Source organism: Phacochoerus africanus, chromosome 1 (genome assembly GCF_016906955.1).
Source record: "Phacochoerus africanus isolate WHEZ1 chromosome 1, ROS_Pafr_v1, whole genome shotgun sequence".
In the NCBI taxonomy this organism is placed as follows: Eukaryota; Metazoa; Chordata; class Mammalia; order Artiodactyla; family Suidae; genus Phacochoerus; species Phacochoerus africanus.
The window spans coordinates 3,662,260-3,806,070 of record NC_062544.1 but is presented as its reverse complement, the minus strand read 5'-3'; the positions used below and the strand labels follow the sequence as shown (position 1 = coordinate 3,806,070).

The following is a 143,811-nucleotide window of genomic DNA, read 5'->3' as shown; positions in this document are numbered from 1 at the left end:
ACTGCGAGTTGTGAAGCAGGGCAGGGCGCAGACCTGAAACCTCTGACCTTAGTCTAGATTATCCCCAAGGTTGGCATTCGAAGGTGGGGGGAGGAGCTGGGGGCACAGGACACACAGAACGACACTCAGCATCCAAAGGAGTCACGTCTCCCTCCAAGGCAGGCATGTCGGGAAACCAGTCACCCCAGGAACCCGTACCTGGGCCTCTCCTCTGCCCGAGGTGGGAAAGGAGCGGACGAGGTGGCAGTGGAACACGTGGTGGGAAGCCCCGCGGGACCCCTGTCAGTCATGTTCAGACCCCAAGGACAAGGCCCCGACGGACAAAGACAGGCAGACAGCCTGACGGTGGTTCTATCCCAGAGGGGGGAAAGTTAACCCACATACGTGGAGACTTGGCATGCGCTCCTGTTCAGTACTGGAACATTTTAACTACACAGAGACATAGGGAAAAAGACAGCAAACACCCACTTAACATTATTCCGTTAAGAAGTACGGAGTAGTTATCATATCACAATTGTTTAAGATCGAACAACATCGCTGTATGTGATGCCAGAGTTTGTAACTGCTTTCCGATCCCGTTCGTAACGTTACCACTGCTCTGAAAATTGCATTTATTATTCATGACACTTGCATTTTTTGTTTTACATTTTCATGTGCACAGCTAGGGCAGTAGGCCTGCGTGTCATTAAATTTGTAGGAAGAGCGAATGGGTTCTTCTGCCATGTGTTTCTCCTTTCCAACAGCCCCAAACCATTTTTTTTCTTTTTTCTTTAATTAAAAACTTAGCCAACCCTCTCCCTCCCACTTCGGGCAACCACCAGTGTGTCCTCTGTACTGATGACTTTGTTTGGGGGGGGGGCTTTTCTTGTTTTTTGTTTTAGACTCCATATATAAGTGAAGTTACATGGCATTTGTCTTTCTCTGACTTATTCACTTGCATAATGACTTCAAGTCCAGCTATGTCGTCAAAAATGGCAGGATTTTCTTTATTTTCTACGGCTGAATAACATTCCTGCGTGTGTGCGATCTTCTTTATCCACTCAGCCACTGACGGGCCCTTAGCTTGTTCCTCTATCAGGCAGTGCGTGAGGGTCTGCAGAGCAGAGTCTCCAGGACCCCTTAGCTTATCGGGAAGTTTCTGTGCTGCAGGGCACTGCTGTGTGACCAACCCCAGACAGACCAGCTGCTCCTGGGAGGGGAGAAAAACGCAGCAGGGCCCTAGTCTAGAACTACGTGAGGAGGGATCTGGAGGACTGGATCATTGGTTTCTCATCTTACATGTTATTATGTAAAATAAAGGCCTTTCCTGTTCTCCCAGGAACTTTGGGGTGACCCTCTCCCATTTCCAGCACAAATCAGACACCTTATGGACCACAAGGGCCATGCCTGGACTCTTCCGCAAAACAAAGACAAGAGATGCGGTCGATGTTATTTATCATAAGGGAATAAAATGAGACCTAAAAACGGGTCAGAGGCAGAACCCCCCCCCCCATTCTACAGATGGAAAGAGTGAGGCCGGGTTTACAATGAACAGTGAGGATGCACTTACCCAGAAGCACAGATCTATCCCTGCCTTGATCCCCGCGGGCTCAGCAGAGTGCCTCCCTCCTAGAGCCCATCCCTGTGCCCCGGGGGCTGCTTAGCCAGCCGAGGTGACCCTTTTTGTCTATTGCTCACTAGGTAGTGGTCCAGAAATTAGTTCATGAGATGAAGCTAAAAAAAAAATCATAAAACATGGTGGCACAGAGCAGTTGTATCTGCAAGGAGACATCCTCTGGAAAGCACATACATTTAAATTTTTAAATTATAATTTAATATAAGGGGCTGCCTATGAGTTGACCTAGAGTAGGCAAGAAGAGGGGACAAAATAGCCTTGAAATGAGCTCCTGTGACATACAGCTACCTTTCCTCATTACATCATGTAATCCTCCGAAAGACTGAAAGTCTGCAGGGATCCTGTTTTTGCAGGAGAATACCACGGCAATTCAGCAAGATCAATGGGGAGTTCCTGTTGTGGCTCAGAGGGTTAAAAACCTGACAGTCTCCATGAGGATGCAGGTTCGATCCCTGGCCTCCCTCGGTGGATTAAGCATCTGGCGTTGCCACAAGCTGCAGTGTAGGTTGCAGATGTGGCTCAGATCCCAAGATGCTGTGGCTGTGATGTTGGCCGGCAGCTGCAGCTTTAGTTCAATCCCTGACCCAGGAACTTCCTTGTGCCATATGTGCAGCCACAAAAAGAAAGAAAGAAAGAAAAGAAAGAAAGGTAGGAAGGAAGGAAGGAAGGAAGGAAGGAAGAAAGAAAGAAGGAAAGAAAGGAATGGACTTCTGCCAGAGATGGGCTAGAAACTGTGGACTTAAAAAAATGCACCGCCTGAAAGTTGAGAGTTAAGTTTGATTTGGGCCACATTAGGACTTAGGCGGGAGAGACGGCATCCCAGGGAGCCTGAGAAAACCACTCCAAGGAGGTGAGGGGGCAGCTAGGATGTACAGGCACGTAGCAGGAACAAAAGATTACAGAAAACCAGACGTCTCAGGTTAGGGAATTCAGCCCATTCCTTTGGGAAGATGCAAAGGTTTGGGCTTCCTGGAATCTCTCCTTTGAAACGCACCACAGCTCTGGGGCCAGACTTCTTTGTCTCTTTCCTGAGTTCCCTCAGGGCTCACTGGCCCACCCATGGGCGTGGCTGCTTTCAGAGAGGGCTGCCCCCTTGCTTGTCTTTAAAAAGAGTAGCCCAAAGAAGATCAGGGACTTGGAGAATGGACTGGTGGTGGCCGAGGAGGAGAGGGAGGGAGTGGGGTGGCCTGGGAGCTTGGGGTTAATAGATCCAAACTATTGCCTTTGGAATGGATGAGCAATGGGAGCCTGCTGTTCCAGTTTCCCCAGAGCACATAGTGCTTCGGTCCTGGCCTCCACCCTGAGCTCTGCTCCGGGGGTGCTGCGGGTGGGCACCTGCAGTGACACCATTTAATCCACGCAGAGGCTGGTGTCAAGGGCCCAACTCAGATTTACAATATAAACTTGTTTCCCTGTCTCCAAAAGCCAACATCCCATACGGATTCCCAAAATCCAGAAAAGGATGAGCCAAATGTAACACCAAGCCGGGGAACACAGGATCTCCAGGCCGAGCTGAGGTTCCCCAAGGCACTGTGTTGGAGAGAAGCTGTTTGGGGGGCGTGCTTCCCCTCCCCCCGCCTCCTCCTGGTCTCCACTGTCTCCCTGGGCTTTTGCTCCCGTCTCCCACCTCCAGCCCCCTCCCATACCCCCACCCCACCCCCGCTCCTGCCTCAGCTAAGAGGCCACCTTTCTGAGAAACCAGCACCTCCGTGCTGCTCCCAGTGCACCGCGTGTAGGGAGCTGAATGGCGCCCCCCCCAGAAGTTACGTCCACCTGGAACCCAAAACATGGCCCTAATAATGGCCTCTGCAGATGCAACTGAGGACATGGGGAGGATGCCATCCTGCATGTGGGTGGGCACCATGAGGAGGGTCCCGGCATGAGACAGAGAGGGGGCAGCCAGGTGACAGTGGAGGCAGAGGATGCAGTGACGCATCTACAAGCCATGGACCTCCAGCCGCCACCAGGGGCTAGCGGAGCGTCTCTGTCATGGCCCCAGAAGGAACCTCACCCCCACCCCCAATACCGTGATCTTGGCTTCCAGCTCCCAGACCCGTGGAGAGGAAAGATCCGTTGTTTCCAGGCACCTGGCCTGTCGTCCTTTGTTAGGGCAGCTCTAGGCCCCCACTCGCTGCCTGGTGCCAGGGGGCTCCCTCCCATCAGCACCCCAACCTCTTCAAGCTCATCTCCCCTGAGTTTAGCGCAGCGACTGCCACCTGGGATGCGCTTAACATGCCTGTGAATGGCCACGTCCACCGCCCTGAGCGCCACTACATGACGCCACCTGCTCCTCCGGCCCGCAGACCACAGGAGCAGCCGCTCCCATGTCTCGAACAGATGACAGAGTTAAGGAGTCCCACTCATCACCTTGTACCTGACACACCTTCATCTGCCCCTTTGTCTTAGCTGGACTTGTCCGGAGTCTGCCTGATCCTGACAGGATGGGAGGGCAGTGCTCAGACTCCGAAGGAGCCAAGGAGAGGCCACCAGAAGGGAGCGAGACTGCCCCCTCCTGACACCAACTGCTGATGTCACCAGCTTCATCAGTCTCTGAAAAGCCCGCTAGGACCAGGGAATGGTTCTGTCCTTCCTGCAAGGGCACCCTGGCACACACTCTCTCAGTCCTTCACACCAAGAAGCAGCTATCAGCGCCCTCTCCAGGCTTCCTGCAGAATCCGGCACACCTTGGAAGCCTTTTCCTTATTGTAAACATGTCAGACTCTCTCTTATGTGTACAAATCTCGAGACAACTAATGGGATCCACTGCAGTTCAATCAATACCTTATTCATTGTTTGCACATCATTTGTAGGGAGGCAGGTCCTAAAACAAAGCATTAGCCAGTGTTTTTCACGGGATGATAGCCAGAGTGGTGGGAAAGCATGTTTTAATGTCCCTTCTTGATGAGTTTCCAAGGAGACCAGTCAGATAATGAAGGGCTCTCTCTACCAAGCACGTGCCCTCCCCTCTCTCGGTTGGTTCACTGTGAAGTCACCACTCGGGCATCATTTTCATCCTTGGTGACGACCCTCGGACTACCATGATTTCTGGGCACCCTGAGCTCTGAGCAGTGGCTCTGGAGGCAGCACCGTCTCTGTTATCCAAACCAAAGAAAATGAACTCCCCCCCACACACACAAAGGATCAGATGAAAGCTATCACGGGGAGTCTGAGTTGCACATGGTCATTATTTTTCCTGTTCACTATCAAAGCAATGACACACACCAGTAACCCTCACTAACTCCTCATGCAAAGTCCACTTCAATCCTAGCCACAGACCACAAAGACGCCCCCAGCTCAAACAGAGTCACCGAGGATCCGTGCTGACCTTGCTCAACCGGGGCTGGGTAACTGCTCCAGTGCCAGATTCTCCCAACAGATAAATCACCTCCCCTGAGAGCTGACGCTCTGGGAACTTGTGTGGGCCAACAGATCAAACTGTCCTAAACCCTCTCCACACCCGAACATCTGTCCTGAGTTCCAAAGAGCCCAGGGCTCCCTGGGGACTGACTCAACGTCCCTGAGAGCCCACTGTTCCAGGGCACATCACTGTACATGGCATCCAGTGCTTCTCAAACTTGTAGGGCCTACTCAGGCACAAATATGGGACCATGTTGTTGTCAGAATGGGTGACTTGAGTTAATTAAGTCTCACGCACGCTACCCAACGAGGGCTGGCAACTAAACCATCCAAGCAAATAGCTTCTTTGGTTTTGAGTGCAAATGATCATCTTCACTTTTCTTAAAGCAGGATTTAACCACCAATGGTCCTTGCAGAGCAGGATATAGCAAATTACAGATGTTAGTGCTGTGCTCATGGGGATTAGATCTTTTTGTCCCGATGTGATGGTAGATTCTTGGACTGGGATTGAAAACAGGGAGGGAGATGCTTCTCCTTGACCTTCTCTTTCCCCAACCTTCCTCCTTTTCCATGTCCTTTCCCTTCATCCACTTTTTTAATTTTAAATCTTCCCTGTTCCCACTTCTTATCTAATCTGCTCCCAAAAAAAGAATCAAATTCTTTTTTGAGAAAAAATTAATGAGGATTAACCTTTTGACTTCAACTAGCGAATGTTTAAGATGCCCCAGGAACGGCCAAACCTATGGCCACTTACCCAACGTGCCCTTGACCTCCTCCTCCTTTTCTCTGACGCCAGTTGACCTCTGGGGCTTTCCCTCCCACTTTGGCCCTTGGACACTGGCCTTAGGGCTCTCTCACTCTCCTGGGGAAATCACTCTCCCGAGCTCTGTGGCCGTCCCCTGGCCCTGTGACAAAGCCAACACTCAGTTCCACTCCCACTTTGTGCCTCTGCATCTCTTTTTTACCTGGGAAGCATTAATGTTCTGCATAATCGGCATAATTCAAAGTTCAGGTCAGAGACCCCTCTGGATAAGCCAAAGGAATGACCCCTGGCTGTGGTCGATTCCTGACCTCTGAGTCCCCTCCTGCCTCTCGCCCCCACCCCAAGGCCCAGCCTGCAGGACCCTCCCAGGGTCAGCCTAAATGGAAGGCATCTGCCTTTCCTGTGATCACAGGGAACTTCCTGTTTCCTTACTGCATGGTGGCTCTGGGGGATGGGAGCAAGAGAAGGGAGCTCACAGCCAGATTTTTGTAATGAGTGTTTTACTCTTTCCAGTCAGGCTTCACTGGTCAGAAGGGAAATACAGACACATCAAGAGTGCAAAAATCAGCAAGTTTCAACACTCTTTCCCAGCGCTCTTTGTGACTGGCATACCTTCCTCCTGACTCCATTTCCATCTTTTTCTTTGCTCCATCATCCTTGGATGCACCACTGTCCCCAGCTGTCTTCTCTCTAGACGGTTCCCAAGCCCTTACTGTCCTGGAGCCCCTCAGAGGGATGACCAACCCTTTAGAGCTGAAGTTACAAACTCAACAACCTGTAAGTATGGTGCATTTTTCCCCACCCTGGCTTTCAATCTTTAAATTATTTGCTCTTATTTAAAACCAAGGCTGTGGATATCCATATTTCCAGCTTTTTTATCAGTAGAACATCAGGCAATGCTCCATCTGCGTTTCCACGCGGCACCCAACGGCCAGAGTCAGTGCATCTCATCCAATGTATAGACTGCAAGCCTCTCCACCCCATACAGGAAGCCACTAGGGTTTACTAACCATTATGGACCAAATGTGTCCTCTCAAAATTTGTATGTTAAATTCTAATCCTCGGTGTGATGGTCTTTGGAGATGGGGCTTTTGGAAACTGATTAGGTCATGAGGGTGGAGCCCTCACGGTCATGGGATTAGTGCTCTCATGAGATGGGACCAGAGAGGGAGCTAGTGTTCTTTCCGTCACGCAAGGACACAGTGGGGAGGCAGCCATCTGCCACCTGGAAGGAGGCTTGAACCAGAAGCTGGCAATGTTGGCCCCTGATCTCTGACTCCTCCCACCTAGGAACGTGGAAAATTAGTATCTGTTGTTTACAAGTCACTCAGCTTAAGGTGTTTGGTAACAGCAGCCCAAACTGACTAAGACACTAATCAAGCAATCAACCAGCTCAAGAGGCGGTGAGTTCCCCACCTCTGGGATCCTACATGGAGCACGGAGTGACCATCAGCAGAGACATCTCTGAATCACCAGCTGTCCGTTGGGACCATATGAGTCTTTTAAATACTGTTCCTCAGATTTAACAGGGCTGGGGTATAGCCGGGGAACGGGGATTTCTAAGAGGTTCCCAGGTGATTCTAACATCCAGACAAGATCAAGTCTCCTGGCCTCAAGGATTCCTTTTTTTCCTGGATGGGAAGCTGTGTAGCCTCCTGGATTCCTTTCTATTCTAAGACTCCATGGTTCTCTGAATTATTCCTCCAGTCCTTCGGGACTCTTTTTAATTTTAGTTCAAAGAAGGCGTGCAAGCGATAGACAGAAAATGTATTTTTTCCAGTTTCCCAGAATGGCTTTATTGAAATATAAGCAACAAATAACATCGTGTGAGTTTAAAGTGTACAGTGTGCTGATCTGATACACTTCCATGCAGTAAAATGACAACTAGCACAGTGTCAGCCAACACTTCCATCATGTCATCTCATTACCATTTCTTTTTCTGTGCTCAAAATATGTTCTTTGTGAGCTTCTCTAATTAAAGAGGAAAAAACTACTAATGAGATTAAACCTTCGGGCTGGTGGAAGTAGTATTTGTATTTCAACGGTAGCGAAGAAGTGGCATTTTGGAAGTATTTTCAGGGAGTGGGGCATCTTGCATATTGAGGTAGCCGCTGTCAAGAATGTCAAGAATGACGAGAATTTAGTAAGGTTAAACACCCAGGTGGCAGAACTTTCTTTACATAGGTTAAAAATAGTCCATTGGACAGTGACAGGGGGACAGTGAGTGACAGAGAGAGGAAAGTTAAAGGATACAACATTGGCTTAATGGTAAATTACGGATAAACATCACTATACGGCCGTCTTATTTATCCCTATACCACCACCAAGGTAGTGGTGGAATTATTTTTGAGTGGCAGGTGAGAAAACAAAAACCTTAAGGAGTTAGGTCGTTTGCTTAGAGTGATACAACCAGGAAGGGACAGAGCTGAAACTGACCCTTCCACAATCTGGGCTTTGGACAACTGTGCTTCCCCATCTGTCTAGTATGAGGAGAGAGCTGGGTGAGAGTCTGTGCGCCCAAAGAGCTGCCCAGCCGGCATTACTCATCTCCATTTGCTCTCCAGCGTCGTGACCAGAAAGAAGCAGGCAAGCCTGGAGCCCACGGAACAAGTGAAGTGCAGAGTCCATAGGGAGGAAAGCCAGCTAAGTTCCTAAGATCTGCTTTTTTGCAGTCCTACCACCAAAATATCCATCCCCCTTCTTTTGGCAAGACAAGACCTCCATGGAGAAAGACCCCCCAGTCACCCTTAGCTGCCCCTGTCTCGCAGGCATCTGGAAGCAGAATTCACAGATGGCATCGCCTGCCTGTTCTCAGCATCACTCTGTTCTTAGGACCAAAAGTCTGAGATGCAGCCAATGGATATGACATACCACCTGGACATCCTCTGGCTGGTCCTCAAATTCCAGCCATGTGCATGGCTTCTCACGCATCCAAAAGCACACTGCAGTGAGCACGGTAACAAAACATGGTGGCCTGGCTCCTGTCTCGCCCATGATAAAGCAGCTACTCAACCATCGTGTCTTCAGAGACAAGGTGAAATGTGACACTGGATAATGTCACTTGTGATAGAAGGTGTTGCTTCTTAGCATATGGTTGGCAAGTACAGCACAAGGAATTTTAGAGGACACAGTGATTTGTCTGGGTCTTTGCACAATAACCACATTAGGAGAATGGAAGAAGTACACAATGTAATAAATGCAGGCACAGCTTGTAGGTGATCTATTTATCCTTGCGATGCAGTAAAGCAGGAAATTTCCATCTAACTTGGAGAAGCAACTCTACCCATGGTAGGGAACAGCCAGTTTTGGAATGTTTGGAACTTAATAGGAGATGCAATGAAAAAGATCAGCAGATCCCAGAGTGTGGCATCTCATGGGTATGTCATATTCCTCTTGCTCACTTTGATCTCCTTCTCTGTTTTTGCATGAATGGCTTCTGTGATATGACCATCCCAGCCTGACATGGATGCTATCTCCAGTTTATCCTTCTCTCTTTTATCCAGATACCTTAGGTCAAGAAGAAGGTTTTCCCTGATCTCCTAGTGTGTGTGAGTAAGACCCCACAAGACCACATGATACTTGCTTTGGGTTTCATTTTTTCACCTACCCCCCTCCATTGATTTCAGCAGCCAGATGCACCACATCCCCTAGGAGACCAGGTTGGAGACTCATAACTGTGCTGCAGACAATGAGCACCTTAAATAAAACAACACTTTTCCAGCTCCCCCCACACTTGTACTCCCTGGACCCCAGCCCTCCTAATCACCTGCAAATCCAGTTGGTCTTTTGGGGAGTGAAAGTGCATCAGAAGCCCTCAGCTACTACACGGTACTTGATTCTAGCTCTGAAGGAGGGAAGACAATCCTGGATGCTGCTATTCACTCCGGCATTTCAGTGAATTTACTTCTTCATACAAAGGAGCAGTATGAGAGCGTTACTCCAGAGTAGCAAGAGAAGATAAGTTGCTAGTGAATCATACCCGCCACTGCCAGGACTTTTATGAATCCAGAGTATTAACTAGTTCTCAAAGACACAAGTACGTCATACCTCAAATAAACCATAGTATGAGAAGCCTGAAAAAAAATCAGAGCCCCAGCTGCTGTGAAGGCCTGAAGGAGTGCCCTGGATTTAGTAGGGCAGAGCACTGTCTCTGGGGACAGGTTTAATAACAATACAGAGAAAAAAGGGACCAGCTCCCAATACAGCACAGTCGTTAATCTCCTGACTGAAACTAAATTCTAAAAAGGTAGGTAGCATTTGCTCTTGTGGACCTGCTCCTTAATAAAAACCCTCACATTGCATAAGGTATACTTTTTAAAAGTCCAATAATAAAGCTTTATCCAAATGCAGCACAGGTGGGAAAACTAGCTACAAGCTCAGTAGCCAAGGGTAATGGAACCAAACCCTATTTTCCTACTTTAGAAAATTAGCAGAGCATAGGGAAACTTCCCACAGATAGTTTTTTCGGGGGGAGGAGGGTTAGTTAGTTTTTTGGGTACCACTTGGCATCCCCTTCAAAGTCACAAGCTCAAACTTAGGAAAGAACCAAGCACTATAAACACAACAAAATGGGTACCAGTGCCCATACTGGCGACAGCTGGAGCCAGGTCAGCACCCGGGACAGCTCCTCACCTTTCAGGCTCTCTTGGACAGGACGCCGTCTGAATTCGCATCTCCGCTTCTGCAGGAGCGCACCCTCCGTCCTTCCTTGGACCGACCCAGTGGCCTGTTCTTGGTCTTCATGGCCTGAACATGACTGGGCAACACCTCCTTTCTGGCAGTTCTCTTCCCCTAGGTCCCCTCTACTTCACTGTCCTCAAGGAATTCAGTCTCTGCTCTTCCTCCTTAGATTCCCATTCATTCGCGTGGTCTCAATCATTGAGTCCAACTTTAAATCTGACTGTCCTTCCTTAGACTCTTTCCTAATCATCCAAACTTCTACCGTCCACCTCCAGTGATGCTGCATAATCATTAACTCAATAGGCTCTGAAAGTTGAACTTGGCACGTCCCCAATTAACTCTGTCTTCAAATATTTCTGACGTCCACTCTTTTTCAGTCTCCTAATTGAAAGTTCCCTTCATAACTCCCTTTCACCAGGCAATTTCAGGGTCTCTTCTTTTAAAGCCTCTTCTATCGGCGTTTTGTTTGGATTTACGCTGTCATATTCATTACTCATGCATGGACTTTGGCAATTACGTCCTGTCTCTATCCGCTTTCCCCTCCAGTTCACTTTTTTATATGAGTACAAAATTAATCATCACAGCACCATGCTTTGCTGAATAACCACAAATGACTGCTCATGGTCTGTCATACAATGTGTAACCCCTTTGCCTGATACACACATGATGTCACCTAGGACTCTCCCAGCCGTGATGTTATTTCCTTTTCATTATTCCTCACTTACTCCTTCAGTGCCTACTACAGACTGGGCATGAGGCTAGTAATAGCCATGTATTATCTCACCGAGTTATCACAACAACCAGCCAAGATTGCTGTGATAATGCCATTTGGCAGATGAGGGAAAGAAGACAAAGCGCAAGAAGGAAGAGGCAGCAGGCTCGTGCACTAAACTCCGGGCTGCGGTCTAACTCTGTCCGCCGTGTTGGCGATAGTTGTCTCCTGATGGCTAGACATCCCTAAGCACGAGGCTAAACAAAGGCCAGTGGATTTCCGATATTCGGGCTGGCGGTGACCTCTTCTCCGTTTCACGTCTTCTCTGCAGCAATGCTCAGAGCAGCAGTTTCACCAAGCTTATTAAACCCCAAGCTCAAGGTTTTCTTCTTTTTAAATGCTAATCAAATCCCTTTGCATCCTCTACTTCTCATCATTAAGGGGGCTATCAGGTAACAGACAATAATGAGCACTGCAGTTTCGTCTCATATTTTCTTTGTTAAATCAGGTGCCCATCAAGGGACAACCCCAGGTCTTGGTCACGATCACCACGGAACATTGTCAGACAATGTCAGGGTGAGAGATGGAGCCCAGCCGCAGCATCCTAAGCCAGGAGGCAAGAGTCAGGGAAGGAATTCTGGCTCCCAGAGAGAAGGCGCTTGTACCAATTATTTTCCAATCATTCTCTTATTTTAAACGCCAGAGAGGCGTGACTAAAAGGTGTCAGTGGGGACCTTGCTAGTTCACAGCCCAAACGCGCACCCCACATCGTAGTCAAAAGTGCTCTCCCCAAATCGAAGACATATCTTTGCCCTGTTCATTGTGCTGTTCTATTTCTGAGTAATTCGGTGTCTGATCTTAGGAGGCTTGCCACACTTAACTGGTAAGCCCGGACTAATTACAGCATTAACCTCATCATTTCTCAGTGCTGACATCCTTGGTTAAGTGCACCCGCCCTCCAATAATGCAAACACGCGTCAGGGGCCACTCTGGAGTAACGTACATCTAAGCAAACAAGAGAAACACGGCCACACAAAATCTAGGGGATGCCGCAAAAGCCCTTCTTAGAGGGAAGTTCACAGCGATACGGCCTTCCTCGGGTAGACCAGAGAGTCTCCTGGACACCGAGGAGATGACGGCAAGTAACTCGAGGGAGGTCCTGACGCTTCCAAGAACATGCCGTGCAAGATGACAGGAGACTCGGCGGCAAAGATCAGAGAGTCTTTTCTGGAAATGCCTTTTTAGGTACGTTGATAAACAGGAAGGATTCAGACAGGCAGAGGGAATGGCAAAAAAGAAAAGAGAAAACTGAGTCAGATCTCAGCGATGGGCTCCTACATGCCTTGTGCAGAGTAACAGGCTGTTTCATTTGACCAGAGCACAAATTACGCAGAAAGTCAAGACGGAAGAGGAAGGGGCAAAGTAGCTACTAGCATCTGAGGCCGAGGTACCTGGAATTTAATAGACAACAGTGAAAAGCGGAGACTTTTAATCACAAAGGAACCTGATCGGAAATTTGATAGAGGAGTTCCCGTCATGGCACAGTGGAAACAAATCCGACTCGGAACCATGAGGTTGCAGGTTCGATCCCTGGCCTCGATCAGTGGGTTAAGGAACTGGTGTTGCCATGAGCTGGGGTGTAGGTCACAGACGAGGCTCAGATCCTGCACTGCTGTGGCTCTGGCGCAGGCTGGCAGCAACAGCTCCAATTTGACCCCTAGCCTGGGAACCTCCATATGCTGCAGGCGTGGCCCTAAAAGGACAATAGACAAAAAAAAAAAAAAAAGAGAGAGAAAAAAGAAATTTGATAGAAAGAATTTTCTCCCACTCAGACATAAATAAGAAGCTGTATAATGTGTGTGCTGGTACAAGCTTGAGAAACAGATAGCCCAATACCTGCATCACGGCAGGCATTCAGGAAAAGCCTAACAATTACTAAGGTAGGAGTTCCCATTATGGCTCAGCAGAAATAAATACGACTCGTATCCATGAGGATGAGGGTTCGATCCCTGGCCTCGCTCAGCGGGTTAAGGATCCGGCATTGCCATGAGCTGTGGTGTAGGTCAAAGACATGGCTTGGATTCAGCATTGCTGTGGCTGTGATGCAGGCTGGCAGCTGCAGCTCCGATTCAACCCCTAGCCTGGGAACCTCCATATACCTCAGGTGGTGGCCCTAAATAGAAAAAAGAAAAATTACTAATGCAGCCAGTAAGACTCTGAGGGTCAGAGGATGTCTGCATGGACACAGACAGATAAGACAGAAGGAAGCGTGGAGATAAGCAGAACAAGTATAGGTTCCGTTTTGGTTGCTGAGATTGAAGATATGAGTGGGAACCAGGCGGAGGCTGTCACTAGATGAGGTGAACAAGACCTGGATTTGGGGAGAAAGATGGGGCCAGAAATCAAGAATGAGGACACATCAACCCAGGTGAGAGCTGGCTGCCTTGGATGCAGTGAGATGCCAAGAGACAAGAGGCTCAGACATCAGCTCGTGGAGAAGATGCCCTCAGAGGGATCAAGCCTGAGAAGGACCAGTAGAGGTTGGGGAGAGAAATCCGAAGAGGTCATGGTACAGACGCCAGGGATGGGGAGACTGACTTCTAAAACGCCACCCGGAGGCTGTGGCCAATGGGAGCTGAGAAGAGGCCCGAGGCTGCCAGCCCTCCTAAGCCAGACGGAGCCCAAAGAGAATTCTGAAACAGGTACTGCCTCTTATAAAGAGTATCGTCATCAGAAATATATGAGAGAAATAAATACATTTAAATATTTAAACTAATGGGCAAGAGTTCCCGTTGTGGCTCAGTGGAGACGAACCCAACTAGTATCCATGAGGATGCAGGTTTGACCCCTGGCCCCGCTCAGTAGGTTAAGGTTCCGGCATTGCCGTGAGCTGTGGTGTAGGTTGCAGATGCAGCTAGGATCTGGCGTTGCTGTGGCTGTGGTAGAGACCAGCAGCTATAGCTCCGATTTGACTCCTAACCTGGGAACTTTCATATGCCACATCTGCAGTCCTAAAAATAAAATAAAATAAAAAAAAAAAATAAATAAAAATACAACCTCTCCTAATTCTGAGAGGCTAGAAAAATAAAGCCATGATGCCTTAGCTATTCTGTGCCAAGAACCTGTTTTGGCCACAGCAATGCCCCTTACTAAGCAAAAGGAACCTGTTCAGTAAACAACAGCAACAGCAACAGGACGGGTGCTTCGGGGCTCCGCACCTGTCAATTCTTTCTGTTAAGAAATGAGATCCTTTGGAGGGTCTCGGAGATGATGGGTATTTGGTTTCTTGGGCTTTTGCACAGAAGATTTCATAAAATGATGCTTTTACACACGCATTGATTGTCTTCTCATCGATTCACTCTACATCTTGTTCAAGCAACCGTTGAGTTAGGGATGAGATTATTTAGCATAAATGAGGAGGAAAGAAAATCTATTCTTACTCTACTCTCTTCATTTAAAACCTGCATGTAATGAGGATAAAACCAACAGGGAGGCTCATTTTGCTAACTTTCTGTTTACACTCCTGCTTCCTGTCTCTCATTCTACTCGCTGCCATCCCGCAGCCATCGCACAAAATCAAGGCTGTCCTTGGGGTCAGCTTAGAGAAAAGACATTAGTGCTTCTAAACTTTAGATCCCATTTACAGACCTTGTTTTTGTTTTCATTATTTGAAAAGGCTATTTATTACCCCTTGAGCACCCCAGACCCTGCCAACTGAATTTTGTTTTTAAGAAAAACATGGATGGGGTGCTTCATGAATACTTTGAAAAGGAATGCTAAATACCTTGGTGCCTTCCTTTCCTTCATTCACGACTTTCTGTATTGGGTGACTTCTCTCAACCACAAAGGAGCTACTATCAGGGGACCAAAAATACCCCTGGACCAGGTGTGCATTACACTGGTTCTCACCTAGACTGCATCCCCTTGTCCCCAGCAGTGCCATTCGGCCCTCTGGGACCGCAGGACTGCCACTTGATCTGAGAACCAGCAGTCCTCACGATGAGACGTGGACACACGTGCTCCCTATCGGCCAAGTCAGGAACGCGCAAACCAACCGCCGCCCCAGCTGAGTGGCCGGCGCCTAAGCTGCCCAACGCACTCACTCTCCTGCCCTTTTTTAGGGCCATCCTCCTGGCATATGAAGGTAGGGGTAGAATTGGAGATGCAGCTACCAGCCTCCGCTACAGCCACACACCACCAGATCCAAGCTGCGTCTTCGACCTACATCCCAACTCATGGGTACTCGTCGAGTTCCTTACTGCTGAGCCACAACGGGAACTCCTGCTCGCTCTCTTGTCTTGATCTGATGACATCATTAGACACAAATAATGACAAAACTCAGGCTATGTGTTTACATGTACATTTGTGAGTGGCATTCTCTCATAATAAATGGATTTTCATTTCAGTCCTAAACTCCCAATTTTGGAATCTGATGTTGAGTAAAATTAAATAGATATTATTTTAAGAGCATTTTCTCATTGAAAATTAATTTGGAAACTATGGCAAACATACAGACTAAATTTAAAATCACTTCTATTTCCCATACCCAAAAGGAACCACTGCTCATAGTGAATTGGTTTAGTCAATTTTTATATATCATATATATGAAATATGCACATATGTACATGTGTATACATATATACATAAATCTATCTAATATATAAATTATGCAATATATATGAAAATAAAATAATAAAATGTTAGTAGTGGTTCTCTTTATATATGTAATACAGACATATATATTATCATAGAATTAGCACAGAACCATGTTTACTTATCAAATAACTCAATTTCACTTAAACTGGGGGCACTGTTTTATTCAGCAAAGAAACAGCGTCACTTTCATAACTCAATCCCCTGTCACCAAGTCACCCCCTGTCTAACTGGTCACATCACCAGCAATAACAGACTTCCTGTGGGGCAAGCCTGGTTCTCAGCCTTTCACACGCAGCATTTCACTTAAAGCTCAAAGCAACACTCTCGGGGTGCCAGTGGGAAGCTGCGGCCGGGAGTGGCACTGGCTCAGTGTCACACAGATGACACCTGTTAGGCTGCTGTGATGCTGTGATCGGAACGGTGGATTTGGTCTTAACCTCTGGTTGCCAGCGTAGAGCTCCTAAAACCCTTGTCTTTCATGAAGGACAGAAGCATCTTTTGTTCTAACGAGGTGACTCTGGGGGAGCCCCTGGCGAACTTTAGGATGTGGGCTGGTCACCAGAAAGACCAAACTTTGACTAGAAGCCTCACTGCCCACCACCTGTCCTCCAGGAAGGAGAGCGGGGTGAGCGCTGAGTCACCAGTAGTGCCTACATGATGAAATCGCCACTAAAAATCAGCTGACGAGGCTCAGAGAGCTTGGGGTGATCACTGCATCTGCATGCCGGGAGGGCGGTGCACCCCAACTCTGGAGACAAAAACGCCTGTGCTCAGACCCTGGGAACCTTGCCCAGTGTACCTCCTCATCTGGCTGTTCATTCACAGCCTCAGTTCTCTCCTTTGTAATAAACTGACAGGTGTGAGCAAAGCCCTCCCCTGGTTCTGTGAGCCTTTACGGTAAATTACCAAACCTGAGAAGGGGCTTGGGGAAGCCCTGATTTATGGCCCATCAGTGAGGACAAGGGTGACAAACTGGGACTTAGGAACTGCACCCCCCGGCCCCGGGGGGTCTGGGCTGACTCTCAGTATCGGTGTCAGAAGTGAATTCAATCCTATGCTGCTGGTGTCCGCAGAGAGCTGGGGCACTGCCTTGTGTGGAGAACCTGCCCATTCGGCAGATTTTCCTACCAAAATCCTAAAACCATAGCTGTCTCCAATCTTTTACTAACATTCAAATAATGAGTGTCTTTACGGCCAAATATTCATGCAGATCTGTGATTATTTCTCTAGGATAACATTTTTTCTAAGTGTGATTGCGGAGCTTAAGCACATGCTTATTTTAAAGATTTTCCCAGCGCTCGCTCCTAAATTGCGCCCCATCCTGTTTTTAATTTTGTTGGCTGGTGGGGGAGCTGCTGCTCCGGCTGCTCTTCCTAATCCTATTATGCATCCCAATAAACTCCTTTTTTAGTCCAATGAGAGCTTCCTGCCAGGCACTTTCTTTCTGAGCTTCTCTGGTGGACCAGGTGAGCAGGTGAGCTGCAATGTTGCTGTGGACAAGTAGCTCGGGGTGCTTTGACGGGGCTGGGGCGCTGCACCCTAGGAAATCTGATCCCAGGCCTTCAGCAGCACCGTGGGCAGGTGCACCGACTGGGAAACACCCCTGGCCTGTGGGAACGGCTCACCATCGAGGTCTGGCCGAGGCTTTCTTTGAAAAGAGCCTTTGGCCCCCGCGCGGCTGCAGACGGCAGGTACAAACGCAGATCAATATGTAAACGGACACCAAGTCTATTTTTATTCGAGCTCCAGCACAGAAGCACTGCTCCAATTTATAGTTCTGCTCGGCCACTCCTTTATTTCATTTCTCATTTCGTAGACGCGGCTGGGTATAATGGGCTCAGCTTTGAATTAAATCAATAGCCACATGAACGTCCTTTCAAAGGCAACAGCCCATCATGCAAAGTCTCACTTCCTGTGACCTTGCTCCACATGCAGGCTTGGTGTGTGCTTCGCCCCGTCCTTGGTGTGGCCCCCACGGGCACGGACCAGGCATCGTCCCCCAGATAATACCCAGGTTAATTAACCTTTAGGTGAAAATGCCGGGGGTCCCTGTGTCACTCGCTTCCTTCCTGCTCATTACGTTCAGCCCAGACAGCAGCAAGGAGTGGCAATAAATGCATTAATTAGGAAAGTGATTAAATGCAGTTGCCTTTATTACCTTGGCAGTTAATCTTCTCTGAGAGATGCCTGAAAAGTCACCCACATCAGGGGGGCGTCTGTGCAGGGGAGAGGCAGCTGCTCGAAGCCCTGGGCCCCTGGCTCCCTTGCTAGAAGACAAACACAAGCTTCCAGCAAGTAACTGCCACAGAAAACCCACACACGCTCGCAACGGGAACGTGTCCACCTCTTCTTCCACGCCATGCCGCCCAGGGAGCTCAGAGGAAGAAGGCCCGGGCAGGGGCACCTTTGTCACCAGGAGAAGGTACATACCCCATCCCACAGGCGGGCCGTTTGGTGACAGGCTGGTGTCTCATGATGTTTGGATTAGAAGCAAATGTGTGGGAGTTCCCATTGTGGTGCAGTGGAAACGAACCCAACCAGTCCACGAGGACGCAGGTTCGACCCCTGGCCCTGCTCAGTAGGTCAAGGATCCGGCGTTGCCGAAAGCTGCAGTGTGGGTCGCAGACATGGCTTGGATCTCATGTTGCTGTGGCTGTGGTGTAGCCTGGGAGCTCCCGCTCCCATTTGACCCCTAACCTGGGAACCTCCATACACTGCGGGTGTGACACTAAAAAGAAAAACAACAGTAGATGTATGGCTTGAATGGAAATTAATAACAATATCCACGGCTGGTAAGATGGAGCAATATTTCCAACAGAAGCAGAGAGGTGACTAGTTGAGGGAGCCCTTTATCAAGGATACACGATCAGAGCTAAACAGGATGGCTCCGTACGCACTGCCTCTCGCCCCAGAGGGTGTGCCAGAGCCTCTCTCTTGCTCAGCCAGGAACCGTGGCCGGGCCTGAATTAACCTGCACCCCTGGATCTGGAGCACTCGTGCCCCGTCTCTGGTCCAGGCCACCTGAGCGAGCCCCCAGGATGCTCTAGACCGCTTTACCCCCCTTCAAAACCCAGCTCAGGCATCATCCACCCTCCCTGACTCCACCAAGCCCCCTTCTCACCTCCAGGCAGTATTCACGTCCCTCCTGTCCCCCAGGGACCTGTCTGCAAGTGGCACTGTGACATTCCTCCCAGTACATGTGAACCCAGCACGTGCGGGCACACAGCCTCACACTCCAGCTTGCCCTCCACACGGGAGCCGCTCGTGAACGTTCACAGAATCGGACTTAGAAGCCTGTACACAACACCTCCCGTAAAGATTTAAGGAAAGGGAGCCAGGCGCACTGCAGATGCGGGGGGAGGGTGATGTTTAACTGAACTGAGTGAGGCTCTCTGACCACCTGGAGCAGAGCAGGACAGAGAGGAGGCGCAGCACCCGAGGCCACTGCGCAGCGAAGGTGCCACATGCTTCCAGGGGGTCTTGAGCTCCAGGCAACGCCAGCAAACCTCCCTGTGAGATAACCCTCTGCCCTGCGCCCTGTGCGGCCGGCTTCCGGACTTGCCACCCAGCAGCTGTGTGTCTTATTGGAAAAGGCATCTAGGCGTTCCCGTTGTAGCTCAGTGGGTTAAGGACCTGATGCTGTCTCTGCGAGGATTCAGGGTCAATTCCTGGCCTCGCTCAGTGCATTAAGATCCAGCATGACTGTGAGCTACGGTGTAGGCCAGGAGCTGCAGTTCCCATTCTACCCCTGGCCTAGGAACTTCCATAGGCCACAGGTGCAGCTGCGAAAAAAGAAAAAAAAAAGAAAGAAAAACACAACTAAATCTCATTACAAGTGAGGTCTGATGGTCCATGACTTTGACATTTCCCACTTTCTATGAGGGAAAAAAGTTATCAAATTAGTTAACATTTATTAAAAGTGAGAAAATTACCAAAAAGTAATGAAAACCTCATTTCCCCAATCAGTCCTAGACATGCGCCTTTGACAGAAGCTCACGAGCCCTCATTCCTTCCAGCTCCGCCCAACACCCAGGGCCTCTGTCACCTGGGGCCGGGCTTGTCCAGGCTGAAAAGATGAAACTGCACTTCTCAGGGAACCCCACCGGGGAACACCAGGTCTGGAGACTGGCCTTCCCTTCAGGCTGCACCGATGAGGGGCTGACATACTCACCTGTCTCCAGGGTGTCTTGCTACTCTCTTCGGAGAACAAGGCGAGGTCCCAGAATCCTCCCTTCAGCCCAAGCTTTGAAGTCACTTCCCTCCTAGGAAGCTCATGTGCCCTGGGCCTCACTTTCACTCTTACAGAAATTAAAAGCAACATCAGCTCTCTCTACCCAGTCCAACCAGTGCACCGAGCGCAGGAAACTCCCAGCCCTAAAACCAGCCTTGGCTTGACAGGGGTTGAGCTGTGTCCCTGCAAAACTCACTGAGGTCCCCAGTGCCATCGCCTCAGCCTGACCTCACGTGGGAAGGGTTCTTGTAGATGGTGTTAGTGAAACAGAGGAGGTCGCAGTGGAGTCGGAGGGGGTCCTGGTCCCATAGGACAGGCATCCTTATCAAAGGGCGACTGGGGTCAGGGGGACACGTACACAGGATGAATGTGAACACGAAGGCAGAGGGCAGTTTGTGCTTCCACAGCCAAGATGACGAGGGAACCCCAGAATTAGGAGAGGGGTTTGGAGCCGCTCCTCCCTCAGCCCCAGAGGGAACCTGCCCTGCCAACACCTTAGCCGTGGACTTCCGGCCCCAGACCATCCGACGATAATGAAGGGATGTTTCAGCTGCCCTTTTCTTCTCTTTGTTTTTTTAATTTTTAGGGCTGCACCTGCATCACATGGACGTTCCCAGGCGAGCAACTGAATCAGAGTTGTAGCTGCTGGCCTACACCACGGTCACAGCAACACCAGATCTGAGCCACGTCTGCAACCTACACCATAGCTCATGGCAACACCGCATCCTCAACACACTGAGCGAGGCCAGGGATTGAACCCGCATTTTCACGGATGTCAGTCAGGTTCTTAACCCCATGAGCCACAGCGGGAACTCCACGCTGCCCTTTCTCTGTGCTTTGCTACAGCTGCTCCAGCCCTCCAGGAGATTCCTAACCCCCAACCCAGCTTCCTCCATCCTCTTGAACCCAGCACTCTTGATCCCCAGGAGGCAGGAGGCTGTCCTTCTGTGAGTTTGCTGTGTGCCCGGACCCGGGGCGAATAGTCTCTGCAGAACAAGCTGCCTCCCTGCAGGTTTAGCCAGAAAGCACAGGGCAGGCCCAGAGAAAGGAGACCCGTGAAGCCAGGGATGAAAACTGCCAGCATCCGTGCCCACCCCTACCACAGAGACTGAGAATTGAAACCCAGGATGGGGGAGCAGGCTGGCCCGGGATGCACGCTGCTGCGCTGTGTGGGCGCAGGGCCGCTGGGGAAGTGAGTCCCTTGATCCTGGGCATCATCAGTACGAATGCCCATCATCTCAGATCAGCCCACCCTACCCTGCCTGAGACCACCTTCTGGTGGAGCTCACAGCTCACTTCAACTCTATTTGGAGAAGATCTGGCAGCTTCAGCCCCTTTGGAAAGTTCAAGCACCAGGCCAGGCAGCAGCTGGCATCCCAGTGCACCTGCCACTTGGAGCCTCCAAAGCATGAGGTGGGGCACTGTGTCTGAAAGACCATCTGCCCACCCGGCCCCATCACGGACGCCCGAGGCCATAAGGAGCAGGCTGGGAGGTCTGCCATCGCTGACAGCATCCCTCCCCACCCCTTCGGACCCTCCAGAAGAGTGGAAGCTGGACCCGGGGTCAGGCCTTCTCCCCAAGGCAGCCCACTGCCAGCCCCGGGGGGTCTGATCTTTACTCTGGAACCAGTGCATCAGCAACAGCAGGCCCTCAGGGCTGTGTCCTCCATAAACTCTGCGTTGAAAGTGGGATGGCAGCATCTTAAGGTGAAGAGTGAGAGGGTGAGGGAGAGCAAAGAGAAAGACTGACAGAGAGCATCCCAGCAAGAAGCAGTGCCCACAGCCCTGTGCGGCCCCCACCCCCACCCCCCTGCTGCCCAGCCCTCCAGGGCTCAGAACCAAGAGGGGGACATGCTTCCGCCCCTGACCTTCACTTTCCTGGCCTGAAATCTCACCGCGCAGACATCCTCTCTGGAAATACCGCCTCCCCGGAACCCATCACAGTGGGAACATGCCAGGCAGCACCTCCCCTGGCACTAGGCCAGCAAAAGCATCCTCAAAGGAGTGTTGCTTTTGAACTCATGGGAGAGTTCAGAGGTCACGTCTGCCGCCTTGGAGGATCGTGTTGCTACCACGAGGCGCGGACACTGAACCCCCACAGGACCATTCAGCTGCTTGCTGTGCCCTGAGCGTGGAGAAAGCGATGGAGATCTCTCGGTCCCACTCCAGGGAACCGGAGTCACCCCAGGGCACCGGTGACACCCCTTTCTGCCTTCTCAGCCCAGACAGGGCTCCACCACCCCTTAACGGTCCCCCCCAACCCCGTCCGCAGGAAGAGCAGCGTGGGCTGTGAGGCATGGAAATGAACTCTCTTTATCACCCGTCTGCGCCAGCGTCACCTCGCGGCGGCTCTGACGTCCCCACATTGAGTTAACCTTGACGCCGCGCCATCTGCGCACCAGTTATCCTCTCAGCGCCCCCGTTCCTTCTACATCAGGAGTCTGTCTGCAACAGACTCACCCGAAGCAAGCATCCCTTCCCCCGGTATTCACACCCATGTGTTTCTGACATCCTAACGGCTCTTAAATATGCACGATCCCTTCCGAGAAAGGCATTCCACACTTTTTAATCACTTGCATAAACCAACCGATTTTGAGAGCTCGCCCCTGGAAAGAGACACCAGCGAGCTATAAATTTAATTTGCTTTCTCCTCTGCTGTCACGATGGCAGAGCCTCCTGGGCCCCGACTGCCCGGGACGCGTATGTCCTAGTGACTCGTTTGTGTTGTGACTGTTTTTAATTATGAGTGCTCCCACCAAAATGAATCACCGTTCAGCAATCCAGCCAGGAGAGCAATTTTTTCCTACTTAGCTAAACGGAACCAAAGCACATTCAGGCAAGAAATGCAGGGGGCTCAGAACGAATCCATGGCAAGAGCAGTGATTGCTGCTCACCGTTTGGGAGCCCACCTCGGGGAGGGCTGGGCACGCTCCGGGGTTCTGCCCCACGTTTCGGAAATGTTCACAGAAAAAGGCTGTCAAAGCTCAAGGTACAGGTCAGTTTCAGGGATCCAAATACCCCCTAAGGCCACACAGAGCCACCTCTCTGCTTAGAGGGCACCGCTTTGCTCCCCATTCTTCCCTGTATTATTCTGCAATTAGTTAATACCCAGGAGTGAAGGTGAAACCCTGGGTGACAGGGCTGGTTCCTGAGCCCCTTCTGCTTCTTGCCAGACAAACCACAGTCACTACGATGCTTCACAGCTAATGGTCCATCAGGAAAGATACGGAATATGTGACTCTGGGGACACCATGATGGCCAGGGCTCCTGGGCAGATGCTCCAAGGGACATCCAGGTGGAGGTGACATTCAAGAAGAGGATGAAAGTGAAGGTGGGTGAGGGTGGGGTCGACCGAGGGACAAGAAAAGCCGTGGGATCAAGTCCTCCCCGATGCTAGGACTCTGCCGTAAAGAGAGGTCCATGCAGGCCGTTTCATTCACCCAACAAAAACCAGGATTGCCAATGGAGAGGGGCAAAGTGGGTCTCAGCTGAGAAGCAGAAGGACGTGCAGCACCTGCTCCTGCCCAGGCATCGAGCATGTGTGAACTTGAGTCCTTCTCATGACCTTGGGGGACCACGAATAGCCTCCATGGCCAGATGAGCCGTCTCAGCTCCTAGAGGGCTTCGTTCCCCAGTGACCCCAGCATCGTGACAGCAGCAGCCCAGCTCCGCCTCCATCTCCCTTTACAGCTAACACCTTCATTCATGCCTCCTGCCCTTCCTGCCTTGCAGGGCCCTGGAGTACATGGAGCCCCTGGAGTACATGGTGAGGCTGCAGGAGCAGCAGCAGCTCTGGTTGGCAGAAGGGATCAAGAGGCAACCAGAACAGGAAAAGGCTGGGGTGGCTTTTAGGCTTGTGGGCTTGGACTGTGTGCACAGATATGGAAGGTGAGATGTCCTTCCAGAGGCAGCTCCAGGTAATAAGGGCTGAGAGGATGGAACAGGCAGGAAGCGACTGAAAGTTTTAAAGAATGACCTTACGAGGTGGTTTTCCTTTAACTTGCGTAGAAAGAATCCATGACCACCAAAAAAAAAAAAAAAAAATGAATTTAAACTGAATTTATCGGTGTTCCCATCGTGGCTCAGCAGAAATGAATCTGACTAGTATCTATGAGGATGCAACTTCCATTCCTGGCCTCGCTCAGTGGATTAAGGTTCCAGCATGGCCGTGAGCTGTGGTGTAGGTCAGAGATGCAGCTCAGATCCCACATTGCTATGACTGTGGTGTAGGCCTGCGGCTACAGCTCCGATTGGACCCCTAGCCTGGGAAACCTCCATATGCCGCAGGTACAGCCCTAAAAAGAAGATAAAATTTTAAATAAATAAATAAAATGAATTCGTATAGCACAGAGAAAATCAACAAAGAAAAAGTTCATTCCAAATACTATATCTGCAACCACTCCCCTCCAGGAGCAGGGCTCAGCCCTCACCCCAGCTGCTCCTCTTGAGAGTGGGCTGGACCCAGTGACTCACCTGCCAGGCCAGAGCAGGGACAGGGGAGATACGGTATGAAGGGCTCCTCCCGCCCTTGTCCCTGGGGAGGTCACTCCACAGATGAGTCAGCAGTGGCCAAGCTTGGGGGTGGGCTGAGGCCACGTGGCTCTTTCACGTGGGACCCCTCTACTGGGTCTCACACCTTCCCCCTCCTCTGTCCCCAGAGCACATCTTCGGGCCGGGCATCTCTGGGGACCAACTGAGCAATCTCAGTTTCATTGAACAAAGACCAACCCAACCAATACATTCCAATAAAAACACGGGTGACCACAGAGTGACGCTTGGCTGCCGGAGGCCTTCTGACCCCATTCATTATTTCTGAGCGAGTGAAACCAAATCTGTCATGGCAGCATCCCCAGCGAGCAAAGGCATTCCAACTCCTGATGGATCGACACTGCATTTCCTCCTGTCCTGGTCCCCTGATGACATTAGGGAATCTCAGTACGTGTCCCCATCACCGCCACGTGCCATCATGTCTCCAGCTTTTTTGTTTCACTGCTACTGGGTTCAGCTCTACAAATTCCACGAACCCTTTTCCAGACGGCTTTAAAAATGCCACATCCCCAACTGAGCTGAAGCCTTCCTTCCGAGGGGTCCATATCATCAGAGCATCCTACCCATGGGGTGACCAAAAGTGTTCCCAGCCTGATTTCTCAGATCTCTGTCTCTCTCTCTGCCCAGGAAGGGGGACTTGCGGGTAGGTTTCCATCAGGTACGGAAAGGTGGAGAGGGGTCACAACCTGATCAGGTTAGAAGCCTCACACAGGCATATGCTGGCTTTGCCCCTGCGTCAAGGAAACGACACGCTGAACACAGGCCTTTCTGAGGCCACTTCTTCACCAAAGAGGAGATCAAAGCAAATAATGCTATTTTTCCAGCTTCTCCACTTCTTTGGGGTGCGGCGGGGTTTAAGAGAGGCATGGCTAGAGACCGAAGCTCTAGTCCACGGAGTCCAGGAAGGGGAAGGATCTTGAGAAAGCTGACACAGAAGTTCTCCAGGTCCACCACAGGAGTCCTGGGAAGCAGCACCTCCTGAGGTTCTAAAGCAGCTCACTAGTTACACGACTCATCAGAGCTACATTTCCTAGCCTTGTCTGATCGTGGAAGTCCCCCGGGAAAGGTTTTAAATTCAGAAACCCAGGCCCTCACATGAACGATTCTGATTCAGTCCACCACCATCATGTGGCACCACGCGACGTCATGAGTTTGGAAACTTGAGTCACAGCCCTGGTATCTGGAAGATCAGCTCTCAGGCTGAAGACTCTGCTGAGGGGGAGAGGGGGACTTTCCATGTCCTGACTGACATTGAGCGGGTCGGAAGAGCCATAGAGGACAACACGGACTCATTGCTTCCTGTCGCCCTCAGTGTGTAAAGGACGCTGCCTGGCCCTAGACCTGCACCCTGGTGTCCCAGAGGACACGGGAAGATGTAGTGCTGCACGAACAGCCAGAGGGGAGAGAAGAGCCAGGCAAAAGCATGGAAGCATCAGCAAGGGAGTCCGTGGATCCCCTACCTACCTGCCCACTGCACCAGCGCTACCCCATCATCCTGTTCAACTTCTCCGGAGATGGTCTTCCTGGAAAGGCTGGTCCGATGGGACCAGTGATTCAGAAACCAGGTGCCTCGTGATGATTCCCCGTCTCTCTTAGCATCCTGATTCATTCAATCACGTGTTTATCACGCAGCTCCTCTGGGCTGAGCCAGCAACTGGGAGAAAACAGGGCACAAGCTGTCCATTGTGCTTGATCTCCTGGAGTTTCTATTCCCGGAAAGGAGCATTCAAGGAACAAACCTAGAGAAGTATTTCAGAGCCCTAACGCAGGCTGGGAAGGACAGTGTGCCCGGGCACGATCCGAGGAGGCTCAGTGTGCTCCTGAGGGGATGGGTGGGAGCTTATTAGTCCTATCAGTCAAGGAAACCGATTTGAGGTCCTTATGCAATAGCCTTTATTTTTCAAGACTCAACACTGCATATCAGCACTAATGTGTGTGTGTGTGTGTGTGTGTGTGTGTGTGTGTGTGTGGTCTGATACAAGCCCTGTTTTACAACTCTCTGCCTTATATCACACCAGCTCTGAAGCTCTTTCTCTCACCCAAGGACAGCCCAGTGGCCAGGCTTTGCAGGGCTGAGGGCTCCACTCCCAAGGGACACCTGGGTCTGGTCCTTTTGTTCCTCTCTCCTACCAAATATTATAATAAAGGGTTTTTTAAAAGATTTTTGCTGTAGAAAGTTTAGAAAATACAAATAAAGTAAGAAAAATTTAAATGTCTATTCAAATCCTTTGACCATTTTCTTAATTGGGTTGTTTGTCTCTTTGTTGTTGAGTTCTAAGCATTCTTTATATATTCTGAAATATAAACCCCCCCCCCTTTTTTTTTGTCTTTTTTGGGACCGCACCCATGGCATATGGAGGTTCCCAGGCTAGGGGTCGAATCAGAGCTGTAGCCACTGGCCTACACCACAGCCACAGCAACACCAGGTCCAAGCCGAGTCCTCAACCTACACCACAGCTCACGGCAACACCAGATCCTTAACCCACTGAGCAAGGCCAGGGATTGAACCTGCAACCTCACAGTTCCTAGTCGGATTCGTTAACCACTGAGCCACGATGGGAACTCCCCTAGACCCTTATTAATATATAGTTTATAAATATTTTCTTCCATTCCATTGCCTTTTCATATCTTCACAATATCCTTTGATGCACAAAAAATTTATTTTGATGGAATCCAATTTACCTATTTTTTAATTTTATTTCTTATACTTTGATGTTATATTGAAGGATCCATCCTCAAACACAAGGTCATGAAGTTTTACCCTTTGTTTTTTTCTAAGTAATTCATGCTTCTATCTCTTATATTTAGATCATCGATCCACCTTGTATTAATAGTTGTGTATGGTGTGAGGTAGGGGTCCAACCTCCTTTTTCTCCATGTGGAAATCCACATGGCCCAGCACCATTTGTTGAAGAGACTATTTTTTCCCCTATTAAGTGGGCTTGGCACATACAACTGGCCACAGGTGTATGTGTTCCTTTCTAGATTCTCAACTTTATCTTCTTAGTCTACATGTCTATCTTTATGCCAGCACCATGACATTTTCATTACTGTAGCGGTGTATATTTCTTCTTTAACTTTTTGGTTTTACTTGATGGACAGAATAATTTATGCAAGACTAAATATTTTTCTATAACATCATGATAAGTCAACCTTTTATGTTTAAGTTGTCCATATTCATTAATTACCAAGGGCACCATAATAAAAACACTCTTGTAGTTTAATGAATGAAATAACCTACACTTATTTCTCAGAATAACTTTCTAGAAGTAGAATCATCATGCCCAAAGATATGTATACTTCCTAGACTTTGAGTTGTTATTATCAAACTCCATTCCAGAAAAATGCTACTACTTTAGCATCTTTCTAAACTGGAAGATCCAGCGAGGTTCCTGTTCTCTGCTATCTTTTTGCCCCAATCAGACCTTAAGCATAAGTACCTCTTTTCTTCCCTCTTCATCTTTTCTGAATATCAACTCTCCCTCTTTTCACAGTTTTAAGATTAATCTCAAATTGAAAAGTGTAACACTCCCCCTTTTCCTTCTTTGGCCCAGAGATTTAAAAGGCCAGTTCCCTTGAAAAAGCCTGATAACCCCATGCCTCATGGGGTGGTCCAGCCAGAACTGAGCTGCATCATGACTGTCTCTTGGCTGTTGATCCCACTGTCTACAACAGAAATGACAGTTGGCATCCTGCATCCCAATTGAGCGATATCATTGCTCAGTAATAGCCTGTAGAATAGAGATGATGGATTAGTAATGAGTGGTCAAAACCATTCAGTATAAATAACATGACTAGTCTCAGCTGATGTGTGCTGGCAGACAAGCCCTCTCAAGCCCACTGGGCAGGAATGACACAACAGGGGGAAAGAATGCCTCATTTGACACCGGAGACTATGCTGCCTCTCCGGACCCCTGAGCAAAAACAATCCTGGAAATCCCTCCTCTGTGGCCACACATCATCAGAGCCACATGGGCTGTGAAGTTTTCTGAGATGGAAACAGCATCTTTTGCCAAAGAACTCAGTGCTGTGACGGCTGGACAGCACATGGAGAAAAAGAAGAGGAGGCTGGGGTGGCTGCCATTGCAGAACGTGAAAGACAATAAAACCTCTTAGCTCTAAATATCTCTGATTCCGAGATGCATGCTGCAGCTCAGAGGCTGCCCACAATTTCCTCTCCAAGGCCCTTGCATTGAATAGAAGCACTTTAAACTATTCCTTTTTAGCATAAAAGTACAGAAGAGTAAAAGTACCATAATGCTTCTTGTGTAATTGAGTCATGAATAACTCCAGAGAAGAAATTAACCAAGGTGGGACAGAGCAGAGAGACTATACTTCCAGCACGCTTGCCACTGCTCCCCAGCCCAACACCTGCACAGACATCACCAATCAATAAGAAGAACACCTGTCCTTCTCCACAGCGCTCCAGGAAGCCATGGTGGCCATTCTGAGTGGACCCGCAGGAGGAGTCCAGTTGGCCAGGTCAAGGCTAGGTTGCTGCCCTATCCAGACCCTACAGGATTGAATCTCTCCTTTTCTCCTTGTCCTTGTCCTTCCCTCATCACGCCCCTTCCCCAAAAAGGATGCATGAGAATGAGAGAGAAGATGAGGCAGAGCTGGATATCTTCGTATATTTTCTTGGCATGATTGTTCTGCAGGTGAGGATGCGGTCAGCAGATGTATCTGAGAGGAGGCTTTCCATCCTAAGAAAGGACTATCCCTTTGAGTCACGTGGGCACTGTTGCTTGAAGGGCACTGTTTCTTGCCAGGGACATCAGACAATGCCGGGAACACTTCAGAGTGCAGAGGGTCTGGAGTTTGCATTTATTCCCATGCTCTTTAAAGAAGATCACATAAAACAGATGCAAAATTGGAAATAAGGAGAAATTTAGAAGATGCTGGAAGAAAGTATACAGCGGAAAGGTGCTAGACAGAGTGATGGAGAAGTGGTCTGGGATGAGCCTGGGAAACAAGGTAAGTGCACGGAATGTAGACACAACTTTCCATGTGTACTTGCACTTCACCAAGCCCTTTAACAGTCATCATGCCACTCTCTCCCACCTGTGCCTCAGGGGCAGAGGGCAACAGCCCCCTCTTCATGGAAAGCAAGGAGACCCACCCCGGGGTCTGAGCAACACCACAAGCTTGTTAGCGGCAGGTCTCTGACTCTCGTGGGCTCTCCAGCTAAAAAGGCAAAAGCACAAAGGAAGAGCCCAAAGTGGACGCAGAGCAGAAGGGAGTTGGTAGAAGATCTTGGAGCAGAAGCAATGTTTAAACATGGAAGGAAATACACTGACAAACTCTCTGAACAGCGGCAAAAAGACAAGGCTGGGACTGGAACAGGACGTCATTCTGCAAGTTCACGACCGGACTCTCCCACCTCCATGGGCTCTGCGGAGGTCAGGACAATGGCAGCTGGTGGAACGAAACAAGTCAGAGCGAGCTGGTTGAAAACACAGAAGCCAAAAGTCAAAAGGACCATGGCAAACACACCTGGTGATGGGGGGACTTCCAACAGGACATGTGAAAAACACGGCTTTGCAGAGGAAAACTGGGCTGTTTCAACAGGGGAACCACCGCCAGAGGGAAACCCAGGCAGAGGGGATGCACACAGCCAGAGCTTTGGCGCAACTTTTTAATATTTGAGTTAAAAGAGTCTGCTTGTATGTTTTGTTTACCTATTTGATATTCACCTTCTGAGTCACTCGGAGTAAAGAGCATGGCAATTCATCCAAGGATTTCCATATAGAACCATCTGGTTGGCCACAACCAGCGACTTCTAGTATTTTTATGTTAGGGGTTTGCAGTCACAAAACACAGTGATGCATTTTCCTTGGAGAAATATCAGAACAGAGTAGCTTTCAGGAGCCATTCGTCCTTGTGAGCTTGTTCACTCTTCTCTTCAAAGAGGGCAGGAAACAAACAGATTTCAAATGGTAGCTCTTCTAATGAGCAGTGACGAGCAGCCAATTTGGAAGTAATGACCCCTGAGCCTGTAATGAGCCGCCTGGTTAAAAAGTGTCCCCTGATGAGGCAGCCCTGGGAACCTAAACAAACACACATCATTCCTGGTCTGGCTTCCTCTCTGCGATAACCCTCCTCCACCTGCAACTTCCTGGCTCTTTGTCTGACCCCACCCCTTTCCCATTAAGGACCAGGCTTAGAGGTACTGGGAATAATGTGTCTATTTATTTTCTCTGACCCAGTGGCTCTCAAGCAGAGATGACTCTGCCTCCCCAGGGACGTTAGCGATGTCTGGAGACATTTCTGGTTACCATGATGGACAAGGCAGCATGGTGCCATCTGCATCTAATGGAAAGAGGCCAGGTACGGATGCAGCTCCCCATCACACAGGGCGTGGCCCCTGAGGCCATAATCGGGGCCTCGGTGTTAACAGAGCTCAGGCTGGGAAACCACGATTGACTGAGGAATACGAATGCATCAGAGCCATCTCTGCCACCTCTGAGGCAGGAACTGGTTCACCCTTACATCCCGGAGTCTGTCTTCTTTCTCCCAAATCCTGGATGCCAACACTCACATGTACAAACAAGAGCGTGTGTGGCTGCCCTCATCTCCTGCTGAAGCATCGCCTTCCCCGCTCAAGGCTGTAATGACACGGTCACGCGCAGCAGGGATGGTCCCAGAGGGCGGACGTTCTTTCCAACATCCGATGTCCCAAAGGCCTGCAGTTTTACAGGAAGTCCGTTCACTTCTGAATGCCTTACCCTGTCCTAACGGTCAAAAGGGAAAACCTAGGAGAGTTCCCGCTGTGGCACAGCAGGTTAAAGATCCAGCGGTGCCTGTGCAGCGGCTCGGGTCACTGTGGAGGTGCAGATGGAATCCTCAGCCCAGCGCAGTGGGTTAAGGACCCAGCATGGCCACAGCTGTGGCTGGATTCCACGGCTGCTCTTTAATTCTAGACAAGAGGCCACAAAGAAAGCGGTCTGGTATGAATCTAGAATGAGTTGTGTATTTTTTTTTTTAATATTAGTGACAAAAACAACAAAGAAAAAGTCCCTTTAAAAAAAAAAACCCTGCATATCACAACAGCCAAAAGGTGGAAACTACCCAAGTATTTATTCATCAACTAAGTTTTAGATGGATAAACAAACTTGGTAAGTCCATATCATGTGGCCATAAAAAGGAAAGAAGTACTAAAAAGGTGCTACGACATGGATGAGTTTCGAAAATATTATGCTGGAATTCCTGCTGTGGTTCAGCAGGTTAAGAACCCCACATGGTGTCCGTGAGGATGAGAGTTCAATCCCTGGTCTCGCTCAGAGGGCTAAGGATCCAGCATTGCCATGAGCTGCGGTGTAGGTCAAAGATGCAGCTTGGATCGACCCCTAGCCTGGGAACCTCCAGAGGCCACAGGGGCAGCCCTAAAAAAAAAAAAAGAAAGAAAAAAAGAAAATATTATGCTAAATGAAAGAAACCAGACACAAAAGGGCACGTACTGACATATATTGTATGATTTCACTCATATGAGACGTCCAGAAGCAGCAAATCAAGTGAGACAGAAAAATATTAGTGATTTCCAAAGGTACAGGCTCTCCTTTTGAGGTGATGAAAATATTCTGGAACCAGATGGAGGTGATGGTTGCACAATACTGTGCGTGTACAAAAAGCTACCAAAATGTATACTTTAAAGTTGTTTAAATGGTGAATTTGAAATCACATGAATTTTATCACAATGTCCAAAAAAATATTCTGGGGACCTTCATTTAGGAAATCTGATGAAATGAGTTCCTCTGAATGGAAGTTAAATGGGAAGGAAAAACCATTCAGGATCAATTGACTTATGAAAAGTCAAGCCAAGCAAACAGCAAGAATTATCAATATGCCAGGTGTTTGCAGATGGTGCGTTAAATAGCTAGCTCTCCTTGGCGCTGGGCTGCGCGGCTCTGGGAAAGGATAAATGAATACATGTCATTGAACATAAGTCTTTCCCTGAGCATTCGCCAGGTGCATTGTTCTGCCATTTCCACTTTTAATCATTCTGGGCAGCTTCGCTTCTTGGTGACGAGGGAGCTGGGTCTAATCACGGTCAATGCCAGCCTTTGGCGCAGGTGGCTGCCTGTCCATCAGACTCTGTGAACTTCCTCCCCGAGTGTAGCTCCACCACTGACATCTATAGGTGCCCAACCCTGCAGTCAAAAACTTGTCCTTAGGAGTTTCCGTCACGGCTCAGTGGCTTAAGAATCCGAAATAGTGTCCACGAGGACACAGGTTCAATCCCTGGTCTGGCTCAGCAGGTTAACAACAAGTGGGTTAAGGATCCAGCATTGCCACAAGCGTGCAACGTAGGTCGCAGATGTGGCTCAGATCCAGTGGGGCTGTGGCGGTGGCGTAGGCTGGCAGCTGCAGCTCCAAATTGACCCCTAGCCCAAGAACGTCCGTACGCCACAAGTGTGGCAAACAAACAAAAAAACCCCTTGTCTTCAGATGGTCCCAGGAAGCAGACAGAGGGTCATGAGACATCATTTGGGAGGACTGCGTGACACTTAGCAAAGCGAAGAGCATCTTTCTGAGAGACCAGCAGGTGTATTACCCAACCCACAGTATGCTGCCTGCATACTGAGAAGGCTGAGATCAGCTGGGGAGTCCCGAGCTCATGCACAGACAGGGACAAGAAGGAAAAGACACAACCCATCGAAAAGGAGGGGCTTCTGAACGCAGAGGGTAGGGGTGGGCTGGGTGGTGAAGCTCTGACGACTGGCTTCATTGTCCCACCTGTGTGCCAAGGCTACTCTGAGCTCAGCCCCAGCCTCCTGTGCCCTTGACCTTTGCCCACCCATTCCACCACCTCCTTCGGTTTTCTGAACCTGCCAGAAGGGCAGACCTCAGGCTTCCAGAATGTTGCAGCTACGTGTCAATCCCATGATCAAATTTCTAGGGCCAGAGCCTCTGCAGAGACGTGGAAGCATCCTGCCCAAGGCGCTCTTGCAGAGGAGGACAGGCATGTCCGGCAGACTCTGGACACAGTTGTTCCCGCTCGTCTCTGTCCCTCCACTGCATGTGGAAGCGTTCGTGGTGTTTGGCAAAATCAAAATATAAACTGAGGCATCTTAACATTTTTAAGGGCTTATTTGAGCAAAAATTAATGCCAGTAGGGCAGCAGAAAGAAGGGAGAGCTCCGAGGAGCTAGACAAAATGAAAGACTTTTATAGGCAGGAGGAGTGGGAACAAGAAAGGTTTTCTAGGCCGAAAAAAGCAGGTTGGTTGTTACCTTCCTTGAGGGGGTGGCAGGGTCTATTAGGCAGATGACCTAACTAGTGCTGAGCAGGAGATCCCTGAGTGGCTGGCTTAACACCCCGTTTCTGGGATAGACGAGAACTCTCATTAAATTGTCTCGGTCTGGAGTTTAGCAGAACAAATCTATTTGGGGCCTGTGGTCTTGTGTTTAAACTGGGGCATATCCTCTTCCTTGGTTTGGAGCAGGGTTTAAAAATCACACGGCCAGCTTCAACTATCCAACCATGAAGAAAAAAGCAATTTCTTTTTTAAGATTGTTTTAGATGCAAAAATGGGTTTTGTTTTCTATGTTCAAACAGAAGAAGGCGTTAATGAAACGGAGAAGAAAAACAAAGTGACTCATATATAAAGTTCTAACAACGATGGATGTCTTTCTAGCTGCAAAGTGGGCACTTGCTGCTTGTCTGAAGACACAGGGTGAGGACGCGGAGGGCCACCTACCCCTCTGGGCTGTCCCATGATCACACTGTCCCACTGTCACATCAACGAAGCCAAGGGCCTTGTGATGATAAGTGCCAGGCAGCGTGCGTGCTCACAACACACACACACGTGCTCACGTAACACACACCCTGCGCTCCCACTCACACTGCCACGCTCGAAGCAGGTCCCTCCCCACGTCCTGCTACGTCCTCCATAGAACCGAATCCGTTTGTAAGACTGGTCCAGACGTTCGATCCTCTGCGGGTGAAGCTGGGGCCAGAGGTGGTCCTCCAAGACAGAGGACAGGACCACGTCAGGGCCCACGAGCACCCTAGGATGCTCACGGGGCTCTGCGGGGAGGATGCAGGCGTGGCAGTTGCAGGAAGGCGAGGAGGCCCGGGTGGCTCCCAAACACCAGGCTGCCCCTCGGCCTTGGGGGGTGGGCAGGAGGCCTCCAGGGACTTGGGACATAGTGGGATTTCTTTATACACGGAAAACCATATATACTTGCTCACTGTGCGTGCACGTGTGGGTGTGGTGCCCACGCATGCGCACATGTTTATGGACATACAAACACACACAAAGGGGAACATGCAAAATATCCGGGCACCAGTCAGCTAGGACCATCCTCCAGAGCACCACACACCGGGGGCTTAAGCCACAGAAATGTATTGTCTCACAGTTTGGGGGCCAGAAGTCCAAGGTCGGGGTGTCTGCAGGGCCGGTCCCTTCTGAGGCCAAGGAAGGACTACTCCAGGCTGCTCCCCTGGCTTCTGGGGGATGCTGGTCTCTGCTCTTTCCTGGCTTCTAGAAGCATCACCCTGACCTCTGCCTTCATCTTCACACAGCCTCCTCCCTGTGTTCATGTCTGTGTTCAAATAGCCTCCTTTTCACAAAGACTCCTGTCTTAGAGGATTGGGGGCCCGCCTTCCAGGGTGACCTTAGCCGAACGAAATACACCTGCAGCACCCTATTTCCAGAAGGGCACCTTCTGAGTACCTGGGGCTAGGATGGCAATACACGAATTCGAAAGGGACAGAATTCAACCCCTGATTATAAACACAGATGAGGGCACCCCCGCCCTCAGACACAGAAACCCCGCACCTTATCTACTTCCTTTCTGAAAAGCACATGTCAACTCCCACCTCTTCTAGGCTCTGTAGGGTCCCTGTGCTATGTGGTGACAGGTACACAGGTCACAGGGACTGACGAACCCAGACAGAGCTCACTCCTGTCCTCTCCATCGTCAAACGTCTGTGAGTCAAACCGCAGATGCAACCTGTTGCATCCGGAGTGGATCAGCAACGAGGTCTCTGTTCTATAGCACAGGGAACCATATCTCATCCCTTGTGATGGAACATGATGGAGGATAATGGGAGAAGAAGAACGTGTATATACAGCAGAAATTGACACAACATTGTAAATTAATTAAAAAAAAAAAAAAAAACCTGCCCACCTGATCTGACCACCAATCCTGGGATTTCTGGGACCCCAACAAGTCCTTGAGGCCATGGAGACGGGGGTGAGGGAGGAAATTCCTAGCATTGGGGGTCCCAGACGCACATCCTGACTCTATCATGCAAGAATGTCAAGCGGGTCACTTTCCAACTCTGTGCCGTGATTTCTTCATCTAATACTCCAGGCATTGAGTGGAATTCATTCATCCTTTGCACGTTTAAAAAGCTCTCATATCCTCACTGTGTGCCAGTTCCCATGTGAAAACCTTGGCAGCAGAGGTAAAGGCTTGGCAGCAGGGGCGCCTTAAACCCCCATCCCCGCTTTCCCCCAGGTTCAGTAATTCTGAGCTGACGAATCGGGAGCCACAGGTTTGCAACAGTCCTGCTGTGTGGTGGGTGAAGCCATAGGCATCCTCATAGCCGTGAGGCTGCAGGTCCATCGACAGAGGAGTGGGTCAAGAAGATGTGGTCCATATACACAATGGAATATGACTCTGCCATTAAAAGGAACGAAAAAACGGCATTTGCAGCAACATGGATGGACCTAGAAATTATCACGCTAAGTGAAGTCAGTCAGACAAAGAGACACCAACATCGAATGCTATCAGTGACACGTGGAATCTGAAAAAAGGACACAATGAACTTCTTTGCAGAACAGATGCTGACTCACAGACTTTGAAAAACTTAGGGTTTCCAAAGGAGACAGTTTGGGGGGTGGGAGGATGCACTGGGAGCGTGGGATGGAAATCCTATAAAGTTGGATTGTGATGATCATTGTACAGCTATAAATGCAATAAGTTCATTGAGTGATAAAAATAAATAAAGGCTACATGTAGTTCTTTTTATGCAGGAACTGACACGTACAGCCCACCCCCTCCCAGGGACCCCGCAGAGACGGGATTTGTGGGCTGCAGAGAGGAAGAACGCAGGCCGGGGGGCCAGCCTCCAGCCCACTGGGGATGTGACGGCCATGCCCTGTGTTGTCGCTCTCTCTGCTCCCCCATCCAGGACCCCACTGGCTCCCCTGTGGGCTGGTTTCCTTCTGGGTGCCGCCAATGGGAGGCACCGCAGGAAACTGGGGGGGAAGGAAAGAGAGGTCAGGCTGTCTCTCCTCCACGTCCCGTTCTGGGCTACCTTTCCTACAGTGACTGGGGTCCCGTGTCTGCACTGCTCCTGCTCCTCCTCAGCTCAGAGGTAAGCGTGGCCTCCCTTTTATTAGAGACGGCATTATTCATGACACCTGTTCGGATGGCAAAGCAGACTTTGCCCAGAGGGACTATGGCACCGCTGGAGGAACTTCCACTGTGGGCCTCGACTCCGAATTCCACGAAGAAAAGCAGGACTTGAGAGTCCCGGGGTGGGGGTGGGGGATTCCGGCTAAACTGAGCTAACGGGATTCTTGCTGAAGGGAGTCCAGGGCGATCAGCCATCATCCTGGGGCCGGAGCGCGAGGGAACCGGGCCAGACAGACACCGTGATCAGACGGGCAGGGTCGGGGATTCTGGGCAAACCGACCTAGAGGATTGCTCCTGAGACTGAGCGATGCGAAGGCAGGCGCCAGCCCCAAGGCCAGGGTCCAGCTGGGGAGAGGGCGCAGAGACCCCGAACTCGAGTCTGGTCAGGGAGAGGCCCTCTGGCACCCTGACCCTCTGGGTCGGGGAGCGGAACGGTCAGCGTGCTTTGCGGCGCCCTCCTCCCAGCAAGCCCGCACTCCTGAGACCAGGCCTTTCCTGCAGCTCTCTCGAACCATCTGAGTCCAGTTCTACCTTCTGCCGAGACGCTGACGGCCTTGAATCTGGCCCTGGGTTGTGGGCATCAACCAAGTCCTTCCAGCGCCCAGGGAGAGGTACCATTCTGTTTCTGACGTTCTGCTTCAGCAGAACTCTCCCCGAGATCTCCTCGCCACAGCCGGACCCCTCCGTCAAGCCGGAGCGTGTGAAAGGTAGACCGACGGCCCCCCTGACCCACCAGGTGCCTGCGCCGCCTCTCCAACGAGTGGCTTGTGAATAGGAAAGATGTGTGACTGTCAGACTTGCAATCAAGAGAGTCCACACCTCGACTCCGAGCATCCCAGCGGCGGACACACAGTCAAGGCCAATCAGACCATGAAGACAGCTGAAAGGCGGCTCCCAGCCGGAGCGGGGGCTGCGATCTTCCTCTGATGAAGGCTGACTGCCTGCAGAGGCCACCGCTCCGTCCTGCACAGCGGCGCCCATGCTCCCAGGCCGAGCCTCCTGCTGCCCCTGAGAACAATGCAGGCCCGTGAGCTCACCGTGAGCACGGACCCATCTTTTCAGGCTAAAAGGGACCATCACGAGACTCGGGCTGGGTAACGCAGAGTTGGGGAAAACGCGAAGTTAGATGCTTGCTGCTTTTCTCACGCCCCCAAAGTAAAAGAGCATCTTTCTTCTACTGGTCTCTTTCTTCCCGGACTCCGAAGACCAACAACGGCCGAACCAGGATAAATAGCTTTATTACAGTTGTTCAAAAGCCACCTAATGGGGGGCCTGAAACCTGTATTTCATAGTCTGATGGTCAGGCAGTGAACCTTGAAATACACTTTTTTTTTAAGAGGAGCGGACAAGCACCCAGCGCTGTTTCCTGTCTGTCTGGTCGTTCCAAAGCCCCTTCCATCCCTGTCAGTCATGTCCAGACAGGGTGGCCTGTCTCATTTTGCTGCACTTTCTGTAACGCAGAGTCAGGTGCCTCCCTCTCGTGGTGACAGCTGCAGAGGTTACCAGAACGAGAAAGCACCTGGCCCCCCTCCGCCTCCAATACTGAGTGAGAATTCGGCCTGGAGAATTTAGGCTGAGCACCTACAGACAAATCACCTTGAAGAGAAACACACACGGAACCCTACACGGAGGGTACCTCCTGCTCTAGACGCCAAACGGAGGGCTGAACGATGCCTCTACTGAAGGAATAAAAATCTCTTGCTCAAAGGAAGCCTTGAGTGAATAAAAGCTTCCTCTTCTCCAGCCTGAGCACCATGTTGGCTGGATGCTAATTATTTATCCATACGCTGGAGTGGCCCCTGCATTCATGCGTAAATAATGTCTATTTGTACAATAAGGAGATGAAACCACACCAGCCAATGTCCACTCTCCTCCAGGACAAGGTGACAGATGAGGAGGCAGCAAACTCCGGCCCAGGAACCAAATCTATCCCACCTGCTACGTTTGTTAATAAAGTTTTATTGGAACATAGCTAGTTTCCTGGGCTTACGTATTATCCATGGAGGCTCGGCCACTACAGCAGTGGTGCTGAGCACCTGTAACGGAGACTGCATAGCCAGCAAAGCCTAAATGATGTACCGTCCAGCCCATCACAGGGTAAGTCTGCCAACCCCCGGCAAGAAATGAACCATACGGCAGCATGGCTTTTTCTTACTATGCCCAAAATCCGGTGGAAAAGGATTGCTTTCACTGGCTCTACGGACCTGGGTAAATTCCTTATGCTATTCGAGCCTAATTTTCACAATCTGTATGTGGGTGTAATGATACCTACTTCTTTGGGTTTTTATAAGAATTACATGCAATCATCAGCATTGAGTCCGTGGCTCAGACAAGGTAATTGAGAATGACTAACTCTCCTCACTCTCCAGGGGCCTTTATTCCGCCTCTAGGAATCCCTCAAGCCCAGAATTCTGGCAGAACCTTGGGTTCATGAGTAAGTGTTGACACACTCAGTCCACCTACAGGTGGCTAATTTCTCAATAATAATTGTAATGTAACAAAATGATAGTTCGATATTATGGAATAAAAAGCACATTTTGCTTCTCTCCCCCATGATTAAGACTTTAGAGTCAAGTGCTAACATTTTGCACGTCATTTAATGATGCAACCTGACCTGCAGCAATGTGACTAATCCACAGCCATGTTGGCCTCCTCAGCCGGGTCTCCCTTCCAGCCTTCCGGCAGGTAGGGTCCAGTCTGTGGTTGGATTGTTTGCTTCCTGACGAGCCCAGCAGAACTTCCGCAGCCTCCCCCAATCCCTGCACCATGGGCCCTAGTTATCTGGGGACAGATGCCCTCAATGGGAGTCCTTCAAACTCATGCTCATGACCCACAGGCCACTTGGAGAATTTCATAAAATTACCTGAGAGTGGCACTGGGTTAAGTACCCAGCTTTAATTTGTTCTCCATTTTTTTCCCATATAATGAGAGGTATGATGCCAGAACTTAAGTTTCTCTCCACTTAAAGTGTTTGCTACCATGATTGCATAAAGTTCTTCCTATGGCTTCAGAAATGGTTATATTGGGAGTTCCCATCATAGCTCAGTGGTAATGAACCCAACTAGTATCCATGAGGACGCGGGTTCGGTCCCTGGCCTCGCTCAGTGAGTTAAGGATACAGCGTTGCCATGAGCTGTGTAGGTCACAGACTCAGCTTGGATCCCGCATTGCTGTAGCTGTGGTGTAGACCAGCAGTTGCAGCTCCAATTTGACTCCTAGCCTGGTAACCTCCATATGCTGCAGGTGCAGCCCTAAAAAGACAAAAAAAAAGAAAAGAAATGGTTATATTATACAGCATATTTGCACATTGTCCACAGAGTATTTTTTACCATTTAAAAACAGTATCGGAATTGGTCTTTTGAAACTTCTTACGTTTAAGAGTGGACTATTAGGACACTGTTTCTAGGGAGAAACTATGTTCTGCTTGTAGAATTTTTCCCCAGAACATAATCTATCAAATGTGAGTATGTCTACAAAGTCTTGTGATTAACGCAGTAAAATATTTACTTATTCAGATACATTGTATTAGGATTCTCCAAAGAAACAAAACCATAGGAAGTGTATATATTTTCTCTCCCTCTCTATCTCTCCCTCCATCTCTCTCTCTCCCCCTCTATCTCAGACAGACAGATTTATTTTAAAGAATTGGTTCACATAATTGTGGGGCTATCAAGTCTTAAGTCTACAGGACAACCTGGCAGGACAGAGCCCCAGGGAAAAGCTGATATTGCAGCTCAAGTCTGAAGGCAGAATTGCTTCTTCCTGAGAAAAAACACAGCCTTGCCTCTTAAGGTCGTCAACTGATTGGATGTGGCCCACCCACTTTGGGTAAGGTAATCTGCTTTCATCAAAGTCTACTGATTTAAATGTTAATTACCACTAAAAAGTAACTTCATGGTGACATATAGGCTGGTGTCTGACCAAAAGCTGGGGGTCATGACCTGGCCGAGCTGACCCATTTCATACATGGACTATGCACAGGTAAAAATTAAGTACTAGAGAAAGTCAATCAACAGCACTACTTGTCTACCCGCAGGCGATGATATATTTGGGTTTTCTTGGCTAATATCCCATGAACTAAATTCAAAGTAGAAGGCATTAGACCTTCTTCGTTCACAGGCTGAGTCTCTCTCTGAGTCTCTAAAACTGTCCTTTCTGGAAGCTGAGGTGGTTCCATCTGCACCACATGTTTTACCCAAGCTGTGGTGCAAGGCTCAGAGCACAGGACTCGATCTGAGTTCACACCCTGGTTCCTGCCCAGGCTCCCTGCGGGATCTTGGATAATCAATGCAATCTCCCTGGGCCTGTTTCTTCATCTGTAAAACGAACATAGAAACTTGCAGAAAAATGTGCAAAGGAATAATCGAGGCCAGTAAGGAAAACACTTAAAGGCAGCATCAGGCACAGTAAGGGCTCAGCAAATGGTCGCTATAAAAGTGAACCAGAAAGGGTTTCAATCGTCACCGGCTGAGAGCATGAGGAGAATGATACCTGAGCAATAAAAGTATCAGCTTCAAGGGGGAAGGGGATGAGGGAGGGGTGGGAGGCAAGACTCTACAGAGTTTCTAGGGCAGACAGGGACATGGAAGCAGCAGCCAGGTGGTCAGGCGCAGCAGGTAAGGGGCTGGCCGTCTCCACGCTGACTTCACGGGCCATTCATAACAGAAGACACCATCAAGGTGGCAGAACACCCAAGTGCCACAAACACTTAGAGCACAAGGACTGCAGTCCTGAGCAAGAGCTGTCTTTTGAGCGTGATCACAGCCGTTGGAGGAGACGAGCGAGAAAGGACCTTGGCATGGTGGGCAGATTTAATTACATGCTCACACATTATGTGCAAAATTCCTATGAAGCAGGTTTCTCTGATATATGGGAAGATACTGCTATCCAGATGAGTTCCAGCTCCACGGATGAGAGAGCATCCTTCCAAATGAAAACAACCAGGACAGTCGAGAAAACATTGGAAATGTATTTAAAGACATCGGAAAACGAATACAGCAATAAAAAATTACAGAACCAATTTCGAGAGAAAATTTTTAAAACATAGGTCTCACATTTAGGGCCATTTAAACCCTAGATGCTTCGCTTCAGGCTGAAACGAGCTGCAGAACACGCAGGGATGGGCAGAGCCACGGACAGACCCTGGAGGGTGGGACAGAAACGGGAATTCAGGGCATCGCAGACAGGGAGGGTGGCTCTGCTAAACACCTGGCACTGAGTGGGGACGGCACAGGGGTACATCTAGAAGTAGGGGCAAACCAGAGTGGGCAGACCCTCAGAAACAAAGTGTGGTCAGGCTCTGACCCATGCTCGTCCCCGAGAGAATCAAGCTAATCCCAGCTTTCTCCCTCCCCTCGTCTACCACCCTCCGGAAGCAGAAGTCATCCAGAGCTCCAATTATCTCTAAACTCTAAAAATGCAGTGCCTGCACCTAGTCAAAGACTGCCCTTCATGGGGACATAAAACATCTAGTTAAAATAAAGAGAAACAGCGTTCCCGTGGTGGCTCAGCAGGTTATGGACCTGACTAGCATCCATGAGGATGTGAGTTGGGTCCCTTGTCTTGCTCAGTGGGTTAAAGGATCCTGTGTTTCTGTGAACTGTGGCGGAGGCCGCAGGCATAGCTTAGATCCCACGTGGCTGTGGCTGTGGCTGTGGCTGTGGCTGTGGCTGGCAGCTCTAGCTCCTATTTGACCCCTAGCCTGGGAACTTCCAGATGCCACAGGTATGGCCCTGAGAAGAGAAAAGTAAAATAAAATAAAGTAAGAGTTCTCATTACAGCACAGCAGAAATGAATCTGACTAGTAGTTATGAGGATATAGGTTCAATCCCTGGCCTTGCTCAGTGGGTTAAAGGCTCCAGCATTGCCCTGAGCAGTGGTGTAGGTTGAAGATGCAGCTCAGACCCTGCATTGCTGTGGCGGTGGTGGAGGCCGGCAGCTGTAGCTCCAATTCGACCCCTCGCCTGGGAACTTCCACATACCATGGGTACAGCCCTAAAAAGAAAAAGAAAAAAATTAAATAAGTAAATAAAATAAAATAAAATAAAGAGAAACAGTCACCTCATAGGGGATCCACATAATGGCATTTTCAGACACAGGGTTTAAAATAACAAGACTTAATACGTTCAAGGAAATAAAGGCAAGACAGAGAATTTTCGTAAAGAACCGGAAAATACTTTCGTACAGTTTTGCAAAGAATTAGAATCGCCAGTTCTTTTTAAAAGCCCAAGTTGGGCTTTCTAGAACTAAACAACTACAAGGACATTGTGTTGATGGATTAAATACAAAATCATAAAAAGCTGAAGATGGGATGAGTACATTGAAAGAGCAGAAAGAATTATCTGAACGACATAACGAAAACCACAGGAAGAACATGAGACATGCAGGGATGTGGTATGATAGTCTAAACGGCCTATAACTGAAGTCCTGGAAACACAAGAAAAAAATAGAGGGAAAAGAAATAAGGATCATTTTCCCAAACTAATGAAACACCTAAAGCCACATATTCAGCAAGCTTTACAAACCTCAAACAGGATAAATGCAAAAACACCACACTTAGACACAACGTGGAAAAAAATACTAAAAACAAAAAAGAAAGCAGGCGGAGAAAAAGACAAACTACTTTCAAAGTGATGCCATGAGAATTAAAGTTGACTGAAGGAAGAGATGGAATCCAGGAGAAAATAAAATGTCTTCAAATAACAACGAACAAAAACGAGAATTTAAACTCGTTTAAATTCTAGAAAAATAGATCTCAAAAGTTAAAGTGAGCAGTTCCCCTTGTGGTTCACTGGGTTAAGAACCCGACATAGTATCCATGAGGATGCAGGCTCAATCCCTGGCCTCGCTCAGTAGGTTAAGGATTGGGTGCTGCTGTGAGCTGTGGCGTAGGTCGCAGATGCAGCTCCGATCTGGCGTTGCTGTGGCTGCGGCGTAGGCCGGCAGCTGCAGCTGCAGCTCCAATTTGACCCCTAGCCTGGAACTTCTATATGCTGTAAAAAGGAAAAAAAAAATTAAAATTAAAAACATTTCATTTTCAAAAATTAATTTTTTTTTAAATTTTAAATTAAAGTGAAAACATGTTGAGACCAAAATGGACAAAATTTTCAACCTGGGACCCATACTAAGGGCAAATGCTAAGGGCAGTTCTTCAAGTAGAAAAACAAAGGCTCCAGATGAAAAGTGAAAGAAGAAACAAGAGGGCAACCTTTAAACATGAGAATAAAATTTCTGCCAACTCCCATAGCAATTGATCTGGATAGATTATGCGGACTTGTCAGTGCTACTTCTGAGCAGAACTGTCCATGCAAAATAATAACGATCTTGAATTCAAATCCTGGCAACGGTAACATACACGGTAGGAGGGGCGAGGGAAATGTAAGGCACCCTAAATTCCCTGCATCCGGTGGAAAGAGGGAACAGGACTGAGAGATAGGAGACTTTCTAAACCAAGGATGCATTGCCCAGGTTTAAAAAGGGCACACGCCTAGGACGCCAGGATGGGTGGGGAACAGAATGATTAATGAACCCTTAAAGAGTCCCATGAAAAAGGCAATCTTCTTTTTTTTTCTTTTTAGGGCTGCACCCACGGCATATGGAGGTTCCCAGCCCAGGGGTTGAATTGAGCTACAGCTGCTGGCCTACACAACAGCCACAGCAGCGCCAGATCCTTAACCCACTGAGCAAGGCCAGGGATGGAACCCGCAACCTCCATGGTTCCAGGTCGGGTTCATTTTCGCTGTGCCACGACGGGAACTCCCAAAAAGGCAATCTTAAAAAAAATATACAGGACATAAAACTGTTTCCTCCAGACGTCAAAACTTACTATAATGCCACCACAGTGAAGACCCCTGGCGTGACAGAAGGCTAAACAAATGTTTAAAATTTGGAATAACCGCTTTGGAAAACGGTTCTGCATGGGTAGCTAAAGAGAGGCACTAGCTGGAAAATAAAATGGCACTGACAGCAACGGGGGCTAGATGGTCTTTTCAGTAAATGGTCTGAGCCCACTGGATACCCACGTGGGAAAAGGCGAATCTAACCCCTGGCTGGCACATTACAATAACGTCAATTCCAGGAGTTCCCTCGTGGTGCTGCGGGTTAAGGATCCCGTGTTGTCACAGCTGGGGTGCAGGTTCGATCCCTGGCCTGTGACCTTCCACGTGCCACGGATGCAGCCAAAAAGATAAAAGGAAGGAATGAATTCCAGGTGGTGACTCGGCCTGTAAAATACAAAACATGGAAGCTTCTGGAAAATAGAGGAATATCTTCACGACCAAGGAGGAGGGAAAGATATAAATGAAAAGAGTGGTAAAGAGAGGTGTGTGGAGGTGGGTTCATGAACAAAGACACGACGAAGCGAGTCATAAGGCAAGATTATTACTGAATAAGCTTATTATTGTACTGTACCAGGTGTATCGTCTACACCATATCCACTGAAGACCGTGCATCCAGCACCCCTAGAGACTAACAAGAAAAAGACAAGACACCCCCCAATGGAAAAAATACAGGCAAGAGATCTGAGCATGCAGTTTCACAAAAGAGCATATCTAAATGACTAATAAACTCCTGAAAATGCATTTACTCTTATCAGTCATCTACAGAAACATATAATTAAGACCACAATGGGACACCAGGACACACCCTCCAAAACAGACCAGTTCAAAAACTGACAGTAAAATCATGCAGCTTGAAAACCTTTGGCATAACCTATGGAACAAGTGCCTGCCCTGTGTCGCAAACACTGTACCCTTTGGCCTATACCAGAGACACGTGTGAGAGCGTCTGCAGCAGCATTATTCACCATCGCCCCGAACTGGCAGCAAGTATAATATTCATCGGTCGCAGAATGTATAAATAAGCGCTAGAATACTAATATGAACACAAAGCAATAAGAGTGAATAAACAAGAAGTTCCCATCATGGCTCAACTGGACTAGTATCCAGGAGGACGCAGGTTCAATCCCTGGCTTCACTCGGTGGGTTAAGGATCTGGCGTTGCTGTGAGCTGTGGGGTAGGTCAGAGACGCAGCTCAGATCCCGCATGGCTGTGGCTGGGGCACAGGCCAGCAGCTGCAGCTCTGATTTGAACCCTAGCCTGGGAACTTTCATATGCCCTGGGTGTGGCTCTGAAAAAAAAGAAAAAGACGAGAAAAAAGTGAACAAACTACAGCCACATATTCCAGCACAGCCGAATCTCACAAATATAAGGTGGATAAAAAAACAAAAAACAACAACAAAAAAAATTATACTATATGATCCCACTTAATGTAAACTCAAAACCAAGCAAAAGTGACCTAAGATATTAGACATTAGGTGGTGGTTTGCTGCGATCGCGAGGCGGCATCAACAGCACCTGTTTCTGGTACTGTTCCATTTCTTGACCTGGATATTAGGAATATGGGGGCATTAAACTGGCAGCAATTCATTGGCACATTTATGACCTGTACCCTTTATGTGCATGTGCTTTGTTTTATCCAAAAAAGGGGAAAGGTGGGCTTTCAAATGGTACTTTAAAAGGCACTTGTTTTAGCAAGTATTTTAACATAAAAGATAAAATATAGACTATTTTACTACTCTTCAAAGTAAGCATGAAACGTTACAATTTAATAATCTCTTCCATATAAGTTTTATAACCTTTTATAACTTTTTCAAATGATATGGAAAAGGCTGTAGAGCCACAGCTCCAGTTGGGGCTGGGCGTGGATGAGTCACAGAAACCAAGGGTCTAATAAGGAACCAGGTTCCCGGTGAGGACTCTGGCTCAGCAGCCTGTCTCAGATCAGGTATTTCTGAGATCCTGGGTGACTGGGGGGCCTTCAGAGAGGTAACATGAGGCCTCTCAGTGCATCTTACAGCTCTAGGCTTCTGAGAGTGTCGGTAAAGCTGGTTCTGCTGGGGTCTTCTGACCTCAGACCTCTCTCTCTCTGGTCAGGAGAAGCTCTGCCTAGTTCAGGTACAATCATGAGCAGCCATGATACTCCTGCACCAAAATCCACACCCTCACCATTAACTCTGAGAGAGTCCATCTAATCTTGGATGGCATTAAACATTGAGATATTCCTGGTGAAGCCTGGTGTATTAACCCATTTCCTCTGCTCTCACCCGCCTCTCAACATTTCTGTCTTCAGCCTCAACGTCTGCCCCTCATGGGGTCATGTGACTTCGCTGCCACCCATGTGAGGACAGGTCCATGAAGGGTGCTTCCAAGAATCCATAGTATGGCTTTTCCTAAAGCATTATCCCAAAACAAGAAGAGTAAGACTCCATGTGGGGGAGTTTCCAAGTCGACCAAACCAGGCTCGTAATAGGAACCACAGCCTAGAGCGCGAGGCTTAAGTTAGACTGAACCACAGGTAAGTAATGGAAACAGCGCATTCTCTTTGAGTGACAGGCATCAGCGCCGTGGTTGCTGACACGACTGTCCTTCTCACCGCCACCGCCACCACCACCGTCACGACCAGGATCATCTCCCTTGTTATCATCTTCATTGCCGGCGCCACCGTTAATGTCATCATCGCCACCGCCGCCACCACCGCCAGGGCCATGCTCATCGCCGCCGTCACCACCACCACTGCCGCTGCTGTCCCCTCCATCACCACCGTCGCCACCATTATCCTGCCCGTCATCATCACCACCTTGACCACCACCACCGTCAGGGCCATGCTCATCGCCACCATCACCACCACCACTGCCGCTGCTGTCCCCTCCATCACCACCGTCGCCACCATTATCCTGCCCGTCATCATCACCGCCTTGACCACCACCACCGTCAGGGCCATGCTCATCGCCACCATCACCACCACCACTGCCGCTGCTGTCCCCTCCATCACCACCGTCGCCACCATTATCCTGCCCGTCATCATCACCACCTTGACCACCACCACCGTCAGGGCCATGCTCATCGCCGCCATCACCACCACCACTGCCGCTGCTGTCCCCTCCATCACCACCGTCGCCACCATTATCCCGCCCGTCATCATCACCGCCTTGACCACCACCACCGTCAGGGCCATGCTCATCGCCGCCATCACCACCACCACTGCCGCTGCTGTCCCCTCCATCACCACCGTCGCCACCATTATCCTGCCCGTCATCATCACCGCCTTGACCACCACCACCGTCAGGGCCATGCTCATCGCCACCATCACCACCACCACTGCCGCTGCTGTCCCCTCCATCACCACCGTCGCCACCATTATCCTGCCCGTCATCATCACCGCCTTGACCACCACCACCGCCAGGGCCATGCTCATCGCCACCATCACCACCACCACTGCCGCTGCTGTCCCCTCCATCACCACCGTCGCCACCATTATCCCGCCCGTCATCATCACCGCCTTGACCACCACCACCGTCAGGGCCATGCTCATCGCCGCCATCACCACCACCACTGCCGCTGCTGTCCCCTCCATCACCACCGTCGCCACCATTATCCTGCCCGTCATCATCACCGCCTTGACCACCACCACCGCCAGGGCCATGCTCATCGCCGCCGTCACCTTCCTTGTCGTCATCGCCACCACCACCACCACTCATCGTCAGCGCTGTCATCACCGCCAACACCACCAGCATCACCATCGCCCTGGAGCTGGTAGATTGCTTCTGTCTTCTTCTTCAAGCTCCCGCACTCCTGAGTGCTCACCCCAGACCTGTGGATCGGAGAGCACCTAACCGTGCCCATCATCGAGGCACGGGTCAAGGGGTGTGCTCTCCCTCTCCGACCACGGGAAGGTAACAGAGATCCATGTCCACAGCCAGGTGTGCGCTGTGTGAGCCAGATACACGGCAGACAAGCCAGGATGCGTGGCTTTGAGCTCAATGGACACAGAGCAGGAGGACCCAGTCCCAGGAGGCGGGTATCACCCGAGGGCTGAAAATAAAGATATTCAGAAACTGGCTGCCTGTGATCTTGAAAGCGCAGTGACTCGTGGCCCTCAGGGAGCCTTTCTGAGACTCTTTTGCCTTGATGCTCTGAGTGGAGCGAACTGTGATGCATGCCTGTTCCACTTATTTAGAGTGATGAGATGAAACCCAGGTAAGTTATTTGGCAGCAGGGAATGCTGCTGTTTTTAATCAAAGCAAATAAAAAGACAATCTCTTTACTGAAAAGATGTATCCTCAAGGCCCTTTGCAGACAGCAGATGTGTGTTCCTTAATCTTACAGTCCTTTGAAAAGAGAATGCTCTTGAAAAGCAATCTATATGTTCCTGATTTCCCAATAAAACAGTTGAATAGGTCTGTCTTTCTGAATCAGGAAAGAAAAGAAAGAAAAAGAATAAGGCTGCTGTGGGATTTCTCTTGTGGCGCACTGGGTTAAGGATCTGGCATTGTCACTACAGCAGCTCAGGTCACTGCTGTGGCGAGGTTCGATCCCTACCTGGCCCAGGAACTTCCACAAGCTGTGGGTGTGGCAAAATAATAATAATAATAATAACAATAATAATAAGTGTACTGTGATACAGGACCCATCACAACTCCTTGAAGGCGGTGATGCTGGGGTCACATCGAGTTAAGCCCACCAAGCCTTAGGCTGCTAAGAGGCAGATTTGATTATACAACATAAACCGGAGACGCCGAGACAATGAATAAAATGGGAGAGCACAAAAGGATGAAGAAAATAGCAGAAGCTAACATTCTTGAGCGGTAAGTGCAGATTTACTTACTGTCAGAAAAGACTTCACATCCGCGATTAAGGGAGAAGTTGCCTGCCACCTGGCATACTCCACGCAGCAACAATGGAGAGTGGGGGCACGTGGATAATGATGCTTAGAAAACAACCAGAAACAGGAGTTCCCATAGTGATTCAGCTGTGGACACCCTGATCTCAGACTTCCATACTCCCGAGCCGGGAGGGAATAAACTTCTCCTCTTAAACCATCAAGTTTTAAAATGCGGTGCTTTGTTGCAGCAGGAGAACAAAGCCTGGAGAAGAGAGCCCACGGACCCAGCGCCCTGCAGCAATCCGTAAATATGGAGCAGTCAAGCGTCCTTGGGCACCTGTGAAGGGCAGAAGCTCCCGGAGTAGCTGAAGCAACGCTTCCTCTAAGGGACCCCACAGACGCACGAGGTTCCGTCAATCTGCGCATTCCTTTTATTCTGGATCGGACTTAGAGAAAACTGCCTCTTTTATCTCCAACCTGAATTTTCAACAGCCTGGGGTGTCTTTCAGTTGACAGGAAAATGTTTTGAGCCTAGATTCTGGAGTTTTCACCTGGTGCTTCCATTCTCTTCGCGGCGCCACCTCCCCCTCATGGCCCTTCCCGCTCTGCCGGAAAAGCACCTAGGCTCCTCCCACTGTACGTAAAGGCTCCTCCTACAGCACGTAAGGGCTCCGCCCACTATGCGTAAGGGCTCCGCCCACCGCACGTAAAGGCTCTTCCCGCTGTATGTAAAGGCTCCTCCCATTGCACGTAAAAGTTTTCCTTGGTCCTCTGCCCTTGCCTCTAGGCCTTTTCGGAGCCCGTCGTGTCAGTTCCCTAGAGCTGCAATAACGCGATCCCCCAAACTTCGTGGCTTAAAAATGTGCATTGTCGGGAGTTCCCGTCGTGGCTCAATGGTTAACGAATCTGATAGGAACCATGAGGTTGCAGGTTCGATCCCTGGTTAAGGATCCGGCGTTGCCGTGAGCTGTGGTGTAGACTCGGCTCAGATCCCGTGTTGCTGTGGCTCTGGCATAGGCCGGCGGCTACAGCTCCGATTAGACCCCTAGCCTGGGGACCTCCATATGCTCGAGAGCGGCCCTAGAAAAGGCAAAAAGACACAAAAAAAAAATGTGTGCAATGTCTTCTCTCGTGGCTCTGGGGGCCAGAGGTCAGAAACCAAGGGTCAGCAGGACTCTACGGGCTCCTCAGCTTGCAGCACATGTGGCAGTCTCTGCCTGTCACGTCAGGGCTCCCTGCAGCGCTCTCCCCTATTCTGTACCTATTTCTAGACCTAGCTCTGTCTTGGGCGTGTCCTGAGCTCCCCGTGGGCCCCTAAGCTTCCCACCCATTTCTGGTCCATCGGGTGCCTCTGCAGAGGAATCCCTCCAGAGATCCGCTCACCATCACCTGCTGGGTCTCCACGCGCTCCACAGACACAGCAGAAAGCAGGATCCTGCTACATGACCCTACCCCACACCCTAACCCTAACCCTAACCCTAACCCTACCCCACACCCATACACGCTGGTGTGGCAGGAGGCAGTCGTGGCAGGAGCAGAGTCAAGCAGGGGAAGGTCACGGTGGCAAAGTCAGGGAGGGCAAGGTAAGAGCTTCCGCTTCACTCCACGGCAACCAGGACCCCTGGGCGGTTGGAGCGAGCAGGGGATTGGGCTGGGCTTTGACAGAGCAGCTCTGGGATGAAAACCCAGAAGGAGCAAGGGGAGCTTGGGGGGGGGGGTGCACCGGGTGGTCTTCTGCAAAATTCCAGGAGAGGATGACATTGGTCTAGCTGTGGAGCTGGAAGAGTGCCCAGAGTCGGGAGACATGTGAAGGTCACGGCTCTGGAGATTTGCTGAGGGACTGGGAAGTGGAGGGGACGGAAGCAGTGAGCCAGCTGCCCTAATGGGGCAGCAGGGAGGATGGAGCTGCCTGTGACTAAGAGAGCAGAGGGCAGGGAGCAAAGGGCATGTTCCACTGGGACATGTCACATCTCAGATGCCCATGAGACGCACACGTTAAGGACCCTGTAAAGCTAGTTAGATGCCAAAGTCTGCAGTTCAGGATATTGACCTTGGCTGGAAATATGGGAAGCAAGAGTGAATGAATGACATTTAACAGCAAGGGACCTAAGTGTAGCTAGAGAGGGAAGAAGTTGAGGTGAGAACCTCAGGCACACAGAGCTTTAGAGGTCAGAGGGAAAAGACACATTCTGCAAAGGAGGCAGGAGAAGAGCCAGCCGTGTGTTCTGGAAGCTGAGTGAAGGCACTGGGACAGAAGGAATCAGTGGTCAGCCCAGAGCACCTGCAGCTGGAGGGCCAGGTGAGCGGGATGCCCCAGATTATCCCCTGCATGTAGCCTTGGGGTCATCGCCTGTGGCCTTGGCCGGAGACCACAGGAGAGGTGGGGACAAGAGGCTGGCTTGAGTCATTTCTAGAGCAGACACTTAGCGCCTGGAAGGAACAGTGGACCACAGAAAGGCTGTTTCCTAACACTGCCGGGAGGAGTAGCCTGGTCACTGGCTGGCGGAAATGACCCAGCAGAGTGGAAGGTGCTGATCGAGAAGGAGAGAGGAGCTGGGACTTAGAGCTCATGCTTATGCCAAGCCCCGGAGGGAGACAGAGGCTGTGGGCCCAGCCGGCGGAAGGCGATGGAAGAGATGCGGGAGCTTGTGGCAGTTCTTTTCATATCATCCCCATTTTCTCCATGAAACTAAAGAAGCCAAGAAATCAGTTGCTGTCCACACTGGAGGAGGAGGAGGAGGTGGTGCTTATTTCAAGAGGGAGGAGAGGGCACTGATTGGGATCTGGGAGTGTAGCGTGACAGCCAGGCGGCTTTCAAGGCCCCTAGAGGTCAGTGGTGGTGGGTTTAAGGATAGAAGCCTGGAGGCAACTGTTTTTGTCCAGCCTCATCCTGTAGCCCAGGTGAAAGGGGACTGGGCTTCACCAGGCACCTACGATGTGGAAATAGAGAAACAAGGCAGTTCGTTACACCACCCTGTGAACTGTGATTCCTTCTTTAAGGTAAAGAGAAGGAATTGAAGAATTTGCCCAGGATCACTAAGCTGGTGAGATGACGGTTTGAGATGGAGATCTAGGTCTAGCTGACTTGAAAACGATTCATTTTTCCTGCAGTGTATTCTGTCACGTCTTGGTAAAGAACTTGGCGTTATGTACACCTATGTCTGCTCTGCGTTCTCTGTGCTCTTGGACCGCACTGCTTTGATTATTCTGCATTTGTTCCTTGTTCTTCCAAGGGTTTTCATTTAATTAAGCTGTGGCCTAAACACCAGCCAATCAGAACAGGTATGGCTTGATGAATATCACAGACGGATAATATCGATGAGTTTCTGGTATCTGGGAATATCCATGTCTTTCGTTGGCTGTTGGGAAATTCTCAGCCATGATCTCTTTCAGGGTTGCCCCTGATTCATTCTTGTTTTCTCATCCTTGGGGGGCACCAGTTCTAGAAATGACAGCCCTTTTCATTTTGCCACTTGGTCTCCTTCGTCTTTGACGTCTTTTTCACCATTTATTCTTGCCACGATTCCGTCTGGTATTTTCTTTTACCGGTTCCCTAGTTCTCTGGTGAAATTCTCAACCTGGCTTTTCATTCTTAAACATACTAAGCACAGTTATTTTAAAGTCTGGGTCTGATCATTCCAATACCTACATCTCCTGGGATTGGGCCCCTAGCGTTTTTCTATTTGTCTTTGGCCTGTCCTCATGTGTTTTCATGCCTGGTATTTTAATCTGTGTTTGGAATGTTAGACACGGAGAGTTAGAGCCCCTGGGAGGTGCTGGTTTGTGCTGTTATCCTTCAAAGAAGGCTCTTCTCCCTACAGACAGCGGTCAGGAGGCGAGGGGCTCTAGGCTTCATTCTTGGGGAGACGGGATGTCTTTATGGTTCACCCTCACTCTTAAGAGTTACCCTGCGGGAGTCCCAGCTGAAGCCTTCCTCCTTCACAGTGGGCTCTGATGTTTGATTTTTGCTGAAAGCTTGTGCAGGTACTGGGACCTTCAGCCGGTCCCAGGGCCTTGAGAGGCAAGCGGCCCCTCCCTCAGGGTTTCTTCAATCTCTCTCCTTCCCTCCGGGATCCTGGCTCTCAAATCCTTTCTATCTTGGGAGCTCCGCAATGGCTATAAACAGATGGGCCTTTTCTCTTTCTGCTGTGTTCTGTTTTTCCTATTGTTCTCAGTGGAAAGGTGGGTTTGTGTTATCTAATCTTCCATTACCAGAAATAGAATTTCTTCTTAACTGCTGAAAGCATTTCACATGGATTCTTTTTATGTACCTCCACAGCCCACCAGCATGGCAGGTGCCTAGAAAGTCATGTTTCACTGGGCTGTACCCATAGATTTGAAGTCGGATGATGCATTTCATCAATTACATCCTTTCAAGTAATCGCCTTGACAAAGTTCTTTTTTCTCTGCCTCCTTTTATTCCTAAAGAGGTAATTTTTTATGAAACTAGGAAATCTCTCTCAGGATTCATCCTATGGTGTTCTTAGAAATTGTCCATCTCTGATTAAAGTGTAACAGGTCATTTAATTATGTCTCACGTAGTGGCTGGGGCAGAATAAGAGGTTTCAAGATGAACAGCTTAACCTCAAGCTTAATAATGTGTTTTCGGGGGGGGGAAACCCTTTAATTAAGAAAGCAAGACGACAGATCAGAGAAATGTAATCAAGCAAGTCAATTTTCAGGGCCTCATTTGCTACCTTGTCCTCTCGAGAGCCTGCCTGGAGGATGAGCCACCGAGGAGTTGGAGCAGAAGCCTTGCTCAGAGTCGAGCCGTGCACGCTGTCCACCCCCCCACCCCCCATCCCCCGACCAGACCTGGTCACTCTCAGGACCCCATCGAGCAGCCCCCACGCCCCACGGCAAAGAGGTGATGGGCACAGCGCCCGTCCCAAGTGGGAAATGGGGCTGGGGAGCTGCCCGTGTATACCGAACAGAGATGCGCTCACAGACACGTAGGAAAAAACACAGGTTCTGTGCCTAATGGATATTTTAGTTTACTCAGAAAACATGTCCTCTAAACCAGATTTATCTCAGGCGCCAGCCTTGATCCATCAGCACTGTGCTGAGAGAGAGTCTGAGGTCCACGACAAAGGAGGCGACTGCAGGGAGTGGTGCCAACCAGAGGCTCGAGTGGGGAGCAGCAGGGGCGCAGGCGCGTCTGCCTCGTGCCTCTTTACAAGGTGTTAGGGTTAGAGTTGGTTAGGGCTAGGGTTTGCCTCGTCCCTCTTTACAAGGTGCATGGCCAGGGCATGTCCCGGAACATGAGTCTTTTTTCGCTTGTTCCTTAAACAACCTCATGGTGTAGGTAAGACCGATATCCCGACTCCCACTTCTCGGGTAGGAAACAGCATCTTAGGCTGTCACAGGAGGAGTTGACCACAGAACCCACAGCTCGTACCGACCTTTGCTTCAGCTTTCCCTTGGCCGGAAGGCAGACAGGGAGCCCTCGGGGACCAGGACGTCACTCAAAACGTGGGTGATGCAAGAATATCCATAGCATTGCTCTCAAAGAACACCGTGAACACCCCCTGAGGAACTGCCAACGATTCCATCCATTCATGTTAAAAACATAAACAAAACATAATTAAAAGATAAGAACGATCAGTGATTTTTACATTGAAAATGAGGTAACACAGGGAGCGTGGACCCTTAAATAACACGTGTTGAGCTTATGCACAGATTTTTTTTTTTCCCAGTAAATTCAGCCACACAGCCCACAGTTGGTGGAATCTGCTGATGCGGAATTGCATGTACGAAGGGCTGACGGTGGCGTGAGAGGTGAATTTTCTACCCCCGTGTTTTCCAAAGGTCGCATGGATGCTGCACGTGTGTAAGGAGCTAGAAAAGGTGACCTCATGATCGAAAACTCACCCCCAAATAAGGCGATGACAGAGCAGTTTCACTAATGAAAAATATGAGGCCACGTGCTAAATGCGTAGAAGATACTAGAATATAATCTAGTGTGGGTTGGATTAGCGCGAGCGTGTGTGTGTGTGTGTGTGTGTGTGTGTGTGTGTGTACTGTGTAAATAACTATAAGCCAAGACAGGATAAGATATTGGCCTTTAAAGAGACACAAAGAAAATATAATGAGAGCTCACTGAGTCAGAAGCTTTGGAGTCATTCAGTATGATGACTGAATGAATTACATGTTATAAGAATGTAAAATTCATCTTAAAATTTAAGAAAGCAAAAAGAGAGGAGTATTTCTTCTATTTTCAGGGACTAACTCTGATCCCGTGTTGTTTTCTTTCTCCTGGAATCCTCGGGTTGGCGTGAACAAACCCCGTCTGTAATATATTCACGTCCATTTCCTGGAATCTTTCTAGGATTGTGTATAATGAACTTTCGATAATAAACTGATTTATCCCAGAACTTGGGGTGTGGATTTTAACTTCTGCTTATAAATCTCCAAAGGCTAATACAAGGGAAAATAGAGTTTCTCAAGATGAATCGTGGGAACCAAGAATTTGATGTGATTCCTTCCGCCTTGAAATAGAACATGGATCCCTCCCCGTCTGACTCCTTGGCTCTCCTGGAAACCAGATCCAAGAGCCCCTCTGCATCCCGTGTGCTGGCTTGTCTGGAGGCCGAACAAGTCCCTCCAGGCAGAGGGAGCGTCGAGTTGCATTTTAATTTCATTGGTCTCTGACCATGTTCACTCTTAGCTGTGACATTCCCTCCGTCCCCTTGTGCCTCGGTCCTTAGGTCCTTGGCGGCTAAAGAGAAAAGTCGCAAGGTCTTTGACACACCTCCCATCAAGGCGCTGGGTCTGCGTCCCCTCCCCTAAGTCAGGGCTTGTGACGGTTTCGGGCAGGCCATGTGGGGGGAGTGACACTGTGTCTTCTGGGACGAGGTCATAAGAACTATGATGCTTCCACGTGGCCTCCGGAACCCAGCCCCAGGCAGTGAGAAGCCCAAGCCCGGGGGGAGGGGCCACATGAAGGCGCCCTGCTCGACGGGTCCAGCAGGGCCCAGCCTTCACACCATTCCAGCCACAGACGTCTGAGCGAGGATGGTTCCAGCGCCCAGCCTCAGGTCAGCACAGGCATGGACGTCCTTCCGCGTGAGGCCTCAGAGCTCCCTCCTCAGTTCCATAGCTTCCTGACCCCAGGGTTTGTGAGCATAATAAAGCGATTGCTGGAGTTCCTGCTGTGGTGCAGCAGGTTAAGGATCCAGCATTGCTGTGGTTGCAGTGCAGGTGTCAGCTGTGGCCAGGAACTTCCATGGGCTGTGGGTATGGCCATAAATACATACACACACAAATAAATACACAAATAAATAAAACGAGTGCTGTTTTACCCCATAAAGCTTGGGGTCGCTTGTTACGCAGCCCCCCAAAAGAATGCCCATCGTCACCCCCACCTCAAACTTGTCCCGAGTCCCACCTCTCCATCTATTTCTATCCCAGCCATGACGATGCCAGTCCTTATGCTAAGTTTCCATGCTAACACTCACTCAACTTTACCCCAATGTTCTTCTCTTTGTAATATGTGATTGTATTTACTTCCATTTTTAAAACTCTTTTATGGGACACTGTCATTCTTCCCCATTCAGGGTAATTATGGACGACGCCATCATAAACATCTCCGTAGGTGATTTAATGCTTGAGTTTCAGGTTCATGTTAAAGGGGAGATTTTCACAAGTTCAATTACTGGGTTAAAGAGGATTAATGATTTTCAGCTCTGAAGGCATATTGGCAAATTTATTTTCAAAGTGAAAACAATTCAGAGTGATACCAATAATATATGAGCATGCCTGCACCTCTGTACCCTCTCCGGCTACATTAAGTTTTATAATTAAGAAAAATGCGAATTTAAAGCATCAAATTCGCAGTTTTGTTTCTCTTACACATTCATATATCAGGGGAATGACAAGGGCAGCTAGAATCATGGGCGCATTGTAGCATGGGATACAGAATCAGATGGAATGGGATTTAGAAAAAGAGAAAGAAAGCAAAAGAAATGCTTGTCAAGCCTAAGCAGAAAGGAGAGGGAAGAATGGAGCAGAAGGGGCCCCTTGGTCCTGGCAAGACCAGATGCACAGAGAGAGAGAGAGAGAGTGAAGCAAAAACAGAGACTAACTCCAAGCAGCTGTGGGGATGGCTGTGTTGAGTAGGACTCTGAGGCTCCATCCAGGCTCACTGGGGACCTAGTAGCACCAAATTCATCCTCCATGGGGTTTTCAGGACTGCTGTGTCCAAGAATTAGACCAAGGAGAGGCCCATCAGGAGTCATTAAAAGAACGAGGGGAAAACAGTCTTGACCAAAAGCAGAGACACCGTGATAGAAGGTCCACCCTGTTCACCATCCCACAGTTTCCTCAGAGCGTAGCAGAAAGACCACAAGCTTTAGATACGTAACAGTAGGGGAAAAAATTATCAAAAAATATTTGGAGTGGGCGTGAATTCGGCCAAACAGATTCAAACACTCTTCCCCTCTTTTCTGAAACAACTAGCAACAAGTCATCTTCTCTCAAATCTATGTGGATCTCCAAGAAGCAAGAAATGTGCGGGAATAATCACAACAGCACTTCCAAGAGCACGTTCCTTGCAATCCCACTGTTTAATGGCCAACTCACTGGGCTGTTTCCTTTTTTTCCCAGATACCAAGGGCTTGCAATAAAAGCATCTGGTCTGGGTGAGCTTGTTTTTGGCAGCAGCACATTACATAAATAAGTATCTACTTAAAAATGCAACCGAGAGCATCGGCTACCCAGTTTCCCCAGAGCGATATGAGACAAACCACCAATTAAGTCTTCTAAGCAAGACGGGGACGACAGATGAATAATCGGTTTCATTTCGGCCCTGTTCTGGGCTGGCATCGAGGGCCTCTGTAATTCAGGACACTGCAGGCTACTGGACTCGCAGGCAGCGATAGACACGACACATCTCCCCCTAAACCACACTCGAGGACTTGGCACTGATGGCTCACATATACAATCAAAGTAACATTTCATTTTCTGCTTAGCCAGAAAACGAGCAAATTAAATACTCTAGTTTATAGTATAAGCAATATTTATGCGTCAGGTATAAACATTTATATTTGTACATGACCCACGATTTGCAAGGTGATTCCATGTATTATGCCGTTTCATTAGAGCAATGATTCTGACAAAAAGCTATTAATATCTCCTTTTTTTTTCAAATACCACGGTCCTGCATAAATCCAACTGCTTGCCTACATGTGGGTAGCTCAATGCTGAGGGGAGAAATTATACACCTGTCACATGATGTGATTTCAATCCAATGTTCTCACAGCCCACTGAGACCTCAGACCCTGCCACACCTGGCACCTCAGACCTCACCACACCTGAGACCTCAGACCCCACCACACCTGGGCTCTCAGACCTCACCACACCTGGGCTCTCAGAACCACCACAGGGCCTGGGCCCTCAGAACCACCACACCTGGGACCTCAGACCCCACTACACCTGGGCCCTCAGGCCACCAGCCCATGCCTACGTCACCTTTCACCTCAGTGGGGATTCTGCACTGAGCCCAAGGGCCCACCAGGTGCTCCGGTGCAACTCTCAGCCCCCCAGCCCCCCCGTGGATCCCACCACCTGCGGTTCTCAGAGTGAGCCTAACACAGGTCTGTGAGCACCTAAACCCTGGGCACTTCGGGTCTGTGCATGTGGAAGACGGAACCAGGAGCTCAGGGTCGGCGTCAGTCAAGGAAGAGCCCGGTCAGGTGGGGAGGTGGGCGTGAAGGCGGGAGGGACCTGAGGGGATTTGGGTAAAGCACTGGCTTCATCCTCCCAGACCATAGTCCATCGGTTGTGTAGCACTGGCCCCCGTACCAGCTGCCGTTGTCAGCACGGTGTGCAGGCGGATTCACGTCCTCCTCTCACAACCCTCCTGATTTTACAGGCAGGCAAGCAGCACAGAGAGGCTGATTCAGCAGCACGAGACCCTTTTCTTCGGGGGCCGTGTTCCTGCAGGTGGCAGAGCCGGACCCCACGGCCATAACACCTGTTCCAGCCTCTGTAACGTGAAATAACAAGTAGCTGGGAGGGTTACAAGAGGATCCTTACTGATTATGACAAGACGGAGAACTAGCCCAGCCAGGGGCACGAGTCCCAGGAGGGAACCAGCTGACCCCAGAGAGTCACAGGCCTGGTTGGCTGCACGTGGAGGGAGCCACAGCGCACCCATGTGTGTTCTGATGCTGGCTCACAGGGAGGTACGACCGTGGGCATTAACTACTTCTCACAAGACCTCTCTACAACGGCCCTACTCCCACCCGCTTCCACTGCTCTCAAACAAGCAGCTCCTAGACGCTGTGTTACTCTTTAAAACAGGCCATTTTGTTGGCTCACCTAATGAGAATTCCAGGGGCAGGTGGTTGCTGGCCTTGGTTCAGGGGCTCGCTGATGTCAGGAACACAGTGTCTGTCATTTTCTCAGCTTTCCCTTGCAGTCACAGCATGGCTGTTGCAGTTCCAGCCATCACATCCAAATTCTCAGCAATAAGAAGGATGCACAGAGAGGTAAAGGGAAAACGGTAAGTGCTTAAAGCTTTCCCAGAGCGTGTACCCAAGGGCATCGCATTTGTCAGAACCAAATCACGTGGCTGAAAGCCAGTCCCCCTAAAATCAAGCTCCTCTGGCAAGTTCAAGATTAATCTCTACATCCAAAATGTTATTCCCTTTCTTGTCCTGAACCTGTTCTCCCCAAGATTGAAGCATATCAAATAAAATGGGGTTTGAAACCATGTATAAGCCCCTATGCCTCTTGCCTTTAAAGTAAAAGGCTTTTGTTTTAGTCTCCCAGGCCTACCCTGAGTCTCTAAAGCCTGGCTCAAGAGTGAATGGTTAGGAAACATGAAGGCATAGAAACAAAGATTAGCTGTTGGGCTGGGAGACCGGTGCCAGATTAGACTATGGACCAGCCACACAGCAGAGCTGGAAGATAGAGATAAAGGCCTGACAGGTTCCTAAGTTGTTTACAGGAAGCAGACCCCCCACTAGGTGAAACTGCCGACCACCAGCACGAAGACCCCAGACTGGTTGAAACCAGAAGATTGGTGATGCTCAAAGCTTCACCTTGACACCAACCTGTCTGCAAATGGTGCATGAGCTGATCACGTACTCTGCAGCCCCCTCCCTCACACTGCCTATAAACGCCCCCCCCCCGGAAAGCCACTGGGACTTCAGGTCTTTTGAGCACACGCTGCCCGTTCTCCTGGCTTAGTGTCCTGCAATAAACGCCATACCTCCTTCACCAAAACCCATGTTGGTAGTTGGCTCTACTGCCCTGGCAAGTGGACCCAACTCCAAGTCCAGTAATATGGCCACCCCACGTGCAAAGGAGCCTAGAAAATACGCTGCCTGAATTGGATTCATTGTGAATCCAAAATGAAGTCCCATGGGGGTATCGGTTTCCTATTGCTGCTGTGAAAAAATTAACACCAGTTTGGTGGCTCAGGACACAACCCGCTCATTCTCCTCCCTTCATTCTCTCACCTCTCAGGAGGTCAGAGGTCAGCCATGTCTAATGACTGTGAACAAGCTGTGGGAAGGGCTCCATTCCTCCTGGAAGCCTAGACAGAGGTGTTCTCACCTTTCCCCACTCCCAGAGGCTGCTTGCTCTCCTGGGTTTGTGGCTTCCTTCACTCTTTTTTTTTTTTTTTCTTTTTAGCACCATACGTGCAACATAAGGAAGTTCCTGGGCTAGGGGTCTAATCAGGGCCACAGCTGCCAGCCTACACCACAGCCACAGCAACACCAGATCTGAGCCACATCTGTCACCTACACCACAGTGTGTGACAACGCTGGGTCCTTAATCCACTGAGCAAGGCCAGAGATCAGACCCACATCCTTGCGGAGACTAGGGCAGGTTCTTAACTGGCCAAGCCACAGCGGAAACTCCACTTCCTTCAATCTTGAAAGCCGGTGAAGCCCTTCAAGTCCCTTGTGAAGTTTTATCTCTCTGCTCCTCCTTTTCTGCCTCCCTGTCCCGCTGTTGAGGGCCCTGAGAGCACTGTGATAAGCCAGGCTCCTCTCTCCATGGCAGGACCAGTAAAGAGGGAACAAGGTCAGTTCCCCTCCCCGCTGTGAGGCGTCATGCTCACAGGTTCTACGAATTAAGACATGGACATCTTCGGAGCAGAGGAGGAGTTTTTCCGCCTCCCCCAAGTGGAAGGGAAAGAAGACGGCTGCTGTTGGGTGGACTACCAGCGGCGTCTACCACGTGGGTGGCTATACTCAACCTTGCAGTTAAAAAGTCCAATTAAAAGAATGGCATTTCCCTCTTCCAACAGCATTTTAATAGCAAGGAATTTAAGGAACAACTGTTCAGGAGTTCCCATTGTGGCTCAGTAGAAATGAATCTGACTGAGGACAAGGATTCAATCCCTGGCCTCGCCCAGTGGGTCAAGAATCCGGTGTTGCCATGAGCTGTGGTGTAGGTCACAGAGGCCGCTCGGATACCGTGTTGCTGTGGCTGTGGTGTAGCCCGGCAGCTGCAGCTCTGATTGGACCCCTAGCCTGGGAACTTCCATACGCCGCGGGTGTGGCCCTAAAAAGACAAAAAAAAAAAGAAAGAAAGAAAGAAAGAAAAAAAGAAAAAGAAAGAAACAACTGCTCAGTTAGCTGGGTTTTAGCATGAGATTCAGAAACCCAGGCTCAGGAAGATTGAGGAACCTGCCCTTGGCTGCTGAGCAGCACAGCTGTAATTTGAGGTCAGAGGTCAGGGGTCAAGTCAGGAGCAGAGCCTGAGTCTGGATCCTCCCTCAGGGGTCATGACGTCCTATCCAGCTCGGCACTGCCCGGACTCCACCACAGACAAAAGGGGCGGATTTCCCGGGAGCCACGCCATGTATGCATATAAGGTGGAGGGACCTCGTTTTCTTAAGGGACCAGATTTAAGCTTGAGGGCTACTTGGTGGCTGTCACAACTGCTCACGTCTGCTGCAGAAGTGCGAAAACAGCCACCGGCAGGTGTAAAGGAATGGGTCTGGTGCCGGCGATACAAAAGCAGAAGGCGGACCCCGGCAGGCCCAAGGGCCTCGTTGACCGACCCCTGGTCTAAGCAGTGATATTGCTGGTGTTTTGATGAAGCTGCCGGGCACCCTGAGGTACACGGTGCCGTGTCGTGGCTCCGGGGGAAACACGGGGTCAGGTTCCTGGGAGCCCCTGGTCACGCATTCTTGTCAGCCGATCAACACCTAACCCAGTTTTGTGTGTGTTTCTGTTTAAAGACACTTGTTTCGTATGTACTGGAGTCATTACCACGGAGCTCATGTCATTGTCGCTGGAGCTCACGCCCGAGAGAAGGTCACCTGATGTGTGTATTTCCTCCAAAAGGCGCATCACAGCCTCCTCATACCGAGGGCTCTGGACAGCGCTTCAGCATGATGCCCGAGGGCCATTTTAAAGAGCAGAATCATCTACAAGAAGGACCAAAATGAGGAAAGTGTGTCACTAACTAGACCGTGAAAAGGACACTTGTTTACGGAGTGAGAGCAGAGACCAGGAGGCACAGCCCCTTGGCTGCATCTCAGCTGGGGCCGCCACAGGACGTCAAATTTTCCACTGCTCTGGGCACGTCCGCAAAGGACCCTAAAAGCACTGAGAGTATTGATCAAGGGTGACCGATCGATGTTGGCAGGCAGGTGAATGCACAAACGTGGGACTCATGAATACTGAGACTGGCTGTGTGTGCCATCACGGTAACCGGGTTACTGCCGGGCTGAGAGACGTCGTGTTGGAGATGCTTGGGGACTCTGGGACACTGCCATCAGCAGTGAAACTGGACAGAGTCTTGTGCAACTGATGCCCACCTGACCCTGAATAGCTCTAGGAAACACCGCTGCTCCCACCAGCCAAATGCCAGCCTCCCCAGAGGCCCAGGCCACGGCTGGTGCTGGCCAGACCCTGTCCTTCTGGCCAGATCGCTGCTGAGGATCCAGAGTCCTGCTGATCAGGGTACTGTTGACACGGTGCTACAGGTACAGCTGTACTGTCCACAGAACTGGGTCCTAAAAGCCATGCTCAGGCTGGAGCCGTGACCCATGCCCCAGGTGACACGTAGGAAGCCTGGGGCTGGCACAGGGCCCAAGGGAGGGGGTGGGGGGAATTCACATGTGTCAACCCAGCAAACAGCTAAGCTTGGGTCCCCAAGGCACGGTGTCCTGGACAAGGGGCCGATGGCTCTAGTGTGACGTGGCCTTGGCAGGTTCCTCGGCTTCCTGGGCCTTGGTTTCCTGACCCAAGTGTACCCACCTGGCTGGGGCACGGGGACAACCCGAGGCTCACCTGGGCTGAGCACGGCAGACCGAGAACAAAGCTCAGGCCAAACAAACATGCACAGCCTCTTCTTGGACTTCAAGCCATTTGAAGGGAAAGATCCTTGTGCACAAGCCTGGATGGGTGACAGGATCCGAGGGTCACTTACAGGGAGAATGGGGGAGGTGATAGTAGCTCCAATTTATTCAGGAAAAACCTGTGTGGGAGAGAGAACTGGTGATTTACCCAAGATCGTGCCAAAGGGATCCAGACTAGGCTTCCTGATGGCAAGACCCTCTCCCCACTTCACCCTCGGCCGTGCAAGTAATATCCCCGCCCCCTGTGAGCACCCACGGGCCACGGAATCGGCACCTCCTGATGTTTCCCTTTGATACCTCGATAAAATGCCTACAAGAGTACCAGTCGTCCAAAGCACGGACAAGGGTGGCAGGGTCTATTCCGTCCCTTTTGGGTTCCACTTCAGAATTCTAGCCAGTTCTGATGGACAAGGAGCTCTAAGGGTTCCATGGGAAGAGCAGAGCGCGGTGAGGTTACACAGCAGACCATAGGGCAGATTGGAAGCCTTGCACACATACTGTAGAATTTGACCCCAAACCGAATTGAGACTAATCGTGTTGATCTCAACCAAGCCGGGTGCTGTGGGGTGAAACCCTCTCCCACACAGGCACAGTCTGGATGCCAGGCCCTCAGACAGTTGGCGAGAAGCTCCACATTTGTCAAAATGACAATAGCAGGGTTTTCTTGAGGATCTTTGAGAAAATCCACCCCAAGAACAGGGGAAAGCGGTGATGGGCAGTGGGACGAGCCCATCGGTTCTAAATGCCGCCACCTCAGGCCTCTGTGGCTCTCTGCGCATCAGGTGGGAATGCTGCGACCAGATCCAGGTCTGGTTCACAGTGGGTAGGGCTCGGCATTCAGAGGTTGGTCCAGGAGATGTGCTGACTGTGTCCCAAATTTCCAGGCACCCATCACACCCAGTGTGGGACATCCTCTGAGCCCCTGGGTGCAGCTTCTTACCACTATCCTCTGGCCCCTCAGCCCTGGCTTGGCCTGAGCCACCAGGCATCTCTTGAGCCTCCTGGGGGCCCCTGGCTGCCTGCCTGGAGGAAGCACCACTCAGGCACCATCCGTGCTGGCCCAAGGCCGAGCAGCTCCCCCGCCCTCGTCACTGATACTGGCACCATCACTTCCTGAACCTGTTCATATGCCCGGGATCTGGCTCCACGGGGCTGCCCCAGAGAAATGCAACCACATTAACCTGTGGGGAGGGGGGAATTGGCCCGTGTGAAGCAGGACTCGGAAGCAAACACTCCCCCTTTTTCCTCCCTCCCAGGGATGGGGTTGCCTAGGGCAGAGCAGGATTCCTGGCTGAACACTTACCTGGCCCTGGTCCCTCCCTGGCACTGCTTCCCCGGCTGCTGAGGACTGAATGTGTCCTACCCTCCTCCCCCCAAAAAAATTCGTAAGTGAGAACTGTATTTGTAGACAGAGCCTTTGGGAGGGAATTAGGTTTCAAGGACGTCAGGAGGGTGGGGCCCTGTGATGGGATTAGTGCCCTTAAAAGAAAAAACACCAGACAGCTTGCTTCCTGCACCTGTTCTCTCTGCCCTGTGAGGACAGAGAAAGAAGAGCCACCCGCAAACCAGGAAGCAGCCCTTGCCAATCTGCAGACACCTTGACCTCCAGAGCTGTGAGAACAAAAGTCTGTTGTTTAAGCAGCTGTCTCAGGTTGTTCCTGAGCAACCAAAACCCACAGCCCTGGTGCCTCACCGCTGGTACAGCACCAGCATGTAATCTGTCCCCCAGATTCTGCTTCCTGGGGAGTGCAGGGTTGGTTTCAAGTATTCCGTTTTTAAGATGGAGAGTAAATGATAGATTTTGCAGGCTTGCAGTGAGCATGAAATTAAACATACGGAAGGTAACACGGATTGTGCTTTAACTGCATGTGGGTATCATGCTCAGACCTTCACATTCATGCTCTCTGATCCTCAAACCACCTTTGAGGGGTTGTTCTGCGGTCACCTTTCACAGGTTAGGAAAGTGAGACAGAGAGTTTTGAGAGACTCGGCCAAGGTCACATAGCAGTGAGGTCAGGGGCTGTGCTGGACTTCGTACCTAGAGGTCTGGCAGGGGGACAGCACCCCCTTCCCCCCCACCTCACATGATCTGTAGTGCCAGGAGGACAGGGCTGCCCAGGGAAGGGTTCATGGATGATAGCTTCCCGCTCTCATCATCTGTCTTTTTGATTTTCACAGGACCTTGGCTGTCTTTATCTCAGCATAATCCTGTAACACGTGGTAACCCCCCAGTGCGTGTTTCCAGCTGTGGGGAGACTCATTCCTGGGACCTCCCTGTAAGCACATGGCCCACACTGGGAGTCGAGGTTCAGAAACAACAAAAAGAATGGAATGCAGAACACAGGCCATCATCCAATTATTCTCCCAGATCCTTAAAAATGCACCAGTACCCAACCCAATAAATATTTATACTGGAAGCGGGTGTTGTTTCTGAAACTACTTGCAGCATTTTGACTTGTGTCTTAGTATGAGAAAGTTATTCGATGTTATTATACTGGGTTCTTTTTAAAATATTTTTGGTTAAAGTACAGTTGACTTCCAGTGTTTCCTCACTATTTGTTGTGCAGCAAAGTGGCCCAATTAGGCACAGTTCCCTGTGCTGGACAGTAGGACCCCATTGTCCATCCATTACAAGTGTAACAGTGCGCAAACTCCATGTCCACCCCACTCCCCCCCACCCCCGGCCCCCCGGCAACCATAAGTCTGCTGTCCTTGGCCATGATCTGTTTCTGTTTTGCAGATAGGATCATTTGTGCCTTTTTTTTTTTTTTTTTGGTCTTTTCTAGAGCCGTACCTGCAGCATATGGAGGTTCCCAGGCTAGGGGTCTAATCGGAGCTGTAGTTGCCGGCTGACGCCACAACCACAGCAATGCCAGATATGAGCTGTGTCTGTGACCTACACCACAGCTCATGGCAACGCTGGATCCTTAACCCACTGAGCGAGGCCAGGGATCGAACCCGCAACCTCAAGGATCCTAGTCGGATTCGTTAACCACTGATCCACGACGGGAACTCCATGTGCCGTATTTTAGATTCTAGGAATCAATTGCATTTCTATAGACTAACAGTGAAAGATCAGAAAGAGAAATCAGGAAAACCCTCCCATTTATCATCACATAGAAAAGAATAAAACACCTAGGAATAAACCTGCCCAAGAGACAAAAGACCTGCACCCTGAAAACTAAAGGCTGCTGATGAAAGAAATCAAAGACAAGAACAGATGGAAAGATATGCCACTCTCTTGGATTAGGAGAATCAGTATTATCAAAATGACTGTTGGTTCTTTTGGACTTAAGGATTTTATGAGCAACTTCCAATCCCCAGAAAAGAGGTTATTTAAAAGAGGCCGTGGGGACTGAGTCACAGGGGGTTGGCCCTCAGCCCAAGGGTCAGGCAGGTACCATGGCCTGTCCACCAAGTACTTCCCTTTCATCCTTGGAAGATATCACTACCCCTCGTAGGATACCAGCTGGGTGGGCTACTTGCAGATAATGCAGGGACCTTGCTGGAGAAACGGATGCCAACTTCTCTGCGCACTTCCCAGGCGGTTCTCAGGTGCATGCCTGGTACACGGTCTAACTGATGCTGAAGGAGGGCAGCAGGTCTGGGAGGGGAGAAGACAACAGGGCTACACCCAGAGCTGGGGGGCGGGGGGGGGCAGTGCAGGGCCTGGGGCCCTGAGGAGGAGGCAGCTCTCCAGGGAAGGGCAGGAGGAAAGCTACCAAGCAGTGAGTTTTGGCTGTGTTGCGCAGCTTGGCCCTTGTCCAAGAGACGAGGGGAAGGGAATCCCCAGATGTGGAACCTGGGGGACAAAGCCAGGGGCGGGGCACCAGGGGGTGTTCACAGTACAGGTGGGGGCGGGGGGTGACGTGAAGGCGAGTGAGGGCGGTCTTTGAATGGGCCCCACAAACAGTCACCCAAGTGACAGGTGAAACCAAGCAGGTAAGTAGACACTCTGACCATCAGCCGAGGAAAGGACCAGAGTCAGCTCCAGGCTGGAGGCTCCCTGGGAGCAGCTCCAAGCTGGGGGGTAGGGGGTGGGGTTAGGGTGTCAGGCCTCACCTGGGCCCCATCTTTCTGCGTCTTTGAAGAGGAAGGAAGAAAAGAGAAGAGGCAGAGGCAGGGGAGGTGGAGGGGCTCCTCTGTCTGAGGGCAGCGGGGGGGTCGGGGTCAGCAGGATAACTTAGGGTCCCGATGCGGGCGGCTTCTCCCGGCTTCCTCCTCACGTCCGGGCCTTACACTCCTAGTCTAGAGCCTGCGGCCTCAGTTTGGATGCAACAGTCTTTTAACTGTGTGTCCAGGACAACCTCACACCCTCTGGTCTGCTGAGCACCCCAGGCAGCAGCTGGGACCCGCTGTGGGATCCGGGCTCTATGGTGTGCACCTCACCTGGGGTGGGGGGTTGGTACGGTATGGATTTCAGAGGCAACCAGTGCCTACTGAAAAGAGCTTCTGACCTGGGGACACAGAAGCAAAGGGTTTAATAATCTCGAGGGGCAGGGCTGCCCCTGCCCACGGCGTGTGGCCCTGGTCCAGGTGAGGGGGTCAAAGCCCTCTGTGCCCCGTACCCCTCACCATCCACTCTGGGGTTCCTGTCACACGCAAGCAGCCAATCCCACAGTGACCTTGAGATGCTGCCCTTCACCCCCACCCCGCTGCATTCACGCGACAGTGCTCAACGGTGTAACTGCCCACCCTCTGCAGAAAGAGGCACATTGTGACGAAAATGCCCACAGACCCCAGGAGAAAAAGACGGTGGTTTAACAACTTTGCAGCTGACCGTGATTTTTCATGGAGGAAATAATGAGCAGATACATCAGGAAGAATTATGTGACGAGCCGTGCAGCAGCCCATTTTAGGGAACCTGGACTCAGAAATATGGATGCCCCTGTCCCCAAATATGCCAGCTGGGAGACACCCTCATCCATCACTTCAGGAATGTTTCCTCCAAAATAAATGACCTTTCACTCTGGGCCACCTGCTTCCTCTGACTCAGGAACCTGGGCTGGTACAGAGGGAAATAGAGCTGAGGTGTGAGTCTGGGTTCTCCAGAGACACGGCGTATAGGATGTGTATTCAGGGAGTGCGGTACTGAGTCTCTGGAGAACCGTGGTATGATGGATGGATGGGTGGATGGATGGAGCGATGGACAGATGGACGGACAGACGGATGGATGGATGGACAGACAGACACACAGATAAGTAGGATTACATTTATAATCCATATACATATAATCCCTAGATATATGTGTAGGATCTCCATACATCTATATATCTGTGTCTATCTAAGTATCTCTATATAATAGGGAGAGACACACACACACACAGATTTAACTTAAGGAATTGTCTCACATGATTGTGGGGACCAGAAAATCTAAAACCATGGAGGAGGCTGGGAGTTCAGGTAGGGGTTGGTGCTGCTGTCTCGAGGCTGAAGTCCCCGGGGCAGCAGGCTGGAACGCAAGCCAGGGTTTCTACATCACCATCTTAAGGACGAATTGCTACTTCTGTGGGAAACTTCAGTCTTTGCTCTTGGGGCCTTCAACTGATTAGATGAGGCCCACCCGCTATGGAGGGCAACCTCCTTTATTTAAAGTCAGTTCATTGTAGATGTTAATCATATCTAGAATGTACCATCACAGCAACATGAAGACTCATGTTTGACCAAAGAGCTGGGCAGCACAGCATAGCCAAGCTGCCAGCTACAGTTAACCATCCCGGATGGTGGGTGTTTCCTTCCTTCTGGAACTCCCTCCAACGCGATGAGCATTCATCTTTCCCCAGAGTGCAGCCATGCTGCTGGGTCCCTTACCTCGCTCGCTGCCCATGCACCAGGGAGAACCAGGTGGTAGGAAATCGCAGAGGGCGGCAGGTCTGAGGGAGCAGGAGCTGGTTGTCCAGCAATGTTCTCAAAACCTCCCTCTAGACAGATCCTTGTAAAGGCAACTTCAAGTTTCAGGTCTGCTCTCTCAGCCAGGGGGGCTGGCTAACGGATCGAAATTTATACAAGGAAAAATGTTTTGAACAGAATTTACACACATTGACATGCACAGATTTCAAGTGGAATATTCCATGAGATTCTGTGAATACTATGAAGGCACAGAGCAATTCCATCGGCACGCCTCTGTCCCCCTTCCCAGCCCACCCTCCCAGCTCCCCACCCCGCTCCACACCAGAAGCAAGCTCTCCTCTGATTTCTACCCCCAAAAGTCTTTTGCTTGTTCTAGATGTTTATACCTATTGAGTTCTAAGGATGCACTTTTGTGTCTGGTTCACTCCAGTCAGCCTATTATTTTGAGACTTAGACGTATTGTGTGGGTATCAGGAATCTATTCCTTTTTCTTTTTGTTTTCACTGAGTAATATTCGACTGCATGAACAAGCACAGTTAATCCATTCTGTTGATCCACAGTCTGGGTTTGACTCTTATAGCAGTCTTCTGAAAGGCTTTGTATGGACACACTCATTTATTCTAGACAAATACCCAGGAAGGAAATTACAGGGTCATAGACGTAAATTTAACACTTCAGGAAGCCTACACTTTGCCAAAGTAGCTGTCCCATTTCACACTCCCACCGACAACATGTGGGGATTCTGGCTGCCCTGTACCTATTCCAGTATTTGCTACAGTCAATCTTGGGTATTTTAGACATTCTAGTGGGGCATGTAGTAACATCTTATTGGGTTTCTAACTAATGTGCATTTTCTTGGCAATTAATGAAGTTGAACAGCTTTTCATGTGCTCATTGACTATTTATCTATCTTTTGTGAGGTGGCCTATGTGACTTTGCTTCTTAAAATTGGGCTATCTTTGATTATTGAGTTTCCAGAGTTCTTTATATATTGTGGATACAAATAATTTGTTTTATGAACATAACCTCACAGTCTGGAACTTGCCTTTTTATTTCACTGGTAATATTTGGTGATGAAGCATTTTTTTTTGTATTTGATGAAGTCTAATTTATCATTTTTTATTTTATGATCTTGCTTTTTTTTAATCCTCAAGGCTATAAATATATTCTTCTTGTTTTGTTTGTTTGCTTCAGTCTTTATATTTAGGTATACAATTTATCTCAACTAGGTTTTCATTTGGAATGAATTAGTGATTGAGGATCTCTCTTTTTTTAATGAATCTCACATAAGCACACTAAAAAACCTAACTTACACAGTGTTAATTTAACAACAATGTAATCTTTCCTCAATTTGGCTACTAACACAAGCTTTGACAACTGGCCTTGATACACCTGAGAGCATTAGATGAGCTCACAAGATCTAACACTTCTTGCATTTTTAAGCTCCTCTGCATATGGGACCACTATGACTTAGCAACCACATTTATTTATCACTGTCAGTTCCCTGCTGTCCAAATAGCACTTCTTTTTACCTCTCCTGAGTGTAGCTTAGCACATGTGACAAGTCTCCAGATGGTTTTACCTTTCTTGACTTCTTTCTCTATTTTTTTAATTATGAAATTTACTATTCATAGATATATATGTGCAGTTTCAAACACACACACACACAGTGATAAGACCTTTTAAATGTATACAGATATGCATGCTTTCTGGTGCCCTTCATTGCTTCCCACAGATTCGGGGTTGAATCTCATATAATTTTTCTTTAGGAGTTCCCATCATGGCACAGTGGAAACAAATCCAACTAGGAATCACGTGCTTGTGGGTTCAATTCCCGGCCTCACTCAGTGGGTTAAGAATCCGGTGTTGCAGTGAGCTGTGGTATAGGTTACAGATGTGGACAGGATCTGGCGTTGCTATGGCTGTGGCGTTGCTGTGGCTGTGGCTCTGATTAAACCCCTAGCCTGGGAACTTCCATATGCTGCTGGTGTGGCCCTAAAAAGACAAAAAGACAAATAATAATAATAATTTTTCTTTTGCCTGGATAAATTATTTTGGTATTTCTTGCAGAGAAGTTCAGATGGGGAGAAATCCTCTCTCAGCTTTCATCTCTAAAAATGTAATTGTTTTGCCCCTAATTTTTTAGATTAATCTTCTATTTTAGGAAAATAGTAGATTTACATGCAATGGTAAGAGAAACAGAGAGATTCCATATATCAGTTTCCTGATAACAGTTTTTTTTACTCAGTTCCCTCCAATAATAACATTAACAAAATTAGAGTATGATATCATAACCAGGGGATGGGCACTAAAGCAATCAAATAACATTCCATCACCACAAGGATTTCTCACGTTGCCCTTTTGAATAACACCCCTCTCTTCTCTTCATCAATGGCCTTTGGTATCCACTCATCTTTCTCCACATTTGATAATTTTGACACTTCAAAAATGAAATGATACAGGATGAAACAGCTTGAGATTGGTTCACCTTTATTTTTAAGGCTACTTGTAGGATATGGCATTCTGGGTTGACATTTATATGCATACACATGGTGTGTGTGGGAGTGTCCTTTGTATTTTTTCTCATTGCTGTTTTCTGAGCTCTTTGGATTTGTGGGTTGATGTCTTTCATCGATTTTAAACCATTCTCAGCAAATATCTCTTAAGCATTTACTCTTCTCCTTTCTCCTTCAGGTGTGTTGGACCATCTGATGTTGTCCCATATATTTAGACACTCTTATATATTCTGTTTTTTGGGGGGTTGACTTTTTTTTTCTGAATTCACTTGTCCTCAAGTTTACTCAGTGTCTGCTCTGCTGAGTCATTCTGTTATTAAACCTGATGAAATATTTATTTCTGATATTGCAGTTCTCATTTCTGGAATTTCCACTTGATTCATTGTTTGCCATTTCTTTGTGTCTGCTGAAATTCACCATCTCTTCCATATTGTTTACCTTCTCTAATAGACCATTTAGCATATTTCTAGTTACTCTAAAGCTCATGTCAAATAATTCCAACATCTGAGCCACCCATGGGTCTACTTCTATTAACTGTCTTCTTTCTTCATCATGAGATGTCAGAACAGTAGAGACTGAGGTAGCTAATATTTCCCTTTAGAAGGGCTCTCTCTTTTTTGTGTCTGGACATTGGTTTGGAGCACCCAAGTACGTTTTTCTACAGTTAAGCTGGGTCTGAGCTTTTTGCTGATTTTGTTTATTTCAGTTCCCTACTTGCTGCACATATTTTAGGGGGGGGCTCAGGATCTTCTGTCCTACAGTGCTTTAGTGTTCACTCTAGCAAGAGTCCCCAAATCTATTCATGTTTTCCACAACATGATAGATCTCACTGAGTAATTAATTAATTAATTGTCTTTTTAGGGTCATACCCATGGCATATGGAGGTTCCCAGGCTAGGGGTCAAATCAGAGATGCAGCTGCTGACCTACACCACAGCTCACGGCAACACCAGATCCTTAACCCACTGAGCAAGGCCAGGGATTGAACCGGTGTCCTCATGGATCCTTGTTGGGTTTGTTACCGCTGCACCACCATGAGACCTCACTCTCTCCGATTGACGACCTGACCGACAGCTTTGCACATTGTTGAAGAGTCCTCTTTACTCTCCAGCCCAGCCGCAGGCTTTTAGACACATGTGAAGATCTTGCTCTGCCCAGAACACCTTGGAGGGACTCCTCCTAGCGCTCCTGTCCACCTGCAGCTATTGTCTCTGCAAAACCTGAAGTGTCTGGGGAGATACCCTCAGGTCTCACGCACATGCCCAGCCTTTGGCAGCTGAAAATCCAGGGTGTCTTTAGCTGACTTACCAATTCTCTCCTCCTTTTGTAGCTGCATCCTCAGCTCTTCAACTGGTTTAGAAAGACTGTGATGCTGTGGCTTCTGCATCTTGTTTGGGTTACTGACAGCAACAGTCTCTTCTCATTTTCTGCATTCTAACCAAAGAGGCATTTTCATTGTCTCTTACCTTCTATTTTCTCTCATCTTGTGTCTCCAAAGTTGTTTTCTGGGTAATTATATCAGAGCAATCCTATATCCATAGCTCATCATTTGTCCCGTCCCTTGCTTTTATACTTGGAAATGTATGTGTGTGTGTTTCTGTAGCTTTTTTTTTTTTTTTTTTTTCAGGGCCGCACTCACAGCACACGGAAGTTCTGAGCCTAGGGTTCGAATCAGAGCTGGAGCTGCCAACCTACGCCGCAGCCACGGCAATTCCAGGTCCGAGCCATGTCTATGACCTACACCACAGCTCATGGCAACACCAGATCCTTAACCCACTGCTTGAGGCCGGGGATCGAACTCGCATCCTTACGGATCCTGGTCAGTTTCTTTAACCACAGAGCCATGAAGGGAACTCCTGTAGCCTTTTGTTTTTAGATGTTCTACTTTGTTCTTCTTCAAATCTGCTGTCTGATAAATGCTCCTAATCTCTTATTCTTTTGTCATACTTCATATTCCCCTCTTATTTCTTTAAACATATTAAAGACAATTATCTTACTTATTCCAAATCTGGTAAATAAAACATACACAAACTCCATACCTCAAATACTGACTTCAAACATGCTTTTTTTCTGGAACTGCTCACTCATGGAGTGGGTTTGCCTCTGTTTAATAATTTTGTGAGTATGAGTATGAATTCATGCTCATTGGAACTTCATCTGTGAGGCTGCAGGTGCAGCCCTAAAAAAAAGACAAAAGACAAAATAAAATAAAATAAAATAATAAATTAGTATTTATTTTGGTAGCTGTAAATGTTGATAAGAAAGTGAATATGACTAAGTTTAAAAGTAAATGTATCATTTCTACAAACTTATTTTACTGTTTGAAAGTTTTTTCTTCTTCTTAGGGACGCACCTGCAGCATATGGAAGTTCCCAGGCTAAGGGCCTACACCACAGCCCCAGCAATGTCAGATCCTTAACCCACTGAGTGAGGCCAGGGATTGAACCTGCCTCCTCACTGAGCCACAGTGGGAATGCCCCTTTTACTGTTTTAAATTTCAAACAAGCCCTAATTATTGAACGATGCTTAAGAATTATTTCTAATTTTAAATTAATCGTTGGGCCGAAATAGACTTTTTTTTTGGTCTTTCTGCCTTTTCCAGGGCCGCTCCCTTGGCATATGGAGGTTCCCAGGCTAGGGGTCTAATTGGAGCTGTAGCCGCTGGCCTACGACAGAGCCACAGCAACGCCAGATCCGAGCTGCATCTGTGACCTACACCACAGCTCACAGCAATGCCGGATCCTTAACCCCCTGAGCAAGGCCAGGGACTGAACCCGCAACCTCATGGTTCTTAGCTGGATTCGTTAACCACTGAGCCCCGACAGGAACTCCTGACTCTTAAATAATGACTGGAAATGGTCTGGTGTTAACTGCTCTTAGAGATTTTTGGGAGTAAAGGTTGACTAAGTCTACCAGCTCAGTCATTCAGAAGAGAAATGCATAATCCAATCTGAACTCAAGCAGAAACATTGCGGGAATGTCTGGGGTAAAAATCTGATCAAGCGGAAGTAAACACGAAGCTCTTAATACCGTGCTGTTTTCCTTCCTGCAGAAGCAGAAACATCACACGTGGATGCACACAGTGGGTGAGGGGCTGCCCTGGGCTGTGAAAACCAGGCAGGTTCTAGGCTGAGGCCAGAGACCTAGTTTGCATCCAACCTCTGCCGCCACCAGCTCTGTACCACCAGGGCCCTCGGACGGGGCCTGGGTGGGGCGCGGTGAAGTCGCTGCAGAGGGTCTCTGGAAGACGGTCCCTGTGACCCAGGCCAGGGACAGTGACAGCGGATAGTGCTCTTGCTGCCCCATCCTTGTTAGGTCTGCAGAGGGAGGAACGCGTGAGGCCAAGGCGGTAAAGCAAGAGAGATTTACGAAGGCATCCGAAAGGGATGGGCTGAGTTCAAGGTGATGCCAGCCTGACTGCGAGGAGGTGCTAGGCTTAGAGAGGGTCCCTGGTGGGGATTTGTGGTGGGAGTTTATGCGGGAACTCGGGAATAATAAAGAAGGAGGGGAAGGGAGTTCCCGAGGTGGCACAGCGGTAACGAACAAGACTAGTATCCATGAGGATGCGAGTTTGATCCCTGGCCTCAGGGGGTAAAAGATCTGGTGTTGCTGTGCATGTGGTGTAGGCTGGCAGCTGTAGCTCCAATTAGACCCCTAGCCTCGGAACCTCCATGTGCCACGGGTTCGGCCCTAAAAACAAAACAAACAAACAAACAAACAAAACGTTTGGAGTTCCCATTGTGGCTCAGTGGCTCAGCAGGTTAAGAACCTGACATAGTGTCCACGAGGATGCGGGTTTGATCCCTGGCCTTGTTCAGTGGGTTAAGGATCCGCAAGCTGTGGCATAGTTCACAGATGCGGCTTGGATCTTGCATTGCTGTGGCTGTGGTGTAGGCCTGCAGCTGCAGCTCTGGACCCCTGGCCCAGCATCTTCCAGAGAGTGCAGATTCAGCTCTTTAAAAAAAAAGTCTTTCTTGACAAACGAGCAAGCAAACATTCTACAAAGTTAATCGCATGAAATTAATTGCTTCGGTGGTTAACAGAACATGATGACAACTGTGTATGAACATTTAAAGCAAATTCCCACTTCCCCACCTCCCAAAAACCCCAGAAACAACAACGGGAAAACAACAGAAGTAAAAGCAAACCATCAGAATAATTTCATTCTAGTGGTGAAGGATATAAATGGTGTCAAATAACAAAGCACCAGGATCCTACTGAATTGCTGAGTCAAGCGTGGCCTTTGCTAAGGCAAAGGAACTGTCTCCAGCTCCTGAGCTGAGATTCTCATTATCTGCTTGGGCATTGTCTGTATTTTCTGTAGAAAAAAGTTTTGACCCCCGCAAAATTCAAAATTCCTGAGGTGACTCATAGAAATACCATTTATAACATTCGGGGCTTGTTACATCCCTGCTACACTGAGACAAACGCGAGCCCCAGGGGGTGCAAAGAGCCAATTAGAATCCCAAGAGAGTGCTGACATCCTGATGCAACCTCCTTTTGAGAGACAGCCCTGTGCCCCCAGCCCCAGTGATTCAGGTGAGTTGCACCACGCTCAGGTGAAAGGGGAAGGCTGGGATTTCTCAGCTCTCAAAACGTCCAGGCTGGAGACCCTTCCAAGCCTTCTGGAAGCCTTGCCGCCACCAGCCGACCGCAGCCTTTCTCTCCACGGAAGTTTCAGGGGAAGCATGTTCAGGGGAAGAAGAGGCATTAGGTTCGTCTGAAATATACCTCACTATCCCTTTGTTTCTCTTCCCTCCTAAACCTGTGTTTATCTGCTGGGTGTAGGAGGGCCTCTGGATGGGTGCCCGGTTCTGGGTGCACGAGCCAGGTGCAGCGCGCCCCCTGCTGGGAAGATCAGGCAGCTGCAGGCCCCTCCTGCGAGGAGTGGCGCAAGAGAGCTGAAAAAAGTCAATGTAGTTTCCACTGAACACACTTGAATAGGATTAAAAAAAATCAGCGTGAACACCAGGAGCAAGGGTTTTCTTATTTTAAGATTTCTTTCCCCCTCTCCTTTCTCCTCACTTGGTCAGACTGTGGAATTTGAGTGGAAACAAATGCCAGGTAAGGACGTAATGCAAAGCTCAACCTGTGGATAAAAACACACCATTCACAATAAAAAGCATTTCCTTTTTCTTTTCTTTTTCTTTTTTTGTCTTTTTAGGGCCGCACCTGCAGCATATAGAGGTTCCCAGGCTAGGGGTTGAATCAGAGCTGCCGGCCTATACTGGGATCCGAGCCACGTCTGTGACCTACACCACAGCTCATGGCAACACCAGATCCTTAACCCCCAGAGCGAGGCCAGGGATTGAACCTGCATTCTCATGCTTCCTAGTCAGATTTGTTTCCACTGAGCCCTGAGGAATGCCTCCTTTTTCTTAAGTGCATTAAAAATGGGATGTACAGCTAAAGAAAGACAGAAAAAGAAAGTGAACTTACAGTTTCTGAAATTGCATTTATCTTTAGTTTTTTCAATGCCCATATTTCTGAGAATAAAGTTACGCATTTCAAAATTGCATCAATATCCAGAAACCTCATTTCCTCATTCCTAAACAAATAGACACATTAAAAATATTATTCTGAATGATTGCCAAGATGATAGGAGCTAAATTTGAGTTTCAAAATATGAAATAAGAAAGGTCAAGAGCAAATGATTCAAAAATTCTATTTTCTGCTCCACTGCTGATTTAGCAAACAGATTGTCAATATGCAAATAACGGCTGGTCCTGGGGTTCAGGCTTTCAGAGAGGAGGCTGGACCTGCCAGGGCCTTGCCCTTTTCCTCTTTCCCTGAAGGGAGCTCCCACTTCGACCCTCAAGGTCCTTGAGTTTCGGGCTGGAAGAGTGGCTACAAACTGACCTGCAGGAGGCGCTGATCACATTTCATAAAGCACCTGAGCATTTAAAGGCAGGACTCGGGTCCTGTTTGGTTGTCTGGTTTCTCTCTCGGCCGATGACAGCTCCGGAACGGATATTGCGACTCTAGAGCACAGCCGTCGCCACAACAGAACTCAACTCTGCTTTTCTAGATGTTTCCGCACTGACGAGGCTCTGGAGGAAGGACATAGCCTACACTGGCAGCTTGTCCCCAACAGCCCTCCTCGGGGTTACTGAGAGCAGTCCTGCCAGCCTTTGGATTATTGACGGGAGCCTCCCCAAATGACAGCGGCTCAGGATCAAGTGTCCTGTGACCTTCCTGCGCTGGTCAGGGGTGGGGCTGGCAGGTGCGTCCACACAGTAGAAGAAACCCTGCCGTTGTGAAAACTATTCTCTCTAGAAACTGCTGGGCTCCAAGAGCCCTGCAAGGAGACTGAACTCGAGCCTCTGGTCCAGACAAGAATGACCAGACCCTTTGTCATCGCCCCACCGGCTCCTTGTAATACCCCCTGCCCCACTAGAGCCCACCCCTTCCTGCCCCTGCTAGGAGAGGACGAGCCCCCTCCTCAATGCCCCCTACAGGGCCTTGTACCCTGTGGCCTAGCAGCCCTCTTTCCCCAACCAGTCCGCAGGTCAGCAGGTGTAACCTGAGCCCTCTCCTCTCTGGATGGTGACCTCCTTTCAGGTTTTGCTGTGGTTTTTTTTTTTATTATTATTTTTTTAAGGGCCACACTCAGGGTATGTGGAAGTTCCCAGGCTGGGGGTCGAATCAGAGCTGTAGCCACTGGCCTACACCACAGTCACAGCAACGCAGGATCCGAGCAGCATCTGCGATCTACGCCACAGCTCACGGCAACGCTGGATCCTTAACCCGCTGAGCGAGGCCAGGGAGCGAACCTGCGTCCTCATGTAGGCCAGTCAAATTCGTTTCCCCTGAGCCATAACGGGAACTCCTTCCTGCGTTTTTAATAAGGCTGCTTTAAAAAATCTAATCGATGTTGGCTTGGACTTCAGGGAAACATCAAACATCCATGGAGTTGGGAGCTGAGGTGTTCAGGGTGCCTGGGGTGAGAGCCTGGTGGAGACCCTACAAAACAGGGGTTGTCCTGGGCTCAGGAAAGTCAGTGAGAGCAGAGCCTGTGGTTCCCTGGGGGAGGCTCAGCAGGCTCAGCACCGCTCACTGGAGACGAAATCCGCCCCCTCCTCCCCAGACTTCGCAGCCTGAGCAGCGCAGGTGGCTGCTGCCTGCCTTCCAACCCTCCAGACCCCATCCAGGCCCGGGCTAGGTGCCACACCCCTCCTGCCCCACCTGGCCTGCCTCCTGCACCTGCTCCTGCTCATCTTCAAATCACAGGACACAGTGAGTAAGGGAAGTTACTTTTCTTCTGAGATGACCCTGTGCTTTATTTTTTAATTTTTTTTTTTTTTTTGCTTTTTAGGGCCACCCCCACGGCATACGGAGGTTCGCAGGCTAAGAGTTGAATCGGAGCTACAGCGGCCGGCCTACACCACAGCCACAGCAACACAGGATCCAAGCTGCATCTGTGACCTACACCACAGCTCACAGCAATGCCGGATCCTGAACCCACTGAGTGAGGCCAGGGATTGAACCTGCGTCCTCATGGCTCCTAGTCGGATTCCCTTCTGCTTAGCCACGACAGGAACCCCGCCACGTGCTTTAAATACCCTCTCCACTCCATCTGCTTCCTACCTTCAGCCCCATTTTGCATGAACTTGACTTTCACCCAGAGGCTCCCTGCCGCCTCCACTTGGAAGTCTCATGTCCCAAACACATGCCTAGGATTTGCAACTCCTGCCACCATATCTGGAGCCCCTGTCACCACACCCAGATGCCGACCCTGACACTGTGGGTATCTTGATTCCTACCTGTCCCAGGACACCAACCACCACCTCCTGACGGGTGTGCCTCCTGCCTCGCCCTCCTCTGTCTGGGTCACAGAGCAGCCTGGGGAACCGGACGCTCACTGGACACCCCTGCTCAAATGAGCATGACCAAGCCCGGGGCTGCCCAGGTCCCAGAGAGAGGCAGTTGGCTGTGTCACTGCAGAAAGGACACGTGCTCCTTACACAGCGTGTTCTGACCACCCCAGCCTCCTGCCCATACACGGCAGGCTCTTTCCTCCCAGAGCCTGCGCACCCACCCGTCCAGGAGGGAGGCCCCTTCCAGGAGCGAAGCTGTCCGGGAGAGAGGCTCATAGAGGAGGGAGGCCCTTCCAGGAGTGAGGCTGGTCCAGGAGGGAGGCCCTTCCAGGAGGAAGGCCCACCTGGGAGGGAGGCCAGTCCAGGGTCCCCTCCTTTCAAGGCTGGCTGCCTCCTCTCTGGTCCTCACTCACGGATGCGTCAGTTCCTCGGAGGGACCCTGGGACGGGCAGAGGCCAGGAGCGTCCCTGCTCTTGGACTGCACGCCTCTCTCCCTCTCTGCACGTAACCTGACGAGCCTGGCTGCTGAGGCGTGAGGGTGACTGCGCAGGACTCCTTTCCACCAACAGACGACCGGCCTTTGTGAAGTTGGCCACTTCCGTGGCCAGCTCCTCTGGGTAAGGCCCTGGCAGAGAGCACAGCTCCGTCACCATGAGGAAAGGAGCGCGGCAAGGGGAGCTCCCAGAGGCCAGGCGGAGCTGGGCATCAGCCTCTGCTTGTTATTATTACTTACCAGGCGGGAGGAAAGAGGAAGGAAAGAATCATCAAACGTCCCTTTTAAAGGCAGCAACTGTAGTTAAAAGTCTGATCCTGAGGGCCCATCAGCGCTCATCTGGTGTCTGATGCCCCCCAGAGCATCGCGGTGAGCCGGGAAAAGCCAGGGAGCTTCCACCCCTGGGAGGGGGGCGCCCGTGGAAGGCGGGCTCTTCCATCTTTGGCGCCGAGGACTTGGTCGCCTTTGGTTGGATGGAAGTAAGGCTGCGTGTCACTCGGCGCTGATGAGGACAATCACGGCATGGCTTACTTTTATTTTTTTATTATAAAAACACATACAAGAGTTTTAAGAAATGATGACTATAAGACAAATCAGGACCACGGTGAGTTATTAAACCCATTTTCTATGTACAAATACTAAAATTCCCAAAGTGGAATATCATCAAATGTGAAACACATTATAGGCTGTCCGTATGTACACGGCCCGCGCAGGGCTGCGCGCGCACGGCAGGGACCGACACCCGCGCAGCCCTCCTCCGCGGTTCTCCTTTTCCTGATACTGAGTTAAATATTTGTAAGGAACCTCAGAGACACGGAGAAAGGCATTCCAAGAAGGTTCTGAAGGCTCTCCCTGTTTTGCCCCCTCTGCTCAGCACACTAGGCCTCGGGGAGAACGCTGGAGCCCGTTTCCAGCTAAGACAGGGGAAGGGTCTCCTAGCTCTGCTGTAGCCTCTCCGTTTCTGTCCTGGTTAGTCCTGCGGGCACAAAGTCCACACTGGCTCAGAAACCAAATCAATGCTTTTATAATAAATTCATTACAAAATGCCACTTGATTTTAAAAAGCCACTAAAAGGACACTTTCTGCAGCAAAAAAGGGCTAAGTTCAAGTGTCTGTTGTTGGACCAAGACACAGCAAACTACAATCCACGTGCCGTATGATCGCAACAGCTTAGGTGAAATGTGTTCAGTTCAGGGACGCGCAGCCACCGCGCCGACAGCCCTGGGCGCGGACGCCCTGGGCGCTTGGCTCGCTCGCACCTCTCTGCACCGCGCTCTGCACCCCGGAAGCTGACGCATCTGCTTCCCCCGGAAGGCACTTCTCCGGGCGCGGCGGGCGGTCAGCTGCGCTCCGGGGCGCACAGCGCACGGACCTCCTCCAGCGAGCCGAGCACGGCGGCGGGGACGCTGCGGGAAGTCTCTTGGCGCCAAGCTTCCAGGATCTTGGCGATCTCCTCCGGGTTGCTGGGGCTCAGGTCGCACAGAGCGTACACGGCTGCCAGCTGAATGCCCCACGGTATATCTGAAAAGAATCTCCACATCAGTCATCGCACAAGAAAAACCTCTGTTATTCAGAACTTTAAAGCGGTTCATCTACTCGAATACAGACGACTTCTCTGCGACAATGAAAAGTATTTTTTTTAAAAACCCACCATGAAAAAGTCCCTTCTACAACGGGGGGAAAAAAAACCCAAAGCAGCACCGCTCCTCCGCACAGGTCCCTGGGCCAGCCTGTACCCCCAGGACGGCGAGCTGGCGCAGAGCGCGCGGGGCCCCAAAGCTGTCCTCCCATGATCAGTGCGCAGCCTTCCGGGCAGCTCTGGAGGCGGGAGGCGGGAGGCGGGGGGGTGGGGGGGGTGGGGGGTGGTCACCCCCATGTTTAAGTTTTAATGACATGGGGGTCCCAAAGCGTTCCTCAAATAAATGCTCCTCTAGACCCGCACGGGAAAGCGCCTGCAGATGGACTTAGGGCTCGGAGAACACGGCGGATGGAGAACAAAGGAAACGCTGCTGCTGGTCGCTCTCACTCCCCAGAGCGCAGCCAGGGGACACAGCCCGCGGCGCTTGACTGTGCACAGCAGCTACGAGCGTGGAGGTCAGGGTCCAGGTCCAGGTCCAGAAGAGTCGCCTCCAGAGCTCTCGCAAGTTTATTTAGGGGTTACTTAGTTCAAACTTAACTCAGTTGAATTTTAAAGCTTAATTCACTGAACGAATTTAGTTTAAAATATTTGAGTTATTTCATTGCAATTTCTTATTAAATATATAAGCTGTTGTGAGTGATGCAACACCCAACGGGGCAAACTACTACTATTTACAAGTAAACAAACATCACCACGAACCCGAACAGTCAAGTGTAAATGCCAAAATGGTACATAGGACTGCAGCTTTTAAATTATTTTTGCCCTGATCTGCAAGGTAATTAGAGACTAGAGCAGGGCACACAGTAAAGACTACAACAAAGCTTAACAGTAAGGGCCCAGTGATTCTAAAGTAATTGTAGTAAGAAGAGCACGTGGCACTGTGCAAAGAGCTCCAGACCTCAGCTGGTTTCCTGTGTATAAAACCATCAGAGCCGCCCCCGCCCAAGGGTCACCCCCAGAAGAGCCACGCCCAGGAAGGCGGTTCTGGGGACCCCCCGCGAGGGCGCTGTGGGGCAGGCCCAGCCTAACCCAGAGGGGCAGGCATGAGGCCCCAAGGCTCCTCCTGAGAAGAGGGTCTCCTGCGGCTCAGAAATGCCCAGCCCAGCACGGAGGGCAAGCGAGCCGTCAGCCACTCTCCTGGCCCCTCCCCGAGGCCGGCCCAGGGGAGCCGTGAGAGCGCGTGTGCACAGGCTGGACCTCGGCAGTCAGGCTAAAATCAAGGAGAAGGACGTTCTCCCTGGCTCGGCCTGCCAAGCCTCGTCCTGGAGGTGGACGACAAAGAACCCCCGGTTCCGATCATCTGGAGGTCCATCCAGACGTCCCCGAGCGTGTTTCTGGTGGGAAACTGGGTCACTGCACGACCCCTCCACTGCGACTAAAGACGAGACCCATCGCTTCCAAGGGAGACTTGAGTCTCAAGCTCTTCCCACAAAAGACGACGACTGGGCAATGCCCGGCTCTGCCGCCCGGAGACCAGGAGACCACCACCAGGCAGGCTGGCCCGCGAGGCGACCGTCCCCAGGTCCCCTCGGGATGCGAAGCGCGAAGGACCGCTATCGCGGCAGCTTCGGCCAGGCCTCTGCGGGCCCCCGAGCTTGAGTCCCCAGCCCGAGGTCAAGGGCAGCAGGAAGAGAGGCTGGCAGGTTCTGAGACGGAACGGCAGCACAGCACAGCAAGCCTGCCCTCTTCCTGAGCCGCCCACTCAGCCGACAGGAACCCCGCGGCTGAAAGGCAGCGCTGCGCGGGGGCGCGGGCCGACTGCAGCTTTCAGAACCCCCGCACCCCTCGGCCCCGAGCAGGGACAGGCACACGGAGCGTGGCGGGGGCGGGGGGGAACTCAAAAAGCGGTGTGATGAGAGGCACGCGGATGACTGGAAAATGCTTTTAGGAAACACGAGCGTTACCTTCGTCCTGGGCGTGCTGAATGAACATGCCGATCACTGCACTAATATTCTTCACGGCAGATGGAAATCCTTCCTTCAGACCCAACTGCCCTAAACGACCTGGGGGAGAAAAGACACCAAAACATAACAAATCGGTGGCTCCATGTTAACTTTCCATAAGAATTTAAAACTCTTCCTTCCTGTTAATGCGACCTACATCACAGCGGCATCAGGAGTGGAAGCTGAAATGAGTCCCTATTCTTAAAGGGAACCAGGTTAACCAGCAAAGCGTCAAGACTCCAGGAAGCACCCTCTGTCTGGGGGTGGCGTGGGCGTGGGGGTGGGAAGTGACTCACCCGCCCTCCTGTGATTCGCACACACAGGCCCTGCTTTCCGGGTTATCACACAATAAACGGAGTCAAGCAGAAGGAATGGTTTCAGCCAGCAGGCTGCGTGAAATGACAAATTCCTTTCTTCTCCATTTTTATATATTTATTTGTTTTTGCTTTTTAGGGCTGCACCCACGGCCTATGGAAGTTCCCAGGCAAGGGGGTGGAATCGGAGCTACAGCTGACCGTCTACACCACAGCTCACAGCAACGCAGGATTCCCCGACCCACTGAGCGAGGCCGGGGATCAAACCCACGTCCTCACGGATACTAGTCGGATTCATCTGCTCTGCGCCACAACCGGAACTGCGAAATGACTCACTTGTACTGGGTGAGCAGGCCAAACCAACAGCACACTTTGCTCTTCCAGTGGAGTTGTCTAATGCAACCTCTGTTCTCGTGCAGAGCAGCGGCTCCCCGGTGTGCTCGACAGAACCCCAGAGTCCTCAAGGTCAAAACTACTTTCCCGAGGACGCGCTCTAGTTCTCTGCCTGCTTCCCAAGTGCTGAGATGGGTACCCATGGAGAAGGTGGGGAGACCAGACCTCTGGACCCTCAGCACCAGTCGGGACAGTGGGACCAGTGCTGCAAGCGGGTCACTCTCCACTGCCAGGCGCACGACCAAAAAGCTAGCTTCACCGCGAATGCCCTGGATGAAGCAGTAACTGTGATGCTTATGAAATCCAGACCCGGTACACAACTCTTCTGTGTTCCGTGCATGGAGCGGGAAGGGCGTGCGAGGCAGGCCCGGGGCGCCCTGCACACTGGCTGCCAGCAGGAAAAGCACCTGTGCAGCCACTTCGGCTGCGAGGGGAACTGGGTGCCATTCCCGTGAAACCCCTATTTCTACTGAAAGAGTGACTGACAAACTAGGGCTGTTTAGACCGAGACACACATTTTCTCAAAAATGAGTAGGGTGAACCTGTCACTGCAAAGAAATTTATCATTATTGTCAATGGTAAAATGGGAGCTCTTAAAGCAAAATGAGAATTCTGGATAAACTTCCATTGGCTACCCTAAGCCTGACAGCTTCAAATACTTAAGATTTCTCTGATGAGATCAGTGATGATAGGGCTGTGGAATCATTATTTTCCAAGTGAGCAGCACGAGTTACAAAGTCACGAGTGGGCAAAAGCCCCTTCGCATGTCAGCTAGAGCCTGGGTTTTCATGCCACACAGCAGCCAGGTTCACCCACGAGGTTTCAGATTTCACACTGCAACTCGTCTCTGAGCAAGTTTCACTTGCTCAATTCCACACCATGACCTGTGAAATCACTCTTTTTATCAACTCCCTATCTCTAAGAGACTGGATTTTCTTCAGATACGTCAGCCAAGGCAACAGGCAGCCAGAGGCTGAATGCGCAGCAGCTACGGGAGACCAGCTTTGCCAGGAATGAGGACAGCAGAGAGGTCTGCACCAAGATATGTGCCATTCGTCTCACTCTTGTTTCAGAAATAGTTATTGTTCATTTAAGAACTCACTTATGTTAATGCTCATTTATTATTATTAAGGTTTTTTTTTTCTTTCTTTTTTTTTGCTTTTTAGGGCTGTACTTGCAGCATATGTTAAGTTCCCAGGCTAGGGGTTGAATCAGAGCTGCAGCTGCTGGCCTACACCACAGCCACAGCAATGCCGGATCTTTAACCCACTGAGTGAGGCCAGGGATCCAACCTGCATCCTCATGGAGACAAGGTCAGGTTCTCAACCCACTGAGACACAAAGGGAACTCCCTATTATTATTCATTTTAAATGAATAGCTATTTGTTAAGTCCCAGTTTTATTTTGTTTTATTTTTATTTTTTTTGTCTTTTTTTTTTTTGCCTTTTCTAGGGCTGTTGCCGTGGCATATGACGGTTCCCAGGCTAGAGGTCAAATCGGAGCTGTAGCCACTGGCCTATACCACAGCCACAGCAATGCGGGATCCCAGCCGTGTCTGCAACCTACACCGCAGCTCATGGCAACGCCAGATCCTTAACCCACTGAGCCAAGCCAGGAATCGAACCCGCAACCTCATGATTCCTAGTCGGATTTGTTAACCACTGAGCCATAACAGGAACTCTGAGTTCCAGTTTTAATTAATGCAATAATTGATACATAAAACCTGGAGTGATAAAAGCTCTCGGGGGGGGGTGTCACCAGGGGAACTAAGCAGGACATCATCCGCTAGTCCCCACTCACCTGGACCCTCCTGTATTCACAGGGCCCATGGGTACCAGCCCACTCTAGCCGAGTCCTCCTCCTTTGCCCGCCTGACAACACCACCTGCATGCTCACTGCTCTGTGCCCACGTTCTCTCTCAACACTCAGAACAGCCGCAGGCTTCTGGGGGAAGCAGGCCATCAGCCCCACCTCGGCGTTGACTGTGGTCAAACAGGCACGTGACTGCTGTGGGAAGTGGCTCAGGGCTAGTTCCACGCACCCTGAACACTGTGACACGCAGCACACTCGGTACATTCCTACTGACCAATGACCTCAGGATAATTCCCAAGCCAGGATGAAACTGCAAACCTCTGGATAATCCCTTGGAAAGTCTCTCACTGAGGCTGAAGAGTAATGTACCTCGGAGATCAGGAATTTCCTTTCTTTCAAAGACCAGATATTTCTTAAGTATCTCCTGGTGATTAGCTCCAAGGGCTAAGCGCAAGCCCCCAGAGCAGGGACAACATATCAGGAGCTCCATGCATGACTCACAACAGAGAAAGGACAGGGCGTACGCCCAACACGGACGGCTATGGGGTCACTCGGCTATGGGATACGCGTGTGTCTGCAGATAACACATGACTGTGCTACAATGGCTCCCTCTCTTTTAATTAAAAATGCGGAGTGAGTTGGGTTTTATAAGCTATTTAAGTTGACAGAGCTATCCTTTTATAAAATAAAAGGAAATCATAAGTCAGAGGTACACAATTTTGGGGAAGAGATTCCAATATATGATGACAAAGATCATGGGCAAATGTGCTCAACAGACGGGAAGAAAAGCCCCCCTCGAGAAGGAGTGCGAGTGAGCCCAGGGCGGCTCAGCCATGTTAAAGTTCAAGTAAGAAACGAGGAGTTCATCTCAATGTCAAGGACAGCCCGCTCCACACTCCGGGAAGCCCAGGGCAGCTGGGGCCGCAGGGGAGGGACCCTGGCCACAGGCGGCCCTCAGAGCAAGACCGTTACCCAGGGATTTCCTTCAAGGTTTTAAGGTGCGGGTATGTTACGGAAAGGATGAGTCAGAACAACTGCAAAGACAGCTGAAAGATGGGGTGAGACACTGGCTAGACACCAACAAGCCGTGGCTACCGCAGCCACAATGGCAAAGGCCTCACAAGAGGAACTGCTCTCCGGTCAAGGCTCTGCTAACACTGCTGGGCCAAGCGTCACTAGAAAGCTCTACCCCAGTGCGTCCAGCGGCAGGCAAACTTCCGTCCCTTCCCACCGAGGGGCCACTCCACCCTCTCCAAGCCTGGGCTTGGCCAGGACCCCTCGGCCCGGAGCAGGTTCTCCCAGTCCTGCACATTCCCCCGGGCCTGGAGCAGCCCAGACACGACACACGACGCTCGTTCGTGCCTTGCTGCCACGTGAGGGAGGTTAGGAGACACCCGCCTGGACATCCCACGTGCCCGTCTGCTACCAGCGCTGCTCACACCCCAACCCAGCATTAGAGTACACGGGATCCTTCAACAGAAGCTTGTTTTATCCCCACGGTTTACAAATCCGGAGTTAAGAATACAGACAATTCCTTTATTTTATGAATGAGTGCTGTGCGGCTTCATTTTTTATCACGAAATCCCAGCCAACCAACGCATCTGAAAAATCACCCAACTTCATTATCTGTCAAATTCCTTCGTAAGTGTCAGCCTCAGGAAGGGCAGGAAGCTTCTTCTTAGAAACAGTTCAAACTCCAACTCAGACGGGTGTGCGGGGAGGTGAGCACACATCCCCTCCAAGGCCGCTTCTCAGGATTCTGCCCCATCGGCAGAGTTTCTGCTCTCCTGCCCCCCCCCTCCCCATCACGGGGCACCCAGCACTGGCTTTGTGCAAATCAGGGAGGCCTTCGGCACCAAGACACCCAGAGCAGCAAAGCTCAGCCCGGTTCCCCCGCCCCGCCGACCCCGCCCTCTGCACCCCAGTCTTCCACCAGGTGTGTCAGCTGGACCTGGTCCCTCTGCAGACATAAGCCGTGTTCGCGGTCCTAACGCCGGATCTTATCTTGACACTGTACTTCCTTTCTTATTAGCCACCCTTTATTCTACCTTTTTTTAACTTACATGTTATTTTATTACACAATATTACTAACTATATATTAAACATACATTATTTCTACAGTGTAAATATACCATATATCACTCTTAGTTATGTAAATATACACATATTACCCTAATAATAAATAATAAATGTTATAAACTCTTTTCTCAGCAGCTATATTTCAAAGATGTAAAGAATAAATTAGCCTGAGTTTGACTAAAACGTACAATCAGGTTTTCTCCCTACAATCACACATCCTTGTTTTTAGATTAAACTATTAACATATAATTCTTAATCGCGTGAGGTACTTTTTAAGGTACATATTTGAAAGTTATTTCCACAATCTTGTGCAATTTTGGTTGACCCTGAGAATTTGTACTTTTAAAAAAGTTTTTCAGGAGTTCCCGTTGTGGTTCAAGGGAAACCAATCTCACTGGTATCTGTGAGGACACAGGTTTGATCCCCGGCCTTGCTCAGTGGGTTAAGGATCCGGCGTTGCCGTGAGCTGTGGTGTAGGCTGGTGGCTACAGCTCCAATTCCACCCCTAGCCTGGGAACCTCCACATGCTGCGGCAGTCGCCCTGAAAAGACAAAAAGACCAAAAAAAAAGCTTTTCAGGCAATTCGGACAATCAGCCAAAGCTGATAAAAGCTCCGTGAAGAGAACCACACTCGAGGCCAACCCCCTCCCCGCACCCCCGCCACACAGACTGCTTCCCCGAGGCTGGACGGGGTCAGCTGCCAGAAACACAGCTTCCACTCCTGCTCCCCTTCTTGTTAACAGTCGATAAATACTCTTATAAAGAGACAACCACTGCAATGTAACAGATAAAATCACAGGGTGTTTCCTAAGTGGGGCTTCAAAGGTACCATATTCTAGCAAATGCCAGAGATATACTTCAGCCAGGTCAACACATTAGTATTTATAGACTTAACATGTTCGTTGCTTAAATTCGAAAAAAGGTTTCTCAATTTAGAATGAATTAGTTCAAAGAATTCTTTCGTGAATCCATAAGAGAAGCCACTACAGAAACCAGAATTTCCAGACATGTCGGTGGCACCACCTGATTGCCAAAACCTCTGTCACCAGCCCGTCTGGGTCCCTGCTGATCCCGCTCTGGGCTGACGCTGCTCCTCGGGGCACCCACATCCGAGGGGTTCTCAAGCCCATCTTGCAAAGCACCCACGGGGCAGGTTCGTCACCCCTCCACTCCTTCACGTTCCTATTTGGTTTCTTCATTCCAAGCGTTATGTTTGGTCATTTCCAGTGGAAACGAGGCGTCCACCTTGAACCAGGTTGTTGTCCAGACCCAGTCTATATGTCTGTGTAGTACAACGTCCCTATGTTTGCACACAAAGTGCTCATGATGCAGGAACGCACATTTGCAGGAACAGTAACAGAATCAGCTTGGGTTACTCTATTTCCTACTGTGATCTATTTACAAGATCAACTTAACAATTCTCAAACGACAGTTCAAATGGCACTGTCTTGGAGTTTTTATTAAATTCCAAAGGTACTTGAAAGTCAAGACACAGAGTTCCCATTGTGGCTCAGCGGGTTAAGAACCCGACTAGAATCCATGAGGATATGAGTTCGATCCCTGGCCTCGCTCAGTGGGTTAAAGGTCCAGCGTTGCCATGAGCTGTGGTGCAGGCTGCAGACGCAGCTCCAATCCGACCCCTGCTCTGGGAACTTCCGCATGCAGCAAGGGCGGCCCTAAAAAGAAAGAGAGTCTTGACGACGACCTGGGAGGATCTAAAGGGCCGAGATGCAGAAATCCAATGCACCTTGCTGTGCGTGGCCAGCAGACACCCGGCAGGCAGAGAAGTCAGGTCAGAGTGAGGAGAGCCTTCTAACGTGAACAGATCCCATCGCGGAGAACGATGCAGGGACTGGAGGGCAGTTTGTCAGAGAGGGGGCAAAGAGGAAAAAGCAGGCGAAAGAGAAACTAAAGACTTTCAGGAGAGAGGGAGGAGCAGAACTAACTGACCACTGAGGCCTTCAGATCTGAGATCGAAAAGAACCTCAATTTCATTGAAAATATTTTTAAACAATGACTTTAGTTTCTGTGTGTTCAGCTCAGAATATACAGAAGCAACATAAAACTCGTTCCCAACTATGTAGGTGTATAGTTATCCTTTTTAAGCAAGTATGAAAAACAACTAGTGCAAGCAGGGAAAGACATACTAATTCTGTAAATCAAATGAGACTAGAGTTTACAGCAATTTATGTATCCTGGTATGTCTATGTAAGTATGTGCATGTGTGTGTATTAAAATTATTATCTGAGAATCAACTTACTAAAAAATACACAAACATGAAAAATCTTAACCTCTGACAAAGTCAAAACATTTTTAAAGAGTATGAGTAACGAAAACGAATTCAGTGCACAAGTACCTACTCTGATGGCGGCAAAATCAGTCGTTATAGCGCAGTTTCAGTCAACAGGTGTTATTATACACTTCTTCTCCCGCCAGGATACCATCAATAACGAGAACAAATTTGACACAAGAGACAACTCACCAATGAGCCTCAGTACTGACGCTACGATAATGTCAGGCGTGTACGCGATGTTGGCATGTCCTTTTCTGTATTTTATCCACTTATCCATCACGGGCCACAGCTCCTTGCTGCAAATAACAACGACAAATACCTATAAGTGCATGTATGAATGTATATGAAGCATGCACACCCAGCATCACTCAAGCAGTGAGGACTTATCTTAAAAATGGTCCCTAAGAGACAGTCAGTCAGTGCAGAGGAGCTTCTGAAGAGGCAGCGCTGTAGGCCAACACGGGAACACCGCTGAAGACCACACGTCTGCCCTCTTTCAGGATCTCCGTGCCCACGCTTGCATCTTTATTGTGCTGTAACCCCTTCCACAAGGCTTCACCTATGCTGAGATGCTGAACAGTGTCTGGGGCATCCAGATGTAAGGCAGCGTCTGTGCTCTAAAGCCTGGTGTCCCCGGGAAGAGCTAATGAGCTGTGTTTTGAAAAAGAACTAAACCAGAGCAAGTGAACCACACTTTACATGCACGGAAGAAACGTTCTACCGGCTGAAAACAGTGGCAGGTCCTCTTTGCTTTCTCTTTAAAAATGTATTCACTGGGAGTTCCCATTGTGGCTCAGCTTTTTCCAGAAATTCATAAACGTCAATCAGATTGTACTAAACTCTTCTAGCCTCTTTAAACCCGTGCATGTTCTGTTGACAATTCGTCCACATTCTTGCTTGGACAGGTAGCTTGAACACGCCTTTTCACGACTGGGTAGCAACCCATCATATGGACAGACCACAGTTTGTCCCCCTCCCCCATGGAGAGACATCTGGGTTAGTTCCAGCTTTGGGCTGCAATGACTGCTGCTGCTTTGGCCATTCCCGTACAAGGCTTGGTGGACAGATATTTGACCTCCCCTGGGTACAGGCCCGGCAGTGGACTTATAATTTTTTTGTGACATTTAGGTGCACAGTCTTCCCCTAGTGTCAAGAAGGAAAGAAGGAGTAAGAGAGCCGTCGCCCACAGGATGCACTCCTCAGGCATCGCAAAGATACAGGCTATAAATTCTTTGGTGAAGCCTTTGCAGTGAATCCTTTGTGAAACCAGCCTTTCTCAGTCAGGGTTATAAGAAAATTAAGAGTCATCATTAACTACAGAATGATTATTGAACTATTTCTCCCATTCTCCAAAGATGCTGCCAAGGTAGATGCACGAGAAACGTTAACTCATCACATAAAACAGGTGCCTGAGCGCACGAGGCTCTGTGAGAAGAGCTGCCAACCGTCGCGTTAGCATTTCTCCGTCCTGTGGGCTCCCCACAGCGCCAGCACGTTAGGATAATGGTCACTGCGTCTCACTCCACGCTCGATCGCTGAGCACCTGTTATGCGGGCACTGCTCCCTCCAGCTGCGGGGGCCCAGTGAACCCAAGTCCCCCTGCCTGCGATTCGCTTTCCTCCGGGTGAAGACAGTAAAACAGAATACAATGAAAAGGAGGGAAAGAAAGGTACCATAAAAGCCAAGCGAGGGGACGTGGTAACGACACAAGCACTTGAAGGGCAGCTTTACCAGCCCCCATCCCGATCACAATGTCATCCGTCAATGGTCCAGCTGCGGGACGCAGCTGCACGAACACGCCGCCCACCACACCTCGGCAGTGACCGAACGGACCGGCAGCTCACGTGACCCACCTGATGATGTTGTCGTGGGTCCACACCCACCTCTGGTGGCAGCACAGCAGGTCGATGGCACTGATGTACTCCCACGTGTTGTCACTCAGGTCTTCTCCGAACTTCTCGCTGGACTGAAACTCTGTGTTTGGACACAACTGTATGGTCAGAAGCAGCTTAGAGACCATGAAGCCCACATCTAGAGGAGCGTTCTAGCAGATGAAAGAGAGAGAGAGAAAAAAGGAAATTTAGAGTTTTAAATACAACACATCTTACGTGAGTTATCTCAAAGAGCAGAACAAGCATCAGATGAACAATCACTTAATTTTAAAAGACACTGTTTGAAAGTTGTGTTCTGAGTAAGGATCCACGTCCTAGCGTAGTCATAATGCCTGCCCTCAAATGATTACACAGTGGTGGTTGCCAGATAAAAAAGCCCCAGGGAGGGATTCCCTTACGGTGCAGCAGGTTAAGGACCCAGCATTGTCACTGCAGCACCTCGGGCTGCTGCTGTGGTACACGCTGGATCCCCGGCCTGGGAATTTCGGCATGCAGAATGCAGAATCCAGTCCAATAGGAAAGCCACTGCAATCCAGAGAGGAATGCAAATTTTCACGAACTCAAATCAGAGAATTAAAGTTACTAGGCTATAATAAAAGCAATTTTAATCTTTAAAAAATTCCTTAAATTCATTGTCATCTTTCTGACCAATATTAGTCTGCTTTTTCCAGAAAGTCATAAAAGTCAATGAATCGTACTAAACTCTTCCGTCTGGCCTCTTCAAACCCGTGCATGTTCTGTTGACAATTCATCCACATTCTTGCTTGGACAGGTAGCTTGAACACGCCTTTTCACGACTGGGTAGCAACCCATCATATGGACAGACCACAGTTTGTCCCCCTCCCCCATGGAGAGACATCTGGGTTAGTTCCAGCTTTAGGCTATAACGAATAATGCTGCTTTGGCCATTCCCGTACAAGGCTTGGTGGACAGATATTTGACCTCCCCTGGATACAGGCCCGGCAGTGGACTTATAATCTTTTTCTTGTGTTATTTTCAAGTTGGGATTCATTATTAAAAATGACCAGCGAGGTTCCAATCTTCTCTCATACCCAAAAAAGACTGAAATTTAGTTGGTTCTTTAAAGAGTGGATAAAATTTCAAGTGGAATCTACACATGCTTCTCATATATTAAATTTTGAATCATCTTTTCAACATTTTATAACCGAAAACAATGGGTTTATTCACGTGTTCTCACCTTAAAACCAGTTCTGACCCTGTTTATGCTGCTGAGTAATCCTCCGAGGCTCCTGGGCCGAGGCTAGAAGGCTGCGGGCAGGGCTCTCCTCTCCCTCTCCCGGCACCTCCACTCGCGTCCTCTCTCGCCCTCTGCAGTCCGGACTTGGCCTGTCTCTTTTTCATTAATCTGAACTGTTATCTCTTCAGTAGGATTTTTAAAGGCATTTTTTTGTTTTTTACTTACCATTATTACCTTTTAAACTATGTTCTTTTTCTCTAAGATTCCTTCTCAAAGTTTTAATTTTTAAGATGATTATCAGGCAGCTTTATTTATTACTTGTTTAGTAATGAAGACTCTTAAACCATCGCAATGAGTATAAGTTTTCCAAAAACGAGGGCTCTTTGGAATAAAGGGTTTTCCTTCCGATGATTTTTAAAAAGAATGCTGATTTTACTTTTGAGTTTCTATTTGGTTGCAGATTGCCCACGACTGTGCATCTAAATCTCCAGGGCATTTTTATGGAATCTTTTAATTATTTATGTCTAATTTTACTGAATTATTGCCAGAGAATCTTGGGTGTAGAGTTTTTAGTTTTTAAAGATTAAGGTTTTCATGTAGTCAAATTCATGACTGGTTTTTGCAAATGTCAAGACATGAAAAAAATACACAGTGTTCATTCAAGGTGGCTTTTTATATTATTGAAATCTACTATCTTTTTACTGATTTTTGTGTATTACATCTACTGAATTATTTGACAGAACTTGGAAGTTTTGGACTATAACGGCACCCCCCCAGCAGTATTCTTCATTTTTTTATAGCTCTGATTTTGTATTTTTATTTGCTATGATACAGGCTAAATAAATTAGTTATTAACATGCTTCATAAATGCTGTCTTTTGTCATCCAGTCCTATCTGGCTGCATCCTGATCAGGCCAAGGGCGAAGGCTTAGGGCTCACGCAGGGCGGGTCAGGGCAGTGGTGGCCGTGCAGGTGCCCTCGGGGGCGGGGATGTGTGTGTGGAGGCAGGAGGGCTCCTCTGACCGCTAAGTGACTGCCTGGCCTCTGACGGCAGAGGCACTCTGGTCTGTCCATGTGGACTGATGAAGAGGTGACTGCAGACTCGCTTTTTAATATTTCCCCGACATCTGTCCACCAATGGTTTTCTCTTTTTATAAGAAAAGAGGCTAATGAATATTAATAAAAAAAGGACTAAATTCAGGAAAGCAAACTGTCATATAAAATTCTACTATATGCACAAGCCAGAATTTTTTTTAAAAGAGGAAAGTTATATATCATTTAAAGAAGAGCAGAACAAAATAAAAGTTAGTCCCTCGATTGACCTCAAGACCTCACTCTTAAGAGTTTACCACTAACAACTCAGCATCCAGAGTCTCACCAGAGAAAATGTACGAAGAAAAAACACCAATTGAGGTACAATTTTAGCACATCAGTCACTAAAGAAAATAAAATAATGAAAGAAAACCACAGCACACAGCACTTAGGACAGAGACAAAATCCATCAACTGGGAAGAAAAATACAAAATATCAGATTCAAAAAAGTCACCACGGCAAAGAATGGAGATACCACTCTTTCGCCCTAAGGACCCGCTATAGAAGCAAATGACTGGTACCTCTTCCGAGCCCTTACATGCATGTGTCTGTGCGTGTGTGCGTGTGTGCATGATTCCATCCGCCTTAAGTCAGGACACAAACTCTGTGCATTCACACAGTACGCAGGTCTTTGCTTCCCCCAAAGCGTCTCCTGCCTGGACGCACCAAACGCACAGGCGCAGACTAAATGGCTATTTGAAAGGATCCGACAGGAAGAAGCACATCTCTGAAAGGTTCATCACCTCGCATCAAAGCACATGCCAACACCTGTACGACATCTCGAGGCAGCGTCACAGGAAACCCGGAGGAGCCTCACCTTCTCCCAGCTGAGGAACGCTCGCAGGCAGTTCAGGACCTCCCCGCGGGCGCGCTGCCGGGCCACCAACTGCATGGCCTGGTTAATCGCCGACGGCGAGATGAACACGTCGTGCCACATGTTGGCGATGAACAACGTCAGTTTTTCAGACTCTGGAAAATCTGCGAGAGAGAGAGCAAGACAACAACCTGTACGTCTGGTCAAGAGCGCAAACGACAGACGGCAGATCTCCTGGAATGATTTCCCCTCGCGCGCGCGGGGCAAGGCCGCCTGCAGCTCAAAGGTGGGAGCCTGGGGAGGCCGGACCTCCGTTATTTCAACTCAGCCTCCACCCCCCACCATCCACCCCCCAGCCAACCTGTCCCTCAGCAAAAGCTCTTTCATCCAATCTGCAACACAGCACAGGGCACACACCCCCCAGAAAGAGCAAGAAAGGCCAACTCAAGAAGAAAAGGAAAGCCTCCCCTCTCGGCCCAGACACCCCCGCTGAAAGGCACGTGCCCCCCAGCCCCGGGCAGTGCTCTAGGCACTCGCGGGGCGGAACTCGCTGGAAGCACAGGAGGCTTTCCCTGGGAAGGGATGTTTCTAATAAATTATGACAGGCCGTTTCTGGGAAATACCTTTTCTAGCACCATGGCTCATCTTTTCTGTTTACTCGACTTAATCGAGGTATAACTTACGTACGATAAAATGCCCTCTTTTAAAACTGACAGCTGTGGGATCGGACGCATGAACCCGCCCAGGTCCCCCCACCGCGGTCAACAGAGAGAACACTTCCACCAGCTCCACGCCACGGCCCGACCTGCCGGTGAAGCCCTTCATTCCAGACACGGCCAGGCCCGCGCTGCATCCGCCTTCTCTCCGCGTCCCCGGGGAAGGGCCTGGGCGAGCGCGTCCTCTTTTCCGACTCCCCGCAGCCCCCCTCTGCCCGCCTGAGTCGCAGCCACTGCCTGACACACCTCGCTTGACGTTCATGCCGCCGCTGACGGATGAGTTTCCAGTTAGGCCATCACGAGTTAGGCTGTGAGGACCTGCGAACTCGTCTGTGTGAGACTATGTCTCTTTCTATCGGGCAGAAGTACCTATGGGGGAAATTTCTGTGCCATCTATAAATCAGCGTTTCATTTTATAAGACACTGCCAAAATGTTTTGCAACTGGCTCTATCATCAACACAAAGATGTCTGTTCTGTTTTTGTTTTTGTTTTTTGTTTTTTTTGTCTTTTTGTCATTTCTTGGGCCGCTCCCACAGCATATGGAGGTTCCCAGGCTAGGGGTCTAATCAGAGCTGTAGCCGCCGGCCTACGCCAGAGCCACAGCAACGCCAGATCTGAGCCGTGTCTGCAACCTACACCACAGCTCACGGCAACGCCGGATCGTTAACCCACTGAGCAAGGCCAGGGATCGAACCTGCAACCTCATGGTTCCTAGTCGGATTGGTTAACCACTGCGCCACGACGGGGACTCCTAGATGTCTGTTCTGTTTGGCCTGAATCCCATCGTTGTGGCCTCCCCTGCACCCTTTTCTCCGACTCGGCAGTGTGTTTAGAGGGTAACTCAGGGCGCACCCTCGCTGCGCCATCTGGAGCCGTTCCTTTGAAAACCCTGTGTCCGTGTGGGTTTCCTCCCTCCTGTCCCAGGGCTTCCCAGGCTGGCCCTCTGCTGGAACTCTCTCCCTCTGCCTTCTCTTCTCCTGGCATCTAAGTTCAAAAGTCACGCTGATGAGGAAAGTTTCCCGAACCCCGACACCCTCTCTGCCCACCCCTCCCGGCACCATGCACTCGGTGAACAGACGCTCAGGAGCGCACACAACACAGCTTCCCGGAGGGAGGATGTAGTGGGAACCAGACAATGTCCCTCTGCCTGCAGAGCACATGATCCAGTGGAGGAGAGGGCAAACGAGAAGGCTGCCGAGGCACTGGAGGGAGGGTAAGTGCCAGCAAGACACGCGGAGGAGAACGAGGGGGGCCGGATGCCCGGGGAGAGCCTGAAGGAACAGCGCGACCACCGCAGAGCAGAGGAGACGCTCCCACCCCCAGAACCTGCTGCAGGGAGCCCGGGCCGGGGGGACGTGCAGTCCCTGTCGCCTCCCCGCACCCATGATGTCCTTATCACGTGTCGGCTCCACCGCGACCGTCTTTCTCGGGATTTGGCCTCCAAAGCCCTGACACTCACGGGCACCCGCAGCTCTCTGCCCCCCCGTCGGCGCCTGGGAGGATGAAGAATTGGAGCCGGCCGCGAACACAGCCCCCCACTCACCACTCTGCAAGCGACGGATTCACCTACCCTGGTTTAGAAGACCCCTAGCCGACGGTGACAGCAAGTACCAACCTCGGCAACCTCGGTGAGACCCCTGACATTGGGGGAAATTCTATCTGTGCGTCATTCCTTTGGTCGCCAGGACTTCCCGGTGGTGGGGACGCGGGAACCCTCTCGGCCCCGTCGGCAGACACACGAGGCAGCCGTGAAGGGCAGCCCGCCTTGCCATCCCACCCGGAAGCTCCTCCTCATGAGCCCAGGACGCCGCCTTTGCGCTTCTGCCCTTTCCGGGCAGTGACCCGGCAGAGGGGTCTGTCACCTGAAGAGGATCCCCTCGCCTGAGCCTGGAGGAGCTGCATGAGGAAAACCGCCCACGCGCAGGGACGAGAGCCACCTTCACACACGAGGAGAGACGTGTGCGCGGATGTACGTCAGCGCCAGGGAACAGCGGGACGGCTGAGGCCCTGCGCGCCCGCCGGGGAGCGCACGCAGCAACGTGCCTTTGAAGGACAGCCGGCGACAGACCACAGAGCTGCAAATCCGGATGCGAGTGCAGTCAGGTGAACCAGGGCAAGGCAGGCCAGGCGACCACAGGACGGCTCCCCGGCCCCTGCCCCGCTGCCACCGCAGAGGCGAAGCAGGGAGCTGTCCCCGCGACGTACCTTCCTTCAGCAGGCTGTAGCAGAACAGGCGCGCCCTCTCCAGGTCCCCCAGCTGGCGACACACGCCCACGTACACCCTGCACAGGGCGTGGACGTAGCTGCGCTCCATGGATGCCTTCTGAAGTTTTAGTTCTGAGAGAATAGAGTGCAGCAGGCCCTCTGCTAAATGCTGGAGGGGGAAAAACAAACGAAAAGGCAATGTAGCTGACACTGAGCCTGAGCCTCCTGCAGGACAGCAAAGTGACAAAATCCAGTGTCTTTTGGGAAGCTGGAAAAACACAACGGGCACTGCCTCCGAAGGTAGAGGCCAGCAGCCGGCAGGGTGGGGTGGTGTCACAGGAGGTCTTTAGCTGGGAAGCCGTGGGGCTCAGGGGGGGAAGAGGGCCCACACCGCCGGCTGCCTGCCATCGCTACCTCCACGCCACAGACTGTAATTTGCTGGGTTCTACTAAAACACTCTGTGTGTGCAGTAAATCCACTCTAACTCTACTCCCATTCTTGTCTGTTGAACTGCACTGTGCTCTACACATTTTCTGTTTAGATCTGAAAATACTCGGTAATGTTTTCCTTGCTCAAGAAAAGCAGCCTTAAAGAATTTAGTCACTTGAAAAGAAGCATCTTCTCAAAACTACTGTCCTGATCTTCATGCTTTCTGAAACAATCTGAGAACAATATATATTTCTATAACTGTAGTTCCAAGGATGAACAAACAACCAACCAGGCATAATCCATGGGGTGCTGGACGCTGTCCACAGTGTCAACAGGGATATCGGAGAATAAAAACCAAAGAAGGTTCTAATAAACCACACAGGTAAATCCCCACAACACCCCCCCACCCGCCTTGAAACTCAGCATCTGCTCCTGTCTGACTGGTGATGTACAGTACTGGGGGGGGGGGGGACAACACCGACACCCCCACACACTCTCTTTCTCATCCCAAAGCTCTCAGATGTGTATGCAATACTATTCACGGAAAACAAGGGAAAAAAAAAGGCTCACTGTTACATTGCAATTTGATGCTCTGAAGTAACTCATTTTGAGCCTTTAAACATGCCAGACTCAATGGGAAATACGCAATTTAAGTCCAGACAAACACCCGTTCCTTTAAAACTTTAAGTTATTTGATGAATGAAACTCATCAAATCTCCAAGTCCTATCACCTCTCAAACGTGTGCAACGCTGGCTAGAGCTAGCGCAGGCCAGGTGTCCACCTCTGAGATGACAGGTGTGCCGAGGGCCCCCGCCACTTTGCTAACAGGAGCACCTGGGCCCCAGGACCCCCCACCCTAAGGCTGCAGGGCAAGCCAGCCACGTACCTTTTTCGTTGTGCTAAACTCATAAACGACTTCTTTCTCTTGATCTCTCATCACGGGCTTTTTGGAGATATTTCCCACATACACGTGGCTGCGAATGACAGGCAGCAGGTCGAAGGAGGCCTCTGCGATCCTCTTCAGGGCGTCGGCTATGGCTCTGTCGTGGGACTCCACGGTCTCTTTGGGGCTGGGAGGCATCTGGGGGAGGGGGCTGGCGGCCGGAAGGGGACTGCCCTCCTCCTCCGTCCTGGCAGCTTCAGCCTGAGGGACGCTCCTCTGGAGGCTCCTGCCCAGCGCTTTGGCGGGGGGGCCTGGCTCCGGGGACTCGCTGTCCAGGCGCAGCCTCTTGGCGCCCCGGGGCGGCCCGGCCACCAGCGTCCTCTTCCCTGCCGAGTCGGGCCGGGGCCCCAGATCCCTGGCCTTATCCTGCCTCCCGTCCCCTGCGGCGCTGCCGCCGGCTTTCACGAAGGCCGTGGAGGCCGAGGTGATGGCTTTGAAGCCTGTCGCGGGGCACACGGGCCCCGGCCGCGTCTTCCCGTCGGGCGGGGCGCGGGTGAGCTGCAGGTTCCCCTTGAGGATGCTGAGGGTTCGGGCCCTGGCGGACAGCTCCGGGTACATGGTGTCCAGGATCTTCACCGAGTTCTCCTGCGGCGCCGCCACCGCGGGCTGGGCAGGCGTGAGGCGGGGCAGCCGGCCGGGCACCGGGAGCGCGTGCTTCGGGGTGGCCGCGCAGAACTGCAGAGGCGACGACAGGACCCGCTCACTGGCGGGCGCGGCGGGCGGGGACGGGCAAGGAGAGGGCTGCCCCGGCTCCTCCGGCAAGGGTGACATCATCGCGGGCACCGGGAGGTCGCAGAGCGGGGAGACAGGGGAGCCGGGGCTGGAACTGGAGACGAGCGGCGAGGCTGGCAGCGCGATGCGCGGCGGCGTGGCGACCAGGGGCGCCAGCAGAGGCGGCAGCGGCGGCCCCACCTCCTGCCGGATCTTGCTCAGCGTGTCCGCGCAGCAGTCCGCAGGTGTGGACGTGTCCGCGCTCGCCAGGATGGTCTGCGTGGGGTTCCTCTGGGTTCTCGGGGTGCCTCTTTCCCCCGGAAATGATGGAGACGCTTCCCCCTGAGGAGCTTCGACTTTGCCCGATGCCGCAGTCTTCGCTGCTTTGTTGGCCTGATCTCTGTTTGAAATCTTCGATCGGTTCTTAGCTTTGCCAAACGGCTCTAGTTTGGAGTTATAGTAAGTGTGATCGGAGGGAACAGTCTGCGACTCAAAGTTCTGATCGTATATCTCAGAACTAATCCTTACGCTGGGTTTAACGGGCCTGTTCCGCAGACGACTTTTATCAAAGTTAGCGCTCTGACCACTGCTCGCAGCGTCCTCCTGGGTACCCGCCACCTGACTGCCACCCTGGGGCTCCTGAAAAGCAGCCCCGGTCTCTGGGGACGTCTCGGCAGAAGGAACGGAAAGGAAACCAGCTCCCAGCCCTTCTGGATCCGGGGACAGAGGGGCGTCGTCAGAGGCGTCACACAGGATCACCTGGTCCACGCTGGGCATGAGGGCTACCCCATTGATGATGGTCCAGTTGTCCCCTTTCTCGATGACGAGATTTTGATCCTTATTTATCAGCACACTGATGACTTCCGAGGTCACAGTAGAGATCTGACACTGAAAGGCCACTGCCCCTGGCCCGGCCCCCGTGTCCGCGCACAGGCGTTCCGCCGGCGGGGCCCCCTCCCCGCTGGCCGCTGGCCCGCCCGCATCCACGGGGGTCTTGGAGCTGCTCCGAGCGTTCTCATGGTCGGGCTCCCCGCCAGTGTCCGAGCCGACCGTGGGCAGGGGTGGATCTGAGGGCGGAGAGGAGGGGCTGGTCATCTCGGGAGGGGGGACTGGCTCTTCTGCACGCTCTGCTGTCACGCTGTCGTGCACAGTCAAGAGCAGCAAGTCATCAGCACCTTTCCCCTCGGCCTCCTCCTGCCTGGGCTGCAGCTCCTGGCCGATCCTGGTCAGCACCTCGGAGAGCGCATCCAGGGAGCACTGCGCAAGCGCGCTCGTGCTCCTTAAAGGACAGTCCTCTTCCTCTGATTCCACCCACTCTTCAGAGGTGTCAGGTGTTTCTTCCTCGCAGAGTTGCTTCCTGTATTTTTCTTCTGATGGTTCACTTTGCTTTACGTCCGTGTTCCTTCCTTTGTTTCGGGTGCCTTTGCTGGAACATTCTGAGACGGAGTCCCCTGAACTGTAATCTCTTAGCTGACAACTTTCAAGAAAGGTGACGACCTCGGACGTGGAGAGCCGGTCTGCCTCGGAGGGCGTGCTGATGCTGCAGGCCCGCAGGGCTGAGGTCAGGTGCCCCACCTCCTCGGATGGCCTGCGCTGGGCCGCCCCTGCACCTGCAGCTCCCGGATCTCTTCCAGAGGCATCGTCACCCGCACGATGCGGGCCACTCTCCAGCACAGCCAAGGGCTCGTTCTCGCCCTCGCTGCAGCTCGGTGCCTCACTCTCTTCCACCTCAGGGTCACCATCCCCTGCCTCGCGGATGCCGCTATAGCAGTACAGGGTGCCAGGAAGGCTACTCTGCGGGGTGGCGTGCTCCTCCGTGTCTGCTCTGCCCGACGCTGGTGAAGAAGTGGGCCCCGAGGTGCCCAGACCTTCAGAAGAGGTGGGACCAAGAGTTGGAGACGGCAGCTGCAGATGTGGGTTCGGGCCCTTGGGTATGACAGGCAGGTCCTCTGAAATGGCCAGGGCCTCCCCGGCTGACCTGACCACATCTCCACAGGGTGTTTCTTTAGCAGGAAAACCCCTGGACAGTGGCACCTCTGGGGCTGGACGACGTGTGTCCACACCCAACCCAGGCGAGTCCAGGTTTGTGGCCTGAAGACACGGGGTCTGCAACTGTGTCTCTTCCTGTACTGTGGCTTCTGTCACCACGTCTTGTTTGGGGACTGGGATGTTTTGGGAAAAGACAGACAATTTGCTATTTGTGGGGTCACGGGAATTTTCCGCTGGTGAATCAAAATCTAACCTCCTCCCTGAGGTGGGCGCTCTGGGGCCGGTCCCCCGTGGAGCCGGCGGCTCCCGGGCCCTCTGTGCTGGGTGCTCTCTTTCTCCACATCCTGCTCCAGAAGCCGCTCCAGGCCCGCTGGTCACATCTGCCACTGAGGGAGGCTCGGGCCCAGTGGGCCTGGGGGGCCCCCAGTGAGTGCTCTGCGTGGCTTCAGGCCGGGCCTGCTTGGTGATAACTGACACCTGGTTAGGCAGCAAGGACACCGTGGCCCTGGACCCCCCAGGCCTGTCACCCTCGCTGGCACGTTCAGGCTTGGATGCCGACTCTGTCCTTTCTGAGGATGGTGTGGCCTTGTGTGACGGATGGCCAGTCTCGTGTTCCGGTTCGGGTCTGGCTCCTGGGCTCTCCTCACCGCCCCACTGAAACAAAGCGCTACGGTGCCACCACATGCTTTTAGCAAAGCCAACGCCATTCCTGACCAAGCCCGACTGCGGCCCTGCCGACAATGTGAGGTCTGACCGGCTTGGCACCTGCCTCTCACCCAGCCTGTCCCCCGTGGCTCTCGGGACTACCAGCTGTGGGAGTGAGCAGCCATCTGCACTGGCTTTCGCGAGTGTCCTCCACCCCAGCCCGCAGTTCCTCTGACCGTTAGAGTCATGTGCCCCCGCCCCCAGGCTCAAAGCCAGTGAGCCGCTCTCCAGATGGCTGTCCCCTGTGGGACGCTGCGGGAGCTCGGCACGCACAGCCAGCAGGTTGAACGTGGTGGCTTGTACTTTGTGTTGCGAGCGCAGCAGCTGGGAAGGGCCTCCTTCAGCAGGCATATGAGTATCTTCGTCATCCTCCGGCCCAGGGGGAGACGGGGGGTGGCTGCAGAGAGAGGAGGCTGCCGAGGCCGAGGAGGATGACAACGCGTCCTCAGGGCTGAGCCCTGCCGCCACCGCTGCGGTCCCCACTACTCCCTGCACAGGGGGCTCTCCTGAAATGAGACCTGGCGTGCCTTCTCTCTCCTTCTCCAAGTCTCTAGACGGTCCCTGCAAATGGCCAGAAAGTGACAGACCACCTGATTCAGAAGAGACCCCATCAGCCAGCGCCCCCCTGGTCAGCTCTGACCCGACTGACCCCATCACTCTGGATCCCAGGGTCTGTCCTTCAGAAGTACTGGGCTCATGCGGCGGTCGAGGGCCAAGGTGGGGAGGACGTGAGTCAGATGTGCCCAAGGCCGGGGCCTCCCCACGAGCCAGGCTGCCCAGGGGTTCGGGACGTGGCTTTTCCATGGGCACTGCCCTGTCCGCATCCCTGACCGCTCTCGGCCTTGGCGCCTCATCCAAAATGCCCTTCTCTGTGTCGCTCAGCAACTCGGATGACAACGTCCAGGATGTCTCACGAGCGAAGGAGAGTGTGGCCGAAGGCTCTGTCAGTGCTGCTGTGAATGTCCCAAACCCAACCGTGGTCACTTTGCTGACCTCCAGGGCGCTGAGAGCCTGGGTGGCTTCCTGCGGTTTCGGCTTTTCTTCCCATGTCCCACTTCCTTTCCTTTTTCCAGATGAGCTAAAACCATCCCGGGATGCGGGCGTGTCACCCTCTGAGACAGACTCAGAATTCCTCTGCTGGACTTCATTCATTTCACTATCACTGGAATCCGTACACTCTCCAAAACAGGTTTCCTTAAAAATAAACCAATTATGCTCGTTAGTTAAATACCAATTCAACCAACTCAATATAACGATCAGTTAAATGCATTAAAAACAAGTGCCCATGTCCCGAGCATCTGAGGACAGGGCGGTCTGCTCCCAGCACGGATGGGCACGTGGAGAACAGTTCTGCATCAGACCTGCTCACAGAAGCCGCTTCTCCCCCGAGTCCCCACTCACACCGCCTCTCCCAGGACAGAGATGCTCCCAGGTTCTTCTCCACAGGCACCCTCAGGTTAGGCCCGTCCTCTAACTTCTAGGCCCTCCCCCTCCTGGGCTCTGCCATGTGTCTCCTGGTAGCAGAAGCTTTCGGCTCCCGCTGCCCGGCCCTGTCCTCCCCCGGCCCCAAGTCACCCCTCCACGTGCCTCCGACCCAGGCCCAGAGCAGCCCCCGTCCACACCAGGTCGGCCCTGGCTCTGCCTGTCACCCTGCAGACGTCTTTGGCCACACACTTCCTCACCATTGGTGCTGTCCCCCTACTGTTGTCATCAAGGGTCCCACGCCCCTCCCACAAAGCCCTCCACCTGCACAGCCCTTTTCTCCTCTTCAGCTCCAGAAACTGGCCAGGACTCCCTGGGGCCCCCTCATGCCTGGAGGGAACAGCTCTGTCCCATGCCCACCAGGAGACCTAAGCTGCCCACCGCCGGCCCTGCTCCTGGTGGAGCATCCGCGCTGGCATGAACATGCTCCGACTAGAAAATCCGCCCTTGGAGTCTGGAGCACCCTGGCCTCCTGGTCTCCCTCCCCTGCTCTCTTCCTCCCCACCTCTGCCAACCACGCGTGGCACAGCTTAGCAGATAGGCTGCTCGCTCAAGCTCAGGACCTCGGCAGCCCAGTCCCCACCCCGTCAACGCCCATGCTCCTGCGCGAATGCAGAGAGCTGCCGAGGCGCGCCTCCCCTGGCAGCGGTCTCGGCTCTGTCCCAACGCCCCCACTCCCCACCCTTCCTACTGTGACCAACTTCCAGGTGGAAACCCTTCATCACGTCCACTTCCTCCCGTCCGTCAAGGCGTCCCACTCCCTCAGCATGAAATGGAAAGTCCATAGGACACACGGGCCCCTGGGATCTCGTCTGCGTGCATGTCCCCCACAGCGGGCCCACCTCAGTCCCGCACCCCCCCCATCCTGGAGCACCACCCCCACCTGGCCTCCCGTCTACACCCCCAGCAGTGCAGGCCCCACCATGGCCTGCCCCTGATGGCCCCACTGCCACACAAGATCCAACCACGCACAGCCCTACCCAGTATCACCTCTGCGTCCCGAGTCCAGCACCGTGGCCACAACCCACCAGACACGCGGTCTCTGCTTCCTGCATGAAGCAAGGGACTCAAAGGACTCATCTCTCCTTGAGCTGGAAAGTATACAGACCTGCTCTGTCAAGACCAACTTCCTAAGAAACTGTAAGAAACCATCGTGCAAACACACGAAAAGCTGCTGAATTCACCGTGCGCTGGCTGGCGGGGACCCAGCAACGCGTGCTAACGGGCCTGCGTGCCCTATAGGCGCACTCGCATCTCTGGAAACCCCATGCCGACAAATGCTTGTTGACGTCACTGACTTCCTATCTGCTGCGCGTGGGCACGAGAGCTGAGAAAAGTCAGTGAAGGCAAGGCGCCTCCACAGGGACTCACACAGAGTAAGGCCGCGTGGGCCCCAGGAGGAAACGAGGACAGTCGTACACGCACGTGGACACGGAGGAGCCCGAGGGCCGGGCGGGCCTCGCCCAGCTCTCCCGCTCCTCCCCAGGCCCAGCACGTCGGGGCGCCACGGCCCTTCTGAGTCTGGCTACCACAGCAGGGTGGACAACGGGGCACCTGGTACTGCAAACCCCAAGCGCCAACTCACAGGGGCGAGCGCAGGTGGTAACGGGCCCGGGCGGGGCGACGTCACGGGCGGGGGGGAGGGCACGGGAGACAGAAGAGGAGGCGGGAGCTTGAAGAAGTCCACCGCGGCCTGCAGGTCTTCATCGAAGCAAGGGTCGTGATCAGAAAAGTCCATGCTGTCCTCGTCATTCCTCTGTCCTCCAGGCGCAGGATCGCGGCCCGCCTCGAGCCAGCCATCCCCGCGGGAGGCTGCTCCACCAGGCCCCTCCCCTGCCACGTCTTTATACTCGGAGAAGTCGCCCTCTATCTCCATGGACAGTTCCGTCAGGCAGGTCTGCACAGACGAGGCCCTGAGAGGACTGCCCCCTGCTGGAGGGGCCACGCCATCCTCCCCCAGCTCCCTGGATCTGGAGTTTTCTTCGGCAGGTTTTTCTGCAGGGGCAGAAAAGTGAATTATCAAATTATTTATAATATCAAAAAACCTTTAATAAAGAACAACCTTATTCCAACAGTTCAAAATGCTTGCTGTAAGTCCAAGCAGAAACACTTTTAGGAGTTCCCTGGCAGTTCAGTGGGATAAGGATCTGGAGTTGTTATGGCAGCAGCCTGGGTCACTGCTGGGGTGTGGGTGTGACCCCTAGTCCAGGAACTTCCACATGCCATGGGAGTGGCCAAAAAAAAAAAAGAAAAAAGAAAAAGAAAAAAGAAACATATTAAAAGGCAATCAGTTCCCTCCTGAAGAGTATGCGCCAGCACTTGGGTATGCTCCGCGTCAGTACGGCCCTCCTCGACCCGCACCGAGGAGACAGGCTGATTGGAAAGGCCTCCGTGGGCAGCCACGGCAACGGGCCTCATCCTCCTGGAAAATCCTTCCACCCAACCAGCAGCATTTGGGAGAAACAGCTTTCTGCATAAAAGCTGACAGGGAATCCTGTTTTCTCTGTCTAAAATCAGCCTGTATCTAGCCAGTCCCATAACCATATTGGTATGGTCCTCAAGTTAAGGGACTTTGACTAGGTCACATAAATACTCTGCAGAGTGATGCAACAGAAAAACTACTAGTTCTCTCTGGGTTTTGATTTTGGTAAACTAAGGTTGGTGCTAAATGTTAGTAAAAAAACCTTGTGTCCTGGGAAATAACTGGAAGTAACCATCCATATTTAAAAGCTGCAAAACACATTTTACAGAAGGACCCAGGGCTCCTTGGAGCAATAGCTGATTTCAGGGCTGGGGAGGGGCACATGCAAGCGGGGCCTGAACCATCTTGCAGGACCAGACGGTCAAAAGGCTCTGCGAACAGAAGGGGATACACTGAAAAGGCCCAGGAGCCACAAACTCCAGACGGCGGCGATGACCACACGTGGAGCCGTGTGAGGGGTAAGGTAAACAAGGCAAGCACTGAACTGTAACGCCCAGAGCAAGACAAATACCTATGAGGCTGCGCGGACAGGAGAAAGTGAACACAGAAGGAACTGGTGAAAAGGAACAGCTCTTCCTCGTGGAAGACTCCCCATGCACACGTGGAGGAGGAATGAGGGAAATACAAAAAACCCCACTATTAGCCACGGTGGTGATCAAGCACACAAGACCCATCACTAGATGCTAAAACCCGTGGGCTACCGTTGGAGAGCAGCAGTGTTTGCAGTGCCAAGTATCTCCCTCAGACAATTCATCAATGACTTAGGAGGAAATACCTTTATAACAGAGGAGGGGACCTCAGGCAATCACTCAAAGTTAACATTTCCAGCGGTACCGCACACGGCAGGGGAGCACCTGCCACCAATGCCCGGCCTCCCCCTGATACGAGAAAACATCAGACAGGCCAACAGGCTCTCCAGCAAAGGACAGGAGACGAGGCCAGGCCGACACTGTCAGACGGGGGCGGCCAGTAAAGGAAGAATGGCTGCTAATCAACATGGGTCCTAGGACAGGAGGTGACACAAGCAGAGAAACAGTGCAACTCGGGCTTCTGCATACACCTGCCACACATGCCTTCCCCTACACCTGTCCAGCTTCTGCAAACATTCCCTGATGAAAGTTGCTTTGGAAAAATTAAAAGCCAAATGCATTCGCCGAGTCCCACTGGAGGGCGTGGAGTCCTGAATGACGGAAAGCACCCGTCTCGTGTGCTTCTCTCCTCCGTGGGGATGCGGAGAAACTGATGACTAAAGGCATGCGAAGCCTGGGCTAAGCATTTCTCTCACAGGCAGGAAAGGTACTTCTGGAAGCGTCTCTCTCACCTGGGATACATCTGCTGCCCTCGCCAGGCAGTCTGTGAGTTGTGTTCACACAGAGCCAGAGTTCCTTCAGAAGCAGTTTCACTTTTCCTATGAAAGAGAGGAAAGATTTAAGTCATTTGGCTCAAACCACGTGAGGACAAAACATACTCCTGTGAAATCGGGATTTACTAGGGACTCAGAACACTAGAGAACTTAAAACATCTTCCCCAATTCAAGTGCTGCACGCAATTCAGCTCGCTGCTGATAGAGAGGACTACTGGCTCCAGGGTGAATACAAGCTGGGGTTTTTTTGGAGGGTGCGGTCCACACACGGGTAGGACTCCAAACACCACATCTACTTGGTGTCAGAGGCCTTTATCACCTTATGGATGCGTGGGATAAATAGCTGCTGGTCTGTGTGTTTCCTACACAGAGTGATGGGGGGGGGGAGCACAGCTCTAGGGGTGACCTAAGCACTCAGGGCTCTGTGCATGCCACAAAGAGCAGGACGGAGGTACCCCCTCACCCCATGAGGTTATCAGAAAAGCCATCAGAGCTGACGTGCTGTAATTAACCTACGGATCTTCAAAGATCCTGGAAAATTCTTCAACGGCCTTAAGGGAAATGGGAGGAGACAAAAATGTGTGTGTATAAACACGGTGGGGGGAGAGTCATACACACAGGAAGAAGCTTCAATAAGGCACGTGAACGCTTTGGAATTTTTCTCAACATTTTTCAAAGGGGTCTGAGTTCCTAAAATGGTTAAGAGCCACTGGATGGAGCTGAAAGGCAAAGGGCAACTGTAACCGAGACAGGCCTAATGAAAGTCACAGAATACTGGCAACATCATACTATGGTTTTGAAGTGAATTTAACATTAAGAACACGCATTCCCCCAAACATTCCCCAACAGAAGACATTCATAAAAATATATTTACAGTTTGTATCAAATATGCATAAATGACAACCCAGACTCATCAAAATTTAACTAAAAATAGCATTAGGTATTTATTACATAACTTCAGGCCACTTCGAAGTTCTATTATAGTTTACCTGACCTTCTTAAGTTAAAATGAATCATTTTTATTCAAAATACTGAAATCTTTCATCCAGTTCTAAAGAGGCTAAAAAGACCAACCTTCTAAACCAAAATGTCTCCAAAGAATCATACATTTTGGAATAGGTCAGCCCTAGGTAAGGTGATACACTACACCACGCCAAAAAACAAAGTCCACAGAAAGAGGACCAGGACAAGGGACAGAGCAGTTTCCAAAGCTGGACATTTCAAACTTCCCTCGGCCAAACGAGCCAGTTACTATGCATGAGGCACCTCTACTTTTGAGTTTGAAAAGTCTATGACCAAGTCGTTTATCTACAGTGCGATTTAACCTACCCCAAGGCCTGCTTCCAAACACTGTAATCCCTTTTGCTTAAATGACCTGACCAGGATCCCTGCTTATTACATTTGCCCAAGCAGCAAACAAGGAACCTTAAAAAAAAAGAGAAAAAGTTACTTTTCTATTCTTACAGCGGCTACTGAGCAGAGCCCGGCCTATTCTACCCGAGTGCCCGCTCGTTCCTTCCAATCTGACCGCGCTCCATTCCCAGGAAAGCAGAAACCACCTTCGCCGCCGCGGCATCACGACTCGGTTAGGAAAACCTCCTTCGGCTGAAGAGCACATGTCCCCCTTCCTGTAAAACGCCTCCTTTTTCGAAATCTAGCCCTCTGTGAGGACAGGATTTCTGGACTCTCCTACCCTCCTGACGTGTCAGTTTTCCCATGAACAGCACTTTTTTTTTTTTTTTTTAATGGAAGTTTCCGGGCCAGGGATTGAGTCCGAGCCGCAGCTGCAGCAACACCAGATCCTTTAACCCACTGCGCCGGGCCAGAGATCAAACCCTGCACCTTTGCAGTGACCCAAACCGCTGCAGTCGGGTTCTTAACCCACTGCACCACAGAGGGAACTCCCAAAGAGCACACTTCTTTAATCATGAGTTTTAGAACTATGTTTTAATATCTGTGCAGAGTCTGGCTCAGGATTTTTCTTTTCAAAAATTTAATTCTTATTCCAAACATCTCTTCTTTCTGCTAGGCCTTCACCATCTGGCTTTATATTGTATAATTACAAACACATGTGGGTAAGATTCTCATCCCTTGAGGCTTTAGATCCAGGAACGTAGTATTTATGCACGTGTTCGGGGGTTAAGAGTTGTCTTCAGCGAGGCAGGGCACACTGCTTCCAGGTCTCTGCCCAGGCATCTGACAGGTGAACGGGCTGTTCCTCCTCCATCCCTGTCCCGACAGGCCAACACGGTACCCTGCGTGTTCACCGCACATGCCGATGCCGGCAAGTCCCCAAGCGCCCACAGTTTCCCAGCCGTCTTTTCCTTTTTCTATATAGATGATCACATCATTAAAAATTAGGACAATCTGACTCGTCCTCATTAGCATTTACAGCTCCGACTCTGTGTCTGCTCGGCTGCACGGCTTAGGGTCTCCGGTACACATAGAAGGGGTGGGACAAAAAGCAGCCGTACCTTGTTTCCGACAGTGATTCTGCTTTCAGGTCTTCCACCTCTCTCAAGTTCAAAATTATTTTTGTCTTATTACTTAAGCAATTTTTTTTTTTTTTAACGAGGAATGGGTACTGAGTTGAGATAATCACGTCATCTTCCTCGTAACCAGCTGTTGTGGTATTCCTGAGATAAATCCTTAAGTCATAATTTATCCATATTCTAAATTACTAATAGCTCTGTTTTCTTAAAGTCATATTTAGTATTTTGGCAGCTATATTCCTAAGTGACAGCTGTGAGTACTGAAGCTCTATGGATGCATGTTATTCTTAACTGGTTTTGATGCGGGGTTAGGCTAATCCAAGAGATGTCTGAGACAGAAAGCACTCCACGTTTTAAGCTCTAAAACCCAACGAAGTAATAAAATACATCCCTGTCTGTTTTTCACTGACGGCTGCTCACCTGCAAGCCACCTGGATCTTGCATGGTATTAGATCTTTAACTATTTCTAAAAACTTCTTTAGGTTATTTTTCTGTTCAGGATTGCAACAACCCATCTGTCAATTTGAATATGTTTTCCTATAAAATGGTCCATTCTATGAACTTAATAAAAAATGAATATAAATTTGTAAATTAAGAAGTTCTCCAAATGTACTTTTACAGCTTTCTCAGCCCTGGTCCCATTAGGTTTCCGTTCCTCCCTTTCTTGATCAGATTCGCCAAAGAGTTATCAGTTTCACCAGCATTGCAAAGACCCAGTTATTAGCTTTATTTTGTTTGTTTGTTTTTTGAGGGCCACACCTGTGGCATGTGGAAGTTTCTAGGATAGGGGTCGAATTGGAGCTGTAGCCGCTGGCCTACACCACAGCCACAGCAGCACAGGATCCGAGCCACATCTGTGACCTACACCACAGCTCACAGCAATGCTGGATCCTTAACCCACCGAGCGAGGCCAGGGATCGAATGTGTGTCTTCATGGATACCAGTGAGATTTCTTTCCGCTAAGCCGAGATGGGAACTCCCAGTTAGTAGTTTTAATAAACCCAAATCAAATGCTTTGTTCCCTATTTCATCAGCTTATGCTTCCATCTTCATCAATTCCTTCCATTTCCTGTTGCTGTTGTATTTTCCTACCTTCTTAAATCATTCGCTGTCTGTAAGTCTTGCTTTCTGACACAATCACTTCAGACCACAAACCACTGAATACTACACCAGCAATATCTCAAAGATTTTAATAAATACTGCTCTATTTTTGTTTATTTCCAAAACAGTTCAGTATTTCAGTTTTTATTTTCTCTGTCATCCAAGAAGAGTTTATTTGTGTATTCAGTTATCAGTTTGGGGGAGGGGTATAGGAGAGATTTTTATTAATATCTTAAGAAATATCAGTATCATATCTCAGATTATAACTTTTTGCTGTCTAGTAAACAGTCAGCTTTTACATAACCCTGGAAAGCATTGTAAAGATCAGTTTGTGGTTAAGAGTTACATGCAAAGCATCCGTCCTGCAGTCATGACTCCAATTCCATCTCCTCTTTTGTTTGCTTTTACTCTATGTTTCTGAGAAGCACACTGAAGTTTCCCATGAAAACAGATCCAGCTTCTCCCCTAGACTTCCCAGGCATTTTACTTGACACAGTTCCATGCTCGAAGGTCATGAGAATAGTATCTTCTTGAAGAATGGTGCCTTTAATCCATCTAGATAACTCCTTTAATCCATGTAAACTCATTTCTAGGCTCGAACTGTTTTTTGGTTTTATATTACTAATTTCAAGTTAATTTGCTTAGAATTTCTTTTTCCCCCTCTATTAAATCTGCTTCATTTGATTTTAAATCTAGCTGCTATGAACAAGTCAGAGATGGAGAACATACATAAAAACCAGGCTCTACAGTTGGGAGGCTTTGCTAATACAAACATTACATCCAACACGCTTCTCTGGGCAGTGTCCTCCGAGTATTTCTTGATCACATTCTCTGACAGCTCTGCTCTCCTCTCTGCGAAGGGCTAGATGACTGTTCCCACATCTGGCTCTGGCTCCGGAGTCTCCGATTTCCCCGATTCCTTTGGCGTCCTTAGCTGCACAGCACGTGCTCAGAGACATCCCCGATCAACCCTCGCAGTTCGTTAGAGCAGCCTGCTATTTGTCCCCCCGACAACCCAGCCCTTCCAGGGCCCGCGGTCCTACGATCACACGGTTGATACCTGAGGCCCCCCTGCTCGGACGCCGCAGCGGCAGCCCCTGCTCGAGGAACATCGCTTCAACCTTCAACACTTGCTTCCTGTTCACGCCCTAATGCTGTTTCCTCGAGGGCTACATCCTCATGAGTTGGGTGCCTTGCTTTGCTGTCGGTACTTTCTCTCCGTTTTACGTGAAAGCGGAGGCAGGTCCCCTCTCACTGCCAGAGTCTGTTTCTTCAGCCTCCATTCTGAGTCCTGCTCCTCTGGAAACAAGCGGGGCTTCTCACTTCAAAGGACCTACAGGACCCTGCCTGGGGGTTGGGGGAGCAGGGGGACGCCGCTGTGAGCACTTGTTACGCAAAGGTCTCCTTTTCTGGGAACGGGAGGGGCTGGCCTTCAGATCGACCTTAAGAAACTCAATTCCGGACACTCACGTCCACTCTGGGTTCTCCCGAGTCCCGGCCAACAGACACTTCAGAGAGCGAAGCGTTGGGCCACAGCCTCTGGACAGTCGCCAGAAAGCCCTTCCAAAACCAGGAGGCTGCAGACCTTCACCCCCGGTCAGCAGGGGAGTGGCCCGGCCGAGCTGCGGAAGGCCAGGCTTGAGCCGTCAGAGCTGCTTCCTGAGAGGGCGACGTTGCCCGCCACCAACCGAGGCCATCGGCTTTACAGCTTTCTTGTTCAGTTCTGGTCCTTTTTGGCTGTAAAAGAGAGCTATTTCTTTTTTCTTTTTAAAACTCTTTTGCCATTTTTATTAGAATTTGAAAGAAAGGCAGCACTCGGGCAATCTTTTTAAAAGTGAGGCCAGCCCGATTCCCCTTCCACCTGTCATAAATCTCTTTCGAAGTCAGCTATTAACAGAGAAAAGTGTTCAAGACATAGTTAAGAACTGGGAATTAAATCCATCAAGGTCCACGGCTAAAGAATCAGATTCCTAAAGACTTCATTCATTCATTTATTTATTTGGGAAAAAGTCAAATAAACAGCGTGCCTTCTCTCAGAGTGAGGGCTTATTTTACCAAAACAAAAACCAAAAAACATTTTACTGGAGGTAACAACTAGTTCTTTGAAGAAAAAACAGACAGTAAGGCTAGTGAGCAACTAACTATGGAAGGGGTGAGGGTTCTGTCTTAAACAGTAAAGCCTGTGAGTAGCTGACCCTCAGACCAATCTGTCAGAGTCCAGAAGAGACGACGACTAAATTTGGCGGCTGACTGCTGGCTGGGAAGGTCCTCTCTTGGCAGCATCTGTTTCTCAAAGCCCGCTCCCCACACATCCGAGTAGGAAGAAGAGTCAAAAGCACATGGACTTGTCCATCAATGATAGTGATAAACAGAGAATGGGGGCCCAGGCAACGGAAAAGCATGAACGGGTCGCCTTAAGTCTTGAGCTATGGATTAAAAGAAGTGAAAGGAGGAGGAAGAAAAGGTAACGGGGACTTCTGCAGAGAGGCCCTAAACCTGCACCCAACAGCAGGCTTAGTCATCTCCACTGGGGAAACGCTATGACGTGCAAATACCGTATTTCCTTATTTCCTATTTCGATTTACCCTACCAAAAAAGTGCAAGATATGCAGAGCGGACACTGACCATCCCCTTTTCAAAACTGGGGACAAAACGCAACGATGAAGTGAGTGGCCGGGGTTCCACGGTCAGCAGAAATATGACGCAGAAGTCCCGCAGCCCTGCTTCCCGTGTCAGCCCTTCCCACCCCACCGGGCGGGTCGGGACGCTGGGACGTCCCCCGCCAGTGACCACCGCTTCTTCTTTCGCCTCGCCCTGGGACTTTCGGCCTTCCCTAAATCCTCTGGCTTCCGAAAATACAGCTGAGGGCTTGGACCCCACCTTCCCTGCCCGACTCGGACCATGTGTATATATTCGGACCTAAGAAACTGAATACATTAACTTGGAAAATGAAACCTTATGAGGAAACTACACTTATTTACTGAAAAGTGGGGAAGTCATACCTCTTCTGGTTTTTCTTTCCCAAACAATGCTGCTTTTGAATTCTTTCACTGTTGTTTTATCATATAGCAAAACGATAACATACACACATCTGAGGAGGACAGGAACGAGGATGTGGCGTCTTCTAACAAAACACGTTTAAGCCCGGGAAGTCCCACAACCACGGCAAAGAGTAACAAGCCACTTCCTAAACCACTACAAGTAATGCACAGAGATTAAAACTAAATTCGTAATATACTCACTTTTATCGATGCTTCCATGAGACTCATTCGAAATTTGTGTTCCAATATGTCTCAACTCTAAAATGTGGGGGGAGGGAAACAGTTAAAAAAAGAATATTGCGTGTCAAAACAGATTTTTTTTTTGTCTTTTTAGGTATGCCCCCATGGCATATGGAGGTTCCCAGGCTAGGAGTCTAATCAGAGCTGTAGCCACCGGCCTACACCACAGCCACAGCAAGGCCAGATCCGAGCCGTGTCTGAGATCTACACTATAGCTCACGGCAATGCTGGATCCTTAACCCACTGAGCAGGGGCAGGGATTGAACCCACAACCTCATGGTTCCTAGTCGGATTGGTTAACCACTGAGCCACGACGGGAACTCCAAAACAGAATATTTAAGTATTAACTGAATACTCACCCTTTTCATTTTTTTGTTTAGAAAATTCATCAAGTCTTTCCTGTGAAAACAAAACATGAGCACCATTTTCAGTGGATAAAGCAGGGCAGCTGGTCCAGATGGATCGTCTGGGGGGCGACCCGGGGACACAGCTGACCGTGCTCGTCTGGGGCCTCACGGCTGACTGGGCTGTGAACACGCGTGTGCACCCCGGCCCACAGAGGACACGGAGGAGCCCTGGCGCCGGGACCACGCACGTGTGCACCACCGCCACCTGTTACCTGCGTCTTCTTAAACTCCTTCTCAAGAATCTTCTTTTCATTCCGAAGTTGCTTGAAGTCCTGAGTTTGCTTGACAGCAGCCTCTTCATTTCAACAGTACCGTGAAGAGAGAACAATGATTTACTGAGAGTGTAACTGCGGCCAGGGAAACACTCAGGATAAAGAATCCACTAAGCGCTTTCCTCCTTTCTTAACATCCGAAACGCATTTTGTGACATGTTGCTGTTGTGTCATTACTCTGTCGGAGTCAGGGATAAAAGCAGGGATGCTCTTTGCCTAAACGATTCTCTATAAAACCAAAGAACTGGCACAGGCCCTCAGAACCCTGTCCAATCCCCACACAAGCCAACCCAGACCCTTTAGGCAGGAAGATACCCAATGCACAAGGCCTTCCTTCCCTTGTTCTGCAACAACCCGCAACGTTCACGTTTCAAGATAAAACCTTAAAGTGTGGTTTTATCTCACACACAGTTCTGCATCAGGCGGGGTGGGGGGTCTTCTCAGCGCTGTGCTGTTACTCCTTCTGGCCTGGCCTCGCTCTTCCTCAAGCCAACTATCCTAAGGCCCTAGATCTTTCCTACAGATGTACTTTTGTTTTGTGGGGGGGGGCATTTTAGGGCCACAACCGAAGCATATGGCGGTTCCCAGGCTAGGGATCAGAGCTATAGCTGTTGGCGTACACCACAGCAACAGCAACACAGGATCCAAGCCGCATTTGCAACCTACACCACAGCTCACAGCAATGCCGGATCATTAACACACTGAGCAAGGCCAGGGATCGAACCTGCAACCTCTTGGTTCCCAGCCAGATTCGTTTCTACTGCGCTAAGACAGGAACTCCCAGATCTACTTTTAAGGCATCTTTATCGCTCTTCTGTGGACCTAGGGCAAATTCTTAACTCAAATTTTTGCATCTGAAGCACTGAATACTTCAAATATTACTATTAAGAATTCATTTGAGGAGTTCCTGGGGGAGTTCCCGTCATGGCACAGTGGTTAATGAATCTGACTAGGAACCATGAGGTTGCAGGTTTGATCCCTGGCCTTGCTCAGTGGGTTAAGGATCAGGCGTTGCCGTGAGCTGTGGTGTAGGTTGCAGATGCGGCTCGGATCCTGAGTTGCCATGGCTCTGGCGTAGGCTGGCAGCAACAGCTCCGATTAGATCCCTAGCCTGGGAACATCCGTATGCCACAGGTGTGGCCCTAAAAGGACAAAAGGCTTAAAAAAAAAAAAAAAAAAGAGTTCATTTGCATATGTTCATACACAACTGCTGGGAAGCGTGAGAGCCGACAACCACGCCAGCGACCGTCCTGCTCGGGGTCCTCTAACAGAGCTGAGGACCTCCTCCCCTGACTGTTACGACCTGTCACTCGCTACAAAAATATTTTTGTCACATGGAAAATACACTTTTGCTTCAAAGGAAGTCTGTTGTAAAAGCATCACATGGTCTCAGAGGCTTTTTAGAGCCTTTAAGAAACTTTCTCAAACAGAAATGCACTTCCACACACACGTGGGAGAAGGCGATGCTTAGGAAGAGCCAGGAGGTGTGCCTGCTGCCACATACCCCATGTTTGTGCAACACTCAAATCACAGGAAAAGCCATACGCTAAATATTTAGAGCTTAAGCCAAAAACTGGGCTTCATCTAGGCAAGTTAATGACTGGAAATATATTCAGCGGCTTCTATTTCAGTTCTGGCTTCATGCTTGAAATGAAAACAAACACCTTCTGCAGCAGGAGCCACGGGTGCTGACCGAGTGAGCGGCAGGGCGGGAGGAGGGCTAAGGGGCTGCCTGGTCCACGCCGGAGGGAAAGGAGGGCGGGAACCAGGCAGGAGTCTCGCAGGGCCCCACGCGTCTCTACGGGGGGATGTATTTCCACGTCACAACCACCCAAAAAGGGGGAGAGAGAGGAAAAGACCTTGACTCCAGTCCCTGCCAAGGGCCTTGGGCTGCTGCAGGAGGCCGGAGCAGACCCCCCGCCCGCCCGCACGCATGCACGCAGCCTGCTCGGGGTAGACCAGAAGGCCCTGACCAAACACTGGGGGGAGGGGGCGGGGTGCGGGGACCCAGCAGCAGTCCCCAGGGCAGGGAACCGCATGGAAATCGCTCCATGCGGGTATCACAACCATCCCAATACAGCAGGTTGGTGAGGACTAAAAGGAGCAACCTTTCAGCTAATCATTCACTTCATTAGAAAAACGAGAAGGCCCCGTGAGATGCAACTTTCAAAATGAAGTCCCTTTCTCAGCTGCTGCTTTTGACAGTGAAGGTATGAGGGCTGCTCGTACTCTGAGTGAACATCTCAGGGGTTTGCCACAGTCCACTTCCCGGATACGATCCAGGAATGGAGAAGGAATACAGTGTTGGAACCTCATCCTGACGTCCCCTTAACGCCCTGGGAGGCGCCGGCACAAACCAGCACTCGCTCAACTGCTTGCCCAAGTACTACAAGCCTGGCCAGTTACCAATCACCAAACAGAAACAATGACTTCCACCGGCTCGATAACAAGAATGTCAATTACCTTCCAGCTTCTTCACCTTGGCTTCTAGTTTCTTCTTCCTGACAATATAATTTTATCCATTAAAATGGTTAAAAAAAGTATTAGTGGAAAAAATACATGACAACTTTGTAATTTATGGCCTATGTTTGTTTAAAATTACTGAAATTTATATAACAAAGAAGTTGTCAGTCAACAAGTATCACACATCAACTACTGAAATTATCAGCAACTGCTCTGAAGGAAGACCTCAGAAAGAAGAGTTCAGTGTGAAACATGTGTAAAATGGGTTATAACATCTGTATTTTTCCAACATGCCATGCCTGGAACGTCCCCGGACCACCATGGCCTCATCTTTGAGCCAAGCTGATGTGTTCAGACGGCCAAGGTCGCCTGGGGTCCGTCTAGCACCTGGCTGGGAGGGGTTGCTTTTGGGAGCGTGTGCGGCGGGACTGCCCGCACCAGCATCTCACAGGAGAAGCGGCTAGAAAGTGCCCTTGTTTGAGGACAGACTTCCGAGTCAGAGAAGGCAAGAACCCCTCGGAGACAGCCTCCACGTTCCTGGACATGGCGTCCACACTCAACTGCTGTTTGTGCAGCTAAGTTTGGTGCATGACGGGATTATAGCAGTAAACAGGAGCAGACACCCATTCTGGATGCTATCTGACAGAGGGCTGCGACCAAGAAAGGAGACGGTAGCCACGTTTTCTCTACGAAACAGAATTCAGATACACATGCATGCACACATCCGGACAGAAAAACTCTCGTGGAGTGCTTTCGCGGGCCGGCCTTTAACATCTGATGGTTTCTTTAACCCCATTAATCCTTCAGTGTAGATATGATTTCCATTTTACAGATTTGGAAACCAAGGTTGGGAGGCTAGTTCAAGATCACCCAGTTAATCATGGCCAACAGAGCCAAAGACAGAGAAAAGAGAAACACTACTGAGTTAAGCATCGGCCATTTTCAAAGATGAAACCCTAGGTCCAGAGTAATTTTCAAAATACATACTGCGCATCGGTTTTCAAGCACTCTTCCTTCACACGAGCGTATTCCTGGTGGGTATCCTGATACAACTTCAGAGAACTCTAAAAAAGAAGTAAATACATTACCAACTTCAAAGTCCCTGACCATCAGTGGTAACTGCTTGCGAACTTACTAAGCTGAATTACTATCACTGAACAGTATATAGTTAACCAAATGAATAAGTCTGATTAGGCAAGAAAACAACTTATACGTCATTGAACATTTTTTTTTTTTGGTCCTTTTTTTTTAGGGCCGCACCTTTGGCATATGGAAACTCCCAGGCTAGAGGTCGAATCGGAGCTGTAGCTGCCGGCCTACACCACAGCTCACGGCAACGCCAGCTGTGAGCCGTGAGCTTAACTCATTAAGCGAGGCCAGGGATCGAACCCACAACCTCATGGTTCCTAGTCGGATTCATTTCCACTGTGCCATGATGGGAACTCCTCATTGAACATTTTAACCAGATATAACCAGATTCTTAGCAGAGGTGACAGGATTAACAGTCTAATCAAACAATAAAACTTGAAATATACTACTTTTAAGGTAACCCCACATCTTCAGAATATTGAATAGCTAATATTTGTCTCAACAAAACCTAAAGAAATGTGAGAGCTTAATAAACATAAGCTATTATTACTACCATGCAAAAATACAAGACAAATCAATATACTTGATGACGACTGGGAAAGCTATGCTAGCACTAATCAATACGCGTACCCCACGGGCACTGCAGAATGGGAAAGAGACGCAGAGACACGTGTGACGTAGCATAACGTGTACATGACAGTTTTCCCGTCGCTCCGAGAGACAGGCTTTACCCCTTTTTTACAGATGAGGGGTCTGAGGGTCCAGAAGGACCCTGTGTTCTCTGAGAGCCTCGGTGAAGGAGTGACTGTCTGGGTGTATTACTTAGGTCTGACTCCTCCTGCTTCCTCCCAGGCACGGCTGATGACATGACTCTGCAATCGGAGGCAGACACAATTCACTCCTGTGACGGATTCTGTTTAACTTTCACTGCACAGTCAAATATATTGCTTTATGGAAATAGGAAAACCAACCACTGCTCAAGTAGGTAAACCCCAGAGCAGTGCAGAGTAGGAACACCATCAAGTCAAGAAGCCAGGAATCGTTCCAGTTTGGCTACGACTTTGTCTCAAGCAAACCACCTCGCTGTACTGGCTGCAGATTTTTTTTTTTTTTTTTAATCCGTAAAAGCCACGAATTCTCTTCTAAGGCTCCAATAAAGAGTAAACCAAAACTTACAATAAAAAATAAGTTTACAGGAGTTCCCGTCGTGGCGCAGTGGTTAACGAATCCGACTAGGAACCAGGAGGTTGCGGGTTCAGTCCCTGCCCTTGCTCAGTGGGTTAACGATCCGGCGTTGCCGTGAGCTGTGGTGTAGGTTGCAGACGTGGCTCGGATCCCGCGTTGCTGTGGCTCTGGCGTAGGCCGGTGGCTACAGCTCCGATTCAACCCCTAGCCTGGGAACCTCTATATGCCGCGGGAGCGGCCCAAGAAATAGCAACAACAACAACAACAAAAGACCAAAAAAAAAAAAAAAAAGTTTACAGCATTTAAAATAAATTCTTTTACTGTGACTGTGTGATTTGATTTTGAAATGAAGAATATTACTGCTCTAATTTTAAAAAGTTAGAACCTTTACATGTTATTTTACACTTAAAGCAGTAAAAATGTGATACGCAGTTAATGCAGGACACACAGAATCACCAAAATTCACAGCTAAAAGGTTCCTCTACCGAACCTCTCAAAAAGTATAAGCAGGTAATACAGCACTACAGAGCTAATAACTACTGTTAAGGACCAAACCAGAAAACAACAGCTAGTTCAGTGTTTTCTAAGTACAGTCAGCCACTCAGTCTTGATTACCATTTACTTCCTTCGTTACGACCTAAAATGCGCCTTATCCCAATCACATTAAGTGAGCAGATCTTAATTTACTGAAGATAAACCTTTGCAGGAAAATTACTGTAGGTACCTTTTTCTCTTCCAGCTCTGCTTTTAAAGACCCCAGTTCTTCCTGACACTTCTGCAGAGGAGAAATTTTTTGAAGCATCTGTTCCACTTGGTGATGGAGAGTACTGTTCTCTCTAAAAATGGACAAGGCCTCAGTGTTATTATGCAAAAGTACCTACAGTGAATTATCAAATACATCTGCTGATGAGTTTCAATGTTATTTCTAACTAAAAGAACAAACAAAAGAACCTCTCTTTTTAAGGCATTCTCTTTACTTAAAACACCCAAATGATGTACATGAAGCTTATTTCTTCGGCATTATAGTCTATTTCTAACAAAAGCACATCGACAAGCCACAAGAGGTTCTCGGCCTACTGGAGAATACAATACCTGGACAATCTGCCAGGTACTTTGGCTCTTCCAGGACTGAACTCACCACGGATTCAAATGAAATGACAGGCAATTTTGTGATTCAGTTAATAATCACCTTTTGCCTTCTTCTCGTTGATAAATGAAGTCAGAGAATAAGCCAGTACTAAATTCCAAGTAAGACTATTTTAAATTGTTTAAAACACACACAATAAACAACCACCTTAAATTGTCGAATCCACAGAGACAACGATAATTGACAGGCATAAGCTTCATCTCAATGGCCACAGAGTTCCTGAGAAGGCAACACTAGGCTGCAATTTAAGACCTTAGTAAGAATTTCATTTGGACAATTTAGCAGTAAGGAGAAAAGGAACCTTCTTTATTATAAGCGCCAAAGGACAGTATACATGATGGGTCATTCTACGTGGCACTTTGTTGAATCGGTGTAAAAACCTAGTCTGATAAATGTCTACCCCAAGTCGATAGGAAAATAGGTAGCTTACCTTCTTGCAAATTGCAGCTGTGAAGCTTGTTAAAGAAAACTCTGACAATTTCATCTACCGGCGCTTGTCTGAAAATAAGTCACTTCAAAACTGTCTGTAATAATTTGTGTTCACTGCACATACAGGAAAGATCAGAATTTCTAAGAAACAACATTCGACACTCCATCTAAAACAGTGATCGAGCTTTTTACTGAGTTACTCCTGTTTATTTTAGCATGAACCACAAGTCAAAATACCGACCTCTCTGAATTAAAAGATTCCTGCTTGAATGCATGATTACTATTAAATTCCAAGACTAAAGACAAAGCAATATGTAACTAATGGAAACTACCTCGAATCCTGTATATATCAGAACACCCAATGATCCTGTCCTTTTCTCAGAGTCCGGAGCATAAATTCGAGCAAACGAGAGTTAGGTACTTACTAAAACCACACACACACACACACACAAAATGAGCAATGAGAGAAGAAATACAGGGAGAAGAGAAAATCTAGAAAAACTTTCACTTTTACAGTCTACACAATTTGACAACTTCATTTCCCATCAGTAAAATGTTCTAAGACATTTCAAAAAGAAATCATTCCTTTAAGCTTTATCTCCTATAAAATCCTACTCTTACATCACCATACAGAGACGTCATCTGTTGGCCACGAGACATCTGTACCCTCTCTACCAGAACGTAAACGTCTCAGGATTAAGGAGTATATTTTATTCATCCTAAATTACTGCAGTCTTTGCAAAAAAGAAAAGTTCAAAAAAAAAAAATCTGATGAAATAAAAATTCTCTCCGCCCTGTAGAAGGAGGAACTAATAAACAACAAAAGTCAGAATTACACAAAAGAGTAAGAAACCAGACTACATACGAAGCCATATTAAACCCGCAACACTGGCAGCTCAGGCTGTCGAGCAAACAAGCGCATACAGGCAAAGTGCAACAAATACACATTTACTGCAGCAAATGCCAAATGTGCGTGGGTGGGTTTTAATCTACATTTATCTGTAGTTGAGGCCGAAGCACATTACTGCACTGCAAAAGGAGAATTTAAGACTAATCCAAAAGTTCTATCAGTTTTTAATAAATTATCCTAATAATTTTGATTTTTAAAATTTTACAAATTTTAGAAATAAATCAGTAATTTCTCTGCTAGAATACCTCACAACGTTCACAACTTTTCCTCCTAAAAGGATACAATGAACATTTATTTTCCTAACAGAGGTATTAATTGCCTATTTCCTTCGTCACCTAATTAGAAGTGTTTATAAGAACTATTTCTGTACAGTTTTCAAAATCAAAGATCTTGCAATAACATACATTTATAGTTAAACAGAATGAGTGTTTCGATAAATAAAGCACAAGAGGAGATTTTCAGTGACCTATTTTCCCAAACATAAAAATTCAGGGAATTTCCTCGTGGCTCAGGCTCAGTGGGTTAAAGGTCCAGTGTCATCACTGCTACGGCTCTGGTTACAGCTGTGACACGAGTTCGATCCTTGGCCCGGGGAACTTCCGCAGGCTGTGGGTGCAGCCCCCCCCCCCCCCAATTTTTTTTTAATAAAAATTACAATTCAGATACTAAAAGTACATCTGAATGCTAGGGCTTAATTTTATTACTCTCATCACACAAATCAGACATGACGGTAGCAACACATACAAAGAACCAGCGAGGACATGTAAGTTTAGGGATGCCAGAAATAACAGGGAACAGGCGTCAGGCTACTGCCGAAGCTGAGGAGCAGTATCTGCTCCAATACTGAAGACGCAGCTGTGTGTGAGTGAGTCCCTAAAAACCTGTGTTTACTGTCCTGGGAAAGATTTAACTCAGGTGCGCGTTACAAGATGGGGAGCAACGACTGCAGTAGGGCCCGCCCCTGCCAAGAAAATCCGGGCCCACGACACTGCAGGTGCTCTGCGTGGCTACTGACCGAACGCGCCTGAGTGCCGAGAACTGCCTCGTGAGGAGAGATGACACTGCGATTTGGGGTACCTTCAGTAACTCTCTACTAGCCACAAAACTAACTAGCAAAAGTTAACTTTCCAACATTCCGGATATTTCTACACTGCACTTCTTACAGAAATCCCAAAATGTTCTCAGGACATCAGAGAATTCTCAGCTTTGCATTCTTCCTAATCCTGAAGAACATGGGTCACGGCCACAGTACATATGCAACAGACCTACTCTTTAAAAAGCTTGTGACACCCTACGAAAATCAAAACCAATGACAAAACCAAAACACATTTCATTCTGGAACAAGGAGACCAGCAGCCTTGATCTTCAAACCTGATCCCAGCAGACAGCTGCATGCTGGGCCTGTCAGAGGCGCTTCCTATTTTGAGCCTGTAAACACTGCTTTCCAAAGGATAACTCTGCAAATTCTCACTTTTTTTTTTTTTAAATACTCAAAAATTCAAAGGAAAAGCCAGTGGAAAGGATATCATCACATTTCTTCTGATACTCTGTTAACAAATTACTGTAACAAAGAAAAAGAATTATGTTACTTTTTCAATCTAGAAAATATACTATGTTAAAATCAAGTTTCAAAGTAGGCCAGGCAGCTTTTATCCTAGGTCTCTTGCAACAAATTTATGTTTACTGAATTAAACATATGTACACACACACCATCTACTGTCAAAGTCCTCAAAAGCACTGCACTGATACATGAGTTTTCAATTTAAAATTCCTTTCATCTAGGTATCTTCACCTAGAAATTCCTGAGATTTTTATACGATTATAAAAAACAATCTCACACTACGACCGTGAAATACTATGAGGAAACCTGATGTCCAGTCCTAAAGTGAAGAAGGCTTTACGGATAGAAAACTGCTTTTAGAAAATTTTTTTCAGTTTAGCAAAAATCATGTCCTAACCCCTGAGCCTTGTGAAGGCCTGAGTGCCAAGACTAGAGAGCTCCCACTGCAGACAGGGCCCCGAGGAGCTGCCTTCCAGCCCACCCCACACAGGCCCCAGACGAGCAGCCCCACTTCTACTCTCAGCCCCCCGGGTCTGATGCCACCACCTGCTCCAGCTCGTGTGTCAGGCTCCTGGAGTTGGGCCAAACACATGACAACATACTCACTCTGTATTAATAATTTTTTGCTTCAAGGTAATTAGTGCTTCGACATATTCGTTCAAATTCTGAAAGAAAAAAGGCCACAGTTAGTTATTTGCTTTTACAATATAACCTACTTTATATCTAATTTTTTCCTGTAACGTTTATCGTAAAATATAAACAGACCGTTCACTATATTAGGTAAACACAGAAATAAGTGTACCTGCTATTCACGCTGTGGGTAACCCTACACAAGTACTGTGTGACCTCGAGCCCGTGTTCTCTCTCAACATTTCTGCATCTGAATGGTGCCCTCTGAGAGCACGGAGGCTGTACAGATGCTCTGACCGGCGCTGGACTGCTTCCTCACAGGGAGAGCTCAATAAATATCCACTATTTTAGTTCACTGATTACCATCAACTATGAGTTTACCCTTCATTCCTCACTGTTTCTGAAGGGACTTAAGATCATCCAAAAATATGTGTACATTATAAAAAGTAGCAAAAACATAAAAACAACATGGGGGAGTGCCCGTCGTGGCACAGCGGAAACGAATCTCTGACGAGGAACCATGAGGTTGTGGGTTTGATCCCTGGCCTCGCTCGATGGGTGAAGGATTCGGCATTGCCGTGAGCTGTGGTGTAGGTCGCAGGTGGGGCTTGGATCTGGTGTTGCCGTGGCTGTGGTGTAGGTTGGCAGCTGTAGCTCCAATTAATTAGACCTCTAGCCTGGGAACCTCCATATGCCTTGGGTATGGCCCTAAAAAAAAGAAAATAAATAAATAAAAACACCAATAACATAATAAAAAATTATTAAAACAAACAACAACATGGGAAAGACAAACAGGAACACTAAAGTGGGGCCAAGATGAGTGGAAAAATCCATTTCACAAGGATGTACATAACACGCTTTACGAGGCCAATTACAAATCTGGTACCAAATTACTGCTGCCAACTTGACAGAAAAAAAAATGTTAGTTACACTGTCCAAAATGTTTCTAAGGGAGTTCCCGTCGTGGCTGAGTGGTTAATGAATCCCACTAGGAACCATGACGTTGCGGGTTCAATCCCTGGACTTGCTCAGTGGCTTAAGGATCCCATGTGGCTGTGGCTGTGGCTGTGGCTGTGGCGTAGGCCGGTGGCTACAGCTCCAATTCGACCCCTAGCCTGGGAACCTCCATATGCCGCAGGTGTGGCCCTAGAAAAAGCAAAAAGACAAAAAAAGAAAAAAAAAACACCCCCACACATTTCTAAGATTTAAAAATGAATAATTTTTTTCTTTTAAGTGACTTTTTCCTTTTAACATCTCCTTTTGACACTGATAAAAACTTCGAAAGTAAGAACATATTTTTCACTAACTATCCCCAAAATGTCTTTTTCTGGATAATCTGATTTGGAGAATGATACAAATATTTCCCTTCAGGGCAATCAATACGTGCAGTTTCTTTGCAGTCATACACGTAACATATTCATTAAAATGAAAAAATCTACACACTGAAATATAAGGTAAAAAATACGTGACCTTATAATCCCAACACCTATTACAAATCCCTCTTACTTGTTTTCTGTATCTATCTCCCTTCAGCACTGCTGCTGTGCATGTAAAGTCTGTCTGATGGACTCCGTCCAGCGATTCTCCGCTGCAGGTCAGCGAGGTCCTTCTCAGTCCTTACCAACAGCGGTGCGCTTCCTGCCTAACCCTCCGGAAGACACTGCCACTTTTCCTTAGGTTCAGGTCCAAATAGGCTACCTGCATTGGTGACAACTGAGAGCTCTGATCATCTTCGAGTCACGCTTTTCATTTAGAGTTCTTTATGAATGAGACTGAGAAGTCCTCCTTATTTCTTGTGGTCATTCATAATGCTTTTAGTAAGAGCCCCTTAGTATCACTTGTTCTTTGGTGAGGTGCACTTTTCTTACGAGCTCAAATACATGAGGGAGTGTAACATCTGGTCCAAATATTACGTGTGTGTGTGTGTTGTAAAGTGATCATGAAAATAGAGCTACATAGAAATACATAGGTTTTAAATATTCAAATAGTTGACTCTGTCCTTTTTGTTGGCTTCCCAATATAGCTATAAGGTTCCAACCCCACTTCAATGCTAAAACATAAGGAATCTCCCGTATGTTACTCTAGTACTTTTACGCCTTTCCCCCCACATTTCTATCTTTATTCTAGAATATATTGTGTATAGCAGAGACTCTGAACACTTTCAGTCAAAAGGGCAATGAATGTATTGTTCAATAGCTTTAATGTATTTGGCTTCCCACATTTTAAAAAAATCATGCATTATGTACAGAATCTACATACATGTTTCTAGCCGGAGGGTAAAGGATGCATTTGCCTTTACTCCCTCCCTAAAATCAACTACAACTAAAGTCAAGGGATTTCTTTTCCCCAAAGGCCAACTCATATGGATGAGAACAGGATAAAAGACAAATGGACATAGAAAGCAGGTTTCAGGATACTGTTTTAGCAGACCCACTGGGGTGGGGGTGGAAGGTGAGGGGTTTCACTAAAAAGAGAACTGGTGGCAAGCTGGATGGCAAGCATCTAATCCTCAGACCCCCTGCTCTGCTCTGCCTCCAGGAAACTGCACCTCCCCCTTCCAGCAGAAGGAGGTTTGGTTTTGAAGAAACCTCTGCCTGGGATGCTGTGAACACTTGGAGCAGGTGGAAGGCACCAAAAACAGAGGGACCAGTCATACTGAGCACACTGTCCTGACACTGGGCCCCTGCTGCTCCCCATTAAGCTCCCAGACAGGGGCGGCCAATCTTGGGGGCCTGCAGGCAGGAGACTGGAAGCAGTTTCTCAGAGGAAATCTAACCACCCTGCAGGCAAGACCCAAAGGTACTGACGAGATATTCTTCAATCAGCAAGTGAGGCACCCAGACCTACCGCGATGAAGCTCAGGATCCAAAAGCCCCACCCCTCCTGCACCTCCAGTCTCTGTATTAATAGCCACCACTCTTAATATGAACAGACAACCAAAGGTTTTTAAACCTCAGAGAGAAACCTGTAACATGAAATAGAGACCAAAACAAAATAAGCCAAAGCAACTTAGAGTAAACAAAACCTGAGAAGAAAACTTTAAAAATACGAATACGATCTGAGATAAATGATGCTATATTCATGAAATACGAACAAGCAGCTATTTTTAAAAGGAATATTCAGCATTCTTAGAATTTTTTAAAAAAGCTTTTAAAAATTAAAAACACCCACCAGGATGGCTAAAAATCAAAACAACAGACAATAACAAGTGTTGGTGAAGATGCCAGGAAATTGGAACCCTCATTACATTGCTGGTAGAATATGAAATGAGCTGCTGTGGCAAACAATTTGACATGCCTCAAAATGTTAACCAGTTAATATACAATGCAGAAATTCCACTCCGAGGTATATACCCAAGGGAACTGAAAACATATGCCCATGTCAAATTTGTGCACTTTTATTTATAGCAGTATTTATTCACACTAGCCAAAAAAGTAGAAATAAACTAAAGGCCAACTGATGACTGGATAAATAAGATGTCCAACAGCCGTACAAAGTGATCAAATTGCAATGAACAGAAATGAATGGCACATGCTACAATGTGAATGAACCTTGAAAACACACGAAATGAAAGAAGCAGTTACAAAGGCTACACCCTGTATGATCCCGTCCACATGAACTGTCCATAAGAAGCAAGTCCAGAGAGACAAAAAGTAGATTAGTGAATGCCAGGGTCGTGGGTGCTGGGGAAGGGGAGTGACTTCTAATGCTTCTGGGGCTTCTTAGCAGTAGGTACAAGAGCAGGATAAACATGTTTTATATGTATGTATATAGTGGTGATCAGGTTGCATAATGGTGAATATACTAAAAACCACTGAACTGTATATATTAAAAGGATGGATTTTATAATAGGTGTATTATACTTAAGTAACTAAACTATAAATTAAAAACAGAAAAGCAAAATAAAAGTTAAAATATCTGATGATCAAGTTGAAAAAATAGGTCCTCCAAAATAAAGCAAAACAGACATGGGAGAGAATAAATAAAAATAAAAACAATCAGGGTCCCAGGCAAAAAGTCTCATATGCCCAACAAGAGTTCCAGAGAGAAGAATGGAAAAGATGGGGAGATAATTTTCAAAAATACCGATATTCAAGAAGAAAAGCCCAGAACTAAAGCCAGAAGTTTCCGAATTGAAAGGGCCCAGCACATGGATATACAGAGGATCCAAACCACGAAACATCAGCACAAAATTTCAGATCAGAGAAAAGGCAAAGATCCTATTGGAATCATGAGAGAAAAAAATCTAAACAAGTCAGACAAAGACCCTGGAATCAGAATGGCTTCAGACTTCAGCAAGAACCTAGAGACCTAGAAATCTACACCTAGAAAGCAAGCTTTCACGATTTGGGGGGAAAACGAATTCCAAGGTAAAATTCTGTTCAAGCTCCCAAGCAGTCGTGATGGTTAAAACAGACACCCCCGCAAACTCACTTGCTCAGGGAGGTGCTGAAGGAGGTGCACGCGCTCCACCCAGCCCACGGAGTAAACGGCGAGGGGACTCGGTGGGGCACAACTCAGAGGTCAAGGGAAGCAGGAAGGTGGTTGCAGGCTGCACTAGAGCAGGACTAAAGGCTCAGGAGGGAGCTTTCCTTTAAGGACAGAGGGACAGAATATCTGGCAGAACGAAAGCATTAAGATGCTATTTCCAGGAGTTCCCATTGTGGTGCAATGGAAACAATCTGACTAGGAACCATAAGGAAGCGGTTCCATCCCTGGCCTCGCTCAGTGGGTTAAGGATCTGGCACTGCCGTGAGCTGTGGTGTAGGTCACGGAGTCGGCTCGGATCTGGCACCGCTGTGTCTGTGGTGTAGACCAGTAGCTACAGCTCTGATTAGATCCCTAGCCTGGGAACCTCCATATGCCATGGGTGGCGGCCCTAAAAGGCAAGGGGAAAAAAAAAAAAAAAGCTATTTCTCCCTAAGCAGCAGAGAACTGCAAATGAATATAGTTTCGCTTTGCATTTACATGAATTATTTTTGTTTTGTTTTCATGAAGCTTATTTCTAAATTTATTTTATCAAAGTATAGCTGATTTACAATATTGCTAAGTGGATTATTTTTAAAATAACCTCTTTTCTTCCTTTGCTTTCTTGAGTTCTGTGCTAGTCAATCTCCTCTTCCCAGCCAGCCTTGCTGCCAGAGACCATTCCCTAACACTCAGTACCGTGTCAGAGACATTCCAGAGACCTCAGGCTTTAGAGTTGGACACAGGATTCAAATTCCTGTTCCACGACTTTCTGGGAGGGTGCCTTGGGCAAAGTGACTTTATCTATCCCTGCTTCAGTGCTACTGCCACTCTGACAGATAAGAAGACTCAAATTTTTTTTTTTTGGGGGGGGTTACATGACCAGTTTACTATCAGGATTAAATAGAATGAGCCATATAAATTACTTAACTTGTCTCTGACATAGAGTAAATACTCATTAACAATTTCAACATGAACACACCGAACTAAAGATATGATCATTAATCAGGGACAAGAGAGTATACAGGAAAGGAAAAATCATAATTTATCCCAGAGTTTGGCTCAATAACATATAGTCATGATAATAACTCTGAATCGTGACTTAATGGAAATCATAACTACACTGAGAGAAGGTTTTTTCTTTTTTTTTTGGAGGAGGGGGATACTCAGGTCTGCTGGGGGGCAGGGCAGAACACTCAAGCCTCACCTTCCAAAATCCGAAATCAAACAACACGCCTAAAACTGAAAAACACCTAGTGACACACATCTACCACATAACAATATGAAGCCCAGAGTGCAAAAGTGGTGTCGTTTTTTTTTTCTTTCTTTCTTTTTTTTTTGACTTTTTTGGGCCGCACCCTCGGCATATGGAGGTTCCCAGGCTAGGGGTCGAATGAGAGTTACAGCTGCCAGCCTACACCATAGCCACAGCAACGCCAGATCCAAGCCACATCTGTGACCTACACCACAGCTCACTGCCGCACGGGGTCCTCAACCCATTGAGCGAGGCCAGGGATTGCACCTGAGTCCTCATGGATACTAGCCAGAGGCATTTCCACTGAGCCACAACAGAAACTGCCCCAAGGTGACGCCTCTTGAGAGGGGGGGGCGGGGGACAGGTTGGCTGGGGGCTTACCATGTCCTGCATCTCTAGCTGTCTCTGCAAACTATGCTCATGAGTAACTCTGACTCAAAAACCTAACATCACGAAACAGAGCACCACACAGGAGAATAAACCACGAACTAGGCGAGGACGTTTGCTCGGTCTCCCACAGCATTCCGGTCCCTGGCCTTTCTCCTTCAGCCTGGCTGCTGAGTTTGGGCAACTGCTGCAGTACCCTAATAAAACATGCCCCCAAAGTTTCCCTCCAATCTGACCCAAGGTCACCTGTGACGGCTCTAAGTTAGTCTCTGACTGATGAGCGTCACAACTGTGACCGCTGAGCGGACTGGACTGGGTCCCGACGGGGCCTCACGTCCATTGCCGGTGCACACCCTGTGCTCTCCCCACTACTGTCCAGGCTCCAGGGAAGGGCAGGGGTCAGGGTGCTGCTCCTCCTCTCCTGGGTCTGGTCCCCTCCTTCTGGAACTTCCACTGGAAGGTCTCCTGGGGGCGCAGACCCACTCCCACTTCTCCCTTCTCTGCTGCCCTCACTCCCACCTTGTTAGTCTCGGAGTCAAGCTCCAGCGCCCCACACTCCCGTGTTCACTAGCACTCCCCCCCCCCCCGCCCCTAGCAGCGCACCTGCTGTCGCTCACACCGGCTCCCCGTCAGGGCCCCATCCCCATGCACACTGTCAACTTCATCCCCACCGCAGCCTCGTGAAGTCGCTTGAGGAAAGAAGACGCCCTCTCCGCTTGCCCTCCCTTCCACGCCCTGCCCGGGAAGTGGACCGACACAGGGGCTGAGCACACAGGGCCGGAGGGTGGCGGGATGCCCTGGCGGGGACCCACCACAGGCCTGGGGGCTGAGGGGGACGGAGGAGACGGCAGGGGAGGAACGGGTTATTACTAAACAGGTGAGTACCACACGGAGATACCAAACAAAGAAGGAAACACACAGATGACAACGGGATAAGGACAATGCCAGAGTCAACCTCAAATTGCCAGTATCTGGGGCTGGAAGATTCTTAGCTGCAGGATGGGCCTTTGCACTGAGATGCCTGCCAGCATCCCTGGCCTCTGCTCACTAGGGGCCAGAGCGTGCCCCTCCCCAAGGTGGGTACAGACTAGAGTTCCCCAGGCAGGCCTGAGACTGCAGTCCTTACAAAGGCCTGCTGGCAAGGTGGGCCCCTGGCTGGCATCCAGGCACTTGGGTTTCTAGAGTGTCCCCCCATCCCCTGAACTGACAAGGGCAGCGCCTTGAGGCTCAGCTGTGGGATGTGGTTTATGCTGGCACCTGCGCTCCTTCTCGGCATCTGGAATTCTGGTGCCTGCTAGGCAGGGGGTGCCCACGTGACCGGCCCCCTCCCCCCCAGTCTCTAATGAGCAGCTCTGGCGGACGACACGGCCCACGGGTCACAATGCCCCGCAGGAGGGACTCGCAGGGCGCGTGGCTCACCTGGTTTCCTCAAGACCTCACCTGCGCCTCCTTTCACTACAGTGAGCACCCCGGGAGCCGTCCCCCGGGAAGCCCCCAACCCGGGTGCGGTCCTGGGGGACCTCGGCTGTGCAACCACCACGAAGCTGTCCGGAGCCGGCCCAGTGTTCCGCAGAGAACACAAGGCTGGCCTCGAGCTTTCCTGAGCACGAGAGACAACGACAGACGAGAGGGAGGAGGCTGCCGAGGCATGACGGGGACACACGACACAGCTTCCTAACAGGACCTTGGGCCAGAAAGGCAAAGAAAGGCTCTGCCGGGCCTAACGGAGCCCGTGGGATGGGCCTCCGGGCCCCGCGTCTCACCCGGACTCAGAGACCTGTGGTTCTGCTGAAGCGCCCAGATCTGGGGAAGTGCACTCTGGAGCCCAGAGGGGAGAGAAAGTGTGCGAGCACACGCGTGTGAGTGTGCACATGTGTGAGTGTGCGTGCACGAGCATACCCATGGGGAAATGAGCGCAGACATCTCAACTCGTGGACGGGGTGAAAAGAGCAGCAGAGTTCTCTGCTCTGTTCTGGCAACCTTCCTGTAAATTCTGAACAATTTCAAAATAAATGACCTTGAAAAGCAGACCAATCACTTCAACCGCTTTGCTGGGGGCGGTCCGGCCAAGGGCCCGCTTGAACCCTCTCTCATGAGCGATACCTCCTCCTCTGCTTGCCAACCTTTTCTCAACTGCTCCTGTTTTCAGATTAGAGGCTCGGCGTTCCCATGTGGCTCAGCGGGTTAGGAACCCAACATTGCTTCTGTGAGGATGCGGGTTCAATCCCTGGCCCCGCTCAGTTGGGTTAAGGATCCAGCGTTGCCTAAGCTGCGGTGTAGGTCGCAGATGTGGCTCAGATCCAGTGTTGCTGTGGCTGTAGCATAGGGCCCAGCTGCAGCTCTGATTGACCCCGGGGCCCAGGAACGTCCATATGTAGCGGGTGCAGCTGTAAAAAGGAAAAAAAAAAAAAAAATTAGCCTCGGGCGCTCTCCATCAGAGCTGAGTGTGTCTCCGGAGTGGAGAGACAGGACTCTGTGGGACCCCCTCTGAAACAGTGTACACCGAACAAGGCGGGAAGGTGGGATGCCCGCCAGGACAAGCTGAGTGGCCCCGGTCCCTGGGAAGGCAGGCTCCAGTCGCTCCTCGTCCTGCCCTCTGACTCTGCTTAGTCCTTTCTCCTTCTGAGTCTCGGCACGTGCCGTCCCCCGTCCACCACGCTCTCCCTCCATCCTCCCCTTGTATTTAGTCACCGCGCATCCTTCAGACCTAGACTCATTTCCTCTGGGAAGCTTCCAGCTGTCCCTCTTCGGTGCTCCCAGGCACCCTGAATGTCCCCCAGAGCACAGCGGACCCTTGAGCAACAAGCGTTTGAACCGTGCAGATCCGCTTTTCCCCAGTAGGCATGTGTGACTTATTACACGTACGCTGTGGTTGCCTTTTCACTCATCAACCACAACACAGGCTCCCCGCCTCTTCGCTTCATGGTTGTGATCCAACGCATGCCGCAGCACCACAGTCACAGCGATGCTCGAAAAATGTTCAGTACAGGAGTGAATTACAGCCTTGTGAGCCTTCCTTACAACCATTTACAAATGGACACGTCTAGAAACACGTATGTTTCAAGTTTCAAATAATGAAGTTCACACCATTGGCAATCGTCAATGGGAATCCAGTGCAAGTTTGTATCAGTTGGTTCAAACCTGCTCCGAGGAGAGCCAGACACCATTTAGTTTGAATCTATTCTAGTTACATGAGCTAACCAGTTTAACCATGCGCTTCAAACGCTCATCAGGATTCCCCAGAGTTCGACGATTTTGCTCTGCAGCGACTAAACTGTGAAAGAGGGGACGGCCAGCACAAAGGGCCTCTGCCAGCGGAACTGCACGCCCCTCAACTTCAGACCTAACCGTACAAAGAATCACCCGATCGAGGGTCCACACTGGCTTAGGACTCCCGAAGTGCAGCAGTGCAAGCACACGCTGGGCTCCAGGTCAGTGCTAAGCCACTGGAACCAACAAGGACGAGAAAACAGATGAGGTCATGAGGGAGCTGACCAGAACCCAGCTCCGCAAAGGCCGTGCCCGAGCCCCTAGTGCGGAGAATGAGGCTGGGAGGAGTGAGGTGGGAAGAAGACTCTCCGTGCACACAAAGCACCATCCTGCGGGGGACAGAGACGGTCAGCCCCCCACGGAGGCTCTGAAGGAAGCCACAGCATGGACCACAGTGCTCCCGGAGACACGACACTCGCAGCAAACTGCGTGCTGAAGCTGCAGGCCAGGACGTCTTCTCCAAGTACAGAGCCTCCCGTGTCTCTCCGGCACAAGTTCAGCGGAAGTACGGACCCTGCCGTGACACCACGTCACCCTGCAGAACCTTCCTTCCTACAGGTGAGGGGTCAGGGACCTGGTAACGGGCGAATGCGACCACCTGTTCCCAGGGACAGGGCACCCTTTCCCACCCCGACTCCCTGCCTGCCGGCTGTTTGTGTCTCCGTTTCTCCCGGATCGCCTGACACGGCCCGCTGGCTTTCTTCCCGACCCTTCATGATGGCACTCGGTCTCGTGGATGGCCACAAAGGGTCACAAAGTTCCTTTTATTTATTTGTTTGTTTATTTATTTATTTTTGTCTTTTAGGGCTGTACTCGCGGCATATGGAGGTTCCCAGGCTAGGGGTCGAATCAGAGCTGTAGCCACTGGCCTGCGCCACAGCCACGCCAGATCCGAGCTGCATCTGCGACCTACACCACAGCTCACGGCAACACAGATCCTTAACCCACGGAGCGAGGCCAGGGATCGAACCTGCACCCTCATGGATGCTAGTTGGGTTCGCTAACCACTGAGGCACGACAGGAGCTCCACAAAGTTTCTTTTAAGTGACAGTCCTCCATTCTCCTACCCCCGCCCCTGCCTGAGGGAACCAGTGCCCCCGACCCTTCCCTGCTTCCCTAGAAGCACATTCTGGGACCCTGGTAGCAACTCTGTTCCTCAAACACGTCTGAGGAGCCCACGTTCCCAGCACCTCTGCTCTCTCGGGGCCACTCTCTCCTCCCTGCAGGCAGGTCGGCTTTAAACCTCTGCGCCTTCTCCAGACCTGTGGTCTCTGCCCTCTCGGCAGCTTCTCATACTCAGAGCCTCTTTTCCCTCTATTAGCAGCCACACTTTCAGCATCACTGGCATGCGTCAGGGAGATCATTTACCTCCTCCATCCAGGCTGCACGCCACCGCCTGCTGTTCTTACTACGAGCACTTGGGTAGGAGCTATGCAAAACCCTCCCCTGCTCCACAATGTGAGTGGAAATAAGCACAAAATTCCAAGGTGGTTACCGTCCAAGGTTCTGCATCATCTGCCTTACTCTGCAATATTGAAAACGTGCTCCAGAGGCTCAATTCACAACCACCCTCTTCCCCTACAAAGGCGTTCCAGACAACAGAAAACCCAGATGCAATGGGGCGTTGCGGTCTAGGAAAGAGGCCTGCAAAGCAAGGCCCTTGGCCTGTTTCTGCAAATGAGGGTTCCACGGCCGTAACCACGCCCACTCCCTCGGTACTCTCTGCGGCCGTCTTTACCCTACACAGGCAGAGCTGAGCATCAGCGAAAAAGACCACACCACCTACATATCCATGATCTGGCTCCTTACAGAAGAGCCGGCAGAGCCCTAGTCTTAGAGACTAAACAGGCTGAATCCTACTGCTGTTCTGAGAACCAGCAGTGGGAATGTGGCAAGGGGGGTGGAGAGGTTCGCAGGACACTGCAATAACCTCAGGGCCAGAGAGTACAGCGGTTCAACAGAGATGGAAACAGTGGGGATGGTGAGAAACAGACAACGAAGATGGAGCCTAGAGAATCGGCTGGTGGACTGGATGCAGGTTGGGGGAGAAAAGCGAGGAGCCAAGGCTGACGTCTAGTTTCTGGCCTAAGCAGCCGGGGTGCGCAGCTGCTGCTCTGAACGCGGATGGGGACGGAAGGAAAGTCAGACCCACAACTGGACAGCGTCACTTACGCCACTCGTTCCCCTGCACGAAAGCCTCCCTCCTCTCAGAGTCAAAGCCCCAAATCCTTACAACGGTCTTCAAAGGCCCCCACAATCAAGCTCTCATCTTTTGGACTCTGTCAAACTCCCCGACTGCTGTAGGCCATGTGTGCCCCCTGTGCTGAGATACAATCGCCAATGTCACAGCTTTTTGGAGCTTGGGCTCCTGCTAGAGATGAGGTCATGAGGACAGAGCCCCTGTGGCTGGATCCAGTGCTCTTATAAAAAGGACCCAGGAGCTCCCTCCGCCTTCTGCCATGCGAGGTCACAGCAAAGGGAAAGCATGGCCAGGAACCTGGCCCTCAGCAGATACCAAACCTGCGGGTCTCCTGACCTTGGGTGTCCCAGACACCATAAGTGGGAGAAACACATCGCTTACAGGCCATCTGGTTTCCAGCTTTCAGTACAGCAGCCCCAAGCAGCTCAGGACACCAACCCGCACTCCAGCCCAGCAACAGTGGCCTCCTCGCTCTTCCCAAGGATGCCAGCCGAGCTCCTACATCAGTCAGGCCTCCACACGGATCTTTCTACTGTCTGCGATGCTTTTCTCCCAACCCCTAGCGCTTGTTCTGACCCCCGGCTCAAACCCAGCCTCTGTGTAGCCTCCGCGACTCCCTGCTTAGATTCCACCAGCCAGCGGCCCCTTCCTCACCCTCTCGTTCTCCCTCTTTCCTTTTCACCTTAACCCCAACACGTGTACCACCTCCTCGGGTAACCTGTTTAATCTGTCTCCCCCCCCACCTCTCACAATGGAAGCTCCAAAAGATGGAGAATATTTGCCAAATCGCTGCCGCCCCCCCCACTGCGACTGCTCTGCCTAAGACACAACAGGTGATCAATAAACACTTGCCGAGCGAATAAACTGGCCCAAAGAATAGACATAACTTACTGACAATTCAAGAGAACTTCACCCACATTTCTGGGTTTTGAGGGAGAAAAATAAAAGCACATTATAAATGTCTATGTGGGGCAGCTCAGCTGAGAAAACGACTTTACAACTGGAAATCCTCCGTTTCTTTCTTTCTTTCTTTTTTTTTTTTTTTGTCTTTTTGCCATTTCTTGGGCCACTCCCGTGGCATGTGGATGTTCCCAGGCTAGGGGTCGAATCGGAGCTGCAGCCACCGGCCTACGCCAGAGCCACAGCAACGCGGGAGCCGAGCCGCGTCTGAGCCACAGCTCATGGCAACGCCGGATCGTTAACCCACTGAGCAAGGGCAGGGATCCCGCAACCTCATGGTTCTTAGTCGGATTCGTTAACCACTGCGCCACGACGGGAACTCCAATCCTCTGTTTCTTAACTGACGATACCTGACTCTTTCTCCCTCCCCTGCTCTCAACCCTTAAAACGTCTGGGATCAGCTCATAGATAATGCAGTTCAAACAACAACAACAACAAGACACCCTCTAAGCTCCTCTTGAGGGCCCAGCTGGCCGGCACTCCTTTCTGGCCTCATCAGCACTCTCCCCTCTGCACTACGGGCACAGGCCAACCAGACCTCGTCCTGCTCCTCAAAGACACCGCGTTCCTCCTCGCCGCAGTAACGGCGCACCTTTAGCTGCTCTGCCTAGAACGCCCCTCTCATGCTCTTCCAACCTCCTTCTCGTCAATCAGATGTCCCACTGTCACCTCCTCAAAAACACCCTGTCGCTGCCCCAGCCGAGACAAGACCAACACTCCAACTCCTCCTCTGTTTCCTCCCAACACTTAAACCTTCTAAAGTCGCATCTGCACACATGCGTCGCACACTTGACAGCGGTGAAATGTCCCCACTGTGTCCCTAGTGCCTAGAACACAAGGTGGACTAGGTGATAATTTAATTACCGTGAACACCACGGTGGCTAGCTCCACTTTACCGTTAAGGGCATGGACAGCAACAAGACAGACTGGCGGCATCAGAGAGCTGGGTGAGTCGAGCTGGAAACCAGTACTTGGGAGTGTTCCCATTACCCTGCAAGACCCTGGGCCAGACACTTCCAACCCCTCTTCTGTCACCATAGGAAACAATCCATGCTACCGTTAGAAACATCGTGCAACTGCAAGCCCATAATGGGTGAATGACCCTCCTGGTCAACTCGCAGGCCTCATGAGAACGGGCCTCCCAACAAGAAATACTTAAGGAAAGGCCAGCACAATAAAAAAAAACCCTGCCCTCGGGGAAGTAACTTCCCTTGGCATTTCGACCATCACTCATCAACCTAAAAGTAGCCTTGGGGAACCCAGAGTGCTGGGTACCTTCCAGCACTCGCTCGCTCTCCCCGCCCCCCACCACTGCATTCCAATAAGTGAATTCTGGGTTCCAAGCCTAAACAACCCAAAGGAAATCGTCCCCAAAATAACTGCAGGAGAAGGGAAAGAAAAGAGGGAGGGAGGGAGCCTCCGCCTAGGAGTGGGAGCGGTGCGCAGAGGAGTAGCCCGCGCGGCCTGACCCCCAGCCCACCGCCCTGGACGGCCCGCCCAGACCCTCCGCGCCCTCGGCCTGGTGGAGACGCCGCACCTGCTGCAGGGAGGCGCAGCCCTGACAGCGCGAGAGGTCAGCCGCCGTCCCGGGCGCCGCCGAGTGGGTCTCGCCCGGCATCATGGTGTCGCCGCCGGACCCAGTGGGCCCGCGCGCCTCAGGGACCCGCGGCCCCGGCCCTGTCCTGCCTCTGCTGACGCCGCCGGGGCCGCCGCCTGCCGGGCCGCTTCCCGCCGGGTCCGGGCGGGTCCATCCGTGCACAGAGGTCCCCGTGGAGCCGGCGAAGGGCTCTCGGAGCCAGAGCCGCCCCGGGCACCAGAAAGAAACGCTACCCGGCGCGGCCCCCGAGCGCGACGCGGTCTAGTCAGGACCCGCCCCGCCCTGGCTCACCCCGCCCCTCGCCGCGGCGCGGGGCTGCCCGAGGCCCTGCCTGAGCAAAATGGGGCGCGGAGTCGAGCCGAAGCGGCAGGGAAGACATGCGGGGAGGAAGGGTCAAGGCAGAGGAGGGATTGGAGGGGGCTTTCTTCCACCGTTGAGGGTTGGCGTCGTTCACTGCCGACTTGCTGGGGGGCACACTTTCCATAGACACCTAAAACCTTCAACGAGGGGGAGGTGCCCTGAGGATGACGTCACCCCAGGCGCCCGCGGTCCAGAAGGGCCCCGCACCCAGACCGGCCAGTCCGCGATATAAGGGCAGGGAACCGCGCTGGGCGCGTCTGGCCGGGTCCAGGTGGAGAGGCGAGGACTACAGTTCCCGACGCTCCGCGCGGCTGACGGACACCCGGCGGCGGTTCCTCCGGCCGCACTTGGTGCGCCTCGGTGCCTCGCCTTGGCCGTCGTCGCCAAAGACCCGTCCTTCCTCCGGGAGCGTCTTTCTTCCCGGCACCTACCCACGCCTGCCCGGTGCACTTGCCGTCCGACCCAGCGCCCCTCGGCCTCTTTCCAGACCCATCCCCGCGGTGTCCGTGAAGGCCTGTGGGCACCGCCACGCACCAAGTGCCAAGCACAGCGCCTGGCCGAGTCTTCGGCGACCCTGCCATCGGTCACTAGCCAGCCACTGCCGAGTCTTATTTTTAAAATATCTCTGGAAGGAAAAAAAAAGAGAAGAAATCCTCACCTGACCGCAATTTCTGGATACATTCAGTCCCTGCTCCTCTTGCTTGAACCCAACCTTTCCCCATCTCCTTTCCAGTATCCACCGCCACCAGAACCTCTGTTTAATAATCACAGCGGTTGCCGTTGGTACCTTGTCCGGAGGCCTCCCATGGTTTCCCGATTCCTGGTTAGAAAGTCCAGATTCTTAGCATTTAGTACCAGCAGTATATGTGCTAAGGAGCCGCCCGGACCTTACCAGCTCCTTCCTAAATCTACAGGGTGACAATGGCAAATAAAAACAGCTCGTCAAAGAGAGAAGCCTGGGTTCCTCTCCTGGTATCATAGCCCTGCCCTCGTTTATAAGGCGCGGTGGCTGCCGCTTGCAGTGAAGTGAACAAGTAGCCAGCAGACCGCTAGATTGTCCTTGACGCTTAAGACAGGCCTGTGCTTGTCTGGACAGGTGCTGTGGGCCATGCAAAAAACCGAGTAGAAATAAAAGCGTTAAAAGTGAAAGGAGAAGTGAGCAGAGGCACAGCAGGGAAGGGCTGTACCCAGGAGACCGATCACGTGACTCAGGAAGTGGCAAAGAGCCCCCTGAGGTCCTGATGACTTTCCATTTCTGGTTTCTGATTCCAGACGAATAGGTAGGTCTTAACAGTAACATCCTTGTTATTGAAGGTTTCCCAAATAACTTTTTCCCAGAAGACCTTAGCTGGGGAGGCACCAGCTTACCCTCCAGGTTATGCCCTCAGCACTGCCCACCTGCCCACACCACACTCTTAACCTTTCCTGGAACTGGGAACTCCCACAGCTGCTGTCCTGTCTTTGCACCCTGGCCAGCTCCACATGTTGTAATCTTCCTGTCCTCGGTCCCACGTTTTACCTCCTTTCTTTTTCAGGCTCCACCTGCAGCACATGGACGTTCCCAGGCTAGAGGTCGAATCAGAGCTGCAGCTGCCAGCCTATACCACAGTCACAGCAATGCAGGATTCTTAACCCACTGAGCAGGGCCAGGGATCAAACCCGAATCCTCATGGATCCTGGTGGGATTCTCAACCCATGAGCTACAGTGGGAACTCCTGGGAAGCTATTTGTTCCTTGAATATTCTTGTATTTTGCTCTATGAAGAGATATCTGTTCATCTGTTGCATTCACCCTTAAGGAAAATAAACTATGTTTTTTCTTTTAAGACTGAGAGATGTCTTATGGAGTAGTTTGCAGCTCTGGCAGTCCGCATTTCAGTGGATTAAGTTGTATTAGTTTCCACGTGTTGATGTAATGCTAACATAAGCCCACAAGATGTCTGTCTTTCCCTGTCTGTGTTTTAGACCCAAATGGGATTTCCACCCATGCTTATGGTGTATCAGCCCCTTCTTGTTGGAGCAGAAACGCCTCTTCTGGGGCATCCCGTGTGGACGTGTTTTGGAGGAACCACTTTGCCGTCTGCCTGTTCACGTCCACCATGCTTGGTGCCAAGCTACCTTTGTCCAAGTGTTTCTTTTCTTTTCTTTTTTTTTTTTTTTTGTCTTTTTAGGGCTGCACCCACAGCACATGGAGGTCCCCAGGCTAGGAGTCAAATCGGAGCTATAGCCACTGGCCTACACCACAGCCACGGCAGCACCAGATGCAAGCCTCTTCTGCAACCTACACCACAGCTCACGGCAATGCCGGATCCTTAACCCACTGAGCGAGACCAGGGATCGAACCCACAATCTCATGGTTTCTAGTCGGATTCATTTCCACTGTGCCATAACAGGAACTCCTGTCCGGGTGTTTCTCACCCTCCAAGGTTATGGTGGGGTTTTGATTCTTCCTTGGGGATGGACAGTGGGCCCTGTGCCTTTGCTTATGCCCCAGCCCTTAAGTCGGGAGGAGGCACATTGCTTCTTCCTGGAAGAGTGAATTTATCCAGAAACCTGACAAACCCATCTTTGTTGTCAAACAAGTGTAATTTGAATAAAATGCAAAAGCGATGTAATTATTAAAGGTACAGCACAATTTTATTTTTATTTATTTATGTATTTATTTATTTTTTGCCATTTCTTGGGCCGCTCCCACGGCACATGGAGGTTCCCAGGCTAGGGGTCGAATCGGAGCTGTAGCCACCGGCCTACGCCAGAGCCACAGCAATGCAGTATCTGAGCCGCGTCTGCAACCTACACCACAGCTCACGGCAACGCCAGATCCTCAACCCGCTGAGCAAGGGCAGGGATCGAACCCACAACCTCATGGTTCCTAGTCGCATTCGTTAACCACTGCGCCATGACGGGAACTCCTACAGCACAATTTTAAAGGACTCCCCCGGTTGCAGAAGCCCTCTCTGGGGGAGTATGGGTTGTTTTTGTGAATAACTAGCAGCTATATCTCCTTGTCACTTGAGACACTTCCCGAGGTTTCCTGGATTTGCTTCCTAAAAGTCCCTACCCTACAGACCCAGCTAGCTTCTGGCACCTTCCAGCACTAGGACTATGTACACAATTGGTGGAGCCCAGTGCAAGGTGAAAATGCCAGGCGCTCTGTTCAAAGCTTCTGAGGAACTTGAAGAGGCCACAGCAAACACCAAACAAGTGCAGGGCCCTTGTGAGCATGGGTCACTCTTGGACAGAACAGAGAGCACACTGAGGAA

At 50.0% G+C, this 143,811-nt stretch overlaps 1 protein-coding gene across 3 annotated transcripts; it reads right to left on the bottom strand.

Moving 5' to 3' along the window:
- Window positions 1-81,118: 81,118 nt before the first annotated feature.
- Window positions 81,119-140,416, bottom strand: ICE1 (interactor of little elongation complex ELL subunit 1). 3 transcript variants are annotated; one of them, XM_047766885.1, is made up of 19 exons: window positions 140,130-140,416; window positions 126,030-126,088; window positions 125,389-125,423; window positions 122,954-122,972; window positions 122,101-122,212; window positions 120,090-120,166; window positions 119,103-119,140; window positions 116,580-116,662; window positions 116,320-116,359; window positions 115,922-115,978; window positions 109,045-109,131; window positions 106,827-107,236; window positions 100,298-104,953; window positions 98,982-99,150; window positions 96,063-96,223; window positions 92,917-93,107; window positions 91,253-91,359; window positions 84,135-84,233; window positions 81,119-82,112 (listed from the first exon to the last, which is right to left on the bottom strand). In XM_047766885.1, exons 1-19 carry the CDS (start codon window positions 140,211-140,213, stop codon window positions 81,931-81,933), a joined length of 6,666 nt encoding a protein of 2,221 aa, XP_047622841.1. In that variant the 5' UTR covers window positions 140,214-140,416; the 3' UTR covers window positions 81,119-81,930. The 3 variants fall into 3 exon arrangements, 2 of the variants coding, with proteins under 2 accessions (XP_047622841.1, XP_047622974.1); XR_007133140.1 differs by lacking the exons at window positions 81,119-82,112; window positions 84,135-84,233 and having other exon boundaries at window positions 92,917-93,037; XM_047767018.1 differs by lacking the exons at window positions 115,922-115,978; window positions 116,320-116,359; window positions 116,580-116,662; ... (5 more) ...; window positions 126,030-126,088; window positions 140,130-140,416 and adding an exon at window positions 110,416-110,799.
- Between the last annotated feature and the right edge of the window lie 3,395 nt (window positions 140,417-143,811).

What these genes read in the sequence shown, in the direction of transcription:
- ICE1 (XM_047766885.1), bottom strand. Translation starts at nt 140,213, where the DNA reads ATGATGCCGGGCGAGACCCACTCGGCGGCGCCCGGGACGGCGGCTGAC. An exon ending in AGGAGTTTAAGAAGACGCAG is followed by an intron (nt 116,360 to 116,579) that starts GTAACAGGTGGC and finishes TTGTTTTCACAG; the next exon opens with GAAAGACTTGATGAATTTTC. An exon ending in TCAGCACGCCCAGGACGAAG is followed by an intron (nt 82,113 to 84,134) that starts GTAACGCTCGTG and finishes GATTCTTTTCAG; the next exon opens with ATATACCGTGGGGCATTCAG.